General features: G+C 45.8%; 1 protein-coding gene across 1 annotated transcript; it reads left to right on the forward strand.

Annotated features, from left to right (window-relative positions):
• Positions 1-7918: 7918 nt before the first annotated feature.
• Positions 7919-77614, forward strand: MIX23 (mitochondrial matrix import factor 23). Its single transcript, XM_086933549.1, has 5 exons — positions 7919-8050; positions 31513-31638; positions 50898-51044; positions 57588-57647; positions 77284-77614. The coding sequence occupies exons 1-5, from the start codon at positions 8000-8002 to the stop codon at positions 77332-77334; spliced, it is 435 nt and encodes a 144-aa protein (XP_086789675.1). The 5' UTR covers positions 7919-7999; the 3' UTR covers positions 77335-77614.
• The last annotated feature ends 66565 nt before the right edge of the window (positions 77615-144179 follow it).

Raw genomic sequence — 144179 nt, forward strand, 5'->3', positions numbered from 1 at the left:
TCTCAACCGCGGCATGAACCCTGGCACCCCTCCACTGGCTCCGGTACAGAAATTCTGTCCACACAAGCCTGGTCCCTTGCCATCTGTCCTTAATCACAGCTAAGTCCAGCTTCATCTGTTTGATTAAAGCAAGACCTGAACACTCCACCAAGTCATTTTCCCCCACATGTAAAATCAACAGATCTGGAATGCCCCACACATCAGCCATTTTGTTCAATACCGAAAACAACTCTCCCCATTTCATTCCCCCTAAGCCCTTCCAGATCACCTCGTGGTCATTGCCATATAGTCCCAGCCCTCTCCCACACAGCTGCTTTTCGGCAAAGTTCGCAGCCCACTTAACTATAGAATGGCCGACAATCCATGTCCTCTTTTTTCGAGGAAAATCCGCCACTCGACCTGTGATGAAAAAAGTAACATTAACTAACTGACTTCTACAATGAGTAACTTTTTTTTTTTTTTTTTATAATCGAACATATTTAAAACAACAATTCGATTTCCATCTCCCAATGCGCTGCAACTCTTCTGCACCCCAACCCAACTTTGCTGCTTCTGTAGCTGCACCTATTCTGAACGAATGCGTCCCAAAACAGTGTGAATTTTCACCCACGAAAGTCAATGCCTTCCTCAATACTGCTAAGAATTGGAAACAAGTTAACTGTGTTTTGTTTTTATGGCAAAATATCCCACCCTCCCGAAATACCCCTGAAACCACAAACGCCTCCCACTCCCCAACCGGGCAGCAACCCTTGACCCCACTCCTGCCCAGGCGCACCAACATCCCTTTTCCTGCTTGGTCTGTCTTTGACCTTCTCAATGTGATTTGCAACACACCATTGCCCAAAAGAACAATATCAGATGAACGGATCCCTTCTTGATTACGTAACCCCAATAATTCTGATATCCGAAATGCACCGAAAAACAACCATATCATGCATAACTTGAACCGAAACCATTCCCACTCATCATAACAGCAGGAGGGCAACACACCCAACAATTTTTGTAACAAGTCGAACGTAATGGGGTCCCTCAACTTCTTTGCTTGCCCAAAGGACCTCCCAAAACCCTTCAGCATTTTCTGCAAACGAAAGCCTTTCTGCACCTCACACCCCAATTCTAGTTGACTATAAAATGAAATGCCTGCCAACTTGCCTGAAATGGTAGAAGGCGACAAACCTTTGTCTATTAGACTCAGAACAAAACACCACATAAATTTTTCATCACACACTGCAGTACCATCCCTGCCGTGCTGTGCAGTGTAACTCAAAAAACCAGACCATGCCAGCTGATAGCTGCGTCGCGTGGATTCTGATAAGGACTGCTCCGCAAACTCTGCCATTCTCAATTCCCCAGGTCCCACATGTTCGGCGGAATCGGTGTTCTGCATCGGTCCGCTCCAGGTGCCAATTCCCGAAACCTCTGCCACTGGCAACGAGACAAAGCGTCGGCAATTGAATTGTTGACACCAGGGATGTGTTGGGCTTTAAACACAATATTCAGCTGCAGAACACGCAACATGAAGGCCCGTAACAATTGTAACACCTTTACATCCTTTGCCCGCTGCCCGTTCACCAGAAAAACCACCGCCATGTTGTCGATATGAAACAACACGCAGCGATCCCTGAACTCTCCACCCCAAACCTGCAGCGCCACCAACAAGGGAAAGAATTCTAAAAAGGCAATGCTGCGGCCCTGCTGCAACCACTGTGCCGGCCATTGCTCCGCGCACCACCTTCCGTCCCAAAACACGCCAAAGCCTAAGGCCCCAGCTGCGTCCGAAAATATCTGCACTGGCCAGACAGTGTCTTCTGACACAAAATTGATGGACACACCATTGAAATCATCCAAAAATCGCAGCCAAGTGCTCAAATCCTCCTTGATTTTACCTGTCAAACGTATGTGGTGGTGTGGCAAGTACGCCCCAGCCATAGCAAAGCCCAACCGCCTGCAAAACGTCCTGCCTGCTCTGACAACTCGACAAGCAAAGTTCAAGTAGCCCAGTAGCCTCTGGACTTGCCTCAGCTGTACTCTTTTAGCTCCTAGAATTTCCTGCAAAAAAGACCTGATCTCTTGTACTTTTGTTCTGGGCAAACGGGCCACCATCTCCATTGTGTCTATTTCGATGCCCAAGAAGGTCAACCTAGTCGTTGGGCCTTCTGTTTTGTCCTCCGCCAAAGGCACACCAAATTCTTTAGCCAAGTCCTGGAAACAAGCCAAGACTTTAGTACATTGCTCCGTCTCCGCTTTGCCCACAAACAAAAAATCATCCAGGTAATGGCATACAGCTGCGTGATCTGAGCGCTGGACTACACACCACTCCAAAAATGTACTAAAGGTTTCGAAAAGTGAGCAAGAGATAGCACAGCCCATGGGTAACACCCGGTCCACGTAATATTCACCTGCAAAGTACATACCCAGCAAACCAAAATCGGCCGGATGAACAGGTAAAAGGCGAAAAGCGGCCTGTATGTCACATTTTGCAAGGTCAGCTCCTACCCCTGCCTTGCGCACCAATTCCAAAGCATCATCCACTGACGCATATGTCACTGCCGAATCGGAAGTGGATATGAAGTCGTTAACTGAAAGCCCCTCCGGCCAAGACAGATGATGAATCAGGCGGAACTCACCCTTTGCCTTCTTCGGGATAACACCAAGTGGTGACACCATTAAGTTTGGCAAGGGACAAAATTTGAAAGGCCCAACCACTCTGCCTAATTCCACTTCCTTCAGCAGCTTCGCCTCCACCACCGACGGCATCTCCTTAGCTGACTTCAAGTTATCAGCCCAACGTGAAACTCTGGGGCCTTGATAACCAATCCTAAAGCCTAGTTTAAATCCCCAAAACAACTTGGTCGCTCCTTCCAAATCCGGGTACAGTTCCAATGCGCTCAACATGGCCTGTAACCTAATTGGAGTAGGCGCCTTTTGGCATAAGAGGCGGCACAGACCCTCTCCCCCCCCTCTGGCCCCTACCGTGACCTCCCGGGTGTTGGTTGGGGAAGCATTGGAAGACAGCATGTCTGCCCCCGCACTGGGAGCATTCATGTTTAAATTTACAGTACTGGCGCACACAGGAACCACTGTTGAAGCTCCAACATGCTCCAGTAGCGGGCAACTGACCACGTCCGACGCCACTTGCCCCTTGTGTGGCGGGACGCTGAGAAAAGGGCCGGTAAGTAATCGGCAAACCACTGGCTGTGTGTATCGTGTTGGCAGAAGAATGACCTGTCAACCACTGCAACCATAACTCCTGATCAACCTCCCCCCATGGCTTATCGTGGAATAAACTCATTCGCGCCCGAAACTCCTCATCATAGTTCAGCCAAGCGTACCCACCTGCCTGCAAATGCGCTTTTCGTATAACATCTAAATATTTGAAAAGCGAAACCGCCCTCTCAGGGTACCGTTCACTATATACGCTGGCATAAATCAAAAAGGCCGCTGTCCAGTTTTCTATTGTTTTAGGAACTTTGGGACGGCGGGACAATTCAGCCTCTTCCTCCTTAGAACCTTCCTTTGCTTGCAATTCCCTATGAAGGAGCCGAAACACATCTATATACTCATGATCCCAAATACGCTGCCTAGTTCTGGTCGACAAATGTATGCCCAATGGCATTGATACTCCCATGTAAGGTAATCTCGTACCACTCACTTTCGGCAATTCACTCTGTTCCGAACTAGTAACCGATGAACCCGGGCTTCCATGTCCCGGCCTCCCCCCAACCCCTGACACTGCATTTACATGTTTACATTGCTGTGAACCCGAGCCTTCCCCAACCTCCACCCTCACTGGACTACCCTCTGCAGGCGCCCCACCTGAGACACCCGCCAACGGCCGTGTCCAAGCAGCCCACCAGTCCGTCTTACCTGCTGGTAGCTGCGCAGCCCGTTGCCGAAAATCCTCCAGACCGTCACGCCGATGACGTCCGCCTTGCCTCCCGTGTGCCGGTGAGAGATCCGCTCCAGAACTCTGTAACACACTGGCAGAAGTTAATCTCACCCCTCCCCTCCCAACTCCAGCTCTACCACCATGAGACAGACCACTTCTTGTCCCATAAACATTCTCTTTGTCATAATCACCAGATTCAATTTCGAGGTGTTGTTCACCTTCAGACCTTACCACACTCCTACCTGGCCTATTGCCAGACGCTAAGTTAGTAACAGCACCTTGAAACTCAGACTCGGGCCTCCGTGCAAAGTGCCCAGTCGCCGAAGTTAAATCCGCACCAGATCCGCTTCCAAAACTCACTCCCCCCTGAAACACCGCGCTCTGCGGCGCTGCCTGTGGATAGCAGAAATGCTCATCTGGTACCATACCAGCAGCTCCAGAAAGGCACTCGCCGCTCGAGCGAGGACCCGCACCATACTTACCTACCATCTGAGAAGCTGAAAAACCAGCCCTGCTTGACCCCTGCAGCTCTGCATGTTCCACCCACACCCATTGGCCTTGTGAAATCGCAGACCCCATGCCATGGGACACTTCAGGACACCCAGGCGGGGGCCTGGCATTTGGAAACATTGACGTGTCCACCTGTACCCGTCTGCCCACCCCTTTGTCACCCCTGCCCCCCCACCTCCCACCCTTGAACTGCCTTGCTGGTTGTTTCCATCGCACCCCACCCAACCCCTGTTCCTCCTGAACAAACTGAAAATCATGCGTTAAATCAACATTAAAATCCTCCTCCACCACTTGTCTCGGGGGGCCCCTAGGCCGGGGAACCAGAATGTTCTGGCAGTCCTCGAACTCAACCAGCTGGTGTTCCTCATCGACGTCAGATGCGCCTCCCTCGACCTCCTCGCCTTCCTCAACTCCAGAAAGCTCATACTCCTCAGCCTCGCTATCGCTGGAGTAGTCCACTAACATTGGACTCCGCCTGGCAGCCTCTACATCTGGCGCAATGTCAATTGTCTTTCCACTCGCCTGCTGCCCAGCTGCCCTCACAGGTAGACCTGAGGTGGCCCTCATGCTAGGACGTGGCGCAGCCTCGCAATGCTCCTGGGACGTCGACGCTCTCTGCGCTTCAAATTCCCTGTCAGCCTCTCCTTCACACAGCTGGACCTGAGACACGCGCGTGTCAAAACTACCACCAGCGCTACCTCCTCGCCTGCCAGCTCTACGTCGAAGGGGTGCCACACTGACACTGCGGCCCCCCCTGAAATCACTTGGGGCTGATGACGAACGCGGGGGCGGCTGCTTCTTACCCCGGCCTCCTCGGCTCGTCGAGCGCGCTCTCCTGGCCCTCGCCGCTGTCGTCCTCACAACACTGTCCTCTTCCTGACGGTCACTGCGCCCTGACTGACAAGCCGCCACCGCTCGAGACACACCTTCCGCTGCCAAGCGACGTGGACGCTTCACCACAGCTGTGTCCTCGAAAGCGCCGGGCCTCAGCAAGTCGCTCCTCCCTACCGCCACCAAAGCTCGCACTGCCTCAAGGGCAATCTCTTCCGACGACATGCTTCAGAAACTGACAGAAACTCTGTCGAAAATTCACTCACAGCAGCGACTGACAGCTCTGACAGGAAAGTAAACAGGGCGCCTCAAAAAGCGACTCCACCGTTCACCTCACTCGCTCAGAGTGACGTCGCCCTCCCTCCCCGCCCTTCACTTGACCCTAAACCCCTCCCACCACCCAATCAGGTCGCGTGAGGTCGTCCCTCGCGCGAAATCCCCCCAGGGGGACATGGCTTTGCCGAGTGCCCCTGGGGGCCCAATGGGAAAGAGTGATGGTTGTCTAAACCAAACAGAGGGGTGTTTGATGTTGACGCTCAAAACGGAGTGCCCCTCAGTAACGTAAGGCGTCTGTGTATCTGTTGGCCTAATTAAAGGTGAGTACCTGTAGCTCAGTGGTTGAGGTGGCACATGTCAAAGTTTTAATTAGTGCCCATATATTTTGGCGGCTCTGCGTGGAGTGTGCAGATAAAATTCGGCTGCTCTGTGTGGTGTGTGCCGAATAAAAAATTGTCAGTTCTAGCGCCAGCAAATGGTTAACGGAAGCTGCCTCGGTGACATTAAAACAGGTGGACCCTCTTTGCTGGGCTGATTTAAGAGGTGGTTATAGTGAGCTCAGGAGTCGCAGCTCACGGTTGTGTGGTGGGTGTAGTAATAGCCGTAAGGGTTACCACGGGGCGATAGTAGAAGAAAAGAAGGTTACTCTCTATATAAAACAGATAAAGAAGCACAACAAACATAAAGAAACACTAATAACTGAAAGAAACCAGAATAACTGGTGGGTGAGGAGGGTGTTAAAAAAGATTAACAAACAGTAAGTAAATCAGAGTGGGATTAGCGGAGGGACACTAATTAAAATAATAAATCTGTGGTTCAGCCATGCGCCCCAGATGAAACAGGAAGAGACGGCAAAGCACATACTAGCAAAGTAGGATACAGAAAAGAAGAGAGACAAAGGGGCCAATGAACGGTAATCAATGGGTGGGATGCAAGCCCCTTACAGATAGGGTGATCAGACGTCCCAGTCCCTGTTTGTGAAGGACTGGCCCGGCATCCAGACGCTTTCTATATATATATATGTATGTCCCAGAATGCCACATTGAGGCCAGCTGAGTTTAAATAGTGCAACAAAGGAAGGACTCACTAACCGTGAGCAAAGCTGTGAGAGGGCTGAAACTTGTTGGTTTAGTTGTGCCAATAAACTCATTTGAATAATCTTGACTTCTGTTGGAGCTACGGGATTTGCACTGATATATATATATGTGTGTATGTATAAATATATATTTGTATATAAATATATATGTATATATATATATATACACACATACATATAGATACATGTATGTATATATACATCTCTCTCTCTCTCTCTCTCTCTCTCTCTCTCTCTATATATATATATATATATATATATATATATATATATATATATATATATATACATACACAGCATGCTGCTCATGCAGGCTTGACCCTAAGAGGGTTCGCATGGTCAATGGTAGCCCCATCAGAGCACTTTTCTTTGGGGGGGGGGGGGGTAGCCATGTTCTACAGCAGCCTACATTGCTGTGTAACCTTGCTAAAAACACACACATTGGCAAAGCCGGTCAGGGCTTTAGGTGGGCGGGGTCTCACCGGGTCTGAGCACCAGCAGTTTTTTTAAGGAGGCCTCGAAATGGGTCTCTATCGGGCTCTGTTTTGTGCCCTGGCACAGGCGGACGTTTTTTTCGAGCGTTGTAGGGGAAGGAGAATCCTTTAAAGAGAGTCATTTTCACTCTGGATTTCCCTTCTCTTTTTGAAACTCAGGAGCAGCAACATTGTCGTGGTGTTACCAGGGCTTTAAGTGGAAGCTTTTTCAATATTAATACAAGTCATAGTTGCTGCTCATTTATCTTATGCAACTAATAACTATTGACAAAGCCAATAGTCCTGACTTGTTGTAGGGATGATGTTACTTGTTGTATCATATATCTGGATGCAATGACAGAAACAGCAAAATACCAGTCGAGTGACACACTATGCTAAGCACACATTTTTAGCTCACGTGGTCAATGTAATTAAGGGCGTGGCTTAACGCCCTTAATTACATAGGCCACGCCCCCTTGAGAGACCCACCCCCCAGTTTTTTCATCCCACTTAAAGCCCTGAAGCCAGTAGATATCGAATACACCAAACCTATTGGCTTTGCCAATGCTTGTTGTGCACATCTCACACCTCGTTCATGACTGCCACTTTTCCCAAGTCCATGCGTGAACATGTAGCCCAGACCGGGTTTCTTTTCTTCAAATTCTGGTAGTTTTAATCCTAGTTTTATACCGGGTTAAATAAGACTACAAGTCCCAGAATGCTACAAAAAAACTGGACCGATTTCATGATTCATGCTTTACCCGGGAAATGTTGCAGCTATGCCCCTTCCTAGACCTCTCACCCTCATCTAGCTCACTTCTCTCCTCTCCCTTGCAGCTGATTTGTGCTCTCCACGCAGGCACTGCGCTGGCCACCTCAGCTCCGAGGGGTCAGTGCCCGGCGGGTCCTGGGGGCGGTTCCAATATGGCGGCGCCCACTGCAGGTGTGAGCTGCGAGGATTTCTCCGAGTTCCAGGTGAGCACTGATGGTGGGGCAGTCTAGGGGCCCCATGGGGCGCAAGGCAGACCGGGTGCATCCTTCTCCACAGCCACAGAGGCTCACCCAGCCTGACCGGCAGCGGGAGGGAGCCTCAGCGGTGCAGGATGGAGTCACTACCCAGAGTGCAGCGGGGCAATGTCACTTATGATGAAGGGCAGCCCCAGCTCCTCACGTGCAGCAGGTAGCACACACACTCTCGAGGCATTCACCAGGGGATGGGGGAGCCGATTTCGATGCAGTGAGATTGGGAAAGACCCTTCACTGGGGGACAGAGAGAGAACACAGGGTGTCCACAGACTGCAGAACTACTTGTAGGAATGTCTAATGAGAATAAAGCAACAACTTACTTTTGAATCTGATGGCGGTGTATATGTCTGATGGAAGGGGAAGGTTGTTCTGCATCATAGACATGCAAGATCGGGAAGAAGAACTGAACAGGTTCCTGCCAGACCAGCTTTGTTTTAATAGGCAGAAAGGAGAGCTTCTCTTCACCAGAACATGTTGCTATATGTATTTGTGTACGAAAAGAGACGTTTGACAGGGATGCGAAATGCTTTTCGTGATGCCCAGGCATCAGTAGACAAAGTAAAATTCCCAATGGACATGAGGGCAATAGAGACCCCCAACCTAGACATTCATACACTTGGCTAGAGCACCCCAGAGACAGGCATGGAGGAGACTGACATATCAACTCCTTGGATATTAATGCAAGTGAGGGTGGGTGGAACTAGCTTCCTGTTCGTATTAATGGTGTTAATGGCTGTATCTCCCTGTAGACTGGCATGGGTGGGCAGCAGTACTAAGTTTCCTAAGATAGGCATGGTGGAAGTACGTGATCAGCTACACTTGTAGATAAGAGAGGGACTAGCCTGCCACATATAGAGTGATTGCTCGTGACCATGGTATAGTGCGCAGTTTGACGTTCGTATGGCACTAAAGCTCGTTTAGTTATCCATAGTTGACTTGCCAAATTGTTTTGAGGTTTCTATTGTAAACCAGAGCATAACTCTGCTTGTGAACATACGCTGTCAGTGAAGCAAATGGGTATATTCCTAAGTAAGACGAATGTATCAACTTCAGTGAGTTCTTGGTGTTTGATGGCAAGATGAAAAAGCTGTACTAAATCCATTCAGGATCCTTTAGGATGGTAAGCGTGCCCACTATTCAACATAAGTATATGCGTATTACACAGCTGGCGGCATTATGTGCAGTTGTTTAAGCGCGTATTTGGGCCATGTTGGAAATGTTCAGAGTCCTGTTTTAATGATGTGTGCTTTTGCTTGATGGTGTCAAAAAGGCTCTGATGTGCTTAATATATTCCCTATTGAGTTTGTGTGTTGTCATTGTCCAGAACTGAATGTGGTTACCAGTGGTGCAACTGGAGCAGTGGTACTGGCTCCCAAAGGAGTGAGGGGCTCTGTAGCAGCAGCTCATCTTGTAATTGGTACTATTTAAATTAGGATCATCATACATACATTGTTTCGGAAACAATTGGTAGCTATGTGATCACGTCGCCAGGGGACCCTTAGTACAGTTCTTATAATCATAGAGCAGCAGTTTGCAGGCTGCTTACATAAGCAGATCCATTTTGTAGTAACCCAGCCCTCATCTTTGGTACATTACTTCTGATAAACCCAGCGGGGTGAGACACTCCTCACTTTCCCTGACCCGTGGCCACTTGTACCCTCCCATCTTACACTTTTTTTTTTTTTTTTTTTTTTTTGTAATACTAAAACAAAATATTTAAACATGTTGGTGCTATTGACAGCACCTGGCAGTTACGGCATCCTCCCTCCTGTTATATTTCTATGTCTATGAGAGGGGTCTTCTCGTGTTACTAAATGACGCAATGGGTGCTTAAGTGAAGAGTGAATTAGTGAAAAAGGCATAGTTAATCCATGAGATCTCCATGGCAGCGGTGTGCTAGCTAGTGGCTGACACCCTGGTGCATGTTATGGGCTAGGAAATGTTTCCAAGTGAGGTAGGGGCCCAAAGTTATGACCATTATGGAACTGTGGGAGATGGTAGAAGCCCACCAAGGAGTACCTCCGCGTGGGCGTCGGTGTCCCATTCTGTGATTGTTTACTGTCGCTCCCTCCAGTGTGGTCTGTCCCTTGTGTGATCTCCTGCATGATTCCCCAAGTCTCTGTCAGCGCTCTCATCTGTATGGACCACGCGTAGACGGCGTTCTTCCGCTACCCCCTGTTCACAGAGGCCCGCTATTCATTTCTCCAGGAGTGGGTCTGCGGCTAGCTTCTAATGGATAGCTACGCTGCGTTTCGCCAACATCAGTCCTAGCATGTTGAATTTATGATGCTTGCGGGTTGTGACCGTGGGGATCAATAGCACACCCAGCAGGCAGTGTTTGACTGTTAGCTCAAGCGGGAGCTTGGTTGCCCTCCGCAACCTATCCAAAACTATGCTCCAATAAGAGCGGATCGTGGGACAATCCCAGGTCACATGCACAAAGTAGGCCGGGGAAGCACAACCTCTCAGGCATTCTGGTGAGCGTGAAGGGTCAAGCTGAGATAAGCGCAGAGGAGTCGGGTAGGTGCATTGGAGGTAGTTGAACTGTGTGAGCTAAAATTGGGCATTGCTTGAGATGTCGTGAACCTGTACAAATGCGAGTTTCCATCCCCCCTGTTAATGGCGCAGGTAGGTCCTTCTTCCACCTGTCCCGTTTCTCTGTTAAATCAAGTATACAATCTGTTTTCCGGGCCCTTTATAATCGAGATATTAATCCTGGAAGGAGCTTGGATCTAGGATTGTGCATAGAGTGCTCAATTCCTCTGGCTTATTCTGAAACGTAGTTCAGATTTTGCGGATCGTGCGTGTTATCTTTGCATACTGGAGGAAGTGGCCTTCCGGGACCCTATTATCTTTTGTCGCCACACAGGATAGGAAGTTATAGTTGAGGTCAAGGTCCCTCGCCGAAGTTCATACCAACTGGACACGTCCATTACCGATTGAGCCACTTCAGGAGGAGAGCGCGGGCATAAGGGGCCCTCTGCTGCACAAGAGTGACCTCCCTCTCCCAGGCCCAGGCAACCTATTTGATCGCAAATGGTCAGTCTTGGGGAGTGGGGGAGTCCTCAAGCTCATCATTGGCTATCTAGGGAGGTCAGTTTCTGGGCACCTGCCAGCGAGTAGCCTTTTTTCCGAGTTCGGACCATCCGCACACCTCTGCGCCGCATACTGGAGAAGGCCTGTGATACAGTAGAGGCGCAAATACGGAAGCCACAGGCCACCCTGCTCCATATCCAGCTTTAGGAAATTGAGTTTGACTCTGCTGCGTTTACCGGCCCAAACCAGGAGACTTTTCAGAGTGGTGAAGATGTCACTCGGAATACTGCAGAATGAATTTTGCAGTGTGAATAGGCAATGGTGAAGCAGCACCATCTTTGCTAGTGCCACCCATCCCATGACTGACAACGGTAGCCTGTTCCAGAAAAGTATTGACTCTTTCAAGCCCATATCCAAGGCATATTGGGCTTCGGTCGAGTGGGCTATCTGCATCCCTAAATAACAGAAGTTTATCTTATTCTATTTATAAAGTTTTATATAGCGCGAACTTGATCCCGAAGGATATCGGAGTGCTTTAAAAATTGCGGGAATGAGGTAACAGTACGAGAGTGAAATAGGGAATATACTTAGGAAATGCAAAAATTGTGTACAAGAAAAGACCAATATATACCTTGGCTAGGCGTATAGTGTGCTAGGCATTGAAAACATAACGGCAAGGGGAGCAAATACAATAGAAAAATACCATGACATCCATTCTTGAAGTGTGTCCGATGCGCTAAGAGCTGACAATCGCTCTTCTTATGAGGGTAGGAATTTGTTCATGAGGAATCTTTTTGCTTCCAGTTTGAAAGCAACCTTGGAGGAGATTCTTCAGATTTCCGGTGGAAGAGAGTTCCACATTTTTGGAGCAGATCCTGAGAACGCTCGTTGACAGGTTTTCTTTTTGCGGAAGATCTGGGGTTTCAGGAGGAAGGAATTAGCACTCCTTGTTGGTCTCCCCCCTCCGGATAGTTTTAACTTTTGCGCCAGGGGTTTTGAAGTGGAGGGCTTTGTGCAATAAGCATGCAATCTTTAGTTGAATTCTAGCTTCGTAGGGCAGCCAGTTTAGAGATTTGAGGACTGGGGAGATGTGGGCATTTCGCTTGGTGTCCGTAATCAGTCTGGCCGCCGCGTTCAATGAAGCCTTTAGCGGAGCCAAAGTGTATTTGGGGAGGCCGCATAACGTAGCACTGCCATAGTCAATCCTCGCTAGAACAAGCACTTGGACCACCTGCTTGAAGTTGGTTTGAGGTAAGAAAGGTTTGAGGTTCCTAAGAGTTCTTCATATTCAGGTGTTTGTCCAATGTGATTCCTAGCGATTTAGCTGAGTCAATAATGCGGGGGGAGCAGTTGAAGGCTGTGAGGTGGTTCATCCAGAGGTCAATATTAGGTGTGTGTTTCAGGGGAGAGATGAGGTGGAATTCTGTTTTGGTGGTGTTTAGCAGGAGGTAGTTCTCAGTTAGCCAAGTTTGAGTAGTCAGTAGGGTGGAATTGAGTGAAGTGTTGTTGTCTGGGGAGGAGATTTTCAGGTAGAGTTGGGTGTCGTCTGCATACATATGGAATCGAATGTCCAAGAATTTTAGTACATCAGCTAATGGTTCCAGAAATAAATTGAAGAGAATGGGAGATACGGAGGATCTTTGAGGAACCCCTATGGTGACTGGGGATGGGTGAGAGAGAGTGGTTCGTCTTAACTCTTTGGGATCTGTGCTGGAGGAAGGACGAAAACCATTGCAGCACCTGCCCAGAGAGGCCCATCCTTTGCTCCAGAATATCTAGGAGGTTGCCGTGATTGACAGTGTCAAAGGCAGAGAAAAGGTTGAGTAGGATAAGGAGGGAAGATTAATTTCTGTCAAGCATTATTAGGATGTCATCCGTGACATTAGCGAGAGCCTATTCAGTGCTGTGCCACTACGAAAGCCCGATTGGTGTTGGTCCAGAAGAAGGAAGTTTTCGATGTGTGCACATAATTGAGATTGGACGCATTTTTCCAAGAGTTTGGCTAGTGTGGGGATGCTGGAGATGGGGCGAAAGTTGTTGAGATCAGTGCTGTCTGCTCTAGGTTTTTATAAACTAGGTGTTACCTGGGCCTCTTTTAGACATTCTGGAATCGTGAGAGAGAAGCATTGACGAACATTGTCCAGATGGGGAGATAGAATCTTTAATTGCTTTGAAGATGGTGGGTGGTAAAGGGTCATTGAAGTGATTAGATGGGTTGATACTCCGAAGGACCTTATTGATTTAATTTTCTTTTAGGATGGTTAAGGTGTCCCAGGAAGCGTTGTGCTTGATACCTCTGCTAAGTGGAGCAGCCTTGTCTGATGTGGCCAGGGAGGGTGCAGGTCCGTTGGATGTTAATAGAGACCTCCTGGTTTTGAGATCAAAGTTAATAAGTCTGTTTTTCTCATTAAAAAAATCAGTCCAGTCAAAACATGGAGATGATGAGGTCAAGAGTTTCCCCCTTACTGTGGGTAAGTTGGTCACAATGTTGAACCAAATCGTGATCCTTCAAGAAGGAGTTGAAGCATGCTACAGCTTGGTCGTTAGGATTTGACCAATGAAGGTTAAAGTCTCCCCAGTAGATTTTGGGCTGTATTGAATCCACATTGACAGCTATGATTTCCATTCATTGTTCAATGAATGTTAGATTGTCGCCCAGAGGGTGATAGAATGTATGCAGTTTGCAAACCAGCTGCTTGTTACTGGAAATGTTGAGGCAGAGGTATTCACAGGTTGATGGTGAAGAGGATTCTGAGAGGGAGATCGCAAGTGACCTTCTATGTATACAGGCTAGGCCACCTCCTATTTTCGTAACTCTGTCCAGACAAATTGTCATGGGAGGGGGAGGCACCAAGAGGTCTACAATCTAAGTGGACGAGGGGGTGAGCCAAGTTTCTGTTAGGATAATGATGTCTATCTCATTAAGATGTATGAGGTCGAAGATCGCAGAGGCATGTTTGTTGGCAGATCTGCAGTTGAGCAGTATGCATTTGAGTGTAGCCGGATTATGGGGGGAAGGAGGCTGTTTGATGTTCACTCTCTTGAGGTTGTCAATATTTATGTCATAGAAGTGGTCGCTCTTCCGAGTGAGTGACCGCAGTGGGAGTTCAGCCGCATCCCGCCCTGCCAGACTTGCCAGTGGAAATGCAGCGGATATGTTCTGGGTTAATTATCAGCCCGGATACCTTCCCAAAGTCAGCCAACACAGTCTGGAGATCTGGGGTGGCTTCAGCAGGATTATGCATGTATATCAATGCATCACCCCCCCACTACTTGGCCCCAGCGTTCCGTGTCTCTCCGCAGTCGAATTGCGAGAGGCTCCATTGCGAGTGCAAATAGGAGCGGGGACAGGATGCAACCCTGCCTTGTGCCCTGTTCAATGGTGATTAGGGTAGAAACCAGCCCGCCACTGCGCACTCTGGCCGTGGGACACTGGTACATGAGGCGCACCCATGCTACAAAATCCGGACGCAGTACCTCCCATAAGTATTCCCATTGCAAGGTGTCAGAGTCTTTTTCTATGTTTAAGCAGATCATTGTGGCTGGCATCTCCAGGCATGCAAAGGAGTGTAGTACGTGCGCGAGTATATGAAGTTTCATGTGTGTGCCCCGACCAGGCATGAATCTGCATTAGCCATCATGCAGTAGTTGGGTAACTACTCTGTACAGCCTTGATGCCAGAATTTTGGTATCCACTCCCAGCATGGAAAGGGGGTGGTAGGGGCTCAGCGAGGTAGGGTCCCTGCCCAGCTTGAGCAGCATTACTATTTGGGCTTCTTTCATGGACATCAGGCGTGTCCCAATCTGCTTTGCCTCACGCAGAGTCTCCAACAGCCTTTGGAGCAGCTGTTCTGTAAATGCCTGGTAGTATTCTACTGGGAGGCCATCGGGCCCAGGGGCCCTACCGCCTGCCATATCTCGCACTGCCTCTTGGAGGGTTTCAAGGGTGATCTCTGCCCCAGCGTCTTGCCCTGTTCTTCAGTGAGTCGCGGCCGGGGTACTCCGTCCAGGAACTGCTCTATGATTGCCCCTGCAGTCGCCTGGCCCCTGCCGTATACGTCCACCAGATGTGCTTGTAACCGCAAATTTATGGTAGACTGTGTAAGGGACCCGTCTGACTGGCTAATTGATAGTATGGTAGGGGGTGGGCGCTCTCTTGAAGCCACGCTAGCAGCTTCCTGGTTTTATCACCGTCTCTATGTAGGAGCTGTTGGTATTCTTGCTTTACCAGGCAATTCAGCCTGTCCCATATTTCTCCTACTCGCCGGTGAGCTCTCAGCCGTTCCTCATCTACATTCCAGAATCAGGGTTTGCGCTCAAGGTCCCTCTCCAGTGGCTTTCTCATCCCACCCACCTTTGACAAACCTTCTTCCCGCAGCACCACTTTTAATGCTTCCCACTCCGTGCCCCTAGTGTTTGTTGACAACCAGTTACTGTTGAAGAAATTAGTAATTGAAATGCCGAGCTCTGTTCGGAATATCTCGTCTTTCAGTGCTCTGGGCTGGAGACGCCATAGCAAGACGGCAGGCCTACCTTTCCTAGTGCCCCATTGGAGTATCACTGGGGCATGATCCAGTAGGAATCTCCGGAGTATACATATGCTTTGAACATGCTCTGCTGCCTCCCCGGAAAGCAACAAGCGATTGAGTGGCCTGTAGTTCACATGAGTCGGAGCAAAACGTGTATTCTTGCTTCAATGGGTGTACCATCCTCCACCAGTCCCCGTATCCCAGCCTCCGCATCATCCTTCCACCATGTTGGGTTTTGTGTGCGGTTTGGGGGGGTGTCTATCTATCCATATAGCACACAATTAAAATCACTGGCCCACAAAAGAGGAATGCCTGCGTAGGACACAACTAATTCTTCTAGGCAAAGGTAAAAAGCACTGTCATCTATGCTTGGAGCATAGATATTCAGAAGGCAAACTTCTGCGCCGTCTAGCAATCCGTGAACCAGTATGTACCTGCCCTCTATGGCTGCTGTGTAGCTCAGAACCGGAAATGGAGTTTGCAGGGCTATCCAGATTGCCACCCCGGGCGTGTTTAGAGTATGTTGCATAGTACATCTGGCCTCTCCATTTCCTTTGTAGTTTTTGGGCCTCATTATCGGTTAAATGAGTTTCCTGCAACATGGCTATGTGGGCCCACTGCCTGTGGAGATATGTTTGTGTCCTATACCTTTTAACAAATGTGTTTAGCCCCTGTACATTCCAAGTGACAATATTAAAACCATCCATCTCTAGACTATGGAGTAAAATTGGGATTGTCACAGCCTCTCCACCAGAGCTGTTGTTACATTAAAAACAAATGACTGAACTGTTATCCCTCCACCCCAAATTCCTCTGGGTCAACACATGACAAACCAACCTTGCCTTCCCAATCCGGTCCTAGCATAGTAACACCCACTTAAAGATCAAAACTAAACGTATCTGGCATATTGCCTGCCAAACACACAATATACAAATTTAACTTCTAAGAAGTTGCGCTAACTACACTCTTTCACAACCAATCACATCACATCACACCACACTCTGCCTACTGCCGTGCGAGGTTGCAGGGTGTGGGGGCGAGCCTTTTCAGGGGCCCACCTGGTGCAGGGGTTCGCCCTTTTGCGCTCTCGTGCTTTAGACTGACAAAGTAGAGATTGGTACGGAAGCTGTAATATCAAGAACATAGTTTATTAGGACTCATGAGTGGAACTAAATCAATACAGAACCCTCAGGCAATGTTTGAGGCATCACATGGAGTACAGAAACCATGGGTCTTGTATACACCTTTTACTGCAGAGTAAGCATGGAGACTCAAAACGAGGTGGTACAAGTGTACACACAAATAGTCAGTTACATACAAGGATACATCCGAATTGTTTAGTCAACAGAGTGGGAGGAGTTATAATATTTTTTCCAGTAGTTAAAATAGCCTGACAGTAAAGTGCATCCCAGCAACTAGGGCCTCTCTGAGCACGCACAGTGCTCAGGCTCAGTGCTGGAGGAGCTAAATATAGATGATGACTCGGGCATAATAGAGAAGCAGGCAACAGCGAAGACTGGGAAGCATATGGCAAGCACATAGCTAACTAAAATGGATCTCACAAACAAAAATGGCTTCAGCTCATGCTAACAGTGATCTCTGCCAAGTTTCCACAGACTACCCTTTTAGCATTAGCTGAAGACATCTATGATTTAGAAGGAACAAAGAAAACATCTTGCACGTCTATTTGCATCATCTCATTAACTTCTTGGTCTAATACATATTGGGTATTTACATTCTTAACACCATCGCTGCTAGTGATATTTTGCTCCTGTGCTGGGATTTTCAAAAGTACATTATGTATGACGAGCTGGGCTCGTCATCAGCCTGGTAGGAGGCTACTTCATGACGAGCCCAGCTCGTCATGAGCCTGGAAGGGGTTAATGTTGCGTTTGGTAGGTATACAAGCAGTGATACAGAGGGAACAAAGCATTGGATCACATTGTAGACCTAAGCAACATAACAGTAGGATCGCAAAGAAGATTTATAGAATCGTTAACATTTTCCTGCCCAAGGTAACAAATGGTGTCCATAGCCAATCGGTTAAAGTTCATGTTCCGGTATCAGGGTGAATGTCAGCAGCGATTTTATGCAGTTTAGAGATTGCATCACAAACTGAAGGGGCGTGATCAGGGATATAAACACAACTGCTCGCGATGATGCGACGTGGACCACCTCGATCAGCCAACACAACCTCAAGGACCATTCAATTTTGGAGCTCCACAATTCTCGCTATTTGCAGTTCTTCTGTGATGTTTCCAAGTGCCATAGCTGTCTGATTGGTCACAGCCTCTACAACACGTGTCAAGCACCTAATTTTCCGACTGTTTAAGGCAGCACCAACAAAGAGGAACAATCCCAAATTAAAGTCAACATATTGCTGCAGTGCAGTATCAGTCTGATCCACCTCATCATGATTTATTGTCCTCTTATATCGGTTCTTAGAAATCTCATTCAACTGGTTATAGTCTTTATGATAGGATGCAAGAGCCAAAAACACAGGTGGCAACAAAAAGGACACATAGCAAGTTTCTGACCATCCAATGGGTAGATGGTAGTATCCTTTGTTTCCGCAGATGAAGTAAGTATTGTCTGAGGACATAAAACTACTGTTGTTAACCGCAGTAATGTTCAGTACCAGGGTACAATCGCTCTTCCCCACAGGAATTCTTCCAACACTGTTCACACACAAGTCTGCTCGAGCTCTAGTAACAGCTTTCAGGAGGTCCATTACAGTTGGATGTTCGAGTGTTTGGGAAAACATAGTGCATAGAAGAGTTTCCTCTGTGATACTCCTCCATTTCCCATATAGTTCCGTTAGCCTGTGGATCTCCTTCCTCATCAGGATAGCACACTTTATTAAGATACAAATTCAGTCTCCCTACACCAACATCAGTAATATTAGCAACCTCACAAGCGCATAGCAATGCGAACCAGGCTTGACAAGAACCATTGTGTGAGAATGGGAGAGAAATAAAAAGTGTTCCTCCCTTTTTTCTGATGAGCTGGCATCATTCCACAGTTGGTGATGTTCATAGCATTGTGGGTGTGGTGCAACATCTGAATGAACGTATAATTAAGGTAGGACATTCTGTGCTTCTGCTCATGATAGGGAAGGGAGAAATAATGGTACTCGATGGGGGCTGGAGACGTGTCATTCAGTGCTTGGCGAACAGAAGTCACTTCCTCTACATCCCAAGCTATTACTGCCATAATAATCACAATGAAAGTAAACCTAGGAAGGAACATAGTCTTCTTGCCGCAAATTCTCGCAGCAGTCGATGTATTTTCCATAGGCTTTATCTCGATGTTTGAACAACAAAAATGCAGATGGAGCTCGAAAGTCCTGGGCATCTGTTGGCTTCTTCACTGAGAGTTTAGACGGGTGTCACTAGGAAAAAGATTTCCCCTTCCCCTCCTCGGCTCAGCCTTTCACTAATCCAGGACGGTTGCTCAACCAGTTTTTTTCTGCAATGCAGGTTATCTCCGGGGTCGCAGCTGATATCAAGATGCCCCTGCGATTGTGTGGTCCGGGAAGACTTCCTCAGGTCCTTCAGGTGTTATGGCTTGGCCTCTCTCTGTGTCCAGGATGTCTTGATGGTCGGTGAGTGCAGCGGGCTCCACCAGGGCAAACAGCACTTTCTTGCAGTGCGTGGAGTGGATCCAGTTCTTCCGATTGGTCACTCGGACTGCAGTTCTGGTTGCCAGGAGCACCTGCTCAGGGCCGCGCTACCTCGGTTCCAGGCTATTCGACCTCTGGAAGACTTTCACCATAACCTGATCTCCAGGCCGTAGATCATGGCCCTCACCCTTCGACCTGTCAGGAAGAGCTTCTCGAACCTGTTGATGAATAGAAAGCAAGTTGTCAGTCAACTGAGGCAGGTAGTCACTCATCAGGACACAAGGTAGATCATGTATAGGACGTGGCTTAGGAATCTCCCAAATGTTCATGGGCCTTCCAAATACCACCTCATACGGTGTGAGGCCAGATCGTGTATGTTGCACTGATCTAATGGAAAGCAGGGCAAGGGGTAGCGCATCATGCCATTTCAGAGCTGTGGAAGCCTGGATTTTAGCCAACTTAAGCTTGAGAGTAGAATTGTATTGTTCCACTAACCCTGCTGATTGTGGGTAGAAAGCATCATGGAACTTCTGCTTGATTCCTAATCCTTTCAGGACATACTCAACAACTTGCCCAATGAAATGAGGTCCGTTGTTACTCCACAGGACTCTAAAAACCCCAAATTGAGGGAAGAACTCCTTTAGAAGCACCTTTGCTGTAGTAAGAGCTGCATTATCTCTCGTAGCGTATGCCTCAAACCACTTGCTAAAGGCACATACCACTACTAGGACATACTTTGAGTTATTACAGCGTTCTAGCTGGATGTAATCCATTTGCAGACCCTCAAAAGGTGCAGTCGGTGTGGCAAACCATCCTATTGGAGTTCGTGTTCTCTTTCCAGGTTTATACTGGAGACAAATCAGTTAAATCTGAACTATCGTTTGAGCTGTGCCAGCAATTTCTGGATGCTCCCACACTTGCATAAGTAGCTTCGCAATTGAGGATGCTCCAGCATGTGCCGGCCCATGTGCCATGTGAATCATCGGGTGTAAGTAGGCTGTGAGCAATCGCTATTTGGTCATGTCTTTATTTCCCCAACAGCCCTTATCATCCAATGTTCACTCTTTAGACCATAGGTCTAATTCTTCAGCAGAGGCAGATCACTGCATGTCAAGCACTTCTTGTCTGACATCATGCCAACTTTCAGCCTGTGACTTCACCACATACATAGATGTAGTGCTTCGCTGCAATGCAGTCTCACGAGCTGTGTGATCTGTGAAGGCATTGCCCTGTCCTTTTTTATCAGTCACTTTCCTATGTGCACTGCACTTAACAATCGCTATTTTCTTAGGTAATATGTCGGACCTGCACCACCCCGCCAAGTCGAACACCAGCAGCAAAAACCTGAAGTGCATCCTACTGAACACCCGCTCCGTCCACAGGCACGCCGTAGAACTCTGGGACCTGCTTGACGCGACAACACCGGACGTTATTTTCCTCACCGAAACCTGGATGAACGCCTCCTCAGCGCTCGACATCACCATAGCCATCCCGGACAGATACAAGATCACCCGGAAGGACTGCGCCAACCAGACGGGAGGAGGCATCGCCATCTTACACAAGAACACCATCCGCATCTCGACTAACGCCGACGAAACCTTCACCGCCGCCGAACACCTACACTTCCAGATACACACTGACCCTAAGACCACACTCCGAGGCACCCTCATCTACAGACCACCGGGACCACGCACACAATTCAGCGAAGACATCGCAGACTTCATCAGCCCGCACGCTCTGCCCTCCGCCGACTACATCTTCCTAGGGGACCTCAACTTCCACCTGGAAAACAACAACAACAGAAACACCACCGCCCTGCTGGACAACCTCGGACTCAAGCAACTGGTGAACACTCCCACCCACTACGCCGGCCACACGTTTGACCCAGTCTTCTCATCCAGCAAGCACATCTCCTTCAGCCACGCCACCGGACTCCACTGGACCGACCACAGCTGCGTCCACTTCAGCTTCAGGAAAACTGCAACCCACCACCACCCGCAACAGGTTCGCCGCCGGAGCTGGAGCAAGATCAACGCCGAGCAGCTAACCGCCGCCCTCAACCAGAACACACCCACCAACACAGCGGACCCAAACGAAGCAGCCAGCAACCTCGCCAAGTGGCTGACCGCACCACTAAAGAACCTTCCCAGCAGAACCGGTAGCAAGAAAACCCCCTGGTTCACCAACGAACTCAAGGAATCCAAGAAGAACTGCCGCACCCTCTGGAAAGCCTGGCGGCCCGACCAGACCACAGACCACAGGAAAGCCCTCAAGCACGCCACCCGCAAACAGCACCAGCTGATCCGCGCCCCCAAGAAGTCGGCACTCAAAGAACGACTGGACAACAACGCCCACGACAACAAGGAACTCATCAGCATCGTCAAAGAGTTCTCCAACCCCAGCGCCGGAAACAACAACAACATCACTCCCTCGCAAGACCTCTGCGACTCACTCGCCGCATTCTTCCACAGCAAGATCGCAGACATACACAACAGCTTCGACGCACAGACCACGCACCCTACCGCCGAACCAACGCCCACCACCCTCTGCAACGGGACCCCGATCAACACCAAAGACACCACCCGCACGATGAACTCCATCCACTCCGGATCACCAACCGACCCCTGCCCACCCCACGTTCTTCAACAAAGCTGACGCCATCATCGCACCCCATCTCCAGGACATCATCAACTCCTCCTTCCACACCGCCACCTTCCCAGAGAGCTGGAAGCACGCCGAACTTACCGCCCTCCTGAAGAAACCAACAGCGGACCCCACCGACCTCAAGAACTACCGCCCCATCTCGCTCCTTCCCTTTCCGGACAAAGTCATTGAGAAGACCGTCAATAGACAGCTGGCCGCCTTCCTCGAGATGAATGGATCCCTCGACCCCTCGCAGTCCGGGTTTCGGGCCAACCACAGCACCGAGACCGCCCTAATCGCAGCCACCGACGACATCAGAACCCTGATTGACAACGGGGAAACAGCGGCCCTCATCCTCTTGGACCTCTCTGCGGCGTTCGACACAGTCTGCCACCGCACCCTAGTGAAGCGCCTCAGCAACATCGGAATCCGAGAGAAAGCACTGGAGTGGATCATCTCGTTCCTCGCCGGAAGAACCCAGAGAGTCCGCCTCCCCCCGTTCAGATCCGAGGCCACCAAAGTCATCTGCGGCGTTCCACAAGGATCTTCACTCAGTCCAACCCTCTTCAACGTCTACATGAGCCCCCTCGCAGCCATCGCACGCCAACATGGCCTCAACATCATCTCCTACGCCGACGACACCCAGCTGATCCTCTCCCTCACCAAGGACCCCACCACCGCCAGAGCCAACCTACACGAAGGGATGAAAGACGTCGCCGACTGGATGAGTAGCAGCCGCCTTAAACTGAACTCAGACAAGACAGAAGTCCTCATCCTGGGATCATCCCCCTCCGCCTGGGACGACTCCTGGTGGCCCCCGGCCCTGGGCACCGCTCCCAAACCAACGGATCACGCACGCAACTTGGGCTTCATCCTGGACTCCTCCCATGTCGATGACCAGACAAGTCAACGCCGTCTCATCTTCGTGCTTCAACACCCTGCGCATTCTCCGCAAGATCTTCAGATGGATCCCCACCGAAACCAGGAAGACCGTCACCCAGGCACTCGTCGCCAGCCGACTGGACTACGGGAACACCCTCTACGCCGGAACCACAGCCAAACTTCAAAAAAGACTCCAGCGCATCCAGAACTCCTCCGCACGACTCATCCTGGACATCCCCCGACACAGCCACATCACCGGACACCTGAGAGACCTGCACTGGCTCCCCGTCAGCAAGAGAATTACGTTCAGACTCCTGACCCACGCTCACAAGGCTCTCCACGACCTGGGCCCCAAGTACCTCAACGACAGCATGACCTTCTACACGCCCACCCGCCAGTTACGATCAACCAGCCACGCCCTCGCCACCGTACCACGCATCCGCAGAGCCACCACCGGAGAAAGATCCTTCTCGTACCTGGCAGCCAAGACCTGGAACTCCCTCCCCACCCACCTTCGGCGAACCCAGGACCATCTCTCCTTCAGGAAACAGCTCAAGACCTGGCTGTTCGAGCAGTAACATACCCCTTCGCCCCCCCCCCCCCCCCCCCCCCCCCCCCAGCGCCTTGAGACCCTCCCGGGTGAGTAGCGCACTTTATAAATGCCGTGATTGATTGATTGATTGAATGATTGAAGCCGTAAGGAGATTATGCACTAATTCTCCATGCACTATTTGTGTCCCATGTGATGTAAGAAAGCCTCTTTCCTTCCAGAGTAGCCAAAAATAATGGGCCACTCCAAAGGCGTATCGGTTATCGGTGTAGATGTTAACAGACAAGTCAGTGCTAAGTTCACAGGCCCTCGTTAATGCTATCAACTCAGCTGGCTTCTGTGGGATGCGAGCTGTCTCAACTACTGTCTGAAGTGTTGTAATTGCATATGCAGCTGATGTCGTGCCATCTGGTACAAGACCCATCAACCCACAATTCCCCATCAACACTTGAAAGGGGCGTATCTTGCAGGTCAACACAACCCTTTGTCTGTTTTCCTTCAGTTAGGAATATACAGTCATGAGACTCTTGTGATTGGGACGGAGTAGCTGGGAATGGCAATAAAGTAGCCGGATTAAGAGTCGAACATCTTTTCAAGGTGATATGAGGGGCCAAAAGTGTCAATTCATATCCTGTCAAACGAGCACTAGTTAAATGCTCCATTTTGGTTTGGTTCAAAAGGGCATCAACTGCATGGGGCACTAACACAGGCAGTGTATGTGACAAAACGATTCCCTCACTCTGACTTATGGACACAGCTGCCACAGAATGAAATCACCCAGGCAACGCACTAGCGACTGGATCAAGGACAGCTGAAAAATATGCACAAGGACCCTGTTTTTCACCGTGTGTCTGGGTTAAGACTGAGAGAGCACAACCGTCCCTCTCGTGTACATATAGTGTGAAGGCCTTTGTGTAGTCTGGAGTGCCTAATACTGGTGCAGACCATAGAGTTTGTCGCAACTGTTGGAAAGCACTCTGGCATTCAGTAGTCCATGGGAGGGGCATTAGAGTATCTTTGGTAGAAAGGACAACAAGGGTTTGACAATGTGAGAAAAGCTAGGGATCCACTGCCTGCAGAAAGAACTAAGGACAATCAGTGCACAAACATACTTCTGAGTATGGGGCACAGGCGTGTCTAAAATAGTTTGAATGCGGTCTGGTGTGAGTGCATGTCCCTCCTTAGATAGGAGGTGACCTGAATATGTAACATGCTGTCTACAATATTGCAATTTCTTCCGGGAAACCTTGTGATGGTGAGATGCAAGAAAGGAGAGCATGACAGTGTTACTTCTTCACACTGTTCAGGGGTATCTGCAGCCAACATCGTGCCATCAACATATTGTATGAGAGCCACCCCTTTGGCACAGGGAAAGAATCAAGCTGTCATTTCAATGCTTGGCTGTAAATGCTAGGACTCTCTGTATACCCTTGTGGAGATCTAGAGTATCTCAAGGATCGATTATTCAAAGAGAAGCCGAACAAATAACGGCTTTCAGGATGAATAGGTATCGAGAAGAAAGCATTCTTCAAGTCGATCACACTGAATGTAGTTGCAGTGTTGTGATGTCAGAGACTACTGGATATTGGGGCACTACAATCTTATTACCCTTTCACAAATCAATGATAAACCTGTATATTTTAAGATCAGTGTCTTTCTTCAAAATGGGATGGATAGGTCTATTAAAAATGTTGTAAGGGACTTCTTTCAGAACTCCTACTATAATCAGATCTTGAACAATACGTATTAGAGCCTTTTCACCTTCTTGAGATATTTTATATTGAGGCAGTCGAGGCAATGAAGCACCCTCCTTCACTTGAATATGAACTCTGGTAATAACCATTTGCCCCACATTGGTATCTGATGTGGCCCACAAAGTACTAGGTAGGGATGCTAAAGCAATATCTTATGAACTGAGAACAGCTATTTCAACAAGAGGGTAATTGTAATTTAAAATAACACGCACATCTTCTGGGGAACATCGTATCGTGGCACAAAAATGTTTGAGCATATCGAGACACAATATTATCTGGTGTGTTAGGGGAAAGCAAGAATGGACATGCAGTAGTGAATTTATCAACATGGAATACAAGTGGTTGTGACAATGGGCTAAGGGAAGGTGTCCCATCGAATCCTTTCGATGTTATTGTTCAGCCAAACAGGGGAGCCCTAGAAACCAATTGTTTAGACAGGACACTACGAGGAGCTCCTGTATCAACCAAAAGTCGATCAGTAGAACCAAAAACGTTTGCATTAACATAGGGACCCTTCTGATCTACTGGGACTTCAACTGGTTCCTTACCTCATCCTAGGCATTCCTATGCATAATTAGAATCCTTCAAATCATCGGTTGAATAATCAGACATTTGATATTGATTACGCTTGTCAAAAGTATTAGAAGAATTTTGAGTATGTTCTATTGCCTCAAACCTACCACGATTATCCATACCTCCCCTATTTCCTGAGTTCCCTGGGTGACTTCTCATTTGACCTCTACCACGCTGATACTGCTGCCCTCGCAAAAGTGGACCCTCAGAGCGCCAATGTCCTATCTCCTTACAATAAGCACACTGATCAGAAGACAAAGTACCTTGAGGGAAAGAGGGTGCACTAGGTCGATACATCGCACGTCCACCTCTATAAGATGGACCATAAACTTTAGATAACATCACCTTTGTTTTTAAATCCTTAGCTTTCTTATCCTCCTTGCCTTTATCTTCCAATTCCTGACATTCATAATACTGGGCCATAGTCAAAAGGGAAACTGGAGAAGACCTAGTCTGTGAACTCTCGCTGGCCTTTAGGCGACTAGCTATTCCTGGCAACATGTTCGCGACAAATTTGTCAGCGAACAGATGCTTGCCTATGTCATCTGTCAATGACTGCCCACTAAAGTCATGAAATGTCTCCTCAAAACGTGTAAAGAAATCAGAAACTGACTAATCCGCCTTTTGCTTACAGGATGCTAACATAGTCCAATCTATCTTTTTAGGAGGTATAAGAGTTTTCAATTTAATTATAATAGCCTTTGGGAGGTCTAATATCTCTTGTGACGGTTTCTGCGTGGGCTCCCTTTCTGCATCTTTTCTCTCTATTTCAGTCTAAATATCTCCAAAAGTTGTTTGATCATCAATCTTCAGAATCAATCTCCACATATCCGGGGGTAAGATAATCCCAAAAAACATGTAAATATCAGGCAAAGCCATAGTGTATGAACTAACAGCCCCTTCAACTTCTTCATAAAATACAGCCGGATTTTTCCGCGGATCAGGCAAAGCAGCTTTAAGCGCCATGACATCCGCTCTACTACAAGGAGTATAAATCCAATTGTGAATAAAATATCACTTCGCATCTGCTGAATCTTTAATGTCACTCGTTTCCGCACCCCTAGGAGGAACATATAAAGGCGCAGCTTCACACATTGGTTTCCCTACAGTATCCTTATCTGTCCCTGGAACTTCCTCCTGTGGCACAGGGATCTGAGCTGTTTGTTCAGCTGCAGCAGCTGCCTTTTTCTCTGCTCACAAACGGAACGCATCAGTTCGTAGTTTAACCACACGTCTAATTATATCGGCCACCTGAGAAGGGAGAAAAAGACCGTCACTCAATTGTTTATGATCAGTTTTTATATCAACAGGCTCTAAGTCTGTGGAATGTTTCCTAAAATTTGCAATTACTTCTCCAGTAAACAACTCTGTAAAATATAACTGCTCTGACCATTGCTGAACATTTGCTATAATGTCAGGAGCAGAGGCATCACCACGAGCTGCTTTATGAGCAGCAGATCTGAAAGAGGCCGCACGGTCAGCGGTCAAAATTTAACTAGTGTGTCGTTTAGGGTCTAACTCTGTCCCTTTCTGATTTGGGGAGATTTATAATCGTCAGAATCATCCTCGGGGGCAGAGGGAAAAGTATATGGTGGTGGAAATCGATCTAACAAAATTGAATCGTCCTGCGGTTTACTAAGTAAACGATAGAGAGGGCGCCGGACATAGTATTTGCCATTTACCTGTAGACGGCGCTCCCTATCCTCTTTCTCCTTTATTTCCTTCATTTCTTTATTTTTCATCTCTAGCGCTTTTGCATAAATATTTCTGCACTGTTCTTTTTCTGCTAGTGATTGTTCTCTCTTCACTCTCTCATGTGCTTCTTTCTCCCACATTCGTACACAGTCAAACATATCTTGTCTACGCTTAAACACACACTGTTCCACATACTGAATTTTTTTAATATCGAATGACCCATGTATTGGCCATCGTAAATCAGGATCCTTCCTAATATATTTATTCCATAGTGCACTATACATTATGGAATAAATACCATTTTTAATGTACATGTGTCTATTTGGTGTTCCCTCAGGGGGAGCCGGCTGATTTAGTTTCTAATCCATATTGGTACCTCCAAGAAAGCAACACATCCTTCGAAGCGTGCTTGAAACAGGCATGTCAAATATATGATAGTATGTATAATATTATAACAAAGTAGTACTTAACGCAAATATTGTACCGTTCAAGAATTCAAAAATTAGAGAAAAATCTCCATATTGCCTGCCTAAATAAATTGCAATTTATATATAACCAAACCAGAATCTTGGCCAAGCAAATCCAATCAAAAAGTGTCGCATTGAGCGACCTTACCAAGCAGAAGTCTCAAGCCTCCAACTGCCAAGCTCTGAATAGACCAAATGGTCACTGTAAGATGAACGCCAAAAGGAATCTCAGTCGGAGACCGGCACCACCTGGAGGGTCAGATCGGGAATAGTCTGAAAAGCACTTCGGCCTGCAAATACAAGGGTCTCCTCATGCAGTGTACATCCTTAGCGAGATTCCAAACCTCTGTCAAGACCACCCCGATGAGCCCCACATAACTGGTGTCAATTTGTGGGGGTGAGCATTTTCAGGGGCCCACCTGGTGCAGGGGTTTGTCCTTTTGCTCACTGGTACTTTATACTGACGAAGTAGAGATTGTTACGGAAGCCTTTAATATCAAGAACATAGTTTATTAGGACTCATGAGTGGAACTACATTGATCCAGAACCCTCAGGCAATGTATGAGGCAGCACATGGAGTACAGAAACCATGGGCCTTATTTACACCTTTTACTGCAGAGTAAGAATGGAGGCTCAAAAAGAGGCAGTACAAGTGTGCACACAAATAGTCAGCTACATACAAGGATACATCAGAATTGCTTAGTCAACAGAGTGGGAGGAGTTACAATATTGCTGACATTAGTTAAAATAGCCTGAAAGTAAAGTGTGTAACAGGTGCATCCCGGCAACTAAGGCCTCTCTGAGCATGCACAGTGCTGAGGTTCAGTGCTGCAGGGGCTAAATATAGATGATGACTCAGGCGTAATAGAGAAGCAGGCAACAGCGAAGACTGGGAAGCGCATGGCAAACAGGTAGCTAACTTAAATGGAAGCCATAAAAAAAATGGCTTCAGCTTATGCTAACAGTGATCTCTGCCAAGTTTCCACAAAGGGAAGTCCTGTCCTTCCACCGAGGTGAGTAGCCTTTGTTCCCGTGCCTCCACGGCTACTACATTCACACAGTCACTCATATCCACGAAACCCATGTTCTACAGTTCTCTACTAACCAGAATAGAGAGCAGGGGAGAAAAAGACACAATATCCATACATAGCTTAGAACTTCGAGTAGGAAAGGGGGAGGTAGGGGGGTGAGAGGGTGAGAAAGTGTGCAGGGAAAATGGATAAAAGAGAAGAGGGGGTAGAAGATTCAGAGAAAGATAATGGGGAGGTGAGTCTGGCTCGAGGTCTGTAGTCTAAAACTGTACAGAGGGGAGAGTAGGCATAGAGGAATAAAGAGCAGAGAGGGGAGAAGAGGTGGGGGCGGCCTGCCAGTCCCAGCACTCGGGCCGGGGTGCTATGAAACAGTTCAGGTCCTCAGTAAGTGTTCCCGGCGGGCATCTGGTAAAAATCTTAAGGAGAGTCAACATGTTTACAGTTCCTCAGGTTTGCCACAGTTAGCTGACCTCCCCGGGGAACCATGCAACTTCATTTGAAATTCAGGTGGCTTCCGATCCATGCAGCATGTTCACGTATTGACGGGTTGGGGGGGTATCATCCACTATGTCTCCAGTACTGGCTTCAGAGCTAGCTGCAGTAACAACCTCCACCAGTGCTCTGGCTTCCTCGTGCTCAGCCAACAGGAGTGCCTGGCTCACTCTGGCCACCTGGCCTTCCTCGCCATCGGAGCTGTTATGTTCAAGATCTAGGGAGACATCTTGTTGCACCACTACTCTTAGGGTTGACCAGGAGGTTTGTTTCGGCGACCACGCCTCTGTGACCTGCTCAGCGACCAAGGTTCCGTGGGTTGCCTCCCACAGCCCCTAGAGGCTGATATCCGTTAATCTCCTCACCTCCAACCAGTCCCAATCTGCCTCAGGGGTAGGGAAGTAGTGAGCTTTGTCATGGTGGATTACTCAGAGTTTGGCGCGGTATAGCAACGTGTATTTTAAGTTCATTGCCCTGAGCTTCTGTTTCATGCCGCTGAAAGTAATTCTGAGCTGCTGAATCATACTTGTGTAATCGGGGAAGATGCGAATGATGTGATTCTCGAAGACTTGTTCGACACTGCGTCTGGCCTCCCAGAGAATGTGATTGCGATCTCTGTAATTGAGGATCTTAGCAATGAGGGTGCAAGGCACGGCTCCCTCCGGGGGGTGTGGAGTCCCAGGACATGCGCCCAGGGCGCGCCGCGGCCGGTATCCCCCAGCGAAGATTAGATAATGTTCCCGGGGCCAGAAGTAGCAGAAGTAGTCGTCCCCTTTTGGATCGACCCCGGCCGGTCAGGCCGCCACATCAGCTCCGGGCCCCGCTGGCCTGGCCATCTGCCCATCACGACATCGTACAGCCACACTCTCCTAGGCACCTCGATCAGGGCCCTGCCTGCCGCCGTGGCAGCTCCCAGAGGGCACATTCTCTCCAGGTCATCGCCCCCCCAGAGCTCCTACAATGGACCTCAGCGGCCCGACACCAGGGCCGCAGCACCAGCCCCCGGCATGACCGCACCGGCGCCCCTCAGCTGGCAGATCCACCAGGCCCAAGCCGGACACCCGGTCCAGCGAACTGCCACAACCATGCAGGCACCGTAGGCCGCTCGCTCGCCCCTCGGCACCGCCACAAGCTGCCATGGCGTCACTCGATTGTCAGGGAGCTCCACCGCCGCAGTCAGCCAGGGCTCTAGTCGCAGCCAGCCAGGTCGTAGGCCCTGACACCAGCGTCCACCTCTACTGGCCTCCACAGATGTCTGTTCGGGGGTGGGCTTGCTCCATGTCGATCCCCAGATATATATATAATTCCGGGTAAGGCCGCCCTGGAATTCGATGGCCGGATATTAGGCGGACCAACCACAGAGCTCTTTAGAAAATTACACATCCATTTTGAGTACTCAAGGAAAGTTCACTTCTGGAATTAATTTCCACACTAAACTTGGGGAAACTCTGTCAACTCCATTAAAGCTGAAAACCTCTCCAAACTTAGAAGTAGCCCTAGGAAGACATGTTTCAATAGCGACTGAACCCTGTTCCAATTTGAGGAAGAGCTTAAGACTCGCATCTTTAAATCACATTACATCATGATGCATTGTAAGTCCACTTCTGCTCTCAGAACACAGTTAGCCTGACAGTCAGGCTTTAAAAATGTCTTTGTCTTCGACACTATACAGTGCTCTGCAGCCTTATGGCTAGGTTTGTGCAATACCATAGACATATTTACTACATTATTTCTGACTGTCAATAATCCGGTCGATGCTGAGCTTTCGGACAATGTTTAATTATTGTTCTATAGAGAGGTTTGCCTCTCCAGAGCAGAAGGCTCTTGTTGAAGCACTGCATAAATAGTGTGCAGTCTGTCAGTGCCTGACAAATATCACATTTATGCTGTTTTCTGCTGTCAGCTGCACAGTGGATCTATTTCTTACTGTCTCAACCATAATTTCATTTATCACTGAAACTATTCTGGAATGATGATGTGCATTTATCAAGTTTTTGGACCGAGCATATATGATTGCTGCTTTTTATGAATGTGGTGTATGCCTAACGTTCCAGTTCTCACAATGTTTCAAGTTGTGTAATTGTTTTAAACCGTAACTGCTTCTTTTTGTGCACCACTTCTTTCACAACACATCTAGGAAACTCTCAGAGCCATGCGAACAATTGATGACCGGATAGTTCATGGACTGAACACCACAATACCCACTGTATCCTTCGCAGGCACAGTTGATGCCAGCCAAACATGTAAACAGCTCTACGATTCGGTAAGTGCTAATGTTCAAAGGAACTTCCAAGAGGTATTTTCTGCTTTGTGCTTATGTTGTACCCTTGCTAGTTCCAGGGGTGGTCAGCCTTGGTCCCAGTGCACCAGTCTCCCACACCTCTTTTAGCAGTAAGTGTACCTTTTTAAAGCAATGATCTGACCTACATTTTAAGTGGTTAAATATACTCTGGGCAGACCTGGAAACCCTCAGAATCTGGGTCTATTACATATCAAATTCTAGACTGATTCTGTTGGGAAGACTTATTAACAACAACAAAAAGATTTTGTGAACCACCTTTTTGATAAGGGGTCAAATATTCTTCCCCCTTAAACAGGATATGTGGTGACTTACAACAAAACACCACTTAGCCAGAAACAAAACTATGTAACATAACTTATTTTTAAGCCAACATTTTATATAAGGGTGTGCGACAAGGTGAGATCAACGCAGTGCTCGTGAAAGTGAGGTCTCAACAGAAGACACATGTTTAACATTTAATACATCAATAAGAGCCTGTCAACAGTTATACAAAGTTTATCAAATGAGGCTAGTTGTCAACTCCTTGTTTTGCCACGTGGCAAGCAATCTGCATCAAGTTCATATTTTAATTCATTGTTGACGTTTTGACCCATGTATGCTTTGGATTCAATCTTCAGCAGGACAGCAAGCAAGGGCTACAGCCTTGAAAACCACATAATGGTGAGAAGAGGTATTATTACAAGGCCTTTGTTCTGGTAGGCATGCATAAATGGAGCCATCTGCTGTGTTGTATTCCCGGTCAATATACCTAGAATATAGAACGTGCGCAAGCTTATGATTAATGGTGTTGCAGCTCCATTAAGCGTACGTTTGAGTGTAGTTCACAGATGTTTTCCATGGCCATTACTACCCTGCGCTTGGAAGGTTACTCCTAAAAAGTGAGTTTCCAATGTGGGAATGAATGGGAAGCAACACCAGGTTTAATGGATATGAAAGTCTGTAATTTACTTCAGGTCTTTTGAGGAAATGAACAAAACAGTAGTCCTGAGCTAATACGAAAATTCACTTTTCAGCCAATAGACAAATCACAAATCACTGTTTGTTTTCTTCTCTTCTTTCTTTTATTTCATTCGTTGATCGTTCATAAAACCTCCTAGCCGACACGTGTTTCGTCTGATATGGCGTTAATCCACAGACTTCTTCAAGGCTAGAACAATGTAATTTTACAGTTTTTACAATCTATACATATGTATATTTGTTTACAACATCCTTATTTTTCACGAACTCAGATTTTAAAGAGTCCCCTAATAAAGTGTTGAAGGTTATCAACATCAAAGAACAGGTGCAGTGTCACCTAGAGACCACACAAGGTGCTATGAAGAGAAAGTTTTTGTGAGTGGTGATCACCAGTTGAAGAAATATATACTAAAAAGTATAATAGAAAAGAATCCCACCACCGTGCGCTCTGTCCTATGTGTCATTTAAGTCAACACATAGTCAGACTTTCAATATTCATAAGTGTGGGTATAATGTTGTGACCAGAGAGATATAGCCCCGCACATCAACCTGACGTGCTCAACCGAAATTATGAATCAGTCATAGGTACCTTAAAATGAATAAATTCGGCCTCTAATCTCCTGTTTAGCACCCCTGCCACACCGTCAATGGGGTTTAGTTGTCCTCTTAACTATCAATAAAAAGACCGCAATTCAGAACCTGTATATCGTTTCTCTATATATACATCATAGACCAATCTTAATTGCAAAGTGTTTAGTACTCACTCTATTTTCGGTAGTATTGGCCCGTAGGTAATGGGTAAAATCAGTCTCTCTCCAAACAGTATTAGTCGGGTATTTTCCTCCTGTAGTCAAATTGAAATAAATGGAATTCTCCTAGTTTAGGAAATATTCGTTTCCGTCATCAGAGACATTTAGATTTAGTGACGAGGGTCAATCTTTAGGTGACCCACACTTTAGACTTAGTGAGCTGTAAAGGTTAACCCACTTAACTGGCAGCAAGTTCTAATCATTTTAGTTGCGCGCACTACACGACCCATGTCCATTAAAAGGCGCCGCAAATCGTGCCCGGCAAATTAACGCCGCCACATGAAAGGATCTATGTATGCGTAGGGTCTCACCTGTGACGATATCTCGTCTTCTCCAGAGTCGGGTTCCTGGCGTTCAGCACTCGCGCCATGTCGGAGTGTCTACAAATACACACGTCCGGTATCGGACATAGAAAAGGGACCATTCGCATATGGTGCGGTTTCCGAGATGGAAATCCGCGCCATCTTTAAATATATAAGCCGATATCTTGTCTCTGCCATATCTAATGTCTACTCTGGGTTATTTACAAATATATGTGCACACCGAACAGGAAAAAAGAAAAAATATAAAGAAAAAATAGAGACACAGAAACCCAGTGAAAATTTCCATCACCAGGTGTCGTTTCTTTCAGTTTCATTATTAACATTATGACACTACGTTTTTCACAGAGTCTGTTGCCGGTACATGTAACATTCTTGAATTACGTTAGTGCTATAGAAATTTACAGAAAAATATAAAGACAGCATCATTTCTCATAAATATACTTAAAAGTAACTTTACCCGATCATAATGAGATCATAAAACATGATTAAAAACATGCTTATCAAAATCGTGTACATTTGAAAATTCAGCATATAAACACAATAGCTGTTCTTTGGATCATAGGTTTCAAATGAGTCATATTCAAATGATTTACACAGGTTGGCATTTAGAGTACTCCATCCGGAGTTTGTCGTCAGTTAATTTCCCAGAAAGAATTGAAGCTCGTCATCAAAGTTGAGACCCCTCTCTACTGCATGGACCTGCATTATCCATCTGGCCTCGAGTTGTCTTAGTCTGAGCTCCCTGTTACCTCCCCTCACATCTTGGGGCATTATTTCAATACCATGGAATGACATAGCTAAATGTTCACTTTGTGATCCGCACTCCACAGCATGCGCTGTTAGGGGATGTCTCAAATCTTTATTTTTTAATGCTCTAAAATGTTCCGCCATGCGATCCCTGAGTCTGCGTATGGTGCTACCAATATACACCTTGTCGCATTTACATGTTATCGCATATACCACATAAGTGGTGTTGCAGTCAATGTGTGATCTTATGTGATAGGTTTTGGATCCATTGTATGTAAAGTGTAGTGTTCCGTGTCGTGACATTCTACACATGCTACAGTCACCGCACCGGAACGAGCCCTTTGCAAGTAGGTGTAACCAATTTGGAGTCCTCTCAGTTAATTTTGGGTAACTGGGACTAATCATATTTTTTATCGTCATACCACGTCGGTATGATATAGAGGGTCGTGAGTTAATGTAATCTTTTAAGGTTTGGTCAGAACTCAGTAGGAACCAGTACTTTTTCAGTATTTGGTAAACCTTAGATGACCATGGATTATAGTTGGTAATCAATCTCACCTTGTCTTTGTTACTATCGTTATGATGAGATTTGGCATTCAGAGTTTCTTGTCTATTTAATTTGAAGACTCTGTTTCTTGCTCTACATAGGACATCTGGTCCATATCCTCTCCTAAGGAATCTCCCTTCAATGTCTGTTGTACATTCTAGAAAATCGTCATCCTCACTGCAGTTGCGTCGAGCCCTATATAGTTCTCCATAGGGGATTGAGGTGACTGTAGACCTTGGGTGTGCACTGTCATTGTGTAGAACTGCATTGCAGGATGTAGACTTTCTATAGAGTTTACTGCACAATTTGTTGTCTTTTACATATAGGGTTAGATCTAAAAAGTTGATTCGTTTTTTGGAATGCTCTATAGTGAAGGTCATATTATACACATTGTCATTCATGTAGGCAAAAAAATCCAAGAGTTCAGCCTCACTCCCAGACCATATAAGTATAAGGTCATCTATGTACCTTCCATAATAGTTAATGTAAGAGTGCCATTTCGCACCGCCCCGGCCCCAAATGTGTACCGCCTCCACCCACCCCATAAACAGGCAGGCAAACGACGGCGCAAATTTAGAACCCATAGCGGTACCACAGGTTTGTTTATACCATTGGTCTTCAAAGAGAAATACATTTTCTTCCAGAATCAATCTCGACATCATTAAAATCATATTCGTGTGCTCCAACAGTTCAACCGGTCTCCTATGTAGGAAGAACTCGAGGGCCTTGAGACCCAACTCATGATTGATATTTGTATATAGGGAGCATACATCCATCGTGACCAATGTCATCTCTGGTTCCCACTCAAAGTCATTCAAAATATTTAAGATGTGCTTAGTATCCCGGATGTTAGAGGGTAAGTTTAAAACATACGGTTGGAGGAAAAGGTCTACAAATTCTGCCAGTTTTTCTGTTGGCCGCCTATTCCCGAAATGATCGGCCTCCCTGGTGGAGACAGGAGACACTTGTGAACCTTTGGCAGTGTGTAAATGCAAGGAAAGCGAGGTCGATATACAGTAAGATATTTAAATTCTGTATCATTCAGAAGGGTAGCCTGATGCCAGGTTTTTAAATAGGTGTTAATCTTGGCTACAACTGTATATATCGGGTTGTGTGGTAATTTAGTATACCAGGCTTCATTGTTAAGTTGCCCCATAATCTCCTCATTGTACTTAGTCCTATTCATTAGAACGACATTCCCCCCTTTATCCGCTTCTTTCACTTTTGAGGAAATGACCAAGACAGATAACCATTTTTAAATAGCAGTGCTTTGTAAATTGGACACTACTTTGTTTTGGTCTTGCCTATAGACTGCTTTGATTTGTTGGCCATGGAAGACCGAACATGGAAATAAATACCAATATTTAAAGTCTGCTTTGGGATAGCCAATTGCTTACCATTGGTTGGCTTATTGATTCTCGTTTTCTTGTTTCTTACTCAATGGTATTCCTCTTTTTAGGTCGAGCTGACGTTAGCATTCATGCGAAGCATGAATGCTGTCAGCTCGACAACTAATGTTATCAGTATTTAGGAGAGTGGACACCAAAGTGTTACGAGCTTTTTCAGTGTCGGATTTCACCTCGGGAGCGCGCAGCATTGTCTGCAGTGGCAGTGTCAGTTTCGCTTTTTTATTACTTTCGTTTTTCCCGAGGCTGGCTGAGGCTGGCTTGGAATGAACAGGCTTGCTTTGAACATCATGATTAATTATTTTTAGCCGTCTTGTAATGAACATGCACGCTGGGATTCCTTTTAAAACACTTCTTTGTAAAGGCACATTTATAATTATCGGAAGCATCACAGTGAATAAATGGGTCAAGCTGCTGGTTTATTTATTTTTATTAACCTGGCTCCGTTAGCGTTGTAACTATTTTTGGAAGCCTGACGGCAGCGTTAGCTGGCAATGCAATGCTTACATTTAAATAATGTTGTCCATGTTTGCGCAAACTCGTTCCCGCACGTCGCCTTGCCCCTCTCGTGTCTCATTCCCTTGCGCAAACACACTCCACAGTCACGCATGCGCACATACCCAGCCACACACACTGCATACACACACGCAGACCCACGCGCACACACGCAGACCCACGCGCACACACACAGACACATTGGAACAGACACACACGCATACACCCCCCTCCCCTCCCACTCACCGGGCTCTTTCGGCGTGTCTCCTCTGCAGCGCTGGTCGGAGTCGGCCGGCTTCACTGCTTCCTCGGCGGCGGCGGGCGGAACTTCCTGCTGGATTGCAGGCCCCGCCCCCGTCTCGGCCAAAAGTGCCTGACTTCCGGTTTTCATGGAGCAGGGCTGCGGCGGTGATTTCTTTTGGGGGCAACAGCGGTAGGCACCCTCTATTCTGTTCTTCCAATACTCCTGCGATAGGATTTTTACTCGAAAGAAGTCTCAATTTCACAGCATGGCGTACTGGCGTAATCTCAGGCATTTGTAACGTTAGTGTTGGAAATTTTGCAAGAATATGCCTGTGTTTATAAAATACCACCCTGGCCTACTTCTAAGCTAGTGGGTGGAGGATTTCTTTTTATTAGCTTGATGGACCTCTATAATTTACAAACATACTTCTTAGGTTGAGTATATATACTGTCCACAGATAATGGAGCTTTTAATAAACCAAGTAGCTTTCTCCATCACTTCCTACTGAGGAAGTGTCATGTGGTTCATGCAAGATTAACCTGTCACATGCGTGGTTGTCCCTCAAAATTCAACCCCCATGTTAACTTATTTGTATCCATTAACGTTGCCATTTATTTTCTCTAAACAAACTTTCTACATCGGGCACGCTAACACCAGTCCGCAACCCTCAGAAGGTTCTGCAGAAAACATATCATTAATGAACACTAGAAAAATACATTATTGCTGCTAGCAGTGTGCGTCCCCGTTATGCCCTGGCTATTTCGAATATAATATAATATATGTCCTGTACAGCACCGCTGGCACGTGCTTAGTCTCAAATCCTTCGCATCCTCACCTTCTCCACACAGATGACAGACAGGTTTTGAGTAATGAGATTTCTTTACATCCTGTATATCTGTATTTATCATAGAACCCTTCTATCTGCTTGAATGTGAAGCAATGAATCTCACCATTTCGGATGTGTTGATGCTCCAGGCATCTTTCCGTTTGAGGTGCTTTACATTGCAGGGATGGGGTGCACATACACTCCAAACAATACCACTCAGTGCCACATAATTACACGCCACACAATTACACTCTACTGAATACATCATACACTCCACATAATTACACGCCACATAATTACACTGCACTCAACGCAACATACACTCCAAATACCACTGTGTCACATAATTACACGCCACATAATTATACTCTACTGAATGCAACACACTCCACACAATACCACTCAGTGCCACATAATTATGCTTCATAACTACATTGCACTCAACGCAACATACACTCCAAATACCACTCAGTGCCACATAATTACACTGCACTCAATGCAACATACACTCCAAATACCACTCAGTGCCACATAATTACATGCCACATAGTTACATTGCACTCAATGCAAAATACACTCCGAATACCACTCAGTGCCACATAATTACACGCCACATAATTACACTCTACTGATTAGACTGCGCTCAATGCAACATACACTCCAAATACCACTCAGTGCCACATAATTACACTCTACTGATTAGACTGCGCTCAATGCAACATACAATACACTCCAAATACCACTCAGTGCCACATAATTACACGCCACATAATTACACTCTACTGATTAGACTGCGCTCAATGCAACATACACTCCAAATACCACTCAGTGCCACATAATTACACGCCACATAATTACACTCTACTGATTAGACTACGCTCAATGCAACATACACTCCAAATACAGTTCAGTGCCACATAATTACACGCCACATAATTACACTGCACTCAATGCAACATGCACTCCAAATACCACTCAGTGCCACAATTACACGCCACATAATTACACTGCACTCAACATCTAAGTCACGTAAATACAACACATATTGCTTTACAAATGCTATAGGTGTCACATTTGCGAAAGTTAAAACTATTGGCATTGTAAATGACAAAGCTATTAATTTTGGTATTTTCAAAACCAACAGATAAATATAAAATTTGTCATTTACAATACCAACAGCTCAAACTTTCCTAATGCGAGACCTATTGCATTGCAAATGCTTGTTTTCCCTTGTGGCTGTCCCTCCCATGGAGCTTAGCTTCTTGACCTACGTAGCTATTTTTACATTTTCCTTCAGCACTCCGTGTGAGTGCATGTTTTAGTGTTGCTTTCTCCCCCATGTTCAGTTTCCCTACTGAAATTGCTCCTATGCTCAGTTTTTTTTTTGTGTTCAAACAGTCTTTATTTTCATACAGGAAAAGAAACAAAAAGAAGGGAAAAACCAGGTAACAGTAATATGCCATGCACTCTAGATGTTGTGACGCAACAATGTTGGTCATTAGGTTTGAACATAAACACCAGACATAACAAGATCTGGGTCCAGAGGTCCATAGAAAATATTTTCATGTTGTGTACTCGGGGACCAGATATAAACGGCGTGTAAACTGGCACAGCGAATGGCTCCTAGGAGAAGAGAGTAGGGGAAAGTAGATATAGGGGGTAAAGCAAAGAATGAAACAGAAAGAAAGAGGTTAGAGAGTAAAGTGCCACTGGATTATTCCTCACCCAACCCTGGTTGAACTGACGTACATGTATACGTGCCCAGATGGGCGAAATCTCAGCAAAACCTGAACACAGGGTCAGTGTGAGTAGTCTAATCAGGGTGGTTTGATTTCTTAAAGGTAGTTTTCTAAAGCATCCCACAGTCGCCCGGGACCAGTAGAGGTTTGCATTCCGGTATATAGTATATTATCTGCACCCCGGAGTGAGCACAGTAGGTTTCACCATTTGTCAAAGGAGCTTGGAGTTGTCGTTTTCCAGTCAGTGAGAATGGATTTAGTTCCCAGAGCTATGAGGAGGTCCATTAGTGATACAATATTGTCAGTAATCTCAGCTGAGAGGGGATTAGCGTGAAAGCCCAGGACTGTCATTAAGAAATTAATTTCTATGTTTAATCCTGAGATGATCTTTAGCAGTGTTTGTATCCTCAACCACAACAGGTGAGCCATTTTGCTATTTAAAAACATGTGTTGTAGGTCAGCTTTCCCTCCTCACACCTCCAACAAAGATCTAAGTTTCTGAGACCCAATTTGTGCAATCTGGACAGAGTCCAGTATGTGCTAGAGATGACAAGAATATAGATTGTGTAAGTGCTGGTGTTTTTTTCGCAGTAAAGGGTGATTGCCAAATGTTACTCCATCTCTTGTCAGTGAAGTCTAGAGTGTATGTGGACTGTAGGTGCGGGTCCCACTCCCATGTAAAGAGTTGCGAGGTGGAGGTATTGGGTAAATCCAGGAGCTTGTATAAACGCGAGGCAGTGCAGCCCTCTCTTGTGAGTTTTGTCAGAAGATCGGGTAGGTCTGGTTCATACGGAGACCCCAACTTACTTTTACGTAAGTTCGGTAGATCGAAACTGTGCTGCAAGGATGATAATGGGGTGGGATTGTATGCGAACCTAGGTCTGATATCGGAAATTCTTTTTGTTACAGGGGGTAATCTGGAAGGTTTATACCACCCAACCATGTATTCTTCAGCATTTTCGTAGAATTCTCAGTTTTTATCTCTCCACACAAAGTGTGGGATGGTTCTGTGTATCATTTTAAAGCAGGAGGTAGAGAGGTTAACTGGCAGCATGCTTGTGATGAAGTCAATCAAAGGAGCTATCACCATCTTGATGGTGCCCAGGTGCCCCTACTAAGTGATGTTCTTTGGGGACCAGGAGCTGACGAGTTTTTTGATTTTTGTAATAGTTTTCTGTTAATTTATTTCAGTAGATTCTTTTAGGTCCACTCTGAACCACACACAGCTATGCTCACTCTGTTTTTTACCACTATCAGCTCACCTGTTACTTCTCCTGCTCTCACTTCACTGTACCTCTGCACTTGCATTGTTGCTTCTCACATCTTTTCCCCATCCCTCTTGAGTGTCTTGCTTTATGCTTTATTTATCTTTGTAATATCAATACCCTTGCGCTGATCCAGCTCCTTCATTGCCCCTGCTGCTGCCACCGTTCATACCACCAGTCCCTTGCCGAACTTTCCTACCCACTAACCGCCTTCCCATTTCCTTTTTTGTTTTTTTCCCTAAAGTACATTTTGGAGGGCTCAGCAGCAGAGATTTATTGCCAGACCACTAATTTCTACATTTACCTGGTCTGTCGATCCATTGTCCACCCTGAGTCAAAAGAAGGAAACCTAATTGGAAAAATCCTTTCAGTTATGTTATGTTATTTTTATACTTCTATAGCGCACGGCCACTCCACGGAGTATCCCGGCGCTTTATCGAAGGAAACCCAACCGAAGAAGGGAGAACATAACACTGAGAGGACGTGAAGACACAGGAAGCAGCATCAAATTAAGGGAAAAGCCATGTCTTAAGGGCCTTTCGGAAGGACAGAAGGCTAGAGGTCTGTCTCAAAGAGATTGGGAGGTCGTTCCAAGCATGAGGAGCTAAGTAGCGAAAAGACCGTCCTCCTGCTCTAGCACGCTTGATAATGGGAACACTCATTTTAGATAGGGACGAAGATCTGAGAGATCTGGGGGGGTTATACCAGGACAATCGTTTGGAAATATATTTGGGGCCTATGCCATGTAGGGCCTTGAAAGTCGTGGTCAAAGTTTTAAACAGAATCCTTTTAGCAATAGGAAGCCAGTGTAGTGTTGAGAGATGATCAGTGGCTCTGGCTTTTCTTGGAAGACCAAAGATGGCTCGGGCTGCAGAATTCTGGGCGATTTGCAGACGCCTGACCAAATATTTGGGAAGTCCCAGGAACAGAACATTAGCATAATCAAGCCTAGAGCCAATCAGTGCCTGGACAATGATTTTTCTGTGCTGGATGGAGACTAGAGGGAGGAATTTACGAAGCATCCGAAGGATGCCGAAACATTTCCCAGTCAGAGATGAGATATGCGGTCCGAAAGATAGCTCATTGTCAATCAAAACTCCCAAGTTTTTGGCTTTCAAAGACGAACAAGTGGGAGGAAACATATCTTGCGGCCACCAGGGTTTCCAATCAGGCTCAGAGGTACAACCAAAGAAGAGCAACTCCGACTTGTCGGAGTTGCACTTCAGCCCATGACGTCCAAACCACTCAAAAACATCCATTCCACATTTAAAAAAATGTCATGTGTGTACGTATATGTCAAAATTGGTGTGATCATCATGTAAGTTCTCATTTCAGGCATGCTCCCTCTCATACCAACCCACTGAAAGGTTGGCTTAAGAGGGGGCAAATATGTCTCCCGTTGCTGTTCCTCGTTTTGGATAGTACAACTCACCCTGATACAGGAAATAGTTGTAATATATTATTTCTTATTGTTATGTAACATTTCTAACCACATCTGTATATGTCCCAAAAAAGTGCTGATTTGAATGAAAAAGAAGTACTTCAAAGCATTTAATACCATCCTCATGACCTTATAATAGTGTACAGACTTTTCACATGCATGCATGGACACCACACAGTATGTAACCTCCCATGGATCCCAGAGAGTTTCTTAATCGGGTCTTTGGAGTCCTTGATATATAAGGCTACAGTACTAACCATAAGCGATAAAAATAAATCATTGTATTCCGACAGTCTTTCAGTACATGATCAATACCCGATATTATAGGTCTACATGTAGCATGGATCCATCTTTATGAATCTTAAGCAAAAAGTATATTATCAGTGTAAACTGGTTCATTAAATCCAAATAAACCACCTTTTCTTAATCCAACAATTCATCATTAAACCATTTTCTAAAAACATTGCTCTTACATTTCTTATAGTCAGTAAGCACTGTGTGCTTACTGATAATGATAAATGTTAAAGCAATGTAGATGTATAAATATCCAGAAGAAATTTCAAAAAATCGGACCTGATTTCATCAGCCGGAGAAATGAGTTGCATTGCGGCCTGGACCCATTTTCCAGCCCCCGCTAAATCCTCAGCCATGGCATATGGGACGCATAAAATGCTCCCATCTGCCAGAATACACAGTCTTCTGCCTTCTCCAACATCCTACTTTCTCCACCATCTTCCCTCCTGCCCTTGCTGTGCAGCAGCCCTCCTGCTCATGACCTGTCCACAGCAGGTGGTAAATGTGAGCGATAATACCCACAGGGAAGGATACATCATGCATAATTCTACCCAGTAAAACCAGGTCTGCGTTGTTCTATCCCATTCTGTGGGGATGAACTTGTAATTCTGTGGTATCGATAGGGTGTTAGCTCATGATTTGTTACGGGTGCGGATTTACCACCTACCAGGACTGTAATTGGGACAGACAGTGGCTGGAAGTAGGCGAGAAGCAGTATATCCAGGGTTGGAATTGCCTGTCAGTTTTTGAATACGCACACGCATGCTTGTTTAAGGGTATTTATAAACTCATCTCCAACAGGGTGGAAACTTACTCCTGACAAAAGGTAGGAATAAAATGGGAAAAAGGATGTAGAGAAAGTTAATTTACAATTGTTCAACCGATTTTTCACATTGAAAAATGTACATGTGCATCATTGCTCATGAGAAAATGTATATCACAAATGTTTGCTAGGAGTATGGTTTCCAGACCTGCTATTATAAACTCTTTTGAATTCCTAAAAGTTGTAAATCTGCACTAATGCAACAACATATACTTGTGAGTTCATTTAAGTGGCATTCTTTTTATAGTAAAAAAACAATCATTTGCAATGCAATAAGTCTCGCATTAAGAAAGTTTGAGCTATTGGTATTGTAAATGACACATTTTGTATTTATGTGCTGGTTTTCAAAATAGCTAAATTAATAGCTTTGTCATTTACAATGCCAATAGTTTTAAATTTCGCAAATGTGATACCTATAGCATTTGTAATGCAATATGTGTTGTATTTACGTGACTTAGATGTATTGATATTACAAATAACAATGGCTTTTATTTTTTTTAAATAATTAATCTATACTACTATAATAAAGGAAGAACTTTGAGGCTTTGAGGCGGGTAAACTTGGGAACCACAGCGCCAATCCACACACCCGATACACCGTTGTGATCGTCAGGGTGTGCAGATGGTTATAGGCTATATAAATAAAAAAAAACGTTCTTTAAAAAATGTACATAAAAAAAAGTAGTCCCTCCGAAGTAGCGCCGGCCACGACGTGCGTGCTCCAGGCATCCAGGAGCGGCGTCCAGGAGCGCGACGAGTAGCGGCGGACATGGCGCGGGGGAGGAGTGGTTACGTGAGGAGCAGCGGACAGGCCAGAGGAGCAGTGACCAGCGGCGGTGAGGTGACAAGCAGCGGACAGGCGGGAGGAGCGGTGAGGTGACGAGCAGTGGACAGGCGGGAGGAGCGGTGACCAGCGACGGTGAGGAGCGGCGGACCGGTAAACTGAGGAGCGCAGGGGAGGAGCGGCGGCTGAGGTAAGGGGACCCACGGACAAAGTCGGGACAGGTGGGGGTCGGGGCAGGCGGGGAACGGGCCGGGCGCGGGCCCGGGCTTCTGGACAATGTTGGGGCGGGCGGGGGTCGGGGAAGCCTGATTGCTCCTGGACAAGGTTGGGATGGGCTGCTAGTACTTAAATAAAAGTTATTGTAATTTATAATGGCAATAGCTTAAAGTTTTGTAAATAACTTTTGTGAAGATTATGTTGAGTGTATTTTATTGTGGCGAAAATCCAAGAACAGAAGTGAAATATTGACATCTTTTTGTGACATTTGTAATAAAGCTTGAAACATTGAGAGAACATATTTGAACCAGTTGTTGTTGAATGGTTGCACAGATTGATGCTGTGGTGGCGCTGAGTGATGTTGTGGTGGCGACGAGTGATGCTGTGGCATTCAGTGATGCTGTGGTAGCGCATAGTGATGTTGTGGTAGCGCATAGTGATGTTGTGGTGCCCCTGAGTGATGCTGTGGTGGTTCTAAGTGATGCTGTGGGGATGCGATGGATAGAGTGAGGGCGATAGATAGAGTGAGGGCGATAGATAGAGTGAGGGCGATGGATAGAGTGAGGGCGATGGATAGAGTGAGGGCGATGGATAGAGTGAGGGCGATGGATAGAGTGAGGGCGATGGATAGAGTGAGGGCGATGGATAGAGTGAGGGCGATGGATAGAGTGAGGGCGATGGATAGAGTGAGGGCGATAGATAGATAGAGTGAGGGCGATAGATAGAGTGAGGGCGATAGATAGAGTGAGGGCGATAGATAGAGTGAGGGCGATAGATAGAGTGAGGGCGATAGATAGAGTGAGGGCGATAGATAGAGTGAGGGCGATAGATAGAGTGAGGGCGATAGATAGAGTGAGGGCGATAGATAGAGTGAGGGCGATAGATAGAGTGAGGGCGATAGATAGAGTGAGGGCGATAGATAGAGTGAGGGCGATAGATAGAGTGAGGGCGATAGATAGAGTGAGGGCGATAGATAGATGGAGGGAGGGCGATAGATAGATGGAGGGAGGGCGATAGATAGATGGAGGGAGGGCGATAGATAGATGGAGGGAGGGCGATGGATAGATGGAGGGAGGGCGATGGATAGATGGAGGGAGGGCGATGGATAGATGGAGGGAGGGCGATGGATAGATGGAGGGAGGGCGATGGATAGATGGAGGGAGGGCAATGGATAGATGGAGGGAGGGCGATGGATAGATGGAGGGAGGGCGATGGATAGATGGAGGGAGGGCGATGGATAGATGGAGGGAGGGCGATGGATAGATGGAGGGAGGGCGATGGATAGATGGAGGGAGGGCGATGGATAGATGGAGGGAGGGCGATGGATAGATGGAGGGAGGGAGGGCGATAGATAGATGGAGGGAGGGCGATAGATAGATGGAGGTAGGGCGATATAGATGTAGGGTGATAGATGGAGGTAGGGCGATAGATAGATGGAGGTAGGGCGATATAGATGTAGGGTGATAGATGGAGGTAGGGCGATAGATGGAGGGAGGGCGATAGATGGAGGGAGGGCGATAGATGGAGGGAGTGCGATAGATGGAGGGAGGGCGATAGATGGAGGGAGGGCGATAGATGGAGGGAAGGCGATAGATGGAGGGAAGGCGATAGATAGAGGGAGGGCGATTGATAGAGGGGGGGCGATAGATAGAGGGGGGGCGATAGATAGAGGGAGGGCGATAGATAGAGGGAGGGCGATAGATAGAGGGAGGGCGATAGATAGAGGGAGGGCGATAGATAGAGGGAGGGCGATAGATAGAGGGAGGGCGATAGATAGAGGGAGGGCGATAGATAGAGGGAGGGCGATAGATAGAGGGAGGGCGATAGAGTGAGGGCGATAGAGTGAGGGCGGTGTAGAGAGAGAGAGGGGTGTAGAGAGAGAGAGAGAGAGAGGGGTGTAGAGAGAGAGAGGGGTGTAGAGAGAGAGAGGGGTGTAGAGAGAGAGAGGGGTGTAGAGGGAGAGAGGGGTGTAGAGGGAGAGAGGGGTGTAGAGGGAGAGAGGGGTGTAGAGGGAGAGAGGGGTGTAGAGGGAGAGAGGGGTGTAGAGGGAGAGAGAGGGGTGTAGAGGGAGAGAGAGAGGGGTGTAGAGGGAGAGAGAGAGGGGTGTAGAGGGAGAGAGAGAGGGGTGTAGAGGGAGAGGGGTGTGTAGAGAGAGAGGGGTGTGTAGAGAGAGAGGGGTGTGTAGAGAGAGAGGGGTGTGTAGAGAGAGAGGGGTGTGTAGAGAGAGAGGGGTGTGTAGAGAGAGAGGGGTGTGTAGAGAGAGAGAGGTGTGTAGAGAGAGAGAGAGAGAGGGGTGTGTAGAGAGAGAGAGAGAGAGAGAGGTGTGTAGAGAGAGAGAGAGAGAGGTGTGTAGAGAGAGAGAGAGAGGTGTGTAGAGAGAGAGAGAGAGGTGTGTAGAGAGAGAGAGAGAGAGAGAGAGGTGTAGAGAGAGAGAGAGGTGTGTAGAGAGAGAGGTGTGTAGAGAGAGAGGTGTGTAGAGAGAGAGAGAGAGAGAGAGGTGTAGAGAGAGAGAGAGAGAGGTGTGTAGAGAGAGAGAGAGAGAGAGAGGTGTGTAGAGAGAGAGAGAGAGAGAGAGAGAGGTGTGTAGAGAGAGAGAGAGAGGTGTAGAGAGAGAGAGAGAGGTGTGTAGAGAGAGAGAGAGGTGTGTAGAGAGAGAGAGAGAGCGAGAGAGAGCGAGAGAGAGCGAGCGAGAGAGAGCGAGAGAGAGAAAAGGCAAATTAGTATGCATTTTATGTATCTACAAGGAAATTATGCTGCATGTTCTGAGACATTGGTTTCTTAGCTATTTTGACGTTTTTACATTTCAACAGAAAATACAATTGTGATTTCAGTGCGACAAAAATAAATAAGCTTAACAAAAAGCACTAGCAGAGTCATAGATTTGCCCATGGCAAAGGTGCAATTTTATTTGCAAACATTTGTATTAAAACCAAAGGTAATACCAAGCAAACATGACGGTTGTGTTCCTATGTTTGCAAAAAAAGAGAATTAAAAAAAAATCATCACAAAAGTGACTCGTATAAAAAAATGAAAAGTAAATGAAAGTAGGAAGATCTAGCGACGAAGTAGACCACTTTCCAGGTGGATATTCACATGTGTAAAAAAAGAAAATACCAACACTCACAGGGAACCGAGCCAATGGATGAGTGAAACGTGAATGACACCTGAACGAACCAATTGTTATATAGGAACATGTACCTGTACGTATTTTCTATAATGATTTATTTGTAATGTAAGGTTGGAAATTCCACTAAAAGAGGTCTCTAGGCCAAACCTAAAATAAAGACATTCAGCACAATGTTTTCGCCGACATTGATTTTGTATTGCATGGAAGCACAGTAACACTGCTCTTTCTGTCAAGCTAAACAGACCGTATGTAAAATGTACACAACATTGCGCTTAGCAAAAGAAAAAAATATATGTAAATATTTTTTGTACTAAAAAGGTGAGTCATTTATTGGCGCACTGTGTAATAGGGCTACGATTGAAATGTACTGTTTTATGTATTTTATCATGTACTTTTATTGTCCTTTGTGACCGAAATAAAATTATCAAAGTAAGAAACTTAAGACCATTTTAAAACATATGTTCATGCCATAGGGCCTCTGGAAGCATCTCTTTCCATTAAAAATTACCCGAGTCCCTTTGCCGGCCCTGGGCGGACCCAGTAATACGGCTCTAATACCTTCCCGCACAGAATCCTGAAGCCTCTTCGTGGGGGACGCGTTGGGAGCCAAAGCCTCCCTGAGCATGTAAAGTGTGTGCACGGAGAGAGTGTTCTCCAGGGTCACATTCTTTTGCATGAAAAAAGCATGCAATGCGCGAGCTGTGCCCCTGTTTCTCTGCCGAAAGGAGACCGCACGCGCGGACAGGAGATGTGCACGCGAACGGAGTGCACATCTTCTGTCCCGGCGTGCCACCTCCTGTCTCCCTTTGGGACAGAAAGCCGCAGCAATAGAGGCTCGCCAGCGAAGCAGCTGCGCTGCATTCGTAGCGAGCCCTAAAAATGGCATTCATCTAATCTTTTACTAACTGATGCGCCAGAAAACTGATATTTAAATTGCACAATAGTTATGCAAAACAATTTTTCAAACTGCCCTTTTTTGTGTACATTTTATTTGGAGAGCGTTTGCCAATCTTGGATTCATTTTCCGCATGCATTATAACAATCTGGGAGCATTATAGCTTCAAACCGATAGATTCTGCCAACATATATACATGTTTTTAGACTGGAACCACTGTTATTGTTGCAAGTTGCTCTCAGAACTTTCTTTCTTTGCTTGGAGTATTTACCTTAATAGAAAGGCTTTTGTAACACTGAATCGTATATACAAGTTTGAACTTGGTGACATAAAATCATTTTTCGCAGTTCACATTTCCATACTTTGGTACTATACACTGGCAGCCAAAGATTATGTGCTGCTGTGGTTGGGTGCACTTGCCCGCTGAACAAAATTAAATTGAATTCTTGTTGTCCTTGACCCTAAACAATACACCCTGGGCATCAGGCGATTAGAATTCGGCACCCCTGCAAGTACTGGGTGACTAGACAAGGGACATGGTGGGTAGCTGACTTCTTTTTACATCAAACATAAAAGTTGTAAGGTGATTTGTTCAGAATCACTTTATATTTTTGTCACAAGCCACAAGCCTGGCTCAGAAACCAGATCTCCAGGCTAAAAGATAAAACAACTTGGCTACGAGCCCAAGTTTCCTCCCTTATTTACTTTATATTATGCTGTGTTGTTTCAGAAGAAGGACATTCTTATGTGTTTTTGTTTTTCTCTGATCTACAATACAGTTAATAAACTTCTGTTCTGGGTTCATTTTTTTTATTTTTCTGTGCTAACTGACTGACTGGCAGACAGACTCAGTATCTACATTGAGAAATGCATTGATTTGATGCCATTTGTACGTCGAAAGATTATCTAAACAATATTGCGGTTATAAAACTCTTCGTACTTTCAGGAGCCAAGAACATAAAGAAATTTGTGTGTTTAATTTAATAGGTGCTAGATGAATTTGAGGGGCCATGTTTAGGAAGGAACTTGTTTGCGCATTCATCATAACTCGCTTAAATGTGATCATGTAGAGAATGGTCATGCTACATACATAAAACAGAATTTTCCCATGATACACTTTTGATGTTAAGATAAATGCTTTTATGTTGGAAGGGTTGCTTTGTGAGATTTATGGTGCAACTGCTGTCATACAACGATCTTTATTTCTGCATGTACCTTTGATGAAACCCTTTATTCTACAATGCAAAGACCTCTTCTCTCCTAATTTAATCTGGAGGCATAGTTTGTTTATAGACTATTAGAGAGTGCAGATAAACATTTTGCACTGGTTTGTAAATACAGGACAAACACAAATGTGCATGATAAATGTTTGCTTGTAGTCTCAGAACCTGCAATCGGTTGTAGCTGAAGGCCCATCCCACTGTGATGCTTTATCGTTTGTTGGCGAACTCCGTACATTAGTTTACGTGTTTACATTTGAAAAGTAATATTTACCAAAATAGCATAAGTTTGGGATTGCTTACTCAGAACTAGATTATCCCCTATTTAGAAGCTAATCTGTGTTTTATCAATTTCTTAACTTATTAATACATGATTTCAGTCTTGTTTCTTCATTTCGAAAGTTTCAAAGGCCAATTTGAGGTATGCCAACCCCATCCCTCTCGGCCCCCACACCCTAATAGAGCTCTCTTCCTATAGCTTGTTAGTTCAGTGTCCATCCATGTATATGGTATTGGTGCTACAATAAAAGCCATTGCCACCAATGAGACTTCTCCTATATATTGGAGTAAACAGAAAAATATTCATATAAACAATTTCGAATGTAATGATCAGATTCCATTAGTGAGAAGCGATGTATGAACTCAGCTAATTCTTGTTCTGGAAACAATACATTTAAACCCTTTTCAGAATACAGACCAAAATATGATTGCAATTAAATATTCCAATTCCAATCACACTATAGTTGAAATAAAAAATATTACATCTCCAGTATTAGTCACTGATAAGGCAACACTATCATCACCTAAAGGAATCTTTCATATAAAAGTGGCAGGAAACCGAAACCCATGAGGGCGATAAAGAATTTTAGGTACAAATAATTTTTTACCCTGTTTTGCTATTTAGCAGTCATGTGGTGGAAATAAATAAAAGAACTATGTAAGTGACTTGAAATGATACCTAGACTGACTTAAGATGTATTTAAAATGGGATTTATGAGGTATTTATGTGGTAAGGGTATGTGAACTATAAATTAACAGGATTATGTTGTTTTCTTTTCCTCAGTTGATAGATGCTCACCGCAACAGGGAAAAGGCCATAAAGAACTGCATTGCACAGACTTCCACAGTAGTAAATAAGCTCCGGGATGAGCGACTAAAGGAAGCTGATGACTTAGCATTAATTAAACAGCTCAGAAAAGAGCAGACAAAGGTATGTATCATCAGACACCAGTCCTGTCTTCTGCTCTTGCGTGTTGAGCCTCCCACACTGAGGAGGCTACAGATGGGGTTACCGACTATGGGAGGGATGTCTCTTGAGCCTATTCTTGTTGATTCTATGGGAAGATAGACATTGTATTACCAGTCAGACCATTCTGAAAGTCAGAAGCCTGCCATGAATCTTGTCGAAGCACAGAATCTCCTTGTGATTCAAAGCAAGGGATGTTCTTGACTCTAACTAGGGATGCTTGTTTACAAGCTATACATTTTTCTGGACTTCTGAAAGGTATATGTAGATGTTGCCTACAAATCGCTGTCAATATCTTAATTTGTTCTTCTGCCTCCATATCATGTAGGAGGTCATCTCGACCCACACGCAGGTAATCGAAAATCTATGGCCCATCGGCCCATATTGTACGATTTCCGTGATAGATGTAACTCTTCTTGTATGATGATGTGAAAAACAGTCCCCTCAAGCAAACTGCTTTTGATAAAATAATTTGGGTTGAGCAGATATCTTGGAATCTTTTAGACTGTTTCCTTGGTTTCCTTTCAAGCCTCATTAATATTTCAAATGGACGGCCTGGAGGTAGCAATCTTCCCATACAGGTTTCCTGTTTCCAGAAATGCTTCGGAGTCTTTCCACTGTAGTTTGTTTTAAGCTCCAGATTTCATTCTGCTCCACCTTGTTGCGCGCAGGTGCCATTTATTTCCCACCACTGGCTACGTATGTTTAGTTCACCAGTTAGCCTGCACCTTTTTAAATAGTTTTCCTCAGTCATGCATGATGTTGGTTTCCATAAATGTTTCTGATGTTACTGTGCAGAGTTCTTTCAAACTGACAGGAAAGGGTTTTTTGTCCTGGAGGATCAAAAACCATATTCTAAACAGAAGCACATTGTGGGTCTCATTGAGGGAAGCAGAGGGCTATTGTGGTGATCTCCTATGTTTTGGGGTCTACTTGGGCATCTTATGAGGTAATCAGAATGATGATGCATCCAGATGATGTATCCAGAGTCTAGAACACTAATTTCTTTTGTAACTCCTCTTGGTGCGTATCGTTCTTGCCGTATGCTATTCAGCTTCGCATCGGCCTCTTCGGTTTTCCAGAGTGTTTTGCAGAAATTTTCCAAGGAATGCAAAATGTGTTGTGCTTTCAAGACAATGTATTGGTGGTGGGAAAATCCGACAAGGAACATGATGAGTTTCTAAAAGAGTTAAGGAGAATGGAAAAATATGGTTTGACTGTAAAAAGAGAAAAATGCCAGTTAAGGAGGGGGCATGTGTCTTATCTGGATCATGAGATCTCTGCGGAAGGCATCAGACCTAAGAAAAGTATTGTGAAAGCCATTGTGGATGCACCACGCCCTGTGGACAAAGAACAGTTGAAGTGTTTCCTAGGACTTGCAGAGGAGTATTCCAAATTTATCTCCAACTTCGCTGATGTGGTTGAACCTATGAGGATTTTGTTGAAAAAGGGGGTGAAGTATGTCTGGGGAGCAAATTGTGATACTGCATTTACTACTATTAAACAGTCTCTTGCTGCACCTACATCGGGGCATTTTGATGTCACTAAAAAGACTACTTGGACAACTGATGCCAGTAATGTGGGGTTGGGCGCTGTTTTGATGCAAAAAGTGTATGAATTGTCATATTCAGCCATTGAAAAGGATGCATAGGCTTGCTGTTGGAGCTTGAACCATTTCAGGTACTATTTTTGGGGTTTACCCCTTATACTTTGTTACATGTGTTTAAGTGTGGTAGAAGACTTGAAGGCAGTGTAACTTCCCGCATCTAGGTGGTTGTTATCAATAACTGACCTCAATTTTAGTGTGGAATTTATCAGAGGAAACAGACATGTGGTGGCTGATTTGCCTATCTCGTTTGTTTTCTTCTCGGACAACTTGGTTGCCAGTCCTGTTGCTGGAGAGTTAGTGTTACAAAGTTAAAAGTATATTGTAAAATAAGTAGATCCAATAATCGTAGGTATACTTAAGTTGGTTTATTAATCATAGTTGGTAGTAAGGAAGGCCCCACCGGGAGCAGCATCCAGCTGCTCAGCTCCACTCACTCAAACTGACCACACATTCAAACCATGCATACACGAACATTCTAATGACATCACACACACAGGCTGAGCAGCAGAGAAGGAGAAGACCAGAATATAACACATATCCTCTTTTAAAACAAAGAAAAGAAAAGAAAGCAAGAGGAAATAAATACAGTATGCCCTGGCGATGACCAGGTCAGGATTTCAAATAAGCAGTCAACACAAATAAATGAATGACTACAAATACAATAATGAAATAGCAATATAGCATAATATGGGAATACTTGCACAAAACATGAAAAGAGGCATAATATCACCTCGCATAAAACGAATGCAAAAGACATCACAGGCATAATATCACCTCGCATAAAACAAATGCAAAAGACATCACATAACAATACAATCTGACAAACTAGACCTCATATAACCACCATCCCCCATCACAAACCAAAACCCTAAATATCACAAATCATGGCAGTTGGCCAGACTGTCACAAAAAGCAATAGACAGGGAACCAAATTAGATAAAATGGCGTCCCAATAGAATAACAAAAATAGGACGCAGCAGTCCCCACACGCTACCCGAAACACACTTAAAATAAAACACACAGCACAAGGCGCATAACTCCTAGTGCATGGGGTACATGACACCCCAAGTAAATGTACTCAAATTACAACATTCCGCACGAGGTACATGACTCCCCAGCGGCTCTCTGTATAACTGAACACCTCTAACTGAATAGAGCACTTACGTGGTTCAACAATATAAATCATGTATGAAACTGAGCATGAACAAAACTGAGGTCTATACAGCCCCGTATAATTTAACCTGAAACGGATGGAGCACCTCAATGAGCACCTATGTGGCTCCGCAAAAGATACGCACTAAAAACCCAAACTTGAAAAACTAATCTTCAGAAAATTCACACTAGGATTGAACACCTCAAAACATTTTGAGCACTAAAAGTGGTTCAATACAATAGAAGAAAAATGTAGCCCCTGCACAACTCATCACAGTAAAAATGTGAACTCCTCTATTAGAATAGAGCACTAAGAAAAGTGGTTCATCAAACATACAGCAAAATAAATCTCAACACCTACCAACGGTAGTTCCAAAACATGTAGCAGAATCACACGTTCCTACTAAGAATCACTAGAAATAAATTAAATTGAGCATCCCAACTCAAATTGCGCACTTCTATGGCTCAACCAATTAAAGCAAATACAACAAAGAATGAACTCCTCAAATAAATTGAGAACATATGTGGGTCATTAACATAAAAGAAAAATCTAACACTTCCACGACTCTGCATAGTAAAACATGACCACTAAAAATCATAACTTAAAGAAATCAAATGAGCACCTGAACAAAGGTTTCAGTACATAAGTAGCTTAATTCAGTAAACGTAAATTAATCCATTAAAATGACAGTAAAGGAGCACTTGAATGAACTTCTCAGCACATAAACGCAGTAAAAGTAAACTAAATCAGTCCCTCTGAACACAAACATGTAAACTACCGTAAACATATCATCACCAATACACATGTGATTAACAAATAATTCAAAATAAGAAACCAAAACAATAAAAGTAGTCACCGTTGTCACGATAAAAAGCTCCGTTTCTCCGGCAAGGCAGGTAAATAACATTCAAAGAATTGCATCCACAGTGTCTAAATCGCATGGATAATATTTTCCTTTAGAAGTGCAATGATGAAAAATAGATACTAGATGGCGCAGATGGAACCGAATTAAAAATACAGTACGTAATGTTGGAAGTATTCGAAGAAAACAGCTCCGGTGAGCGATCTGTGGCAGTCTCAAATCCATCTCAATCAAAATGCATATTAAATCAGTACCTTCCTCATGAAGAACGCTTGGAACATCCGCTCGATGTAACTGAGGAGACAGGAGCACAATGAAAGAAGAATTTAAGCAGTCAGTCATGCGTAATCTCGACGCTCCCTGACCTTGCCATGACAGTTGTTGCCAATGATGCACGTACGTGCGCATAAACACTGCGTGAACTTGACCCCTCATGACGCTGACGCGTGTCCATAGAGGACGCGTTCTACAGAATCACCAATACTGTGGTAGTATTCTGTTGCGTCATCATTCAGCATTCAGCCAGCCAAGAAAAAGATCTTCTGCTTAAGAAAACGACCGTTGGAAATTACGGTAGGCAAAGCACAGCACGTTACACATGGCAATGGATTTCCAGGCATACCAGCCACACAATGTCAAATATACCTTCACGCTAAAACTCCTCCTTTTCAATTTCAAAGTCCGACGGTCCAGATTATTAAATCTGCTATTTTAAAACCCACAAAAAGTCCAACGCTTGAAACATACCTTAATCGATATCGTCAGTAGGCTGTCAGATGTAACATGACACCGGTGGGGCGTCAAAAGCGTTGCTTGTCTTCTTTAAGCTTTTTACACAGTTAATTTGCCATCATTTTTGTAGTTCCATCTTTCAAGTTTCAAATGTAGTTCCTGCACACGTAGTTCTTTCTCCCTCGTCGCCATTGTTACAATGTTAAATGTACATTGTAAAATATGTAAATCCAATAATAGTAGGTATTCTTAAGTTGGTTTATTAATCATAGTTGGTAGTAAGGAAGGCCCCACCGGGAGCAGCATCCAGCTGCTCAGTTCACTCACTCAAACTGACCACACATTCAAACCATGCATACACGAACATTCTAATGATATCACACACACAGGCTGAGCAGCAGAGAAGGAGAAGACCAGAATATAACAGTTAGCTTTGGAACAAATGGAGTGGAAAGATTCTATTCTTAATGATGACAAATACACGTGATTGATGGTTCTGATTAGCAACGGATGGCAGGACTTGAGTGCTCTTGATGAGTCCGTGAAGCGATATCTTGTGGTCCGAGATTAATTGAGTGCTCATGGGGATAAGGTCTTGCGATGTACCGCATCTTGCGTTCCAAGGATGTTGAGGAGTAGAATTATGAGGATTGTTCATGAAGGTCATCTGGGAAGGAGTTTAATGGAGTAAAGGTTGAGACAGTTTTTTTGGTGGCCAGTTATGGACAAGGAGGTTGAGAGAGTGGTCAGTGACTGTGTTGCTTGTGACCATAGCGACAAATGCAAGGTGGTTAGGCAGCCGCCGTTGGAGCATATAGAATTTCCAACTCGTAGTTTGGGAGAGATTGGCTTTGGATTTTGTCAGTCCTGTCGATAGGTTGGGTGTGAGAGACAGATTTTTGGCAGTTCTTGTGGATTACCTTATCAAGTGGTTTGTGGTTAAGTCTATGAAAGAGATCACGAGTCGAAGTGTAGTGGAATTTTTGAAGGGAGAGTTCTTGGAAGAAGGAATTCTCAAGGTGCTAGTTTATGATAACGGTGTACAACTTGTTCCACTGTCATGACAAGTTTCCTTTAGCGGTTTGGCATTATACATGATAGAGTAGCATTATTTAGGGCACAGACCAATGGTTTAGTGGAGAGGTTCAACAGAATCATCATGGAGAATATCCTTTTGTCCTTGGCCAGTATCTTGGATGGAAGAAAGAGTTGGACAAAATGATTTGGGCTCAAAGGGTCACGCCACATTCTGTAACGCAGTGTCTCAAGGTTAGGGAACCTGCAACAAAGGAATCACCTGTGTGGTTGTGTAAAAAAAAATCAAGTGTGGGTAGATCGTGGTTGTATGCCTGCAAAGGCAATGGAGTCCCAGAAGCGAAATAAGATGATTTATGACAATAAGAAAGTAGTCAAGGAGTTGGATTTGAGTTGAGGTGACTAAGAGGTGATAAGGAAGCCTGGTCATGTGAAAAAAGGGTAAAGTAAGTTTTCCTCAAGTTGGTTAAGGTAAAAAAAATATGTTGCTCAATTGAGCGATGGAAGAATTTTGAGTAGAGGCAGCTTGTGCAAGGTCAAATTATGCTGCCCATGCTACCCATTCATGATCTTATTATTGTTTCTGTACGTATATGATTCACATGTATTGTCTGTGTTTGAAATTGTTTTTTTTCTATTGTAATTCTTGTTGTTATCATAAGGGGGAGGTATGTGATCTGCTATTTATTGAATTCTCCCTGGGCATCTTCTGAGGAAATCTGAATGATGATACAGCTGTGTCTTAAGAAACTGCAGCAGTTGCTGTTGGACTCTGGCTGGAGGCTACAGGTGGATGAAGATGTACTGAAATTAAGACATTACATAACCACCTTTCATGTCTGCTCAGTTACTACAGCTGTCCATTGAGTCACTGCACCATTTGCTGTTCATTACTGCTATGATGTGTGTGGTTTGTACGGTTAATTTGTTCACCTGTTCGAGCTGTTAATGCCCGACGGCTGGGGTTGAGACTTATGTGTAGTGAATGTAATGTTGATGTTTGGTCCTTGATGCCATTTCATCCCTCTGAGCTCTGGCTGCACCTCTTGGTTCTCATTGAGGTGTGATGGTTGTGTAACGTTTCTCTCAGTTTGTGTCTTATCTCTATTTCTGCAGTTAAAATTGATGCAGTCGGAGCTGAATGTAGAAGAGGTGGTGAATGACAGGAGCTTAAAGGTACCACGATTTTTACACTTTAAGTGCATCGCCCCTGCCCCCTGACTCACTATTAGCAGGAATGCCTACAGTTTGTGGTCTGAGCATATTCCAGTTTTAACAGTCTCAACTTTTTCAGGGAAGACACACATTATTACTAATGTTGGGTTTTTAACATCACAGATGGGCAGAGTGTCTTTTTCAGGGGCCTAGCACGTTGCTCCGCACTGGAGTCTGGTACAGGTCTCTGTGTAATCTGGCCTTCAGTGGTCTCCAAACATCTTTGCCTTTTCATATTTTTCACTGACTGAGCATGCCTACACTTAATTTAATGTAAAATGTGCCTATGATGTTCACAATGGCCTATCCCCCTAGGCTGTGCACATGCATGTGGAAGAGGTGTGGCGCAGCGGCCAGGGTACCTGACTCCGGACCACGGGGTTCACGGTTCGATCACCGGCGGAGGGTTAGCCCAGCACCATGTGACTCTGGGCAGTAGCTCGCTTGATCTTCCTGAAGGCCCCCAGCGCTGTGACACCTCTCCGGAGGTAGCTGTGCGCTTTACAAATGCTGACATTTCATGCCTATGATCTATGTAAAGCAAGCACTGGCCTTTTATCTTGTGACTTGTGGATTCCAAACCCAATTCATCTGAAATGTAGGATACTTTGTGTCTAGTAGACTGGTCCAAGGTGTACACAGACTGAGGTTGGTTGTTGCCACGCCTGCTTGCCCGCCCTGGGGTTCCAAAGACTTTCTCTGCATTGCTGCTAACTCTGTTAGCACAAAGGAGAAATGCACTCATGAAGACCTATACGGTCGAGTGATGAACCATGAAACACTGTCTGCTCCTTGTGACAGAGTTCACCATTGCTTATACTTTCTTCCTGTTGGATTTGTAGTCTTTATTTAAGCACAGCATGTCTGCTCCACCAGATGTAGGCCAGAAGTGAGCAGAATTCAGTACTTCTGTCCACTCTTCTTTTTCATTTACAGTTGCTTAACTCACTTTTGCTTGACATTAGACATTAGACATAGATGAGTTAAGTTCTTTCAAGTTCCTATGATCCAGTCCCGTGCTCTCTGTATTCTCATCACTGGATCGCCTGTAATTCTTTAATTTCATCTTAAATCAATGGCCATCATTAATATAAACTGGCGTCACAGAATGCTCGTCGGCATGTGTAAGATTTGTGACTCCGAATCAAGTTATTTTTTTTTTAAATAGCAATTCTTTAACATTTCAGGGACTGGATGAATGGATGTCTTTCTGTCTCCTAGTTGCTGTTTTAGAATCTGTCTTCCAATCTATGCTTTGTAATTTTGCCAAACAATTGTGTTGTTTTATAAAAAGCATTTAATGTCCCTAGGCCTACAAATTTGAAATGTAACACTTTTGTAAACCTTAGAAATATAATATGTTTGTGTAAGAACCTACATGATGTATACAATCTTGAATCATGGCTCAACCCCTGATATCTAGGGTTTCGATTTTACCCAGCTAATTCTGCACCTTGTAAATACCAAAGCATAAAACCTTAATGTTTACTGTAATGTTACACAGACAGCAAATGTAAAAAGTACACGTAATCTAGTCTATTATAGCATAAACACACTGAGTATGAATTAAGTTATTATATTTGTTCCACTTGATAGCTATTATATTTCCTACCAAACCTGTTTGTGACAAATGAGCAGAAACATGTGACTTTCTAAATTTAGAACATGTCTATTATTTGCACCGCTCTACAATATTAGTATGCATTTGTGTTTCCTTAATGTTGTGTAATTACCTTATTAAAAATACCACACCCAAGAATTAATTTGATTTGAACAAGCCACAGATCTTCATCAGAGATAGAGAATAGTAATTCCTAAAAAGTTATCTTCTGATGCTCGAGTCTCAAACTCTTGTGCAACAGAGTTTTAAAATAAATTTGCCAAACACTTTCCCAACCTGAAAATTTCAGTGCAAAATACAAGTACTGTTGGCCAAGTTTCCGGATATTCCTGACATCCGAGATGTTTTTGTCTGGATTGCAAAAGCTTGCCAAACATAGAGGCAGATCTAACTCCTCCTTTAAGTAAAATTGGGGAAGAATCAACAGTAGCCTTACCAATATCTACCATTCTACTGAGAGAGCAGAGTAGAGAAGACTATATTTGCCAATATCCTGCGAAGTAAGTTTGTGGAGCTGCTGAAAAGTAAAAAATTCAACAAATGCAACCTCCTTGAACAATGAGTTTAAGTAAAACCAAACACTTCACTGCTCAAGATTTACTATAAACTATTTTGGTATTAGCCCAAATGTTTTGGTTAAACTACAGGCGATTCAGAAAATAAACATTAATTTCAAAATTGAGAGTAAGACCATGCTTGGAAAACCTTTCAGGCAAAACTAAGGATACATTTATCATGCATCCGTATTGTCTTGTGTTTTGACTGCATTAATCCTTGCATTTGCATTGTGCATTTGTGATCACGGTAAGGAGGGCCTCTGCAAGAACAGTGTAATAGAAAACCAGTTTATTAGAGAGCAAGGTTCAAGATGAAAACAAGCACCCACTTCACATTTATTTTCATAACGCCAGAAGACTTTGTTTGCCGACAACAAATCCTTGTTCGTGGATGAGATGAGATGAGAAATGTTAGAAAATAAATACTGTAGCCTTGATGTAAGTATTTGGATTATTTGTGGTGGACGACTACCCACTTCATGGAATAATCACAACCCTTATGAGGGGAGCACTCAAAATCACTTAACCCCTTCGGGGCTGATGACGAGCTGGGCTCGTCATGGCGTAGCCTCCTCGCACGCTGATGACGAGCCCAGCTCGTCATGAATAATGGGATTTAGAAAATCTGAGCGTGCGAGCGGAATTCCGCTCGCACGCATGTGGTTAATTACCCTGAGCTCAAACCTAGTTGCTTTTGCACAGAGCAGGCAGACCTAATGTAGGGCCGTATGTAAAGTTTATGCAGTAACAAAACAGTAGTAAAGTCCGAATGCAACACAATGAAATTCCAAGCCGAATTAGAAAAATAGACTCTAAAATTTTATAAACAAAATGACACCAAACTACAAAAAATCCAATAAGGAGAACCAAAAATCTGAATTTGTAAAGTTATAAGTATAATAGCAATGCCAAGAAGCATAAATTGCCAATGATAATCAATGGTCGCAATAGACCATAACCGAGACTCAATTTGACACTGACCACAATGGACATACAGCATCCAGTTTTGTCCTGGTTCAATGATTTTACCTTCTGGTTTTGGTCCTCTAAATCCCAATCCACCCCAGAAGTGCACGTCTGATGGTCTCCTAGCCACCAGGGGAAGCACTTGAAGACTCTCAGGGTGTAAGGCAGAGGCTAAACAGCAGGGACCAGTCCAGCCCCAGTAGTTACTGGTCAGCTGGTGGACAGTTGCTAGAAAAGGCCTCTTGTAACTTGTTGTGTCCCTGTATCTTTAACAGGAGGTCTGCCTTATAACCATTGGAGTTCAGTTCTTTGTTATGAGTACAAGAGCGGGCAAGTCCAGTCCTTTCAGGGTTCTTTTCAGGTCGCGCACAGCAGGTTCAGTCCTCTTCTGTCCTTCCAGGAGTGTTCTGAAGTGGGTGCCTCGAGATGATACATTTGTGCCTGCCACAAGCTAGCGGGTGGGAATGACTCTTAGGCACACCCTTAGCAACCTGTCGTAAAAGGTTCCAGGGCTATTTTCAAGATAGCTTTAGTCTTCGACCACACTAAACCTGGGCTATGATGGTTGTGGTGGTGTGTGAGTATAGTGTTGTCTTTTTGTTCTCCCACATCTAGCACTGAAATCCAGTTTGGGGGCAGGCGCTGTACCCCCAATAAACCGAGAGACAGAAGTCTGGTAGAACAAAGCAGGGTTTTCTAGCAACCAAACAGTTGGTACACAAGAATTGGTATGGCATATTTGTCTCACCTCTTGAAGTGCACCCCATATAGGTAAAACCCCAGCAGACCTTCTAAGCAGTATTTGACAATAAAATGCCAAAAAGGATGCTTACAGCCTTAACCTGCATATTCTGCCTGTTCAGGTCAGCCTATTGTTTAGTCATGGGAGGCATTTTACACCCAATCACACCTATTCCGATGATAATGGAAAGTAACAGGGCGAAAGGAGGAGGCAGAGGATCAGGTACAGTAGACATTGATGGTTGAGGAGGTCGACCCGCAGATTGCTGTGGTAGCAGTCTTTGGAAAGTGTCTCATTTGATAACAAAGGGAAGATAGTTATGATTGACACTATAAGTTTTACAATGGCACTATAAGACACACAGTCTGTGGGAATCATTGTTATGAGTGCTAATCTCATTGTCTGAGGGAGGGAACCCCATTCCTGTGCCTCTTCAAAGTCCAAAAGTAGGTGTGGGGCCAGTATATCCAAATACTCTTATAGAATTTGGCCATGTAGCTGTCAGCGCCAAGCTCCCTCTCATTCAGTAATGTTTTCATTGCATCCTTTATTCCATTGAGTGTGATAGGTTAGCTGATTGGCTTATAAGTGTGGCTCACTGGTTAGAGCAGGCAGACCCTGAAGCAGAGGTCAGACCCGGGACCAGGGTTCAATTCCCGACGCGGCAGGGTCTTGAGCTCAAATGTCCACGGACTCGATAATTCTCGCTTCGGTGCCTGACCTAATCATGGGTTCACACTCTGCAAATCTGGGCATTAAGCTTGCTTAATCTCCACAACGGCTCCCCGCGGCGGGATGCCTGGCTTTCACCTTGGGGATGCCCTGTAGGGGCTATCTCACAGAGAAAAGCCAGGACGGGTTCCCAAGGCAAGCGCTTAGAGACCCCTGGGTGATAAGCGCTATATAAATCCAATATACAATACAATACAATACAATACTCACGTGAGCCTCCAACCTACCCAAAGTGGCATCTGTTAAAAATTCCACTGTTGATTCTCAGAGTTGTTTCAGTATTATACAGGTTTTAGTAGAAATTTCAAATAATTCTGCATTATATGCTTGGTGGTTTTATGTTTGGTGCTAGCCCTTTACTTTATCACTAACCTTTTTCCTATTGCCCATTTCGAATTAAATAGTCTTACTAGCCTGCGGCTGGGTGTTTCTCCCTCTCTATCCCGCGTGCCTCCCTGTTTCCCTAATTTGGTATGCTGTGTATCTTTTTCTTCACTTTAATATTCTAGCTAGAGACTGATCCTTCATTTAATTTAAAATATTCTTCTATATTGCATCCGAAGCTTTCAGCAGTAACTCCTCAATCCCTCTGGAGCACAAACACACATGGACATTTTAGTGTTCTGGTTTGTTCTAGATATTTGTAAAATTATTATTATTATTATTAAATTACACTTGTATAGCGCTATCTACCCGGAGGCCTCGTAGCGCTCATGACTGACACTTTATTAGCGCGGGAGCAGGGCAGATCAGCGTGCTTTTGCATACAAGTGTGTTTTAAGGGTTTTCCTGAAGGAAAGATGGTTAGTGGTTTCCCGAAGGGATAGGGGGAGGGCGTTCCAGAGCCTGGCCGCGGTATGTGAAAAGGAGCGACCACCCCATCGAGCCTTCTTGACTCTGACGGAGGTGGCCAGCTGAAGGGAGCCAGAGCGGAGGGAACGCACAGGAACGTAGGGGGTGACCAAGGTCTGCAGAATTGCGGGACCAGTGTGATGGAAGGCCTTGTGTAAAATACACATAGCCTTGAACTGCACTCTCGCCGCAATAGGGAGCCAATGGAGTTCTCTTAAGGCATTCCTAGCTGACTGTCGGCGAGGAAGATTGTAGAGAAGGCGGGCCGCACTGTTTTGGGTGACTTGGAGCTTTTGGATGACAAAGGAAGGGGCTCCCAAAAAAAGAGTGTTCCCATAGTCCAGGCGCGATAGTATCAGGGCCTGGACCAGGATCCTCCTGGCCTGAAAAGGAAGCAGGGGGAGCACCTTCCGCAGCATCCTCATCAACCCAAAACAGGTGGCTGCAATCTTAGTGGCTTGTACTGAGAAGTTCAAGGCTGGGTCGAACCAGATCCCTAGGCTCTTTATCTGGGGCTTGGGAGTGGGGGGCTCACCCAGACATGGTGGCCAGATGGATGCAAAAGCGGAGGGGGAAGAATTCCCCAACAGAATGACATCCGTTTTCTCCCCATTAAGTTTTAAACAGGAGGAATGCATCCATCTGGCGACCGCCTCCAGACAGGGACCTAAGGTGTGGGACGAACCCTCCGCGTGGTCTAAAGAGACCACCAGTTGGGTATCGTCCGCGTAGGTGACAATACGCACACCGAAGGGTTGGACTATCCTGTCTAGAGGCTCCATATAAACATTAAACAGGGTGGGGCTCAGGGAGGAGCCCTGAGGAACCCCACACCTGAGAGAATGTTTAGGGGACACTGCCTCACCCTCAAAGACCTGGAAAAACCGGTCGGTCAAGAAGGACGTCAGCCATTCCAGGGCCGCGCCCGACACGCCCATGTCCGTCAGTCGTTGCAACAACATGACATGGTTAACCGTGTCGAACGCGGCACTCAGGTCCAATAGGATAATGGCGACTTTCCCACCCTGATCCAGCACAGCTCTTGCTTCTTCCGTGACCGCTAGAAGAGCAGTTTCTGTCCCATGTCGCGGACGAAACTCTGTCTGAGAGGCACGCAGGAGACTGTTTGACTCCAGATAGTTCGTTAGGGTGTTGTTTACGTGCCTCTCAAGCAGTTTGCTCAACCAGGGGAGCAGGGAGATGGGGCGATAGTTTGCCATGTTACTTTGGTCAAGATTGGGCTTTTTCAGCAGCGCTCTTACCATTGCGCACTTCCATGGCGGGGGAACGGATTTGGAGGAGATGGAGGTGTTAAGAACATCCAATATGATGGGGCGGATCATATCCATCGCCAGTTTGAGAGTATGTGGGGGTGCTGGATCATTGGGAGATCCAGAGGTGACTTTAGCAGTTAGTTTATCTAGTGCCGAAGCATCCAAGGGTGGGATCGTGTCTAGCCTACAAGAAGCTAAGGCATCGGAGGTTGGGGGGGTGCAGGGTTCCAGCTCGTTATTTGTGTCCTCAAATGAGGAGTAAATTGTAAGAATCTTTTGAGAGAAAAAGTTAGCCAAATCGTTGCAGCGGTTTTGAGCACCCTCAGTATCGGGGCATTCAGCTGGGGGGGAAACGAGGGATTTCACAATTTTAAAAATTTCCCTGGAGGCATTGGCAGCTGCTTGAATTCTGCTGTCGTAGAAGGAGGTTTGTGCTAGTTTTATCTCCTGTTTGTAGAGCCTAATATTGGCTCTATATTCATCCTTCTTAATTTGGGAATAGTCCTGTCTCCAGGCTCTCTCCTGCTTACGACAGGCTAATTTCATACTCTTAAGTGCGGGGGTATACCATGGAGCAGCTTTTGTTTTTTTTGTAAGATTATTGTTTTGAACAGGAAGAACCATATCAAGTGTAGAGGTGATCCAGCCGTCGAAATTGTTGGCTGCTATGTTGGCATGCATCACCTTCCCGGGGGGGGGTCTCTAGCCAAAGCAGCTTCCCATGCAGGGAGGGAGAGAGAGGACCATTTCCTAGCTTGGTGTTTGGCGAGACAGTAGGCAGAGGGGAGGGTATTTGTGCGCCAGATGAAAGGTATCACAAAATGATCCGTCCAAGGTAAAGGGATGGGGGGCTCCACTGTAATGTCGTTGATATTACTAAAGACAGTGTCGAGGAGATGACCTCTATTGTGCGTTAAATGGAATGATAGAGGTCCAATGCTTGAAGATTAGCACGAAGCGAGTTAGCAGCAGTGTCGAGAGGATCATCGAGGTGCAAGTTGAGATCCCCCAACAGGGTGAAATTAGGTGAAGATAAGACGACACTGGCAGCCAACTCAGTAATCTTAGTAATAAAATCACTAAGGGCGCCGGGAGGGCGGTAGATCAGAATGCCAGAAAAGGTGGTAGTGGGGGAGAGTTCTAGCGAAAATTGAAGACTTTCGCAGGTCGATGAGGTAAATGGGGTGATTCGGCACTTATAATTGTTCCGATAAACAATAGCCAGTCCACCGCCTCTCCCAATTTGGCGGTCCAATCTCTTAAGAGTAAATCCTAGTGGGATGGCTCCAACAACGGCCGGGTCGTTGTCTGCCTGAAGCCAGGTTTCTGTTAGGAAAAGGGCGTGGGGATTGAGCTCCTCAATCAGTAGACGTAATTCGGTGTGGTGTTTATTAAAAGACCTACAGTTTAGTAGGAACATTCTCCACTCCTGAACAGAAAATGGGCGTCGGTTGACGCGAATTGAGGGACTCCAATTACAGTTTTTACAGATAAAATCAGAAAGAGTAGGCAGAACCAGGTGATCACAAGCCGGACTAGTAGCGTAACGTAGGGCATGGAGTGTGGAACAGTCATAAACCATCGTGGGTGCAGCCACAGCTGGATATGGTCAGAAAGGGTGCTTGATAGTACCGTGCTCTCACTGGTCATTGTACTTACATCGCTGGTGTCCTGCCAGGAGTCCATGCACGAATCTTCGTTGTGCCCTGATGAGTAAAAAAGTGTAGTTCCGAACATTAGGATGTAAGGGCCTCCATACATCAGTCATTAGATGGCTTTTCTTTATTTCTTTGCATAATGTTGATGTGAGCATCCTTGATGACTTTGTTTCTTTTTTTCAGTGTCTAATAGGGTGTTAAATTCCCAACCCCATATATTTGTGTGAGTGCACAGTGCATCCCACTTCAAGAATGTGTCCTGATACGAGGCGGCATTATCAGTATTCAGGCTATAGGAATTGATTTTAGTTACTTGTTCACCATCATCATGCCCGGAAGTATAACACATCCTTCCTCAGGATCAGCAACATCGTTGATTTATTGAAACAGAACTGTTTGTTTAGTAAGAATCACGACCGCAATGGGAATGGGACATATATGGAGTGAAGTATCGGTGCGTTGCCCAGATCCGCCCAAATCCTACCTCTGCTCTTAATTTTAAGTGTGTTTCCTGTAGGTAAGCCAGGTCTGTCTGGCGTTGGTTTAGATATGTTTTTATTTTCCCAGCGTTATGTTGGACTCTAACATTCCACGTCATAAGTGTTGGCTGAGTTGGTTGTTCATACATCCGTGCGGAATGTGTCATTCATCCTCTCCAACTTTAAGAAATGGCAGAACCAGAACACATTTTCTCAGCTCTTTGTCTTGCATTTACAGTTTGTGAAAATGTGACTTATAGTTATGCATCAGTGTCTGGATTTAAGTCTTGAATTAGTCCCAGAGGGGGCGTGGCTTGGGCGCCGATGGCGATGGTCGCCTGAGAGCTCGGCTCCGGGACTAAGCCCGAGATTATCCTGAAATTCGGAGGCTGCGGGGCACCCCAGACCCCGCATTCTGCTGAGCGTGCCGACGGCAACCTGCCGGGGGCCCTGGTGGAGCTTGGACGAGGGTTGCTCCGAAGTAATACCGAAGTTTGCGGAGTTGCGGAGTGCGACCCAACATGGCGCCCGGACTCCTTTGTCCCCCTGATCGAAACTACTGAGTTGAAGAGGTGTCGCGGGTGTCGACTGGCGCCCGGCTTCGCCATCCTCGGTTGTTCTGGACATTGGACATTTACAGGATTGGACCTTTTGCAACGGATTTGCACTCGGTTGGACGGCCGGACGGGTGCCCGCGCACTGGAGGGCACCGGGAGCGGACGCCCTGTGATCCAAGCGGTGGCCCGCCTCGCGACTCCGCAACTAGCTACGTCTTCCTGGCCAGTCCAACTACATGGGAGGCGCGACACTCTGGCGCCACAGATCATCCGAGGGAGTTGGTGGCCCTCACCCCGGGGCTATAGTGGGTGAACGGGTCTGCCCGACTCGGCGACGGCTGTCTCCGCCCCCTCATCGGTGCCCTCGGACGCCGTGGCGGTGGCGTGAGCCGAAGCGGCGGAGTCTCCACTTTGTCTGGAGAAGGAGATCGCCCATACCCGAATTGAGGACAAGCACCCGGGAAGGTCGTGATCGACACCTGTACACGGAGACACCTACTCCGGGATCCTCACGGAGTGCCCCTGGCAGCATGGGGAAACCTAGAGGAGCCAAGGGATCCAACCAGACCACCTCGGACTCTGAAGCCCAGGACAAAGAGGAGCATGGGGACCCAAAAAGTTCTGGTAGCGCGCCACTGCAGCAACAGTTCGACCGTGTCCTAGAGGCGATAGAGGCTACGAGATCGGCCCTCCAACAGGACATTGCTCAGGTGGCGACGAGCCTGGGCCTCCTCAGGGCGGACCATGGCAAACTCTCAGACCGGGTCAAGGAGGTGGAGGGCACGGTGAAAACTTTGGAGCCGGCGCAGCGAACCTTGGCTGCGACGATAAAGGACGCCTTATCCCGAATCGAGACCCTCGAACGGAGGGCGGAGGATGCGGAAGGCCACAACAGGAGGAACAACATCCGAGTGGTGGGCCTGCCGGAAAAGGTCGAGGATGGCGACATGGTGCGTTACTTGGAGACCTGGCTCCGAGACACGGTGGTCCCGGAGGGTCTGTCCTCCTTCTACACTCTAGAACGGGCCCACAGAGTCCCTGCACGGCCCCCACAGCAGGGACGTACCCCGAGGCCGGTGGTGGCGCGGTTGCTGCATTTTCGGGACAGGGACTTAATCCTCAATGCCGCCAGGCACAATGGCCCGTTCCAAGTTGCGAACAGTCAGGTAAACATCTTCCCTGATTACACCTACGAGACGCAGCGCAAGCGGTTCTCCTTCCTAGCGGTTAAGCGCGAACTCAGGAGCGAGGGCATTCAGTATTCACTCCTATATCCTGCAAGGCTCCGCATCATTGTCGACGACAAAACCCAGTTCTTCGACACCCCGGAGGAGGTCTGTGACTGGCTCGAACTGTACCGGACAGGGAAAGATGGTTTTGGCTCCTCGTCCCAACAGGCGGATGAGCCGGAACAGAGGAGGCGATCCAAGAGGGTCAGGAATCGCCGCGGCCGCACGGGAGGGCCCTCGACTGCGGAGACATCATCGGAACGGAGGGGAGTGTTGGAAGTATTGTCGGAACTGTCGGGAGCAAGAGACGAAGCCATCGAGGAGGAAGAAAACCCGGGTGCTCAGGGGGCACCGTCGGACTCGGAGGATTCAGTGGCAGATAGTACCCATACACCGGTGATCACACCGAAATCGGTGGAGGACCTTCTAGATGGACAAGGGTAACTAGGTATACTGCCTTGTTTTGGGTGGGGGCCCGGCAGGGGGGAGGCGGTTGCCGTCCTTTATTGCTGACAACGAGGGAGAGAGGGTGGGGGGGCCTCTGCTTTTGCCCCAGAAGGTTTTGACACTGTTTGGGGCTTGTTATAGTCCTGGTGGCCTGGGCGACGAGGGCCCACTGCCTCCGCCCAGCCCGCACCTGGCCCATAAGGCCCTCCTACGGTGGCGACCGTAGGATTAGTGGGGGTTCTGGGGTTGATGTACGACGAGGTTTGGATGGGATCTAGATGGTGCAGTTTGGGTCCTGTTCTGGGGTGGGTGGGGGGGGGCTTTGTTGGTTCTTGGGTGGTTTGGTTTTGGTTGGGGAAAATGGCCGCCATCAGCGCTGGGAGGATTGATGCTTTTTCCTTGTGGGGACCCGGATGGGGGGACTGTGCAAGAACAATCTGGGACAATGGCTGATGTTGCTAACTTGAAATGTGTTACTTGGAACGTGAGGGGGCTTCACACTATGTCCAGGCGCCACAAGGTCCATGCTTATTTAGTGCGTAGGGGAGTGCAAATGGCGCTGCTGCAGGAAACGCATCTGAACAAGGCGGAAGGGGCGGCGCTTCAGCGTAGATGGCGGCGGCAGGTCTTTTCCACGTCGTACTCTGCTTATGCCAGGGGGGCGCTAATATGGATCAGGGCAGGGGTCCCCTTCCAGGTCACGAGGACAGTGTTGGATCCAGAGGGGCGTTTCGTGGCCATCTCAGGCACTCTAGGAGGGAGGGACCTGAACGTTTGCTGTGTGTACGCTCCTAATGTAGACCAGACTGCCTTCCTTTCCAGGTTATCGGGCTCGTTGGCCCACTTTTTCGCCGAGCCCCTCCTGTTGGGGGGAGACTTTAACTCCGTAGTGGATGTGGACATAGACCGCTCGCATCCCCCGCTCCCCGATTCCCCGGTCCGTCGCACGGCTAAAGATCGTCAGGATTGGCAGACCCGCTGGGGTTTGACGGACATTTGGAGGGCGCATCACCCCGCATCCAGGGATTATTCATATTTCTCGAGCCTCCATGAGTTGCATGTCAGGCTAGATGGCTTTCTTGGTTCGCCCGAACTGGTTTCGGCAGCGGTCCGATCAGAGTACTTATCGAGGACCATCTCGGACCATAACCCCCTCCTACTGGACATTCGCTGGTTTCCTGGGACGCCGGCGGTACCCACCTGGAAGATGCGACCCGAGATCCTCGAGGACAGTATCTTCAAGGCGGACCTGGGGGAGAGAATATCGGATTATTTTGCGTCCAACGGCGGCTCCGCGAGTACTAGGGCGTTCGATTGGGACGCTTTTAAGGTAGTGGTGAGGGGCTACTGTATCTCTAAGAAGGTGGGCATGAGGCGCGTCATCCTGGCTGATTTAGACACAGCGGACCGGGCACTCCGCGAGCTTGAAGTTAGCCGCCCCGGACACCCGGAATTGCAAGCACAAACGGTGGAGGCGAGGGAGAGGGTAGCGGTGGAGGTCGAACGGCTCCGCTGTTTTGATTATAAGGCCTATACGGTCCGGTCTATCGCGGAGGGAGACAGGTCGAGTGCGTTGCTGGCGTGGTTGGCCAACCCTACGCGCCAGTCCCAGACGACGACAAATATGCGTGGGGCAGACGGGACCGAGGTATGCACCCAACCGGAGATTCTTAGTTGCTTCCGGCATTATTATGAATGTTTATACCGCAGTCGCTCCGCACGCGACCCAGACCGGCTTGATAATTATCTTCGCCCACTGGAGCTCCGCACAGTGGGGCAGGAAGTGGCGAAAACTCTGGGTTCCGATATCGACTTGGGGGAGATCCGCGGGGCCATCAAACGGATGGCGAGGAACAAGACCCCGGGCCTAGATGGCCTACCAGTGGAGTTCTATGCAGCTTACGCTGACCTCTTAGCCCCTCGGTTACTGGTGGTCTACAGGGAGGCGAAGAGGTTGGGGCGACTCCCGAGCTCGATGTGTGAAGCGTTGGTGGTTCCTCTCCTCAAACCGGGCCGAGACTCATCCGACCCGGGGTCCTACCGTCCCCTATCAATGTTGACGGTGGACTACAAAATATTGAGCAGCATGTTGGCCTCGAGGCTGCTGGGACATATGAGTTCCCTAGTGCATGAGGACCAGGCCGGCTTCATCCCACGGCGGAACACGACTATGAATATTCGAAGGTTGTTCCGCTTGCTTGGGGAACCATTTGTGGATGCCCCGTCCCCGGTAGTTTTGTCGGTGGACCTGGAGAAGGCTTTTGATAGCCTAGAGTGGGACTACCTCTGCACGGTGTTACGGAGATTCGGCCTCGGGGAGGGATTTGTCAGATGGACCGCGGTTCTTTATGCTTCTGCTTCGGCCAGGGTCCGATCGGGCCCGTTGATTTCATCGCGGTATCCGGTGGAACGAGGCACGCGGCAGGGGTGCTCCTTGTCCCCGCTTCTTTTTGCGCTAGCGGTGGAGCCACTGGCGATGCACCTTCGCTCGGGAGCCCACTATACGGGCTTATGGACGGCTGCGGGCCCGCATTATGTCTCGCTATATGCGGACGACCTGTTGCTCTTCCTGGAGGACCCGGTCGACGCTTTGCGGGGAGCGGAATTGGCGCTCACGGAGTTCGGAGCGGTCTCAGGCCTCCGAGTGAATTGGTCTAAGACCTGTCTTTTTCCGGTACGCAGGGGTACCCCCACCCCTGCGCTAAGTAGGGAGATCAGATGGGAGCCCGACTGCTTTAAGTACCTTGGGGTATTCGTTTACCACGACCAACCCGACCTCCTAGATGGGAACATTGCCCGCTGCATTCGAGCACTCCGAGGTTGCATGGACTTTTGGGCCACGCTGCCGCTCTCAGTGGCGGGACGTATCGCCCTGCTCAAAATGGTGGCGCTTCCCCGGTTATTGTATTACTTCCGAACTTTGCCGATCTGGGTCCCACCGGCCACGTTTCGTCGCTTGCGCTCTATGGTGGTCGGGTTCCTCTGGGGAACGGGCCGGCGACGGGTGGCCCTCAATACCTTGATGAGGCCGAAGGACGAGGGGGGGCTCGCTGTGCCGGACTTCGAGAAGTACTATCTGGCGGCGCAGCTCCAGACCTTCGCCCAGGAGATCGCCAGGGAATTCAGGGGCCCGGAAGACGGTAGAGGGACGGGTATGGCCAGGCATGTTCTCTCCTTTATAGCGCTGCGACAACGCTTGGTCCTGCGGGACTTGTCGATGGAGGAGCGGACTATCCGACTGTGTTGGAATCGGGCTCACGCCAGAGGCCAACTAAGAACACCATATGCGCCTGAAATACCGTTGGGGAAGCTGACGGCCCTCCCCCACGGAGGGGATTGGTCACGATTGGCGGCCTGGGAGGATTCCGGTTTACAGCTCGTCGGTGATCTGTACGAGGACGGAGCGCTCCTGTCCTTTCAGGATCTCATTGACCGCTTCGGGATCTCCCGGGGCGACTTTCTGCTGCACTCGGCCATTGTGCGAGCGATCCAGGCACACTGGCAGAACGGGCTGGAGGAACCCCACTTGTCTCAGGTGTGCCAGTACGTAATGATGTCGGCGGGCACGGTGAAGGCGGTCACTTGCCTCTACGGCAGGTTGATTGCCGAGGGATTGGCTCCTCTCACCACATTGAGGACCCGCTGGGAGGAGGACATTGGTAGGGAGATCCCGGAGACGACCTGGGCCCAGTTGGTGAGACGTGCCTGGAAGGGCACACGTAGCGCCCGTTTCCAACTGGTCCACTATTATGTTCTCCATAGAGCGTACCTGACCCCGGTGAAGATCAGGCGTTATTTTGCCACGGCTTCAGCGGAATGCCCTAGATGCCCGGCTCAGGAGGCGGACCTCCTACACATGTTATGGGCCTGTCCAGGACTGACGTCCTACTGGCAGGAGGTAGCGACGACTCTGGAGGAGGTGACGGGGAGGCGCTTATCATTCGATGCGGCGGTGGGGCTCTTACACTGGTTCCCCCATACCCCCCGGAATAAAATTTCCAGTAAATTTATCGACCTGGGGCTCCTCCTTGCTAAGCGAGAGGTGACCAGGAACTGGAAGGCACGAGCTGGTCCGGCAGGCAGCAGATGGCACAGTGAGCTTTTGAAATGGGCGGCGGGAGAGAGCGCGCTGAGATATCAGCTGGCTTGGAGGCAGGGTAATGAGAAGGCGCAGGAGGCCGCGTTGGAGTGGGAAATGCTGGTGCAGGCCCTCAGGGATTATTGTGCCCCCAGCGACTCCGAAAGTGAAGAAGCGACTCGCCCCGAGTCCCGATGAACGTCAGCACTGACAGTCCTATTACCTTCCACGTGGGTCAAATAGTAGATCCTATGTTGATAAGCTCCCTGGCGCTGGTGGTGGTGGGGGGGGGGGGGGGGGGTTCACAGTTAGTAGATATTTTGAGGGGGGGGTTTGTTTTGGGGGTTTTGGGTTTGTTTGGAAAAGCAGATGACGGACAGTGTATTATCCAGACCAGCTCCAGCATCCTACTGACCCCTGTTGCATTTCGCCGCCCGACCCCAGGGTTGTGGGCCGGTTGGCTGTGTACAGACTTTACGGAGGGGGGCCAGAGGGCTTTATTCTGTATATGTTGCTTATAATACAATGCTGGTCGCTACTGTACTGATTTACTGATTCCTGCAATAAAAATATATTTAAAAAAAAAAAAAAGAATTAGTCCCAGAACTCCCAACTATGACCTCACTACATCTCCCAATTTACAGTGATATGATCCACCCACTACATTATCACACTCCTTTACTACGTCTGTCAATCTCAACAAAAAGAGAAAACCAACAAATAAAAAAAGGGTGCGATTCATGTCACAAGGTCTCCAGAGGGCCGCCATGTTGTGACTCGCTTCACATCCCCAGTCCCTTTCAGGCTAGGGCGCAGCCTAATGTCCACCCAAAACATGCTTGTTTCTTGGAAGCGCTGTGTCTGTCCGTCAATATAGCTACTGCATATTTAAGACCATCCCCCCACTTGTCACTTTGGACTCAATACAAAGTAATTCCATTTAGTGTCCTTTGTCTAGAAGAAGCAGTTCCATTTCAGTAGTTCTTGCACTGTTGTCTTGACTGCATTAATCCTTGCATTTGCATTGTGCATTTGTGATTGCGGTAAGGTTTCCATATCTGCTATTCTTTGGTGTCATCCAGCTGTTGCACGTTTGCTTTCTTTGCAGACTCCATAGTGTTTGATTTCGTATTGCGCATCTTTTATGAATTTCATTGCAGTCCTGGGATCTCTAACTGTGAATGATGTAGTTTATCTCTCTGCCTTATCCTCAACTTAGCTGGGTACAGCATTGAGTATTTTGAACTGAGCTGTTGGACTTTCTTCTTAAGTTTTCGTGATTCCTGAGCAGAGACTGTTCTTCTCCTGGTGTAGTTTCTTTCTTTCTCTTTGTCTTAATGCTGCTTCATTATCTCTAGAGTTGAGAATGTGCACCACTATAGACCTTAGAAGGGGCTTCCAGTGAGTGTCGTGGTATCGGATCATGGTGGGCTCTATCTACATTGAAGACCGCCAAGAAGTGCTCTCTCAGGAGTTCAGCCATTGATATTTCAACAAATTGTTTCATTAGTCCGGTGTTTTCTGTTTCTGGAATGTCCATGACATGTGCATTATTGCGGTGCAATTGGGCTTCTAAAGCCTCATTTTTGGCACAACCAGCAGTGATCGCCATCTTCAGCCATCAGATGTCAGATTCATAGTTAGACACACCATCTTCAACATCCGATATATGTTCCAGCTCTAACGATACATTCTTGAAACTTTCTAGCCTCTTATTCATGTTGTTGATGAAGGCAATGAGCAAGTTCTATGTTTTTTCAATCTATTGATTTTAAGATTCTCTTCTTCTTCAACAGCAGGGCTTTAACATCCATGTTGTCTTCATCACTGCCACCCGCCCACAAGTTTCTGCAGCTCTGTGAGGCGGTTATGCAGACTTCTTTTAATCAAACACGAGTTTTCCCTGCCTTTGATCTGTTTTCCCCACAGTGCCTCCAATATTCTTCATATGTATGTTTACTTCATTATATGTTCTCTAAGTTATACATAAAGTATTGAATCAGCCTAACTCTCCAATTAGTAATGAAGGTTGCTCCCTCCTAACGTGTTGCTAATTGCCTTATCTGTGATGCACCATGTCCTTTTACAACAAGATGGGCTCCTGCTATTATGGCAGTGCTATAGTTTCACAGTTTATCACAACACTTATCAGTGCCATGAGTGAGTTGTCAGTAGTCTCCCTGGATGCAGCCTTCGATCCTCATCAGCAGCCACTATCCTCACCACCTGCAGGGCATCCCCGGTAGATCCTCTGAACAAGCCCAACCATCCAATCTAGCGGTTGTTCTGCAGCAGCTGCCTTATTGTACTGCGCCGTCTCGGGCACCCAGTCCATTCACGCTGCAGGCCTACACCACCAGTTCGCACAGTACGCTGAGAGCTACCAAGCCTTCAGCTGGGTCACAGTCCCGCACTCCCTGTACTGAAGCTTTCAGATCAGTTGTGGCCCCTTCGTATAACCAATGGGCCTTGTGGCCCGTTGCATGCTGTCTTGTAGGACCACACTACTGGATTTGTTCAGTTCTTTCGGCTCCAAGTAAGCATCCGGGCCAGGTGGATCGCATATATACCCATGCGTGCGCATATAAATATTTTGTCTGTTCCTACAGTCCTTGATGGACTAGGCAGCATTATTTTTTAAGGATTATGCTGCAAAGTCAGGAAACCACTCTTTAGAGTAGCCATCTTGACTGACTGCTTTCTGGCCCCTCTCCACATCTTTGCAGCAGTAACCCTACCTCAACTCCACACATCTGTCACAGTCAACTTTGATTTTGAGTAGCATCTACTTCAAATTCACCTGGGCTATTTATTTCAAGCACGCAGTTGTAGTCCCTAGATGTGTTTGACTTCTTGATTCCACATTACATATAAATCGTGAATTATACGTTCTTATATAGCGCCTTTCACCGTAAGGTCTCAAGGCGCTTGCTTTGGGAACCCGTCCTGGCCTTTCCCTGCGAGATTACCCCTACTGGGCATCCCCAAGGTGAAGACCAGGCATCCCATCGCGGGGGGGCCATAGTGGAGATTAAGCAAGCTATTGCCCAGAGTTGCAGAGTGTGAACCCACGATTCGAGTAGGCACTGAGGCGAGAATTATCGAGTCCGTGGACATTTTGAGTTCAAGGCCCTGCCGCATCAGGGATTGAACCCTGGTCCTGGGTCTGACCTCTGCATCAGGGACTGTCTCCTCTAACCGGTGAGCCACACTTCTCCACATAAATCCTATGACACCAATGCATCAGATGGAAAATTTCTGCCCCTTCTATGTTCAACTTCTAAACCTGAGAAGGTGCCATACTCTTCAAACACATTCAGAACATGGCCCAAAGAGCCTTCTGGGTCAGACAGAAGGTGGAGCATGTAATCAGCACAACAGAATTTTAAAATCCTGATCACCAAAGTCCATGCTAATAAAAAGATACCCCCATCCCCCTCAGTGAAGCTGGGAAATATTCTAGGGCAAATATTTGGGCAAACTGAAGGCCACCACAAAGGAAAAGCAACTAGTGGAAGCAACATCCAGATGGCATGTGAGGAACAAAATAGGAGGTGATGGATTTCAATGGATGCTGTCAAATTAAGCAGACCAAAAAAGAGCACTATCATTTCAATGTGGTTTTGTTTGGAGTTGTTTTTTTCTGTTTGCCAATGTTTCCATTTCCTGCAATCTTGTTTATTGCTAGTTCATAGGTTAATGCATGGGCCAAAATAATTTATGTCACTTGACATTAGGTATCGGTTGATACGCTTGCCTGTAATGTTTCTGCTGGGAGTATGTTGGGCCTGAAGGTTGGAGCACTGTGTATAGCATCACTGTTAATAAGCACATGTTTAATCTGATTTGAAGATGACCAAAGTGAAGATGTTTGCCCGTTAATAGGAAAGCGGCCTTCCCTGGTGCACCTCTTGTTAATTTCATATTTTTCCCTCTAGGATTAACAATTTATTCTTAAACTGTTGCTGTTATGGATATAGATTAATTTGTGAATTTTCTTTAATACTCAAGGCAAAAGTTTGTGGGATTCATTCATTAAAAGGATTACCTAGTTGGCAATTGATGAATCAGTCACAACATCCACTACATTTTGTGGCAAAGATTTAATCTTTCTTAATGATCTTGCAAATATTTTCTATGCTGTGAGTAGTTCTTGGTCTGATCTTTCTTTTTCTTTATTTAAAAAAGATCCATAGCCAAATCACTAACGGTTACATCCCATGCAATACACAACACCTGAAGTTCGGCATACCAGGCCAAGCCCCTTGTTTCATCTTCAAAAGATTTAGCATTTTACTTCTGAAGCGACATAAACTCTGCATAACTGCCAAATCCCTATTTGAGACCAAAGAAAGTTTGAAAGTGTTGTAGATTATTCATGTTTGTATGTTTTCTGTCTTTTGAGGTTTTCAACGAACGCTGTAGGATTCATTACAAGCCACCCAAGAGCCCATGAGAGAAGGAAAATCTTGGACCTGAAAAGATGGTGCTGCTGTGTTGGTGTAGCAGAGGGGTTCTCATGTGGAAGGCTACCTGTGGGACCCATCCAGAGCCAGAAGGCACTACATGTGTTTTCACTCTGTTTTTTATCTTTGGCTGATGATGCCGGGATCTTAGGTTCAGTATTGCATCGATAGAGCCAATTTGGATTAATCAACTGCTCTTTTGTACAAAATCTGTGAACAAGAAGGGATTGTTTTATAGCAAATAAACATAATTTTCAGATGAAAAGTCAAGCACTGAAACCCTTTTTCCACAGGTCCTTCTGTTGCTGAATGAAAAGGGGTTCGAGGACGGATGCATTGATCGGGTCCTCACACCCTTAAAAAAGTTACATATGTTCAATGGTGGAAAAGACGTTTTCTGTTCGCCCTGATCGAATTCTCATCCGACTAATGAATTGGAATTCTCTGCATTCATTGCTGAGATCCCAGCAGGATAGCCCACACTTCTGAAAGCTGAAAGAGACTGCTTTATTTACAAAGCCTAAGGTACAGAGACACTTAGCAAGACTTCAGAAATTGAGCATTTATGAGTTCCGTCTGCACACAACTCAATTTCCCCATAATTTCCATCTCTTCCAAAGTCAGTCTCATCACACCCACTTTAAAATATTGTTTGTCTAGTAATTGTCCATGACGTTGCAGTTCTTTTTTTGGCAAATAATACAGCAATATTTATTATTTTGCCAATTTATTTAACCAGTGTCCTGTTTTTAGAGCACGTTTCCTGGAGGAGTTTTTTACCGACCTAAATTTTATTTGCATTTCATCAAGTAATACAGTACAATGCATAAAGCAGCATTTATAATTTTTCTATATGCGGGCCCAGTTGTGGAGCATGAGTTTTATCAAACTCAGGCAGCAGGCTGTCGGGGCACGGAGATTTGCATGACGCAAGCTCACAGATGGCCTCCATAATTCCATGTAGTGTGATTTCCTGTTTAGTTCCTCCTGGTGCTCCAGAGTGATGCTGCGAAGAGCCACTGGGTCCAAGAAGGAATCGAGGTCACTGAATTTTGCCTGTGATGCTGACTGGTATTGGAAGGTGTGGTATCAAGTAAATGCCTCATGTATGTCCTTCTGGGTATTGACACTAATACTTGTCTCAAGGCGAATGAAGAGTACAGAGTGGCGTGGTTGTTCCTGGTGAATCAGCCAAGTAAGCACCGGCTTTGCCAGTGTGTGTCCAGTTAGTGTGTGTTGCATAGTTGAGGCAGTGCAGGTGCTCCAAGAGGTCAGCAGGTGTAGTGCGCGCCTGACACAATTGTTCCCTCATAGGTAGGGTTAGCTGCACCTGTCGCTCAGGGTGGAGTAGCTTCTGCTTGATTTCCATAACCTCTTTGTCCAGGTTCCTGACGTATATTGAGAGCATTCCCCAGACAGTGACCTCGTATTGCGACTTTAAAGGTGTTCCATTCAGCGTCCCTAGAGGACTCCGTTTCCCCATTGGTGTAAAAATATTCTTTAATGCAGTCGTGTATGGAGGCCTGGAATGGGCCTTGAGCATGGAGGGTTGAAGACACCATGTGGCGATTGGGGGAAGGGAGTGGTCCCAGCATATGTTCATGGGTTGTGAGCTATGGTGAGAGTGGCCCTCCTAAATAGTCGATGTATGTAATATGGGGTTGTACGTCAGCTGAAGTGACAAACAGTAGACATGGACATGTAGTTAAGTGTGTGTACAACCAGCCAGCATTAAATCGCTGTTGTAGGGGTGGTAATCATGTTGTTCATTACGTGGGTAGCTTGATCCGGATTGAGCGTTCCAGAAACTTCGTCGGCCTGCCTGCCTGCAGACCTGAGCGAGACCAGGTGTACTGTGAGGGGGAAAAAGATCAAGGACAGGTAGGACATTTGGATAATATCATCTGAAGTATGTTGTGTGATGTCGGGAGGTTTACCAGTGGTAAGCAAGAATAGGACTGAGTCAGAGCCCACAACGCTAATGGACTTTGTATCGCATTCTTCATCCGCCTCCGATTGCAGGTTCAGATTACAATGCAGCCACAACCCGTAGGGCCTTCTGCCGCTCATGTGTAAGCTGTTCCAGGTTAGAAAGGTGAGGTGGTTGAGAGTGCCCGCGGCCCTTCCGCTTCCTCAGTTTTTCGGTAGGGGGTGTTGAGCGGCAGTTGTAGGATGGGTTAGAGGGGATCCCAGGTATTCGCGGTGTTCTACCCATTCCTCTTTAGGATCGGTGAAGAAGTGTTTGTCCATCTACTTGAATCAGAAGGCATACTGGAAACAGGAAAAAGTATTTAATATTGGCCCCTCATAGCTTGCGCTTGACAGCCTGGAGAGTGTATCACTGACGCTGGACTGCAATAGTATAATCCGGGAATACCATTACTCATACATTGTCAATAGCAAGAGCATCCTGCTTCTGGGCCTCACATAGGGTGAGGTCATGATCCCTATACTGTATAGGTCTTGCTATTAGAGGTCTGGGAGGAGCTGGAAGGCAGCCGGTGCACCTGTTCAATCAAAAAGAATGATGGGAGGGCAGCCGCTCGGATGAACCAGTGAAAGTACGCTTCAAGGAAAGCTTCTGTGTCTTGGCCCTTGGCTTCTTCTGGGACTCCTATGGTGCGTACATTATTCCTGCACGAGGGGCCCTTTGTGCCCTCTGTCAGGATATGCAAATGTGCTGTAGTTTGCGTATTTGGGTCTGCATCTCTTGAGTGAGTGGCTTAAGGGTCACCAAATACTGCTCTGTTGCACAGACCCAGTCAGCTACCTTGTGGTGGTCGTCCCTGAGCACGGTGTCTATTTTGCTCTCCAAGGGCGCTTTGGAAATCTCTATGCCCACTAGAACAGTGTTCAACTTGTCACTTGTCGTGTGGGGTCCTGAAGCAAACGTCTCGGGAGCTCCTTTCTGCTGTACTAACTGCTGCGGTAACTACTGGCACATCTCAGGAATCCCGGTGCCACTACGACTGTCTGTTTAGGCACAACGTGCAGCCCGATTGTTTGGTGGGAGCCACACAGGAGTAACAGTCCTGCGTGAACTCCACAGCAAGGGTCAAACCAACAGCTGCCAGGAGGCCCACAACTCCAGGGCTTGGGCCCCCATTGTGGCCCACAAAGTCCAGGCCACTTGGGCGTGTCCCCACCAGTAGTGCAGCAATGGATGATATCTAGTGGCAGGTGTTTCAGGAGCCAAGGCTGCGTAAACAACTCCCTGCGTGACTCTGGTCCAAAGAGCAGTTGGGGGATGCGGGTCAGATACTCCCAGCGCCACTTGCGGCCACCACCTCCACGGGCCCTCTATGGAGAAGTCCAGTAGATGCCCCCAGAGACTTCAATGACTAGGGCCTCTTCATGACCCGTTGACGTCATGCTTCCATCCTTGCTTACCTTGTTTCACCTGGGGGAAATGTGCTATGCAGTCACTGCTCTCGAGAGGGCCCACACCGTTTAATGTAGGGGTGGTTGGGGCGGCATTAACAAGGACTGATGGTAAGCCCCGTGTTTCTCCTGGTGGAAATGTTGAGGGGTCCAAAGTGCCGCCCAGCAGGCTCTGCTGCTCTGCAAGTCCTAGCTGCCACAAGTCTGAGTAAAGCACTTTGCACAGGTTGTGGTGCTCCACAAGGCCCACTCCCTTGACTTCTTGAAGCAGTGGTCAATGGAGGGGCCTGGTCTCCTCAGTTCTGATGGTTGCAGCGTGGCCTGCAGCGGCCACTGCCTCAGGTGTAGATACCGTGGCGCTGGCCCAGCGACTAGGCCGCAGCGCATGTCGCATCTCCGGGTTCAGGCCCCCGGAACAAACACCTGAGGAATGGCATCTGGACTTCCGACAGCGGGTCCCATTGATGCCTCCGCTGTATTCTCCTGTGAGTATAGCAGGCTCGGGGGCCCGGAAAACCAGGATCAGACTGGAGAGCTCTACCATTGAGTGTCCTCCATCGCTGACAGCGTTGCCACGCCCTTCAGCGTTTTTACTGACTTAATGTGCTTCAGCACTTTCTTGCCTTCCAATAGGCAGGTGAAATGTTTCCAACTGATCGATCTGTGCCTGGCTGCTCAAGTCCTACAAGATGCGGTCTTGCTTTTCTTTCCCCAAAACTAGGCTTTGGTATTAATGGGCATGTGGCAGCCAGTTTTTGAAGCAGTGACCACTCGGGAAGCTCATGTGCTGACTGCATGCACTTTTGCACAAAAGACAAGTTCACCTAGCAAGGCTTAGAACTAGCCCCATTAAATAAGCCAAAAAATGCCAACTCCATTAGTACTCACCTGTACATTTACATTCAATGCATCCTTATGCTGCTAAATAAGAGCATAAAGTGCTGGAGTTAAGCGTATTTCTCAATTAATTGCAGACTCCTGTCATCGCTTCACATTTTAAATGTGCCTAAATGAATCTTCATTAATACTACGTCGCTGATAAAATATGTAAATGATCCGCTACACTTTATTTTTCTCGTAGGAGACCGAGACATGAGTTCTTTGAACCATTTTGATTGATGTTTAAACTTTTAAGTGTATAAAAAGAGGGGAAGTTACAGTTTTCACATACACAGTTAAGGTATAACAGTGTATATTGCCGATGTTGTTATAGGAGAATCCTAACACAAAATAAATGTATGAAAGCGGTAAAGTTCACAGCTTAACGGAGATCCTAAGGAGTAAGTACTGGCATCCGTATTTCAGGTTTTACCCGATATCCTAAAAAAAGATCAAATTTAAACGGTGTGCAAGTCCTGTCCAACATTAGAAAACGTACAAAGTCCTCTACAACTGGGTTCTGGGTGCAGTGAATACCGAAATGGGACAAAGGGGTAATATCATGGGTCGTATTTCCTCACATATTTTGCAGACAGCTTGAGAGGACAGCGGGGCTGGGAAGTCAGTCCTTGAGGACAACTGCAACAGTGCGGGGAGGTAAGATTCTCCACTAGTATGGTAGGGAAAATCCTTGGGGTGATATGCCAGGCAATAAGATGATAGTACCTTCTGGGTGAGGGGGGGATAGAGGTGATTATCAATGGACTTCAAATCTAATTGAATATGAAATATACAGTCCAGAGACCCATTAATTGCTTGGAAGTAAGGTGGTCCATACCCCTTCAGGAGGTTAATGTATCATCTCTGGGGTCAGCACCCATGACCGCCTAGGGTTAATCTCAATCGTCTGCTATTGGGTGTTCAACTAATCCCCCTACTTCTTGATGAAGAGCCTTACCTGCAACCTGGCCCATCGCAAGACTACTGTGCGCCATTATTCGTTCCACTGAAGGTGACGCAGATGGCTTCTAGCTGCTCGACTGCTGTCTTAGTCAGAAGGATGCGCAAGTCTAGCAACCAGGATGTTGCCTTACACTTTTTAGGGCGACCGAATATCCTGAGCGCACAGGTTTCACCGAGAGAACTAGAAGGGTATGTCCATGCAGGTGGCTAAAACTTGAAACGTGTTCCCAGTAAGATGTAAAGGATGGGCAATCGCACAGCCTAGCCCACATTGACCTGAGGTGGATGTCCCTGGAAATATTCTATTAGGCCGGGCAGGAGAAAGATAAGCTCAATGCGGTATGAAGAATTGGATCAGCTTAAAACTGGTATTATGTGATATTGTGCATACATAGGAAAGCACCCATACCTATTCTTTCTCATATGTCACACTCTTAAATTGTCCAGGTTGTTCTCAATTGATTGGTGATTGGAAGTGGGAGCATTGGGATTTATATTTCCAGCTCACACAGCGTCTGCCAACGCCTAATGTATTGTGAATGGGTCAGTTGCTGAGTGTCAGATTCTTTGTCTTCTATTTTCCATCTGGTACTCTGTGTAATATATGCCCCTCGTGTAGTGGATAACAATCTTGTAAAGCCATGAAGTAATGGTATTGCGCATCTAGGAATAAATCCCATACCATCTCCAGACTAGCCACCATCCAATATGTGAGCGAACGACTGTCCAGGAAAGGATGTATGTCAAAGAGGCCTAATAAAGGGATATTTGGAAAATAAGGGCTATTTAGAGTTTGTGAGTAATCCAAGTCTGGCAAGGCAACATGTTAACTCCATAACCGGATGGGACAGTCCTCTAGTCGACCAACGCTTGGAAAGAACCAGTGTATATAGATTGGTCAGAGGTGCAGTAGTTGCCCCAGTTTCCTCCAGGGCCATCCCAACAAACCACCTGGGCAACCACTGCTGTTGGGCCGCTAAATAATATGCCTCAAAGTGAGGGGCTCCCAAGCCTCCCTGATCTATGGAGAGGCTCAGGGTGGACAGGCCCACCCTGCGGCATCCACCCAACCACACCAAATCTCCCAGTAAGGCATCCAGATGTACTAAGTAGATAGTATAAGAACCATTTTGGAAATACCAGCGCGTCCCATGGTTGACGGTGGAAGCACCCTCCAAAATGCAACCTGACTTCTCAGAAAGGTTACAGATTTTCCATCAGATTGCCATTGTGTAAATCTTCATTCCAGACCGAACTACCAATACAGGTCCTCTCTGAACCAGAACACAAGCAACCCAGGATCTGTTTCACCCTAGTTATGGGCTCATCAGCCGGGTACAGTTTAGTTCTAGTGACAGTGTGCATGGGACCCACAATCGGGCATACCCGCCCCACTGTAATGTGGTCGCTGGTCTTACCTGAATGAGAATGGCGCCAAAAGGGATCGCGCTGTCACAGCTGATGTTTGTATAGTGCTTGGGGCTTAGTGATTGGTTTGTTGGGGGTGGGGATTTGTTTGACCAATAACAGGGTTGTGGTTCGGCCAGGACAATGAACAGTCGTACCTGTGTGCTTGTGGTGATTACTCAATACATAACATTTCTGGCGACGAAGGTCCGGATTTCGAGGCTGTTCTCCCGCCCCTGGTTCTGGCGTGGCGGTGAAGCTACGGTGCTTCGCTGGGGCGGTTCAGCCTGTGCTGGCGATTTTCCTCGTTGCGCTGTTGGCGCAGCAGGGCTCCAGTGGATCCTTCAGACGGCGAGCGGCTTGAGGGATTCCTTCTCCTCTGCCCGCTCCGACTGTGTTTGGGGGGGTGGCCGGAGCCGTAACTGAGCGTGAGTCAGCGGACCGGCTGGCTAGCGACCCTGAAAACGCGGAGGCTGTCAGTTTCTTCGTGCTGAAGGAGATGTCAGTTTCTTCAGGATTGGAGCTGTGAAAGCGCTCTAGTGCATCACAAAGAAAGGTGAAACGTGAATGCTTTGTTCTGCTGGGCATCTCGTGGCAGGAGTGCTCAGTGGTTGCAGGCATTATTCTTGGACTTTCTTTAATTGTGATTCACATCCATAAATAAGGATTTAATGATGTCAACCGTCCCCCCCCCCCCGTGGAACATTTTTTGCTGGATGGCCCTCCTTCTGCCCAGGCTGCTCAATGGAAAGAGTGGGTTGATCTCTTGGAGACCTACTTTGAGGCCATTGATTTGGATGAAGGGCGGAAGCGCCCAATGCTATTACATCTTGGAGGGGCGGCGATACATCGGCTGGGGCGGTCGATGGTGGAAGAGACTCTGCACACTTATGATGCATTGAAACAGGCTCTGACTACGCATTTTGAACCTCTGGCGAATCCTGATTATGAGAGCTTCTTGCTACTTCAAGCAAGGCAGTTGCCTAATGAGTCTGTTGATGTTTTCTTTGCTCGCTTGTGGGTATTGGCTAGTACCTGTAGGTTACCTAATGCTGCGGATAAGATAAGGGCCTGATTTATACAGGGCTGTTATTCCAGCAAGCTTCGTGAAGCGATACTCCAGGTGCCCAATATGCCGATGACGGATATGCTGACCCGTGGCCGGTCTAAAGAGCTTTCAAAGGTTAGGGCGGCCCATATGGATGCTGCTCTTCAACATTCTGTGAAGGCGAAACCAGTGAATGCTGTGATGGTTCGAGGTTTTGACAAACAGAAAATGCCTCCTCGCAAGGCGGAGCGACATTGAACATGCTACGGTTGTGGAGGTTTGTTTCCTCATAATGGGACTTGTCCTGCGGTTGGGAAATGGTGTTCCAATTGCAACAAAGTAAATCATTTTGCGAAAGTGTGCCGTTCTGCTCCTGTCCGTGGGTCTGTTCCTGCATCTTCAGCCCAGGTCTATGCCGCTCTTCCAGAGCTGGAAGATATGGATGACGATGAAGAGGTTGTTCATGTGTTACATGCTTTACAGCCTGGGGTACAGTACGGAGGGGCTTGCCTAAATGTGATGTCAAGGTGGATGGTCATTTAGTGCCTGCTTTGATTGACACTGGGGCGTCGATTAATGTGATGGCTGAATCCATGATGATGGGACTACCAAACATACCAGTACTGAGTGGGACATCTATTCAGGTGTTTGCTTTTGGAGCCCGTGAACCCCTTCCATTGGCTGGTGTCTTTTCTGCTGTGATTTCTCATGGTTCCCATCTAGTGAAAACGCCTGTGTATGTCACCAAGGATGGTCATGGGATGTTGCTGAGTTGCCAGACAGCTGAGAGTTTACGCCTGGTGGTTTTTGCATTGGCTATCCATCAGTGGACTATTGATGACTTTTTGCTGCAGTATTCGCAACTATTTGATGGTATAGGTTGTCTGAAGGATCGGATGATCAAATTGCATATTGACGAGTCTGTTCAACCAGTGGCATTACTTCCTAGGTGAGTGGCTTTCCATCTTCGGCCGAAGGTGGAGGCAGAATTACCAAAGTTGGAGGAGGCTGACATTATCGAAAAGGTGGAGGGCTTGACTCCTTGGGTATCACCGATTGTGGTTGCCCGCAAACCTAAACAACCTGGTGAAGTTAGGATTTGTGTGGACATGCGCTTACCTAACTTGGCAATCAAACGTGAACGTCGCCTTACTCCTACTGTTGATGACATCGTGGTGGAAGTTAGTGGGTCCAGGTGGTTTTCCAAAATGGATCTCCGTGCTGGTTATCACCAGTTGATGCTTGACCCTGCCTCCCGGGGAGTTACCACCTTTTCCTCACATGTCGGACTAAGGCGTTATAAACATTTGAGTTTTGGCATCTCTAGTGCTGCCGAAGTGTTTCAGGATACAATTTGGGGGGTGTTGGCAGGGTTGGATGGAGTAATAAATGTCAGTGATGACATTCTAGTTCATTCCCCCACTGGGATGCACTTGATAGTCGTCTTAAAGGCGTATTTCAACGTTTGCTGGATCATGGTTTGACTTTACACGGAGAAAAGTGTGAATTTCTAAAAACACATTTCATTCTTTGGCTATTAAAAGGTGTGTCTCCTGATCCGTTGAAGGTGTGTGATATACAGACAGCCTCTGCCCCTGTTAATGTGTCCGGTGTGAGAAGTTTCATGGATGTGGTCAACTACTGTGGTCGTTTTATCCCTGGATTGTCTAATTTGACATCCCCTTTGCGATAGCTTTCGAAATCTAATGTTCTGTGGGATTGGGGCCCTGAACAGGATTCAGGCTTTCAAACAACTTAAAGGGCACTGTCTGCTGATACTACCCTTGCTTACTTCAATCCAGCACTGGACTCTGAACTTGCTGTGGATGCCAGTCCAGGTGGACTGGGGGCTGTTCTATCTCAGTGCCAGATAAATGGTGAATTGGCTCCTGTGGCATATGCCAGTCGTGCTTTGACTGATACTGAACAGCGATATTCCCACATAGAGAAGGAGGCCATCGCAGTGCATTGGGGATGTCGCCATTTCCATTTGTACTTGTATGGTCAGCCTTTCTTGGCATATACTGACCACAAACCACTCATCCCTTTGTTTATGGGGTCTTCCTCAAAGCCTCCGCCACGGATTGAAAAATTGATTTTGCAGCTGCAGGACTACTGTTTGACGGTTGTTTTTCGTCCAGGGGCATTAAATCCTGCTGGCTACGTATCTCGGCATTACCGTCCTGCATCTGTTTCCGAGGAAAATGCTGCTGAGGAGATTGAGGAATATGTACGGTTGGTGGTTGAGCTTTCTCGGCCTCTCCCACTTTCTTTGGAGGAGGTTGTTGGCTCGACTGTTCATGATGGGTGCTCCAGTTATCCCTGTCTGTTATTGGCACTTGGAAGTGGAGTGGACTCCTGAGTGCCGCCAAGTGTCGCACTGATGATGCCAGATCTACTTTGGCATTTCTGTGTCAGGTTCGGGATGAATTGACCTGTGCCCCGGAAGGATGTCTGCTGCGGGGGTCAAGGTTGGTGATCCCTGCTTGTTTACAACAGAGGGTGGTGGACTTGGCTCATGTGGTCCATCAAGGGGTGGTGAAGACCAAATCTCGTTTGAGATCCAAAGTGTGGTTTCCTGGTTTGGATGCCCCTGCTCCTATCATCACGGAAGATGTTCCCTCATTTCCTTGGCAGAGAGCTAGTGCTGACTTTGGATGTCTACCTGATGGTCGCCATATGCTGGTGGTGATCGATGATTTTTCTAAGTATCCAGCGGTGGAGATTATGGATCCTACCACAGCATGTCGCACGATTCCTTTGTTTGATAAAATTATGGCAACTCATGGTTGGATTTCTGAACTACGTACTGACAATGGACCTCCTTTCTCCAGCCATGAGTTTTCTTCTTATTTGCAGTCTAGGGGTGTGTTTCATCGTAACGTGACTCCTTTATGGCCTCAGGCCAATGGGGAGGTTGAACGTTTCATGCGTACCCTTAATAAAACACTCAGGATTGCTGTTACTGATAGTCAGGACTTAGATTGTGCTATATTTTTGTTCTTGAAGGAATATCGGATGACTCCACATTCAACTATGAAAGTCAGTCCTATATCTTTGTGTATGAATCGTCCTATGGGTGATTTTGTGCCAGTACTGGGGTCCCCTCCTGCAAGTTATGCTGTCTTGGCAGGGGAGCTGAAGAATCGGCAGAAGAAGAATGACAAAGTAGCAATTAGCCGTGGGGCTATGCTCCGGACATTTTCTGTTGGTGATGTTGTAATGATGAGAAATAGGCATCGAAAAGGGAAGTTTAGTTTACCATTTGAGCCTGAGCCCTGGGTGGTGAAAGCTGTTCATGGCACTAAAGTTACGGTGGTGAGGGGTGGGGCAACCATTTCGAGAAATGTATCTTTCTATAAAAAGTTCCATGATTCTGGTAAAATTCAGGAAGGTGATTATGTGTTACCATCAGACACTGTTTCAGTTTTGTCTGATTATGGGGATGTTGGCCCAGTATCTTTGCCTCCTCTGGTTCCGGTAGGGGGAGATGAAGTATCTGGACAAAGTGATGTGCCACCTGTGTCACCTATGGCTGTGGGGTCTGGGTCTATTTCTATGTCTCCTGTTAGTGATCTGCTTTCAGGCCCTGAATACCAACGGAGGGGCGCAGGCCGTTATCAGTTGAGGCCATGTCCTGGTCGTTCTACTCGTTTGAGAGACTATGTCACATGTTTAAGATAATCACTTTTATTTTGTTTTCTTTGATTGTAAATTGGGGAGGAATGTAATGTAGTCGCTGGTCTTACCTGAATGAGAATGGCGCCAAAAGGGATCGCGCTGTCACAGCTGATGTTTATATAGTGCTTGGGGCTAATTGGTTTGTTGGGGGTGGGGTTTTGTTTGACCAATAAAAGGGTCCTGGTTCGGCCAGGACAATGAACAGTCGTACCTGTGTGCTTGTGGTGATTACTCGATACGTAATATCCACTTGGTCAACTCAATAAGTATACAAAACAGTGCTTCATGTTGCACTGAGACCAATTCTGCTGGATTACTTGTTTGTGTGTATCTCCCGGACAGTTCCCTTGTATATCTGCGCATTCTCCTTTCATTGAAGATTTTAATATACATTCCTGAAGTTGTCCTGATTCCTGTGGGTTCTTTGATGGCCCATATTGTTGTTTCACCCACACATACGAGCTGGTGTTCCCATAAGCATGTGGTGCACTCCCTCTTATACGAATGGTTCTGGCATGAGTTTGCTGATGACATTTGGATGAAATATTTTCCCTTTTGAATGACTGACTACTTTCCTTTCTGCATTTTCATTCTTATTGAATGATGACACTTGTCCATCTTGTTTATTTACTCTTTAATACTAACAGTTAGCACGTTTTTCCTCGGAAAGATGCCACCAAAACTATTTCTTTTAGGGTCGAAACGTTAACCAATTCATCTCAACCATGCGTTCTTTTGTGGCAAGGTCCAATACTATGTTATGACAAAATTTTATATTCTCGTATATTGAAATTTTGTCCTGTTGGTTGAGCTTTTATTTCTGTGTTGTGCGCACTGTACATATTTAATCACATTATTTCACTTGACCTCACTTGCACTGCACTGTTTATGTAGCGCCCTGTTATTTGTTAGAATTCTCATATAAGGATTTTTGAATATGAATAAGCTAATAATTAAATCTGAACAAATTTTGAATATGCGTTTGCCCTGCATTTCTTGCTAGAATGAACTTCTATGCCTACCCACTTGGTAGATCTTGGTAGATCTTCGTAATAATTGCCTTTGGAACACTTGTGTTTTACCCATGGGAACATTTTTTATGGCAGCTTTCATTTCTTGGGGGTATTGGGGCCTTCCAGCTCTTCACAGAGGACAGCTGTGATCGTGGGACCTTCCAGGCTATCTAGAAAAGCCTGAGAAGCCTGTGGTCTTGTAGCAGGAGTAGCTCTGTACAGGTGACTATAGAAGCAAAATAATAATTTGCCAAATCTCCTGTTCAGAATAATAAAGATTATTTAGCTAATTACAGAGAGCAGTAATGTGGTGACCTAATGTGTCCTCTGAGAGAAGCCAGGCCAGTAGGTGGCCCAACTTGTCTACCTCAGAATATGACCTGATTGTATATACTGCCCATTCAAGGGATCTCAATTGACTAAAACAAGGTTGCTTCCTCTTCATGCAGTTCATTGAAATCTACTCTGGTAGTAGGGCCGGTCGCCGCTCTGTGTTCAGTTTCTAAATAAGAACGCTCCATTCGTAGCAATTCTTACCCTAGTAGTATTTGACAAGCCACCTCTGCCTGAATGGAGTACCGTCTGGCCAACACTTTCAACACTTTCCATTCCAGGGCTCTAGAAGATGCTAAATCCATGTTTTGATCAAACCATTCAGTCAGTTGGAAAGCTAGAGTTTCCCTGAGGACTCTGTTCTCTAGCATAATGTCTGGGAGAGGCCAGGTTGGGATGGGCGACAGGTCTACCCCAATCCATATCTAGGATCAACAGGCTGTCTTTTTGCTTTCCGACCTCGTGTGTGTGTGCTTAGGGCCTGTAAATCAAATGCTGCTAGTGGGCTGCAGCACTGATTGTGCCACTCACACAAGCAGCCTCTAAATGTAACTATGGCTTGGCATTGCAGAGCCTGTGTGCAGTCTAGTACGGCCATGTTGACAGCCAGGCCCTAACCTACCACTATGGGCAGGGTGAAGTGTATGTGAAATGTAGGACACCTAGTGTGTGTGGCATGTCCTGATAGTGAATTAGTGCCAATTTCGTTTTTCACTATTGCAAGGCTACCTGTTCCCATAGGATATAATGGGGCGTTTGTTTATAACATATTATAAACAGAACTACCCCTAGGAACAAGGTAGGAAAATAAAGTTTAGTATGCCTGACCTCTGAATGTTAAAATGCATCTTTTAGTAAGGGTGATTTTTTAAATTTCGTGTTTGAAAATACCAGTTTTAGACAGTGGGTATTTTCTTGCTTAGCCATCCAGTATGCCTCTGCTAGGTTTGTGTATTTCATGTCTGGCTTTTGGATGACATGGGCTGGGGAGCAGCAATGACCCCAGAGAGCAGGATTAGTCAGGGCTGGGCTTAATTGACCTGAGTTGCATTTAGATTAGGGGTAGGGGATTTCCTTTCACCTGAATGGGCCTTGTCTGCCTTCCACAATACTGTCTCCACCTCCTCCCAGGAACCTGCACCAGAGAAGACAGAACAGTTTTTGACCAAGCACAGGGCTTCTCTGCCACCAGAGAACAATAGGATTTTGTAGTATAAATATTGGGGCCAAGACCCCAGAACATTATATCACTTCTGGGAATCAAGAGGAACCTTAGCCAATGAGAAGAGCCAGGGCAGCCCTCCCCTGTGCCGTTTGCTGTGTGGGATTGGCCTGCACTGTCTACTTGCTGCCAAAGAGAGTAGAAATGATTCTGCTGTGTCCCCTACTTGAGGAAGATATCTAAGGGCTTGAAACAGAGCTTTCTCCTGTTCTGAGCTCTCAGGGACACAACACCTTCACCACCAGCTCCCTTGAAGTTCCTTGCTGGGAGTTCTGACCTGCATAAGAGGTGCCAGCTTTTGTTTTGGACTTCTGGAGACTGTTTTCCACAGGGAGATAGAAAATCAACGCAACACTGAGAAGCCTGACACATCTGTACCTGTTTCCGATGCATCCCTGGAGAAACTCTTGCAGCGCCTGCCACGGCTCGAGAAATCGCTGCACGCCGCATCAAATGCTTTGATCTCCAAAGTCCGAAATCACAGCACAAATTTCGACACAAGGCCTGCTGTGCAGCTGCAAGAATCCACTCATCGCTCCGGATCATCCCATTGAGGCGCCAAGTCTGCAGCATTGTTAGGGGACGCAGTAAGAAACCAACGCATCACCTCCTCTCCGGTAAGGAACCGGAGCAAGACCACTGACTCCTTGTCAGTGAAATTGCTCTCCCACCCTTGCAGCTCCACCATCAAGTGAGGCCCTCCTGAGTCCCTGCACTCTCAAGTGTTTGGTGTTCGAGGCCCTCCTCCACCCGCAGGCTATACCTGCGTCTCATCCCTGGTGGTCCAGTGAACCCCTTTCCAAAACTCTTGATCCGTTTTTCTGCCTACCTCTCTCTTTAGCCTCTCTACTTTCACCTTCGTTTTTCTAGCCTCTCACTCTCTTCCTATCACTTTTAACTCCTTTTTTATCACCTTTACTTATTTTCATACTTTGCGCTGTTTTGGGCACCTCCTGCCCCATTTTTCATGCCGCTGCTGCCCCGCGGCCTCTCCGACCCCCTCCCCCCCCCCCTAGCGCGACCAGCCCAGGCCAGCTCTCTTCCCTGCAACCGCCTCCCAGCTGTCCAGCCCTCACCGACCACTGCTTAATGAAGGTGCGCCAAAGGCAAGCCCTTCTGCGCCTGTCCACGTCCCGAACGCGTCCAGTGCCAGGAACCCTGGACCTCCGAACCGCCAACGCTACAACCCAGCAGCACTCTATGTACTAAACCCAGGTCGTAACAACAACTGCATGCTAGCTTCACCAGGTGACCCCCACGGACCCTTCCGCTGTCTCTGCTACCGGCACACCTGCAGCACCGCCAAGACCACAGATCCAGCACAACCTGCCCGTAAGAACACAACGAAGACCCTGCAATGCATCCTCCTCAACGTTCGATCCCTCCACAAACACGCCAACAAAATCTGGGACCTCCTCGACAGCACCACCCCGGACGTCACGTTCTTCACCGAAACCTGGACCTATACCATCTCGGGACCGGACATCGCCATCACCATTCCCCAAGGATACAAGATTTCCCAGAAGGAGGGGGAATCACCATCATCCACCAATCCACCCTCTGGCTGAGCACACTCCCCAACGAGCCCACAGACTTGATGGAGCACCTACACTTCAAGATACAGGCCAGGCCTGCCCTACCACCACCCTCCGTGGAACCCTCAGCTACTGACCTCATCTCCCCGCAAGCCATCGCGCCCACCAACTACACCTTGCTGGGAGACCTCCATTTCCACCTCAACAACCAACTAGACCCCAACACCACATCCCTCCTGGACAACCTCCACAACATAGGACTCCGCCAGATCGTAACCGAACCTACGCAGTCAGCAGGACACCCCCTCTTCACAACAGGAACCGCCATCACTTATAGCCACACCACTGAACTCCCGTAGACTGGCCATCGATGCATCCATTAACCTTCAGAACACCCACCATCTACAGAACCCAGCACTGCTCCCACAAAGAAACTGGACCAAAATCACCGATGACCAGCTCACCTCCTCGGCAACTCCACCCCAACCATCGCAGAAGACGACCCCAACACCGCAACCCGAACTCTGCACAGATGGATCTCTGACAGCACCGTCCATCATCCCCTTTGGTTTTTCTTTTTTCTCTGACAGCACCAACACCATAGCCTCCCTCAAGAAGAACAACAACACACGCCAAGAAAGCCTGATGGTTTACCACCGAACTTCTGGAGTCCAGACGCACATGCCGCTGCCTCGAAAAGGCCTGGAGGAACTCCAAATCTACAGAAACCCACAACAACTTCAGAGCCACCACCAACGCACACCACCAACTCATCAAAAATACAAGAAAAACAGAGATCAAAGACAGAATCTCCACACACCGCAAAGAACTCTTCAGCGTCATCAAGGAGTATGCCTAACCCACCAGCAAGTCTGCAGACATCCCTCCCTCACAAGACCTCTGCGACAAACTCTGCACCTTCTTCTCCCACCACAAAATCAAGAACATCTACAACTTTTACGAAGACAGCCAACACACTGCACCCTCACCAACCACCCCCAACAGCTGGACAGCCCTCACCAGCGAAGACACACTAAAGAGTATGAGGTCAATCCACTCCGGGGCCCCCACGGACCCCTGTCCCTACCACATCTTCAACAGAACTGTCAACACCATTCCACCCATACCTCGCCACACCATCAACCGCTTCCTAGCGAATGACTTTTTCCACGATGACTGGAAGCACGCCGAGATCAACCAACTCCTGAAGGAGCCATCAGTGGACACCTCTGACCTCAAAAACTACAGACCCATCTCCCTGCTCCTGTTCCCCCGCACCACGAAGTCCAGAATGGGAGGCCTCTCCTTCTCCTTCCTCGCTGCCAGAACCTTGAACGCCCTCCTGCTCCACCTAAGACAGACAATATCACTCCCCATCTTCACGAGAAACCTCAAAACATGGCTCTTCGTTAGACCTCCTTATGGATGAACTGGATCCTCCACCTCCACCCCATCCCTAGCGCCTTGAGACCCTTAAGGGCCCTCAACAAACCCATGATTGATTGATTGATTAGTTGATGATTCACCTCCCCTGCGCAGCAGTAAGGAACATACGCATCACCTCCCCCGGAGCAAGGAGCCGACGTATAACCTTCCCTGAGTGTAAGGAACCGACACATTACCGTTTTGCTTTGTGCGTGACGCATCCAAGGTACTTTGTGTGAAAAGTGTTGAATCTGCAGTTTGCTTTGAACTGAACTATTTCTACTATTTTGAAAGTCATATCTTTTTACTGTATTGTGGATTTTTGTCATTTTGGGTCTTGTTTAGATAAAGATTACTTATTTTTCTAAACTGGTGTGGTGTCCCATTTGTATTGTTTTCACTGCATTTGGTAACAAATGCTTTACACACTACCTCGGAGATAAGCCTGTCTGCTCGTGCCAAGCTACCCAGGGGCTGAGCAGGGGTTATTTAAGAAGTGTATCCCCCTTACCCTGAGTTTAAGCAAGGGTCCCTATTTGGACAAAGGTACCTACCTTTGCCAATTAGAGACCCCTAGAGGATCTGGACTTGCATTTGTGTCTTACATGCAGTGATTGGTGTACACTACTAGTATAGTGCAGACCATTACGCGACCACATACATTTGGTAGAACGTTTTCCTTGGAAGTTTTTGCAACTTGAGAACTGCCAATTTTCACCAGGAGTAAACCAGCATCACTTGCATCTGTGGATATTGAATTTGAAGAGGAGAGGGTTGATACCTACACTGTGCCACAACTTAAAGCTGTCTGCAGACAATTTTAAATCTCTGTAAGAGGCCTCGCCAGAAAGGAGGAAGACCAAAAGGCACAGAGGGCCTGGTTGGAATCCAGAAACGCCAGTGAGCATACCTAGGAGCCTCTGGTGGAGTGAGAGAATTTAGATGGACAGAAGGGTGGGCTATTGGGGCTGACTGGAGGGAAGGTGCCTTCCAGGGGGGAATTAGTGCGTCTTCAAATGGTCTGTCTCCAGAGGAGTTGGAGGGCAGGGAGAGAAGCAAAAGGCATGAGTTGGAGCTTACAAAGCTAATGCTGGGGAAGGAGTGTGACGTGGAAAGTAAGAAATTGGAGTAAGAGAAGCAGAAATTGGCTATAGAAGAGAAGTAGATGCTCTTGAGCAGGAAAGAGGGTTGAGGGAGTTGGATCTGAAGCCAAACGTGTAGAGATCTATCCCAATGGTGGCAGCACACCATCAGTGCCTGGAGAAGGGAAGGTATACATCCCCAAGGAGATTATTAAGGATTTCATGACGCATGAAGACATTGGTCAGTGGTTTAAGGTCTATGAGGTCCTACAGAATCCCTGAAAGATATTGGGGAGCAGGGTTGTGGTGCTGCTTTATCAGTGAAGAAAGGCAGACCTTGCTAGCATTGCCTTCTGAGAATCTGATGTCCTATGCTCACATGAAGTAAGCTTTAGTAGCAAGGTATGGGTTGACCTCAGAGCTGTACTGGCAGAAATTTAGAAACTGTAAGAAGCTGGAGTCAAGTACTTGGTTGGAGTTTGTGTCCTATGTTTGCAGAGCATTGGATGGTTGGGTGAAGGGTAGCAAGGTGAATGATTTCTAGGGGCTCTATGATTTGGTTGCATGGGAGCACTTGTCAGATAGTTGTTTTCCAGAGCTATGTCAGCACTTGATTGACCAGAAGCTGACTGACCCCAGGAAGCTTGCTGTGAAAGCGGACCGCTGGGTCAGTTCCAGGTCCAAAAAGGTCATGTGGGAGACTCCGCCAAAGGTGGACAGGGTCCCCAGCAGAAGAGTGGGGGGGACAAGAGTAAACATAAGGAGTTTCAAAAAGGGCCCCAAAGTGATCACCAAGGGAACCAAGGTAAAGGTTCCTAGCTTCCCACCGGAAAGAAGCAGTGGGTCCCAGGTAAGCCTGTTCTTCGGGGTTCCAAGGCATTTTATGGTTGTGGTCAGGTTGGCCACTTCCAAGGGGATCCTAGGAGTCCCAAAAAGTTTACCACTGCAGACACTGGTGCATTGCCACGGGAAATGGCTAGTGTAGCCTTGTGGGTGGAGTCGGTGCCTAAGAGGGGTGGGGACCCGCAGAAATGTCCCTGGTCTCTTTAGGAGACAGTGAGATGGTCCCAAGAGCTCATCTGCCTTTTAACACTAAGAAGTTCAGGCAGTGGGTGAGCATCAATGGTCATAGTGTAGAGGCTCTGAGAGACACCAAAGCCAGTGTGACAGCTGTCAGTTGTTGGCTGGTGTTTGAGGAGCAGGTGCTCTCCAACACTTTCTACCCACTAGTTACCGCTGACAACTCGGAGTGCCTCTGCCAAGTGGCACAAGTTCCCTTTGAGTGGAGGAGCAGGGTCTTGGGTACCTTCAGAGTAGCTGTGAGGTCAGCCATGCCTGTTGACTGTGTGCTAGGCAATGATTTGGAGAGCTCCCCTTGGCAAAGGTGGAGCGGAGGTCTCATTTAGAGATTTTGGGTCTACCTGAGTGGGCGTGTGTGACCACTTGGCTCTATGGCAGCCGGTAAAGGCATTCAAGAGGTCCTGGAGCCTGAAAGAGTGGCCCAGGTGCCTGCCAGAAAGAGAAGAAGTAGGGGGCGAGGTAAACCGGCAGCCGAAAGTCCCACTGTCCAGGAGGAGGTAAACCTTGAGGGGGAATGCCCTGGAACCTACAGGGGAACAAGTGGCTGAATTGGGGGACATGCCTGAGCTGACCCATTGGCAGCAGTAAGGCGGCCCCACCAAGGAGGAATTCTGCCAGGAGCAGCAGAGGTTCCATTCTCTTGTTGGTTTGCAGCAACAAGCTGCAAATCAGGCATCAGGTGATCAGTCTGAATCACATTGGATTTACTGGGAGAATGGTCTCCTGTATAGCGAGCCTAAGGTTGCTGAGCCCTGGTCAGCCCGCGTGCTAGTGGTACCCCAGCAATTCAGAGCCTTCCTACTGGGTCTGGTTTCATGATGTACCTTTGGCAAGACATTTTGGGTAAGACGAGCTTTGAAAGGCTTGTCACCCACTTTTACTCGCCCCAAATGCATAAGAGTTCTGATACTCATTGTAGGACTTGACAGCCTTGCTGGGCAAGTGGTAAAAGTGGGAGGAAGTGTAAGGCTCCTCTCCAACCTTTCCCTGTGATCAGCACCCCCTTTGAGAGGGTGGGTATGGACATTGTGGGGCCTCTGGATCCCAAGACAGCCATGGGCAACATGTTTATCCTGGTCTTGGTGCCACCCTGTACCCAAAAGCCATCCCTCTCCGTACTGTGACGGCCCCGGTGGGGCGTTGTGCATTGATGGGGATTTTCCCCCGTGTACGGTTCCCCAGAGAGGTGGTGTCTGACCGGGGTACTAACTTTATATCTAAGTATTTGAATTCCCTGTGGCAGGAGTGCAGAGTTACCTACAAGTTTACCACTCCTTACCACCCCCAAGTTAATGGCTATTTGAGAGATTCAACCGAACCTTGAAGGGCGATTATGGGTCTTGGTGAATCCATGAGGCGTAAGTGGGACATCCTCTTGCCATGCCTTTTGTTTGCTTACAGAGAGGTACAGCAGAAGTTTTTTTGGTTCAGTCCCTTTGAGCTCCTGTATGGGCATCCTGTAAGAGGACTTCTAAATCTGGTCATAGAAGGCTGGGAGAAAGTCCTCAGTGAACCTCCCCAGGATATATATAGCTACATGCTGGGGGGGCTCAGGGACCAGACTTAACGCATCAGACAACTCGTTCAGGGGAATCTGGAAGCCAGTCAGGTGGAGATGAAACGCTGGTATTATCAGAATGCCACTGTGATCGAGTTTCAGCCTGGACAGGAAGTGTATACCATGGCCCCAACGTAGCCTTGTGTGCTCCAGAATAAGTGGACCGAAACATTTGAGGTGGTGGAGCGCAAGAGTAAAGTCACCTACTTGGTGGCCTTTCAGTCTCCAAGGAACCCTTTGAGGGTCCTGCATGTGAGCTGCCTCAAGCCCCCACTTGGAGAGTTCCGAAGTGGGCATGCTTCTAGCAACAGATGCTGGAATGGAGGAGGAGACTGAGCCTCTTCTTGACCTCCTGTCTGCAAAGGGATCTATCGGTCAGTGGATGATGTAACCTTCTCTCCCGTCCTGACTCCTGAACAACAAAGTGACTACCGCCAGCAGTTTGCTGCTATATTCTCCCTGACCCCTGGTGCCACTCAGTGGTGTGTCCATGATGTGGACACTGGTAACAGTCCTCCTGTGAATCATAACATTTACAGTGTGACTGACAGGGTCAAGGCTTGCATCAAGGAGGAGGTCTCCAAGATGTTAGCGCTTGGGGTGATTGAGCTCTTAAACAGCCCTTGGCCAGCCCAGTGGTCTTATTCCCAAAGGCTGCCACACCTGGTGCCACAACAGAACTCCAGTTCTGTGTGGACTACTGAGGGCTCAATTTGGTCAACAGGACTGGTGTACACCCCATCCCCAGAGCTGATCAGCTCAGAGATCGGTTGGTTGCTGCCCGCACCTCAGTATGTTTGACTGAAAGTCTGGGTACTGGCAGATTGCCTTAACAAAGGAGAGGTCAGCATTCTCAGTGCCAGAGGGGCACTACCAATTCTGGGTGATGCCCTTTGGGTTGAAGAATGCCCCTGCCTCCTTTCAGAGGTTAGTCAACCAGGTGTTAACTGGACTGGAGGATTTCAGTGCCGCCTACCTGGATGGCAACACAGTGTTCAGTGCCACTTGGGAGGAACATCTGCATCACCTCTGGGAAGCGTTGAACGCTCTGCAGAGGGCAGGCCTCGTGATCAAGGCAAGCAACTGCTAGATCGAGCAGGGTTCTGTGGTGTACTTGGGGAAACCAGGTGAAGAGATGCCAGGTGGTGCCCCTATAGCCCAAGTTTGATACCATTCTGGCTTGAAACCCCCCAAGACCCAGACAGAGGTGAAAGCCTTCTTAGGAGTCACCGGGTATTACATGAGATTTGTCAAGGGGTATGGCACCATTGTTGCCCCCTTGACAGAGCTGACTTCCAGGAAGGTGAAATGGGCTGATGCCTGCCAGAAGACTTTTGATGCCCTCAAATCTGCCATATGCACGGTGCCCATGCTTCAAGCGCCCAACTTCTCAAGGGAATTCACTGTGTAGACAAATGCTTCAGAGCATGGTGTGGGGGCTGCGCTCTCGCAGCTAAATGAGGGCCTAGACCAGCCCATAGCCTTCATTAGCAGGAGAATACTTCCACGGGCACAGAGGTGAAATGCGATTGAGCGGGAGTCATTTGCATTGGTCTGGGCGCTGAAGAAGCTGAGGTCCTACTTGTTTGGGACTCACTACCGGGTTCAGAGCGACCACAGGCCCCCAGATGGTTGATGCAGATAAGGGGGAGAACCCAAAGCTGTTGTGGTGGTATATTTCACTACAGGGGATGGACTTCAGTGTGGAACACGCCCTGGTACAGAACACGCCAATGCTAATGGTCTGTCTAGACTTTTCCTTGTTAGTGAAGAGAACTCCCAAGAGGGTGGGTAGTTCTCCCCACATTTCAACTGGAGGGGACACATGTTAGACCTGCCACCATTGGCGTGGGTCTTCCTTGCATTTTCTGCCTTTGCATCCTGTGTTTTTGCTGTGTGTTGGACTACGTTTTGCTGGTCTAGATGCTTTGGGCACTTGCCACTGCTGTTCAGTGCCAAAGTGCAAGCCCCCCTTTGTAAATTGTTTTTATGGATTGGTATTTCCATTATTGGCTGATTTTATTTAATAGTCAGTCCCTAGTCCAGTACACTGTGTGCACCCATGGCCTGTAAATCACATACTGCTAGTGAGCTGCAGCACTGATTGTGCCACCCACATAAGCAGCCTGTAAATGTAACTCTGGCCTGCCATTGCAGAGCCTGTGTGCAGTCTAGTACTGCCATGTCGACTTGTAAGGTGTACCCACTTTCCAGGCACTAACCTTACCTTTTCTTACATGTTAGTCAACCCTAAGGTAGACCCAAGATACCCCTGTGGGCAGGGTGCAGTGTATGTGAAAGGTAAGGCATGCCCTGGTGTGTGTGGCATGTCCTGATAGTAAATTACTGCCAATTTCATTTTCACTATTGCAAGGATGCCTGTTCCAATAGGATAGAATGGGAAGTTTGTTTATACCACCTTGTAAAAATAACCATCCCTGGGAACAAGGTAGGAAAATAAAGTTTAGTATGCCTGAATTTAGAATGTTAAAATGCATCTTTTAGTGAGGGTGATTTTTACATTCTGTGTTTGAAAATACCACTTTTAGAAAATGGGTATTTTCTTGCTTAGCCATCCAGTGCGCCTCTGCTAGGTTTGTGTATTGCATGTCTGGCTTTTGGATGAGAGGGGCTGGTGAGGAGCAGTGGCTCCAGAGAGCTAGGTGAATCAGAGCTGGGCTGAATAGACCTGGGCTGCATTTAGAGTAGGGGGAGGAGATATCCTTTCACCTGAATTGGCCTGCTCTGCCTTCCACATTGTTGTCTCCACCTCCTGCCATGAAATCCACCAGACAGGACAGAACTTGTTTTGACCAAGCATAGGGCTTCTCTGCCACCAGAGAACAAAAGGATTTTGTAGTATAACTATTGGGACCCAGAGTCCAGAACTTTAGATCAGTTTTGGGAATCAAGAGCAACCTTTGCCAAGGAGAAGAGCCGGAGAAGCTGAGAAGGAACACTGCCCCAGTGCTGTTTCCTGTCTGGGGTTGGCTTACAGTGGCTTGAAACTGAGCTTGCCTCCTGTTCAGAAGTCTCAGGGACACCAAGACTTCAGAACCAGCTCCCCTGAACTTCCTTGCTGGGAGTTTTGACCTACAAAAGAGGTGCCTGCTGTTGTTTTGGACCTCTAGAGACTGTGTGGTGTCCATCTGTAGTGTTGTCACTGGATTACTGTATGTGGTCACAAATGCTTTACACACTGCCTCTGAGATAAACCTGCCTGCTTCTGCCAAGCTACTTAGGAAGTGAGCAGGGGTTATTTTAGAAGTGTATCCCCCGTACCAGAAGCAAGGGTCCCTATTTGGACAAAGGTACCTACCTCTGCCAACTAGAGACCCTCGTTTCTAACACCACCCAACTCGGTATAACAACCCCTGTGCAAATAGGAGTTTGGAAGGGGTTGAAAAACACTGTCCCGTTCCTAATCTGAGCCTATGTATTATCCTTATGTTTATTATGATGAATTGGTTTTAAAAGGTATGTTGATAGCTGACCTAAGATAGATTCAAACAATGTATTTTACAGCACATTTATTTCAGATATAAGGGGTTTCTTAGGCACTTCAGAAGAGGATGTTGTGGAAAATACCAATACCTTCGGGGTACCACAGCACAAAGGCACATTAGGCCTCTCAACTAGTAGGTCATGTATGTGCTCATCAGAAAAGTGCCCTCAATAGGTGCTCAGGAAGAATAACAGACCGTCACTGAAACAGTGTGTTATGGCGCTATGCAGCACCAACAGCTGTTATTCCTCCTATCTGCCAGTAAGAATGACACCAATTGTAAGTACTGTACCATGAGATGTAACACCATTGTTGTCCATGTACTGATTAATAATTTATCAAAGTGAATGGAGCAGGAAATACACAAGAAAATATGCTACTGTATAACTCTCACCAGGTGTGCTGTTCGCTCCATTACATGCATAAGTGATGCATAAATAGTCTAGGGTGAAGTCAATAATAGCTGGGAGGTCCTCAAACATTGCACGGTGCAGCTACTAGAGTGTCTGTTGCTCAATGTCCCAGCATGCCAGCAGTGTTGCTCATATGTACCAGCTTCCCGCTTAATGTGCCAGGTTGTTATTTTCCACTTCCCAGTATTGCATTGAGCTGCTTGGGAGCGCATTTCTATACCTGTATCATAGGGCCTGATTCACAGAACTAACTTAAAACAAAATCCTAAACTTACTACCATTTTGGTATTCACAGAAGGCACTTACTCATTGTGGTATTCACAGAAGGCACTTCCTCACTTTGGTATTCACAGAAGTTAGGAGTCCTAACTTAAGGACTCCTAAATGCCTTCTGGGAATACCCAAAGTCTTAAATTAGGATTTTTCTCAGTTTAGGAGTAGTAAAGTTAGGACTCCTGACTTTACTATTCTTCAAACTGAGAAAAATCCTAACTTTAAGACTCTCGGTATTTACAGAAGTCATTTAGGAGTCCTAAAGTTAGGAGTCCTAACTTCTGTGAATACCAAAATGGTAGTAAGTTTAGGATTTTGTCTTAAGTTAGTTCTGTGAATCGGGCCCATAGTGTCCCAATTTGGTGCGCTTTGTACTGACATCTTTGAGTTTACGCAAACCTAGCTACAGTTACAGCTAGCTACAGTGCAATCAGCGCAGTGGTAGCAGCCTTGCCCTGGTGGAGTGTGCCCCCAACCACTCCACGGAATGACTCTTGGCCAGTACGTACCAGATCCTGATGCCAAGGACCGTCCACCTTGATAAAAGCCTTTTTACACTGCCTTTCATTTCTTTCCCCTAGACAACCCCACAAAAAGCTAATTCGTGCAAATCATGTAAAAGCTTAGAGCTCTTTTAGGGTCACCCGAAGGGGTCTCCCCTACTTTTTTGAGGGATGAGGTGAGGAAAAGAACGCTGGAGAGTGATAGAATGTCCAACGTTAACAGCAATAACTACTTTAAGTATACAGGCCTCCTTGTTCTGCAGTGCCGCTTTGCGTAAGAAAAGGGTGGCAAAAAGGTGGCTGTACCAAGAAAGCTGGCATAACGAGCCAAGCTTACTTCGACCAGAAACACAGTCTTCCGTCAGGAGATGTAGTGGGCAGCTGTGCATGAATTCAAATGGCAGGCACAAAAGAACAAGCATTTGCAAAGTCTATAGGTTTTGCCTATGCGAGAGCTATTGGCTTTGTCATTGTTTTTAAGTTATGTGGTGTTACCTGTCATTGTACATTTGTCATTGAAAATAGTTTGAGGGCTCTAGACACATGGAAAAGAATGTGAGCTATGGTGGCACCGGATGTGTGACAGTGTTAAAGGCGGCAGCCGTGTAGCAAAGGATGTAAAGCAAACACAAGGAGATGATGGATGGAGCGCTGAAACTTTTCAGACACTCACCCCCAGTCACAGATCTGGGCTGAATCCATCATCGTTCTTTAGCTCACTTCGCCACCCCAGGGAACAGACCAGCCTGAACTGCCAACCCAAGTTGTTGTGTTCTATCTAGGACCCCGATCAATATTGTGACCTTATGCCCCTATACGGCTATAATCAATACATATCCCTATAATGGCATAAACGATCAGAGCCATATTTCAGTAACTCGTCTCTGCAGCTCATTACAGTACATGACACAGCAAAAGCCACTTCCTTAGATTCCTAGATAACACACCGAGTTCTTTCGACAGCTCAAACTCCCCAGCAATCTGGGAAAGCCCCGCTTGCTTTGGTTTGATTACTAATAGAACTCCTGCGAGCACTGTAAGAACGACCAGTTCTTAGTGACAGCTTTATTGACATCTTATGTCCAAAAACTTACGTCAAACTCTGCACCTTTCAGGTATAAATAATACCGACGTTGCCTTAAGCAAACACGACGGTGGTGGTGAATACTGGAGCAGAACAGCTGTCCCTTGCAGAGAGTTCAGCAGATGCGAGAAGCCCACGGACGCTGCCCCTCCTCCTTGACGCACTGAGAAAGACGTTGTCTTTTCTCCTGCCGAGAAAATCCAGCTCCGGCGTTTCCAGCCTACCCTTGCGGGTGACTGGAATATCGAGTCCTGAGAGGAGATACCAGACCTCCAACATTCTAATCCAGAGGTACGGTGCTGACTAAACCCTTAGAGAGAATTCTTGAAGCAAACCTTGGCAAAACCAACTTAACTTAAACTGCTACTTACTTACTCCCTCCCACGTATTAGGCTTAGGTCAGGTACATTGGGGTAGGCGTAGTTAGAAGCACCAGTTGAGGACGTTAGCCAAATGTATATATGAATGTATATATTTTATTCATTTTAACTATCGTATGGCTAAGAAACCATATCAATGTTTTTACAGTGTTATTTCATAATACTCCCTTTACTGTACGCACTTTTTATAATAACAAGTCTTGCAATTGTGGCAATTCATTTCTCTTGCATGAGAAGGAAGACTGTTCAATAAATAATACCTTTTATTGAAAACGCCCGTCTCTCTATTCTCTGCATACTGGTGAAAGTAATTCTGCACAACTGACTGAGTGAAATAGCTGTCTATTGTTTCACACGACTCTAGAGATTGACTCTTATTCTGAGGAGCAAAGTGGTCATGTTAATGCGGTTGTTGGAAAACTGAATCCCTTCTTGTCTGAGCCAGGGAAGCTGATCACTTCCTATTCAGTCAAGAAAGTTTCCAGTAACCTCTGAGCTAGCTGGTACAAACCCAATTAAGTCTAACATAGTCAGTAGAGACCTAGAAGACCGCAGTCCTATGTCTACACTGCTGTTTATGTTATTCCAATGCGCAGGGCCTATAGGGAAAATAGGAACTACACTACATGGCACCCAACGTTTGGTAAGGCGATAAAACTAATGCAAGACGTTAGAGTAGCTCAGTCGTGCTTTTTCACACAGACCCTTTCTTCCGTAAATACTCCAATAGACTTCTGGAGTGGGTGAAAGGTTAAAATCCGCCTGAACTTAGTAGGAAGAGATTCCTATGCGGAGCTTCTGGTTTATTCAACGTTGAAGGATACAGTGTTCCAAAATATTGTGCACCTAATCTTTGTTTCCTTGGAAACCTGCTCTGCAAACCTTCATTAATACAATGTCAGAAAATGGCAATAACAACGGAACCAATGAAGTCGCAGTAGACTCGAATCAACAGGGTCCCGATGTTACAGGGATTAATGAACCGGGTGCGATTATCATCCCGGCAAACATAATAAAATCTATAACTTCAAAACTTATAGAAAACGGACTGACATCACGAGGTGGTACAGTCATTTTCGTGATAGAGGCACACGAATATCTGCAGACAGAGGTATTCTATTCATGGATAAACTTTCCAGCGGCAAACGCTACAACACACGAATTCCACTATTACAAAATAGAGGAACCACCGGATGAGTACGCTCCTTTCGAGGAGATTGAAATCCCATTAAAATACCAAGAGCACCTGCTCTGGTTTAAAGGCGCCCTAAAACATAATGATCACATCACCAGGCTCGGTCCACTAGGTAGACCAGGAGCAACGTGGCCGGTTCTAGCCAGCTACACACCACATCTGGACATTGAAAAAATGTCAAAAGAAGAACTTTTAGCACAGCTAAAATTACTGATTAAAATACATAGACAATTAGTCCAATATGTAATGCGGACTGCAACAGTCCAAACAGCTGTTAATATTCCACAGCTGACCCCTCATTAGGGGAACACAAATAAAATTACACCACAAAACATACAATCGTGTCTTGGTAAAACACCCATAAAACGGGAACAAATCCCTTTCTGGTTAGCACAGAAAATTACTCAAATAGAGGCAGTATTCTGACTACTACCCCTATTGAGAAACACTGAATTATGACCATCTGCCTTCCAATGGGGGTCACACCACATGTGGAGGACGACTGTGACACTTGGGGTACAGTCTTTGCTTCCATTTACACAAAAACACATGGTGTTCCGTCCATGGCGGTAATACCAGATGTGCTGAAACAAATTCAGAATGAATACGGTCCAGAACCTGCTTTAACTCTTGGTATGAAATTACTGAAAGACTTCAAGCAGGTCTCGGCTATATTACTAGCCAACATAAAAGGAGAAGCAGCATCTGTGGCGATCCGCCAGAAATTGAAAGAAACAGATATAACAGATCAACCAATTGAGCTCGCTAGAATCATAGAAAAATGCTATGAAGAATTAGGTAGAGATAGTTTGGGTGGGAAACCTGTAAAACCCCAACTACTCGAAAATCCTGAAAAATTATTTATTAAAAATAATCTAAATAGTCCTAAAAAGAGCTGGGATGGAAATAAACAATCCACTGCCAAAGAAAAAGTTTTCCAGTCCAGAGGAAGGTCTCCTCGACGGAGGGAAAGAACTCCGACTCGAGAACACCAGTCTCCCCAGAGGGAGCACTCTGAGAAAAGATATAACCTTAGAAATAGGGATAACTTGAAAAAGCCTGATAGATATCAAAGTATTGATAAACGTCCCTCTCGATCTTTTTCGCAGAAATTGGAAAGAAGAGGACGGTCAGACCCAGGTGAGCACACCAAGTCCAAAGACAAGGAACCTGCTCAAAGTAAAAAATTACAATTTCCAAGAAAGAAGGTAGCCAGTATTAGAGTAATCGAACATGCCGAGAATACTGAGGACACAGCTGAAAAACGGAGAGTGGGCACAGACCATGCTAGACAGTGCAGCAGAAATCACCATAGCTCACAAGATCCTGATGAGTCATCTGGAGACAGTGGACACGAATGAATACATTCAAGTAGAAACTGCAGACAGCAGGGTTAGGGAACCGCATAAGATATACGAAATAACACTGCGTATAGAGGGAGATAAGACTAGGAAAATAAGGGGTCTATTTTGGGATAACCTCTCAAAAGGCTATGACATCCTGTTAGCTGAGAAAGCTTGGCCCCCAGAGTTTGTCAGGGAGTGCCCTCATGGCGAAGAAATGATTATGCCTGCCTTCTCAAATCACATTCCAATTCACACTAAATATATATATATGCAAGTAAATGGGCAGTAGCCCAGGCACCAGCATTATATAAAAATCATGTAGGATGGGATGAGGACTCTCCTCCTCACAAAATCCAGTTAAAAAGTCAACCGACTGCACAAAGGCAGTACCTAATTAAGCAAGAAGCTAAAAAACAGGTCAGGGAGATTTTAGATCAACTTGAATACCAGGGGGTGATTGAAACATGCACCTCTCAAATGAACAATCCTTTGTTTCCTGTCTCCAAACCAGATGACTCGTATCATCTAGTCCTGGACTACAGACGCCTTAACTCGTGTTGCAAAACATTTGCGGTACAAAATTCGCACAGTGCGGCACTAATGAATAACATAGTTCGGAAAAAATATAAAACAACATTAGACATATCTAATGGGTTCTTTTGTCAAAATATTGCACCAGAAAGCAGGTACTTGACCGCTTTCTCAATAATGGGGTCACAGAAAAATTTCTGTAGGCTCCCACAGGGGTTCAAGAATAGCCCGGGATTATTTTCAGCCAGAGTAACAGAGTTACTACAAATATATGATGATGAGGCATTATCTTATGTCGATGACATCTATCTCACAGACGACGACTTGGATACTCACTTGAAAAGGGTGAACAGCATAATACTTGGGTTCGCAGCAGAGGGTTACAAATTCAACTTTAAAAAGTCAAGAATTGCCCATCTGACAGTCTTATTTTTAGGATACGAATTATCAAGTGAAGGAAAAAGCCTAGCGGACAACTTCTTAGAGAAGTGCGCTGTACTCCAAGCACCAAAAACGCTGAAGAACTTACAATCGATTCTAGGCTTCCTGAATTTCGGAAGAACTTACATTCTAAACTACGCAGAAAGAATTAAACCTCTCTACGAATTAATAAAACCTGATTTTAAACCAATCAACTGGACTCAAAAACACACAGAAATTTTGAGATCACTGCAAACAGACATGTTAGCAAAAACAAAATTAGAAACCCGTGACAACACACGAAACCTTGTAATCCGAGTCATCCCAGGAAGATGCGGATTCACGTACCTGACCTCTAATGAGGGAGAAACGGTACCAATAGCTTACAAATCTCATTTGTACACACAAGAAGAAAAAACATTCAGTCTCACAGAAAATACTGTGAAAGCAGTGCAAACTGCTATAGCGAAAGAACGAGAACTAGCACAAGGCAAAAGGATCACTGTTCTCACCTTCGAGGCACTATTCAGCCCAGTAAACCTGCCTACAGTGTCACTGGATCCGAAATGGATACAGTGGGAAAACTCTCTTGCTGCAGAAGACGTGAAATACTATTTCGCCCCGCACATGAAAAAACTGAATGATTTAAAATATGAAAAAGAATATCCTCTGCCAATCGAAATTCTCCCTCTAGAACAGTACTCCTGTATAATCTATACAGACAGATTTGTACAGCATTACAATGTAGAAGATAAATCCTACGATGCAGCCAGCGCGATTGTTAAAGGTCGCTGACTCTGCGGTAAATTCAGACCGAAAATAACAAAAACTGAATCACTGAGAAAATGTTCAGCTCAGCGAGCTGAAATCAGATCTTTAATGATGGCGCTTGAAAATGCCGAACATGAATTCCCGACACTAATCGTGTGTGATTCGCATTTTTGCGTCAATTCTTACAATAATGATTTGCAGAGCTGGGTTCAGAATGATTACAAAGATGACACAGGTGCCACAATCAAGCATAAAATGCTTTGGAAGCAAGTAGTTCTTTTACAGAAAGAACTACAAAAGACTCACGTGATACACACTGTGATTCATCAACATGATGGCGTTCACGTTGCAGGGAATTCATTGGTTAATACAGCCATAGCGGAAGCAACTAAACCGGCTTCCGTAGCCACAAAAAAGCGTTCAGAAAAATATATAGACGGGAAAACCATGCTGGCAGTAAAAAAGTCTTCAAAAGGCAACTGTGCAGCACTACCTGTGAACTATCCACTCAATTATGCATACGTGCAAACTCCATTCCTTTTGCTCGAATCCCTGGAGTGGGGGATAGGGTAATTCCGAACACGAATCGGAGAATCTTATTAATAGCAGACGCACACATGGGTGAAGGTCCAAGGCACAAACAGATGAAGGAATCTCTGACTGAATTACAATCAGCATACTGGTGGCCGGGAATGAGCCTGCACCATTATAAATTTGTAAAGAGCTGTCTAGACTGCGACAGAGACCGCAGTAACGAGTCAAGCGGGGTAATGCCATGGCCTTGTATGAGTGTAGCATAGAGCTATCTACACATGCAATCCAGCGTCCTATTAATTGTTTAAGTCTACATTCACTATAAAAATGTGGCCCTCGCGCTCGACAGACGCCAAAACTGTTATAAAAGATCTGCGAGTCTTTATCGGCACATACGCAATTGCCATGCTTCATTCTGACCAGGGTCCTGCTTTTAGCTCTCGAGCTTATAAGGAGGCCATGACCAGTATGGGCATTGGATTGCGATTCTCTTGTCCATTTCATCCTGAGGGAAACAGTGTAGTGGAAAGAAAAAACCGAGACATAAAGCAATCTATAACAGCAAAGGTATTAGGTTCGGATGATGGGTGGGTCAAACATTTAACAAGTGTCCAACGTAGTCTTAATAACTTGACAAGAAATTCTCTAAAAGGTTTCATCTGAGGTTCCGTGACGGTTCCGTGACGACTTGAACCCGTGTTTTCAAGTTTGTCGGAAATACCTAATATTGGTATCAGTGAACCGCAAATGATCCATTTAGTATATCCTAGTGTTTTCGCTACGCTACGAGCAAGAGCACTCCTTCCATTGACATATTTCTGATATACCCACGGCATCCATCTTAGACCATGGCCGCCATTTCGTGTTTCCTTGCCCTCACATATGCAATAACCTCGGATCACTTCATTCACTCCACTTTGATTAAGGACACGTAGCCTTAGCCGGAGATTCACCTCTTACATGACACGTGCACCTTAAACCAGATCACGCTGTAGCTGCATGACTCGACAAAGGCTGCCTCCTCTGCCCGAGGCCAGTCCTGCCAAACTGGTCTTCGTGTCCATTGTACCTGATCATGATTAGGCGGCCGAAGCCGGTAGCCTTGCCCATTTACAACCCACAAACATCCCTTATCCCACTTTTCTATCTTCCACACCTGGCTCTGTTTCTTTCTTTCTGAATCTTTATTAGGGGGAGGTAACGAACTTTACGATGAGGCGGTCCGGGTCCTGAAAGCAATATTGACAGGGGATTGTGATGAACTAGTGGGAACCCCTCTTCGTAGATGTTTGGTATCAGATTTTATCGACGGTTCCTGTGTAACGCCAAATATTTATTGTTTAGAGACACAAAGGTTTGGGAATGTACCGACATGTGAAATATTTGCCTAGAGCACAATTTTTAGTATATAAGGAGCAACCCACTTTGTACAAATCGAACAGGCTCCTAGTTTCTGCCCGTGTGTAGATTCTGTGACTTCTGTGTCCCTGCAGTAATAAACCTTTGGTCTTTGACGCCACCATCGAGAAGCCCGTGTTTCTGTAAATTTGTGCACCAAGGCAGGTGGAACTCCGGGGTCTTTGGGTGTTGTACCCTGACACCTCTGGACGGAACCAAAAAGTCCAGAACTCCAATTGGCGCCCAACGTGGGGCGACGTCATTCGGTACCGGTCCAAAAGCCTGAAGAGTTCGAGAAGCTTCGTGTGAAGATTCCTGAGGGAGGCGCCCCACTTCATCGATCCCGGCATATCGCAAAAGTGGCCCGAAGTTCTCTTCCACGAGGGTTTCCCGTTCAGGACGGCTGCAGTGGGCCGTTGCCTTGACCGTCGCCCTGTCTTGGACCCGAAGTGGTGCAGTCCTTAGTACGGCGAAACGTGACGGGTTTCTCCTTGGTGACGTCTTCAGTGACTCAGTTAAGTATTTAGTGATAGCTAGCTGGTTACTTTGTGAGGATTATTAAAAATCCTTGATCGGTTCTTGGTTTGGTTTGGTTTTGTCAGATTATCACTGGTTGTTCTAGTTACGATAATCTATTTGGTTTAGTTTTGGGTATCGATACATCAGTTCGTTTTGGTAGGCCTAAGTTCTTGGTTCGAGTGCACATATTTGTTCCGTGTTTTATTTGTTTTGTGTTCCGGACTGAAAATGGTAAGTCGGAAAATGTTGTCTTGTTTTAGTTGCAACAGTGACTCACGATTGGAGGACTCTTGTCTGGTTCCTCCGATTGGGACTCCCCTATATGATCTATATTGTAAGTATGGCGTGGGTCCTATAACTTATAATGAGATATGGGTCCGCTATTGTAAGAAGGATGGTGTCCTTAGTTGGCCACTGCATGGTAGTTTTGAACAAGAGATTCTCGACAATTTAGAAGCGAAATTGTTCAAGAAGAAAGCCCGGCCGGCAATGTTTGATTCCTTCCGTTATTGGCGGAAAGAATCCAAACAGAGAGAAATGAAAAGGTTGAAGAAAGAACAGAAAGAACAAGAAGAGTTAACTCTAGAGCAAGCGACTAAACAGTTGCAAGCTAACGAGTGTGAGAAGACCATAGATGTAGCCATTAGAGAGCATAACTTAGCGATTGACAAGTGCTATCCTGCCTTGCCATCGAAAATGGCTAAGATACTGGAGGACTCCGAAAACGATCCTCTGCTATCTTATCTATTACGGTCACCTCCACCGTATGCACAAGGTGCTACGGCTCCGCTCGTCCCGAATATTCAATTGCCGGTTGCTGGACAACCTGGTGTTCCTGCTCCTGTCCCTCAGAACCAAGTTCCTGTACTTCCTGTGATGAATGTAAATGTTCCTACAGCTCCTCCTCTTCCTACACTGCCAACTCCTATACCTACCTCTGTACCTACTGCTCCAGAAACTATTTTCCTCGATACTCCTACTGCTTCGTCATCTATTCCTACCTCCACTGCATTCTCTATGTCTGCGAGTGTACTAACTCCACTTTCTGTTCGTCGAAGAATCACTGATTCGGTTACTAATATGCTGTCTCCTATTTATAAAACTTTGATTAAGACTCCTACTCCTGACTCTGTACAGAGACGGAGTCAGCTTCCGAGTACTGAAGAACGAGGAGTTTTAGACTCCACGGCTCTCAGATGGATTTCGAAGGGTAGAAGATATAGTACGAGAGATGTGTTAGACACATTTATGCAGTGGGGAGAACCAACGCAGCGATACGTCTTTGATGAGATGTGCTCGTTGTTACGTGAAGAGATAGAAGAAGACGATGTCGAATCAGATTTGGAAGATTTAATTAGGGTTCAAAAGGAGTTTGCTGCTGGAATGATAGTGGGTGAGAAAATAAAGCAAGCGATGGAACTCATTTTAAGTTTTAGGAATGATCCATCTCTTCGTTCTCCGAGAGATTTAGAGAAAGGTAAAATGAAGCTAAGTCGCCAATATCCTATGAGGGAAGTTCCTCCAATCTGGCGCGAAGCAGTGCCACGTGATGATAATGCTGGTATTGCAGGTGCTCCAGCACAGTTCCAACGAGTGTGGATACACATTCCATGGAAGCGAGCAGAAGTGTTAGCAGTGAAACAGGCCTTGCCAGATCCGCGTAAGAATCCAGCCGGATATTACAAAGAATTAACACAGACAGTTGAGGCTTGTATAATGAACTTAGCCGACATTGATATGTTGTTTGGTAATGTAGTTCCGCAACCAGTGTGGGCTAAAATTCGTAGAGAGGATCATCAAGCTGCTTTAGGTGGTGATTGGGCAGCTATCACTGCAGCAGATGGTCAACAAATAGGTGGTGCGAAACCTGAACCTTTGATCGCTAATCTGCCAGGTAGAATAATTGATCTAATGAAGACTCTGATGCCAGCATTGCGTGTTAATTGGGACAAGTTGTCAGCATGTAGACAAAAGAAAGACGAAAGTGTCTCGGACTTCTTCACGAGGTTCGAAGAAACTTTTGTGGATCATAGTGGTCAGGACATGAGTACAGAAGGAGGGCAAAGATTGTTTGTCGATAAATTTGTGCATAATTTGTTACCTGAATTATGCAATAAATTAAAAGACTCAGAAAGTGCGTGGGCTGTATCTACGACAGCGCAAATACTTGCGACTGCGCAGTACTACGAAAATAGAGATAAAGAGGAGAAGGAAAAATCAGAAAAGAAAACGAAAGATTTAAAAACTAAAGTTCTTTTGCAGCAGGCGTATCCGCCTCGCACGAACCAGACTAATACGCAGCAGAACTCATACCAAAGAACAGATTATAGTACATCAAGGCCTCAATATCAGTGGAATCAATGCGCGTACTGCAAGAAAGAGGGTCACTATAAAAATGAATGTCCGATTTTAGCGCAGAATAATGCAGCAGCAGCTCAGAGAGGTCGTGGTGGTTTTGTGCAGAATTCTAGAGGACGAGGACGAGGTGCTATGCCTCCACAAACGAATGATCGTCCCTCCAATCACTTTGATCAAAGAAATGGACAATCTGCTCAGCAAAATAGATCTCAGCAATATCTTGTTGAAGATTATTGTGAAGTAGAAGAGGGTTTTCAACAAAATGGGTACTAGGACAGCCATGGACAGAGAGAGGGAGTAGTATCAGTTCCAGTGGATCAGAGTGGGCCTTATGTCGCAGTAGCAACATCAGGTGTAGTCGAACCGTTTCTGTTGGATACTGGTGCCGCAAAAAGTTCTATCATGCATGCGAAACTCCCTGGCGCACCTTTGTCTGGCTCAACAAATGTTTCCGTAGGTTTTTCAGGCGCCCCTGTGTACAACCCGATATCTGGTCCTTTGTCTATTTCTGTTGGACCGTGCCAATTGAAAGCACCCCTGATTTTGACGACAGGTTGTAATGAAAATCTGCTTGGTTTAGATTTGTTAAAACGACTATATGCTACATTATACTGTTCTCCGGAAGGGGTACAGCTTACATTGGGTAAAAATATCACCTCTCCGATGTACTTGTCAATGGACGCACTCCCGCCGGAGCTACGTTCACTCCCTGATTCTCTTTGGGCGACTGGTCCTAATGATGTAGGTCTCCTAGAAATTCCACCGTATGTAGTAACTTTGAAAGCAAATGTGAAATTTCCAAGAATTCCCCAGTATAAAATATCGAGCGAAGGTGAGCGTGCACTTTTATTGATTGTGCAAGATTTGATCAAGAAGGGTGTAGTTGAGGAAACTAGAGGAAATGTCTGTAACAGTCCTGTATTACCGATTCTGAAGCGAACTGACCCTACAAAACCTCCAGTTTATAGATTTGTCATAGACCTTAGAGAAGTTAATAAGATTGTAATTCCGCAGTTTCCGGTAGTGCCAGACATTACTGCCTTGTTAACATTGATTCCTGCTACAGCTACATGGTTCTCAGTTATAGACCTAAAGAATGCTTTCTTTAGCATTCCGATAGCCGAAGAAAGTAGGGATATTTTCGGCTTCTGTTTAGGAGGTCGCAGTTTCAGATTTAAACGCGCTCCACAAGGCTATTGTGAAAGTCCATCCATTTATAGTCAAGCTTTAAAAAGTCAGTTAGATTCTTTTGTCCTTCCTCCAGGTTCGGCTCTAGTGCAGTATGTAGACGATCTTCTAGTGGCTGCCGATGACAAGGAAACTTGCAAAGCAGCTACGATTTCGTTATTGCATCATTTGTCTAATTTGAATCATAAAGTGTCTCCTTCCAAAATGCAATACTGCTGCCAAGAAGTAACCTACCTAGGTCACCTCTTATCAAAGGAGGGAAGGAAGTTGACCCCAGAAAGAATAAAAGCAATTACGCAGATGAGTGTTCCACGCACACAGAGAGAAGTACGTGCCTTCCTAGGTATTACCTCTTACTGTAGGCAGTGGATCCCAAATTTTTCTCTTTTAGCAAAACCGTTGGTAGCTTTGACTGGGAAAAATGTTCCAAGTCCGGTGCCATGGTCTGATGAATGTCAAGAGAGTTTTACTGAATTGCGAAAAGCATTGTGTTCAGCTCCTGTATTGGGTACACCTGATTACAGCAAGCCATTCACGCTCTACGTTCACGAAAGAGAAGGTTGCGCGTTGAGTGTTCTGACACAGAAATTTGGTGATAAACAACGCCCTTGTGCGTATTTTTCATCAACATTAGATCCGGTAGCCAGAGCGTTACCTAGTTGTTTGAGGGCTACAGCGGCAGCTGCAGCTTCCATTCGACAGTCTGCTGGTTTGGTGATGAACAATATGTTAGTGGTCATGGTTCCTCATGCAGTGGATACACTCATGAACCGAACGAAGACACAACACCTTACTAGTGCGAGATTATCTGGTTACGAGCTGACATTACTAGCGAGTCATATTCAGATCAAAAGATGCAATGTATTGAATCCAGCAACATTGTTGCCGACTGATCAAGAGTCGAGTGATTCTGAACCACATGACTGTTATTTCAAAACGGAGGAAGAGACAAAAGGACGTATCGATTTAAAAGATACTCCCCTGTCCGACCCAGATGGTACGCTATATGTGGACGGGTCATGTTTTAAATTGGAGAATGGTGATGTGACTGCTGCTTATGCGGTAACGACTTTGAAGACGATTGTGGAGACTGCGAGAGTGAGTCAGAATTCTGCCCAAGCTGCAGAATTAATAGCTCTAACGAGAGCGTGTGTTTTAGCTAAGGGAAAGAGAGTGAATGTGTTTACAGATAGTCAGTACGCATTTGGCGTGGCCCATAGTTTTGGCCGGTTGTGGAGAGAAAGAGGTTTCATTACGTCCCATGGGACTAAGATCCAACATGGTCAGCTAGTTAACGACTTGTTGGAATCTCTAACCTTACCGACTGAAGTTGCGATTGTAAAGTGCAGTGCTCATAAAGCAATCACGGATGATGTTGGTCGTGGGAATGCCTTTGCTGATGAAACTGCTAAACAGACAGCTAGAGACACGATGAGTGGAATGTACGTTGCTACGTCTGCAAGATGGATTGCTGAGTCTGGAATGTGTGAGGACACTATGGAAAGTGTGAAAGAGATTCAGAAAGAAGCGACTGAGGAAGAGAAACGTGTATGGAGAGAAAGTACGGGCAAGTTGGACTCGAATGGATGTTGGATTGATTTGACAGAACAGCAGCGTTGGATGTTGCCTGATGCATATGTGCTTGCAGTAGTGACGATGGCGCATGGAGTTGCGCATATAAGTTCTAAAGGGATATGTAAGATGTTGGCTCCGGTCTGGAAGAATGAGGGAATCAGTAAGTGTGCAGAGAGAGTGGTGAAAAATTGTATGGTGTGCTTGATGCATAATCCTGGCAAGGGAACTCCAACTCCAGCTGGTCATTTCGCTCCTCCTTCCTGCCCCTTTGAAGTGATTCAGTTAGACTTCATTCACATGGAACGCTGCAACAATTTAAAGTACGTCCTGGTGGTAGTTTGTGCTTTTTCCAGGTGGATAGAAGCATACCCACTAAAGGACAACACTGCCCTATCAACTGCCAAAATTCTTCTCAAAGAATATTTCCCTAGGTTTGGAATGCCACGGATTGTATGGTCAGATAACGGAAGTGAGTTTATAGGGAAAGTTATGCAGAGTGTGTGTGCTGGTCTAGGAGTGAAACAAAAATTCCACAGTGCAAACCATCCCCAATCTGCTGGTTTAGTCGAGGGTTATAATGGCACTCTGAAGCTTAAGATAGCCAAGATACAAGCATCCACAGGTTTAGCCTGGCCAGACGCACTTCCTTTGGCCTTGTTATCAACGAGAGCAACAGTGCATTCTAGAATAGGGCTTTCTCCATATGAGATTGTGTTTGGCCGTCCGGCAAATATCTGGGGTGTGCCGAGGCCTAAACACTTTTGCTCCATTGAATATCCTATGTTGATAGACTACCTTTACGACTTGACTGCTAAATTAAGTCTTATTCATCAACAGGTCTTCGATGCTTTGCCAAAACCTCCGGAGAGTCCAGGGCATCAGCTGAAACCCGGCGACCACGTGGTGGTCAGAAATTTTGCGAGGACAAAGAATCTTCAGCCTCGCTACATCGGCCCCTTCCAGGTCCTACTGGCAACTAGGACAGCTGTACGTGTCGCTGGCCGTAAACATTGGATTCACGCCTCTCACGTAAAGCGTGTTCCTTTGCCGCTGCCTTACGACGACTGGGTGAAGAAGGGAATTGGTGCCTCCGAAGCTGAAACAACTCCGAAATTTGTCCCTTTCAGCGATGCCGATTTGATTACTGACACTTTGAAACCTGACTCTCCTCCTGAAAAGACTCCTTTGAACACTGAACATTTGTCTCCAGCATCAGAAGAAACTTTGCTATCTGCGAACTTAAACTCTGCAACAGCTGCTAGTAATACACTATTTTCCGATCAGACAGTACCAGCGAAGAAGAGATACAACCTTAGAAGCCATAAAAAGGACTAATAAAGCAGGCAACTGCATATTGTGATTTTTTGATATATTTATATATATTGAACTTTTGCCTTCAGCCAGGAAGTTTGCTATTGTTTATTGTTTTTTTTAAAATTGCCTTGCCGTCTGGGTAGCCGTAGGGTCGTGGCTGTGTGCCTAGTTTGAATTTGCAGGGGTCTGACACAAGGTCGATCTTTCTGTTGGTTCTGGGAACTCCCAGGGCTGATAGAGGCATTTTCATCTACGTACACATCATCAGTGGTCGCGAGCGGATTGTAGAAGATGGAGCTTCCTGCGCTGCAACGAAAGAATGTGATTTACGTTCGCAGAAACAGACTTAATAGAATTTTTCACAGCAAATGTTTCTTGATGCAATGTGCTGTTACATGTTTGATTGTTTTAGCAACATTGGTGGGTGGAATCGTCTTTAGCATAAATTTGATTTTTGTTCCAGTTTCTACAGTACCTCCCCTTGACCCTGCTATTTCTACTGTTTCTTCTATACACTCTTTTCACCCGTTTCCGGAACATGAGCAAGCCAGACGCTCAGAATTCACCAACAACACTTTTGTACAGCTCTTGCACCAACACCAACTGGTAGTTAACACTACAGACTGCTGGGTATGTGGCTTGATACCTCACACTATGGATAAAGGTATTCCATATCTGGTTTTGCCTTACAGCTATAATGGATCATTTCAGGCCTTCCAAACCATCTTTGCTTATGCCCTTGAAACCTATCCTCCACGTCCCCCACGTTCCACTAAATATAACTCTGCCAACAAAGCTTTAGTCCAGGGAATTATTGACATGGTCAAGGACGTCAATAATACTCCATCATACCCTAGAGACGAATTGCGAGTATATTTAAGTTGGAATACTTCAGAGTATCGCCTTAGTTTAGGAGAAAGCAAACGTAAAAGCTCAACTCCAATCTGGGTCGTACCTCACCGAGGTCAGGTCTGTTTGCAAGGTAATGGGAGAAATCCGAGAGCTCAGCTAGGGAGGAGTGAGTGCGTAGAGACCTATGTGTTTCCGGCTAACTCTTCCCCTGCCTTTCTTACTGCTAGGGGTACCTATTTCATTTGTCGAGACAGAGCTTATACATGGTTGCCTGCCGACTTCTCAGGATCATGTTATATTGCTCGATTACTGCCTCCGACATACACTGCTTCACCTGATTACCACAGAACAAGAGTAGCGAGAGGTGTCTTCAGCAAGGAAGATACCGCTGGTCAGGAAGCCGGAGACTTCTTCAAAGGCTTCCTTCCGTTCTGGGGACCTATGGCCAATAGTAGAAACATACGTCAGCTAACACGGGTAGTCGAATCTACTATTACCGAAACTGCTGGTGCCCTTAGCAATCTGACAGCTGAGCTTCAGGCGGATAGGCTCATGACGTTGCAGAACCGTATGGTTCTAGACGTTATACTTGCAGATCGAGGTGGGGTATGCAGAATGATCCAATCGAGCTGCTGTGTCTTTATTCCTAATAATGCTCCAACAGTCTATGAGGCGATCTCTAAGTTGCACAAGATTTCGGACTCCATACATGTAGACAAGGGAAACTGGTCCTTCATGGAGTGGTTTTGGACTCTGATCTCAGCGTGGGGATGGAAAGTTCTAATGGTCATTGGTGTCATCCTAGTATTCCTATTCTCATGTTGTCTGATTATCCAGTGTGGTCCTGCTCTGTGTAGTCTTTGTGCTGCGACTTGTCTCAGAAAACCACCTGCGTTTGGAGAAAAGACACGAGAAAGGATGATGATACAACAACATGTCACTGATTTGATGAGCATAGACCTAGATTCTGACATAGACTGAGTAATTGCCTATGTAAGGGCAAAAGGAGGGTCTGAGGTTCCGTGACGGTTCCGTGACGACTTGAACCCGTGTTTTCAAGTTTGTCGGAAATACCTAATATTGGTATCAGTGAACCGCAAATGATCCATTTAGTATATCCTAGTGTTTTCGCTACGCTACGAGCAAGAGCACTCCTTCCATTGACATATTTCTGATATACCCACGGCATCCATCTTAGACCATGGCCGCCATTTCGTGTTTCCTTGCCCTCACATATGCAATAACCTCGGATCACTTCATTCACTCCACTTTGATTAAGGACACGTAGCCTTAGCCGGAGATTCACCTCTTACATGACACGTGCACCTTAAACCAGATCACGCTGTAGCTGCATGACTCGACAAAGGCTGCCTCCTCTGCCCGAGGCCAGTCCTGCCAAACTGGTCTTCGTGTCCATTGTACCTGATCATGATTAGGCGGCCGAAGCCGGTAGCCTTGCCCATTTACAACCCACAAACATCCCTTATCCCACTTTTCTATCTTCCACACCTGGCTCTGTTTCTTTCTTTCTGAATCTTTATTAGGGGGAGGTAACGAACTTTACGATGAGGCGGTCCGGGTCCTGAAAGCAATATTGACAGGGGATTGTGATGAACTAGTGGGAACCCCTCTTCGTAGATGTTTGGTATCAGATTTTATCGACGGTTCCTGTGTAACGCCAAATATTTATTGTTTAGAGACACAAAGGTTTGGGAATGTACCGACATGTGAAATATTTGCCTAGAGCACAATTTTTAGTATATAAGGAGCAACCCACTTTGTACAAATCGAACAGGCTCCTAGTTTCTGCCCGTGTGTAGATTCTGTGACTTCTGTGTCCCTGCAGTAATAAACCTTTGGTCTTTGACGCCACCATCGAGAAGCCCGTGTTTCTGTAAATTTGTGCACCAAGGCAGGTGGAACTCCGGGGTCTTTGGGTGTTGTACCCTGACACCTCTGGACGGAACCAAAAAGTCCAGAACTCCACAGCCCGTACGAACTATTGTTCGGAGCTAGAATGTATGTTCAGGACCTCGATAGTCAGGCTTCAGTGGTAAAAGATAAAAACAAAGACTTTGACATCAAAGATCGTTTGGCTGTTTTACAGGACTTGAATGAAACAAGAAAATCATTAAGCAACATAAAGTTAAAGCAACAGCCATCTACCACTGAAGACCCACCACCTGTCCCAGCAAGACCTGTCTAGATTTCAAAAATTGGGGATCTGGTCAGAGAGAAAATAGCGTCGAAGAAGGAATTTGGGCGTTCTTACAGAAAAGCAGTACCTGTCTTAGCAATCAACGGAACAAGATCAGTAGTACTACCGCCCCTTGCTGGTAAAAAGGAGAACCGAGTTGTATCCATCGACCTGGTGAAACCACAAGCATGTGGCCTATAATCAACAGTAGGCCAAGTGGACTCCCAAGAAATAACAGAATACCCAAATTTGCAACAATCCAAGAGGTTCAAACTGAAAGACATTTGATAAACCTGCAGTGCACAGAGAAGGACTATGCAATAATGCCATGGAACTTGTGCCTCTTGAAACACAGATTGAAACAGTTTGTCATGAAACTCCAGTCTACAATGATGTGGCATCAGAATGTGCTAATGAAAGGCAAATTGAGAAAACAATTCCAACAATCGACAGAACTGCCTCTGGCTACTTCATCAATTTCGATAACTTTTCTGAAGATCAAAGCGACCCTGAAGTGACGCCAGAAACAAAGACTTTTAAAGAAAAGGCAACAGAAATCTTTCATCAACTCAAGGAAACTTATCTTATTTCTCCATGGTTAGAGTTTTGGTTTGGGCTAGGTGTATTTTTCCTCCTGCTTTGGCTCATCATGGTACTTTGTTTGGGAAAATTCATTGAGGGAAAATAAAGTTCAATACACACAGCAAGTCAGAACATCAACTTAGTTCTGAAACCTCACAAATCATCTCACGTCAAGAAAAGAGAACTATCATCAGTAAATGTCACAGCCATTCCAATACCCGGCGGGGTAGTGTGGGACAAGACTGACTATGAAATATATGGCCCGGTCGAGGTCTTGAAATATCCTCACCAGTTCAAGGTTTCATTAAGTGACTTTGTAAAACCAAGTACATTCTCTGATGATTGGGATTTTGAAAGTATAAATAATATGATGTCGGATTTAGTGTTGTCAGCAAAATTTACAGAACATGATTATTTACAAGGTTCATCTAACTATGAACAGATGTACTGTTTTTCACATTACGCAGACCACTAGTTACATAAATCTGCTCAACCTAGAAATGTTTTTAAATATAACCAATGGGAACATTGTGCTACTCCACCTAAAAGTAGTTCAAAAACGTTTTTTGAAAAATTCCAATACTTCTCAGGGTTTAACACAAGTAATGCAGAAACATTTTATTATAAACTGTTGGATAAAACAGGGACGAAAACCATGCTGACAAATACTAAATTGATATATTCAGAAGCATTTTATGAAAAAATGATTACATTTGGTTTTGATGTCTGGAAAAACAACATTGAAACAAAAACAATCTGGGGTACAACAGATTGGGAGGTACAAGACCTAGAAGCATTATTTCGAGCCTGCATGATCCCATGACAAATATTGTTCTTAAATGACACAATTCAACAAACAACCTGTCTTGGCCTAGCTAAGATTAAACACCTTAACAAACCGTCTATTCCAAAGCCAATACCTGATAATGCTACCACAGATATTGAAATAGACGTATACCAAATTTCACATCAAAACAGAACACATCCTGATTGGAAAAAGTGGTTAATCTGGCAAGAAGACACTAATAACTGTCAAGATAGATTCCTGAACAAAACACAGGGGTTAAAAATGACCAGACCAGACCCTAGATACTCCCAGAGACAACATCCAGGGATAGTAACAACCTACAGTGTAGGGAAACTGTGCCTTGAATGGCTAGAAACATCCACTCTGGCAGAAATTAAGCAACACTTATCTTTACTTAAAGCTGGTGCTGATTTGCGCGATTTCATAATGGGACCACGCAAACAACGTCAAAAACATTTCATAGCGGCAAGTGTATATGCGGCATACAACGAGGCATGGAAAGTAATGCAAATTGAAACAGCAGAAAGAATACGAGAAATTGATCGTCTTAATTTGGAAAAATCACTTTCTGTTGTGGACAATGGTTTAATGACTCTGTCCCCCAGAATATATTCACTGGACAGTATTGTATCATCTGCCATCGATATAATAGATAAAGACTTGCTAATGTTACAACATGGCCAGTCCCAATTACGTTCTATTGTACCGCTAGGCTGGACGTTGCAAAATCTTCGTTCAGGCTATGTGCCATGGCGTCTAATCAACACAACGTCATTGTTTTCTATCTTTAACCTCACTGATAAACAAATTAGTTTGGCACAGAAAGGAGCAGACTATACAATCCTGAGCAACGAAAAACTTGAGAGATTACCATTGACAATGTCAGAAAGACCTGTCATTGAATGGATAATACACGGGATTATCACAATTCCGATAACAACTTTCCGATTTAAAAATTGCCTTGAGTATATACCAACAGGCCAGTATGAAAGGTTGGGTAAAGTTTACATTAAGTCATCATGGAAATTACCATATACACACACATGCTACAGTGACAACGACAAAAATGTATTTCTTAGTGGTGAAAATTGCAAACATTCACTAAGCGGTATACTTTTGTGCCAGGGTATTAATTTACATGGGGCCTGGGAAGGGACTTCAAACAACCTTTCATGCCACCAGCACGTCACACCTGCAAGGCAGATAGAGCCTTTCTTTAGGCAACTTTCTAACGGGAGTTACATTCTAATAACGGACCACAGCTGTTGTGGCTTGGTGCCAGGGAAAGCATATCTCGTAAGCATGACTTCCATGGTCACTTGCTGTATGCAAGCATTGTTTCCAAACGGCCCTGGAGATTCCGAGACTCCGATTTGGCCTCCATTGAATATCTCTTCTATACGAATTGATACTTTAAGCAGAATGAAGTCTGTGCTTTTGCAGACAACAGTGCCCATCACGTCTTCAAAAGAAACGTATGATCTCCAAGTTGCAAGGACAACATCGGAGATACATGAACTTTTATCAACAAATTGCCCCGTGCATTTCACAGAAATGCTCAGCCAAATCCTAAATATGTCGGATGCCATTGGTATCTCAAACGTGTTTAAGACAATTTTTTCGGGACTGTTAACACCATTCAAAGCAGTTCTGGGCATTATTCCCAATTTTGTCCATTCAGTCTTTGGCGGCCTACCACTACTTTTGGGACTCGTAGCAGGCAATTTATTTTTAACCCTTCTGCTCCGATATGGCAAGCCAAAACACAGACATGACTCCGGCAAGGATGGAAGAAATGATCCTAGCAATGCGCTACCGAGACCGCATAACTAAGGTCCTTGGATTGGCCCGGCTGAGAGATCTGAACATGACCTGGTTTCTTTCATTCAGACCTATATGGCAGACCTGCATCTTACCTGTGCTTCGATGTATGCTATGCGGAGAAGAATGCGTGTTAGACACCTGTCTTGCACTACCATCAGCAGTACCAATGGATATCGATACTTTGCTAGGTCCTGTAGCGGCTTATGCATCGTGTTGTCCCCAGCGGCTACCAATCCTGATGACGGCATTCGTTGAGACTCCTGCGCTACGACTAGGTGGCGGCAGTGAAGCAAAAAGTGAAAGCAGCATCACCCAGGTACGACCTTCTGTGAGCATTGCTGATCCAGACCTCGATGATAGCAATCATTCTCACAACTGCCAGGTTACTGCACTATCGAACCTGGTCGAACTGTCACCTGAATATGTAGACCTATTCTTTGAGAGCCTGTCTGAAATGATGTTCTCCCCTGAACAGAAACAAGAACTTTTTGGAAAAACATTCCGGCGCACAGCTTTCCCATGAACTCTGAATTCGGCCTTCAGTTTTGATAAACAAAAGCTACTGAAAAGCGTTTGGAACTCTATTTCCCCGTTCCCCATGAAATATATTTTTGAATCTGACATTTTTCAAAATATTTACCTTTTTTCTGGCACAAATACTTTTGCTTAAAGTAGAACTATTCATAAAGAACAGAGCTTCTATTTTTAGTAGATCTAGAGACAAAAACTTTACCTCGGCCTCTAGCACATTTTACAGCAATTGTATTCATATGTGATGAAATAGTCTCGCCCTTCTTTTCTGTATTAAGAGACATTTCATGTGTAATTTTTCGCAAAATCGTTCAACTGATTACATATGCAATAATTTTTGAATGATTACTATGCTTAAAACCGTACAGTACCTATATTCTCATGTATTTCATATACGCCATTTCAAATGCAATATGTATTTTGGGGTGGGTAGGAATACACGCGCATCTTATTGCTTTAGTTTTTAGTAATTTGATGGACATAAATTCGTGGAGTGGGTGTTGTGTTCTATCTAGGACCCCGATCAATATTGTGACCTTATGCCCCTAAACTGCTATAATCAATACATATCCCTATAATGGCATAAACGATCAGAGCCATATTTCAGTAACTCGTCTCTGCAGCTCATTACAGTACATGACACAGCAGAAGCCACTTCCTTAGATTCCTAGATAACACACCGAGTTCTTTCGACAGCTCAAACTCCCCAGCAACCTGGGAAAGCCCCGCTTGCTTTGTTTTGATTACTAATAGAACTCCTGCGAGCACTGTAAGAACGACCAGTTCTTAGTGCCATCTTTATTGACGTCTTATGTCCAAAAACTTACGTCAAACTCGGCACCTTTCAGGTATAAATAATACCGACGTTGCCTTAAGCAAACACGACGGTGGTGGTGAATACTGGAGCAGAACAGCTGTCCCTTGCAGAGAGCCCAGTCCACTGCACTCCACTGCACTGGTTGTAGTTCCCCTTCAGCTGGTGCTTTGCTCCGCGTGCAGTTTTTTGCCAACTCTTGGCTCTGTGCATACTTACCAGTGAACAGGGAAGACTTTGGAACAAGGGGTGCAGATTTAATCTCAGAGGGGGGCACCTACACCCCACGAAGTGGGAGGACAACTAGATCCCAATAAGTCTGTCTTTTAGTAGCCAACCAGTGGCAGCAGGGCCCTTTTCTTGGCTTTTAGCATGGCCCCGGGCACCCTTACTATGTTCTTGAGAATTCTAGGTCTCTGTGATGTCATATCATATACACACCACACTGCTACGGGTGGCACATGAGGACCACCCTGGGACTTTTATTTATGAATTAAGTGATATGCGATATTTATGACCTGACTCTGATGCCATTCTAAATGGAGCACAGAACAGTAGCTGGAGAATATTCCCCTAAAAAGGCAGGGCCCTTACAATGCCGATTAAGGCAGATTTAAAGGCTTTTTGAAAAGCGCCCCTACTTCACCTGTAGCCGTCACTATAAGGAATGTGGATGTGTCCAGCGGGGCAGGCTGAGGAACAAACATACAGCTGCTCTCAGGACAACTGCAGCTGAGGGTGCAGGCTGAAGTCCAAGGCAGCAAGACAAAGACTGAATGTACCATGCAATGTTTAGGGCCAGATGCATATAATGTATTGTCGCACTATTGACCGAGTAAGGTGGATGCTCACCTGGTGGGAACAAGATGGCATACTGGCATACTGGCATCTAAATTGCAGACATCAGACAAATCCGTGGCACTCCCCCTGAAGGATGCAAGGCTGCGTGGGTACCACCTGACTCGGATAATTTGCTCTTGCAGGTTACACACACATTGCTGCAGCAGGAGCTCAACCCACTCGGTCAGGTTCTATACAGACAGATTTGTACAGCATTACAATGTAGAAGATAAATCCTACGATGCAGCCAGCGCGATTGTTAAAGGTCGCTGACTCTGCGGTAAATTCAGACCGAAAATAACAAAAACTGAATCACTGAGAAAATGTTCAGCTCAGCGAGCTGAAATCAGATCTTTAATGATGGCGCTTGAAAATGCCGAACATGAATTCCCGACACTAATCGTGTGTGATTCGCATTTTTGCGTCAATTCTTACAATAATGATTTGCAGAGCTGGGTTCAGAATGATTACAAAGATGACACAGGTGCCACAATCAAGCATAAAATGCTTTGGAAGCAAGTAGTTCTTTTATAGAAAGAACTACAAAAGACTCACGTGATACACACTGTGATTCATCAACATGATGGCGTTCACGTTGCAGGGAATTCATTGGTTAATACAGCCATAGCGGAAGCAACTAAACCGGCTTCCGTAGCCACAAAAAAGCGTTCAGAAAAATATATAGACGGGAAAACCATGCTGGCAGTAAAAAAGTCTTCAAAAGGCAACTGTGCAGCACTACCTGTGAACTATCCACTCAATTATGCATACGTGCAAACTCCATTCCTTTTGCTCGAATCCCTGGAGTGGGGGATAGGGTAATTCCGAACACGAATCGGAGAATCTTATTAATAGCAGACGCACACATGGGTGAAGGTCCAAGGCACAAACAGATGAAGGAATCTCTGACTGAATTACAATCAGCATACTGGTGGCCGGGAATGAGCCTGCACCATTATAAATTTGTAAAGAGCTGTCTAGACTGCGACAGAGACCGCAGTAACGAGTCAAGCGGGGTAATGCCATGGCCTTGTATGAGTGTAGCATAGAGCTATCTACACATGCAATCCAGCGTCCTATTAATTGTTTAAGTCTACATTCACTATAAAAATGTGGCCCTCGCGCTCGACAGACGCCAAAACTGTTATAAAAGATCTGCGAGTCTTTATCGGCACATACGCAATTGCCATGCTTCATTCTGACCAGGGTCCTGCTTTTAGCTCTCGAGCTTATAAGGAGGCCATGACCAGTATGGGCATTGGATTGCGATTCTCTTGTCCATTTCATCCTGAGGGAAACAGTGTAGTGGAAAGAAAAAACCGAGACATAAAGCAATCTATAACAGCAAAGGTATTAGGTTCGGATGATGGGTGGGTCAAACATTTAACAAGTGTCCAACGTAGTCTTAATAACTTGACAAGAAATTCTCTAAAAGGTTTCAGCCCGTACGAACTATTGTTCGGAGCTAGAATGTATGTTCAGGACCTCGATAGTCAGGCTTCAGTGGTAAAAGATAAAAACAAAGACTTTGACATCAAAGATCGTTTGGCTGTTTTACAGGACTTGAATGAAACAAGAAAATCATTAAGCAACATAAAGTTAAAGCAACAGCCATCTACCACTGAAGACCCACCACCTGTCCCAGCAAGACCTGTCTAGATTTCAAAAATTGGGGATCTGGTCAGAGAGAAAATAGCGTCGAAGAAGGAATTTGGGCGTTCTTACAGAAAAGCAGTACCTGTCTTAGCAATCAACGGAACAAGATCAGTAGTACTACCGCCCCTTGCTGGTAAAAAGGAGAACCGAGTTGTATCCATCGACCTGGTGAAACCACAAGCATGTGGCCTATAATCAACAGTAGGCCAAGTGGACTCCCAAGAAATAACAGAATACCCAAATTTGCAACAATCCAAGAGGTTCAAACTGAAAGACATTTGATAAACCTGCAGTGCACAGAGAAGGACTATGCAATAATGCCATGGAACTTGTGCCTCTTGAAACACAGATTGAAACAGTTTGTCATGAAACTCCAGTCTACAATGATGTGGCATCAGAATGTGCTAATGAAAGGCAAATTGAGAAAACAATTCCAACAATCGACAGAACTGCCTCTGGCTACTTCATCAATTTCGATAACTTTTCTGAAGATCAAAGCGACCCTGAAGTGACGCCAGAAACAAAGACTTTTAAAGAAAAGGCAACAGAAATCTTTCATCAACTCAAGGAAACTTATCTTATTTCTCCATGGTTAGAGTTTTGGTTTGGGCTAGGTGTATTTTTCCTCCTGCTTTGGCTCATCATGGTACTTTGTTTGGGAAAATTCATTGAGGGAAAATAAAGTTCAATACACACAGCAAGTCAGAACATCAACTTAGTTCTGAAACCTCACAAATCATCTCACGTCAAGAAAAGAGAACTATCATCAGTAAATGTCACAGCCATTCCAATACCCGGCGGGGTAGTGTGGGACAAGACTGACTATGAAATATATGGCCCGGTCGAGGTCTTGAAATATCCTCACCAGTTCAAGGTTTCATTAAGTGACTTTGTAAAACCAAGTACATTCTCTGATGATTGGGATTTTGAAAGTATAAATAATATGATGTCGGATTTAGTGTTGTCAGCAAAATTTACAGAACATGATTATTTACAAGGTTCATCTAACTATGAACAGATGTACTGTTTTTCACATTACGCAGACCACTAGTTACATAAATCTGCTCAACCTAGAAATGTTTTTAAATATAACCAATGGGAACATTGTGCTACTCCACCTAAAAGTAGTTCAAAAACGTTTTTTGAAAAATTCCAATACTTCTCAGGGTTTAACACAAGTAATGCAGAAACATTTTATTATAAACTGTTGGATAAAACAGGGACGAAAACCATGCTGACAAATACTAAATTGATATATTCAGAAGCATTTTATGAAAAAATGATTACATTTGGTTTTGATGTCTGGAAAAACAACATTGAAACAAAAACAATCTGGGGTACAACAGATTGGGAGGTACAAGACCTAGAAGCATTATTTCGAGCCTGCATGATCCCATGACAAATATTGTTCTTAAATGACACAATTCAACAAACAACCTGTCTTGGCCTAGCTAAGATTAAACACCTTAACAAACCGTCTATTCCAAAGCCAATACCTGATAATGCTACCACAGATATTGAAATAGACGTATACCAAATTTCACATCAAAACAGAACACATCCTGATTGGAAAAAGTGGTTAATCTGGCAAGAAGACACTAATAACTGTCAAGATAGATTCCTGAACAAAACACAGGGGTTAAAAATGACCAGACCAGACCCTAGATACTCCCAGAGACAACATCCAGGGATAGTAACAACCTACAGTGTAGGGAAACTGTGCCTTGAATGGCTAGAAACATCCACTCTGGCAGAAATTAAGCAACACTTATCTTTACTTAAAGCTGGTGCTGATTTGCGCGATTTCATAATGGGACCACGCAAACAACGTCAAAAACATTTCATAGCGGCAAGTGTATATGCGGCATACAACGAGGCATGGAAAGTAATGCAAATTGAAACAGCAGAAAGAATACGAGAAATTGATCGTCTTAATTTGGAAAAATCACTTTCTGTTGTGGACAATGGTTTAATGACTCTGTCCCCCAGAATATATTCACTGGACAGTATTGTATCATCTGCCATCGATATAATAGATAAAGACTTGCTAATGTTACAACATGGCCAGTCCCAATTACGTTCTATTGTACCGCTAGGCTGGACGTTGCAAAATCTTCGTTCAGGCTATGTGCCATGGCGTCTAATCAACACAACGTCATTGTTTTCTATCTTTAACCTCACTGATAAACAAATTAGTTTGGCACAGAAAGGAGCAGACTATACAATCCTGAGCAACGAAAAACTTGAGAGATTACCATTGACAATGTCAGAAAGACCTGTCATTGAATGGATAATACACGGGATTATCACAATTCCGATAACAACTTTCCGATTTAAAAATTGCCTTGAGTATATACCAACAGGCCAGTATGAAAGGTTGGGTAAAGTTTACATTAAGTCATCATGGAAATTACCATATACACACACATGCTACAGTGACAACGACAAAAATGTATTTCTTAGTGGTGAAAATTGCAAACATTCACTAAGCGGTATACTTTTGTGCCAGGGTATTAATTTACATGGGGCCTGGGAAGGGACTTCAAACAACCTTTCATGCCACCAGCACGTCACACCTGCAAGGCAGATAGAGCCTTTCTTTAGGCAACTTTCTAACGGGAGTTACATTCTAATAACGGACCACAGCTGTTGTGGCTTGGTGCCAGGGAAAGCATATCTCGTAAGCATGACTTCCATGGTCACTTGCTGTATGCAAGCATTGTTTCCAAACGGCCCTGGAGATTCCGAGACTCCGATTTGGCCTCCATTGAATATCTCTTCTATACGAATTGATACTTTAAGCAGAATGAAGTCTGTGCTTTTGCAGACAACAGTGCCCATCACGTCTTCAAAAGAAACGTATGATCTCCAAGTTGCAAGGACAACATCGGAGATACATGAACTTTTATCAACAAATTGCCCCGTGCATTTCACAGAAATGCTCAGCCAAATCCTAAATATGTCGGATGCCATTGGTATCTCAAACGTGTTTAAGACAATTTTTTCGGGACTGTTAACACCATTCAAAGCAGTTCTGGGCATTATTCCCAATTTTGTCCATTCAGTCTTTGGCGGCCTACCACTACTTTTGGGACTCGTAGCAGGCAATTTATTTTTAACCCTTCTGCTCCGATATGGCAAGCCAAAACACAGACATGACTCCGGCAAGGATGGAAGAAATGATCCTAGCAATGCGCTACCGAGACCGCATAACTAAGGTCCTTGGATTGGCCCGGCTGAGAGATCTGAACATGACCTGGTTTCTTTCATTCAGACCTATATGGCAGACCTGCATCTTACCTGTGCTTCGATGTATGCTATGCGGAGAAGAATGCGTGTTAGACACCTGTCTTGCACTACCATCAGCAGTACCAATGGATATCGATACTTTGCTAGGTCCTGTAGCGGCTTATGCATCGTGTTGTCCCCAGCGGCTACCAATCCTGATGACGGCATTCGTTGAGACTCCTGCGCTACGACTAGGTGGCGGCAGTGAAGCAAAAAGTGAAAGCAGCATCACCCAGGTACGACCTTCTGTGAGCATTGCTGATCCAGACCTCGATGATAGCAATCATTCTCACAACTGCCAGGTTACTGCACTATCGAACCTGGTCGAACTGTCACCTGAATATGTAGACCTATTCTTTGAGAGCCTGTCTGAAATGATGTTCTCCCCTGAACAGAAACAAGAACTTTTTGGAAAAACATTCCGGCGCACAGCTTTCCCATGAACTCTGAATTCGGCCTTCAGTTTTGATAAACAAAAGCTACTGAAAAGCGTTTGGAACTCTATTTCCCCGTTCCCCATGAAATATATTTTTGAATCTGACATTTTTCAAAATATTTACCTTTTTTCTGGCACAAATACTTTTGCTTAAAGTAGAACTATTCATAAAGAACAGAGCTTCTATTTTTAGTAGATCTAGAGACAAAAACTTTACCTCGGCCTCTAGCACATTTTACAGCAATTGTATTCATATGTGATGAAATAGTCTCGCCCTTCTTTTCTGTATTAAGAGACATTTCATGTGTAATTTTTCGCAAAATCGTTCAACTGATTACATATGCAATAATTTTTGAATGATTACTATGCTTAAAACCGTACAGTACCTATATTCTCATGTATTTCATATACGCCATTTCAAATGCAATATGTATTTTGGGGTGGGTAGGAATACACGCGCATCTTATTGCTTTAGTTTTTAGTAATTTGATGGACATAAATTCGTGGAGTGGGTGTTGTGTTCTATCTAGGACCCCGATCAATATTGTGACCTTATGCCCCTAAACTGCTATAATCAATACATATCCCTATAATGGCATAAACGATCAGAGCCATATTTCAGTAACTCGTCTCTGCAGCTCATTACAGTACATGACACAGCAGAAGCCACTTCCTTAGATTCCTAGATAACACACCGAGTTCTTTCGACAGCTCAAACTCCCCAGCAACCTGGGAAAGCCCCGCTTGCTTTGTTTTGATTACTAATAGAACTCCTGCGAGCACTGTAAGAACGACCAGTTCTTAGTGCCATCTTTATTGACGTCTTATGTCCAAAAACTTACGTCAAACTCGGCACCTTTCAGGTATAAATAATACCGACGTTGCCTTAAGCAAACACGACGGTGGTGGTGAATACTGGAGCAGAACAGCTGTCCCTTGCAGAGAGCCCAGTCCACTGCACTCCACTGCACTGGTTGTAGTTCCCCTTCAGCTGGTGCTTTGCTCCGCGTGCAGTTTTTTGCCAACTCTTGGCTCTGTGCATACTTACCAGTGAACAGGGAAGACTTTGGAACAAGGGGTGCAGATTTAATCTCAGAGGGGGGCACCTACACCCCACGAAGTGGGAGGACAACTAGATCCCAATAAGTCTGTCTTTTAGTAGCCAACCAGTGGCAGCAGGGCCCTTTTCTTGGCTTTTAGCATGGCCCCGGGCACCCTTACTATGTTCTTGAGAATTCTAGGTCTCTGTGATGTCATATCATATACACACCACACTGCTACGGGTGGCACATGAGGACCACCCTGGGACTTTTATTTATGAATTAAGTGATATGCGATATTTATGACCTGACTCTGATGCCATTCTAAATGGAGCACAGAACAGTAGCTGGAGAATATTCCCCTAAAAAGGCAGGGCCCTTACAATGCCGATTAAGGCAGATTTAAAGGCTTTTTGAAAAGCGCCCCTACTTCACCTGTAGCCGTCACTATAAGGAATGTGGATGTGTCCAGCGGGGCAGGCTGAGGAACAAACATACAGCTGCTCTCAGGACAACTGCAGCTGAGGGTGCAGGCTGAAGTCCAAGGCAGCAAGACAAAGACTGAATGTACCATGCAATGTTTAGGGCCAGATGCATATAATGTATTGTCGCACTATTGACCGAGTAAGGTGGATGCTCACCTGGTGGGAACAAGATGGCATACTGGCATACTGGCATCTAAATTGCAGACATCAGACAAATCCGTGGCACTCCCCCTGAAGGATGCAAGGCTGCGTGGGTACCACCTGACTCGGATAATTTGCTCTTGCAGGTTACACACACATTGCTGCAGCAGGAGCTCAACCCACTCGGTCAGGTTCTATACAGACAGATTTGTACAGCATTACAATGTAGAAGATAAATCCTACGATGCAGCCAGCGCGATTGTTAAAGGTCGCTGACTCTGCGGTAAATTCAGACCGAAAATAACAAAAACTGAATCACTGAGAAAATGTTCAGCTCAGCGAGCTGAAATCAGATCTTTAATGATGGCGCTTGAAAATGCCGAACATGAATTCCCGACACTAATCGTGTGTGATTCGCATTTTTGCGTCAATTCTTACAATAATGATTTGCAGAGCTGGGTTCAGAATGATTACAAAGATGACACAGGTGCCACAATCAAGCATAAAATGCTTTGGAAGCAAGTAGTTCTTTTACAGAAAGAACTACAAAAGACTCACGTGATACACACTGTGATTCATCAACATGATGGCGTTCACGTTGCAGGGAATTCATTGGTTAATACAGCCATAGCGGAAGCAACTAAACCGGCTTCCGTAGCCACAAAAAAGCGTTCAGAAAAATATATAGACGGGAAAACCATGCTGGCAGTAAAAAAGTCTTCAAAAGGCAACTGTGCAGCACTACCTGTGAACTATCCACTCAATTATGCATACGTGCAAACTCCATTCCTTTTGCTCGAATCCCTGGAGTGGGGGATAGGGTAATTCCGAACACGAATCGGAGAATCTTATTAATAGCAGACGCACACATGGGTGAAGGTCCAAGGCACAAACAGATGAAGGAATCTCTGACTGAATTACAATCAGCATACTGGTGGCCGGGAATGAGCCTGCACCATTATAAATTTGTAAAGAGCTGTCTAGACTGCGACAGAGACCGCAGTAACGAGTCAAGCGGGGTAATGCCATGGCCTTGTATGAGTGTAGCATAGAGCTATCTACACATGCAATCCAGCGTCCTATTAATTGTTTAAGTCTACATTCACTATAAAAATGTGGCCCTCGCGCTCGACAGACGCCAAAACTGTTATAAAAGATCTGCGAGTCTTTATCGGCACATACGCAATTGCCATGCTTCATTCTGACCAGGGTCCTGCTTTTAGCTCTCGAGCTTATAAGGAGGCCATGACCAGTATGGGCATTGGATTGCGATTCTCTTGTCCATTTCATCCTGAGGGAAACAGTGTAGTGGAAAGAAAAAACCGAGACATAAAGCAATCTATAACAGCAAAGGTATTAGGTTCGGATGATGGGTGGGTCAAACATTTAACAAGTGTCCAACGTAGTCTTAATAACTTGACAAGAAATTCTCTAAAAGGTTTCAGCCCGTACGAACTATTGTTCGGAGCTAGAATGTATGTTCAGGACCTCGATAGTCAGGCTTCAGTGGTAAAAGATAAAAACAAAGACTTTGACATCAAAGATCGTTTGGCTGTTTTACAGGACTTGAATGAAACAAGAAAATCATTAAGCAACATAAAGTTAAAGCAACAGCCATCTACCACTGAAGACCCACCACCTGTCCCAGCAAGACCTGTCTAGATTTCAAAAATTGGGGATCTGGTCAGAGAGAAAATAGCGTCGAAGAAGGAATTTGGGCGTTCTTACAGAAAAGCAGTACCTGTCTTAGCAATCAACGGAACAAGATCAGTAGTACTACCGCCCCTTGCTGGTAAAAAGGAGAACCGAGTTGTATCCATCGACCTGGTGAAACCACAAGCATGTGGCCTATAATCAACAGTAGGCCAAGTGGACTCCCAAGAAATAACAGAATACCCAAATTTGCAACAATCCAAGAGGTTCAAACTGAAAGACATTTGATAAACCTGCAGTGCACAGAGAAGGACTATGCAATAATGCCATGGAACTTGTGCCTCTTGAAACACAGATTGAAACAGTTTGTCATGAAACTCCAGTCTACAATGATGTGGCATCAGAATGTGCTAATGAAAGGCAAATTGAGAAAACAATTCCAACAATCGACAGAACTGCCTCTGGCTACTTCATCAATTTCGATAACTTTTCTGAAGATCAAAGCGACCCTGAAGTGACGCCAGAAACAAAGACTTTTAAAGAAAAGGCAACAGAAATCTTTCATCAACTCAAGGAAACTTATCTTATTTCTCCATGGTTAGAGTTTTGGTTTGGGCTAGGTGTATTTTTCCTCCTGCTTTGGCTCATCATGGTACTTTGTTTGGGAAAATTCATTGAGGGAAAATAAAGTTCAATACACACAGCAAGTCAGAACATCAACTTAGTTCTGAAACCTCACAAATCATCTCACGTCAAGAAAAGAGAACTATCATCAGTAAATGTCACAGCCATTCCAATACCCGGCGGGGTAGTGTGGGACAAGACTGACTATGAAATATATGGCCCGGTCGAGGTCTTGAAATATCCTCACCAGTTCAAGGTTTCATTAAGTGACTTTGTAAAACCAAGTACATTCTCTGATGATTGGGATTTTGAAAGTATAAATAATATGATGTCGGATTTAGTGTTGTCAGCAAAATTTACAGAACATGATTATTTACAAGGTTCATCTAACTATGAACAGATGTACTGTTTTTCACATTACGCAGACCACTAGTTACATAAATCTGCTCAACCTAGAAATGTTTTTAAATATAACCAATGGGAACATTGTGCTACTCCACCTAAAAGTAGTTCAAAAACGTTTTTTGAAAAATTCCAATACTTCTCAGGGTTTAACACAAGTAATGCAGAAACATTTTATTATAAACTGTTGGATAAAACAGGGACGAAAACCATGCTGACAAATACTAAATTGATATATTCAGAAGCATTTTATGAAAAAATGATTACATTTGGTTTTGATGTCTGGAAAAACAACATTGAAACAAAAACAATCTGGGGTACAAAAGATTGGCAGGTACAAGACCTAGAAGCATTATTTCGAGCCTGCATGATCCCATGACAAATATTGTTCTTAAATGACACAATTCAACAAACAACCTGTCTTGGCCTAGCTAAGATTAAACACCTTAACAAACCGTCTATTCCAAAGCCAATACCTGATAATGCTACCACAGATATTGAAATAGACGTATACCAAATTTCACATCAAAACAGAACACATCCTGATTGGACAAAGTGGTTAATCTGGCAAGAAGACACTAATAACTGTCAAGATAGATTCCTGAACAAAACACAGGGGTTAAAAATGACCAGACCAGACCCTAGATACTCCCAGAGACAACATCCAGGGATAGTAACAACCTACAGTGTAGGGAAACTGTGCCTTGAATGGCTAGAAACATCCACTCTGGCAGAAATTAAGCAACACTTATCTTTACTTAAAGCTGGTGCTGATTTGCGCGATTTCATAATGGGACCACGCAAACAACGTCAAAAACATTTCATAGCGGCAAGTGTATATGCGGCATACAACGAGGCATGGAAAGTAATGCAAATTGAAACAGCAGAAAGAATACGAGAAATTGATCGTCTTAATTTGGAAAAATCACTTTCTGTTGTGGACAATGGTTTAATGACTCTGTCCCCCAGAATATATTCACTGGACAGTATTGTATCATCTGCCATCGATATAATAGATAAAGACTTGCTAATGTTACAACATGGCCAGTCCCAATTACGTTCTATTGTACCGCTAGGCTGGACGTTGCAAAATCTTCGTTCAGGCTATGTGCCATGGCGTCTAATCAACACAACGTCATTGTTTTCTATCTTTAACCTCACTGATAAACAAATTAGTTTGGCACAGAAAGGAGCAGACTATACAATCCTGAACAAACGAAAAACTTGAGAGATTACCATTGACAATGTCAGAAAGACCTGTCATTGAATGGATAATACACGGGATTATCACAATTCCGATAACAACTTTCCGATTTAAAAATTGCCTTGAGTATATACCAACAGGCCAGTATGAAAGGTTGGGTAAAGTTTACATTAAGTCATCATGGAAATTACCATATACACACACATGCTACAGTGACAACGACAAAAATGTATTTCTTAGTGGTGAAAATTGCAAACATTCACTAAGCGGTATACTTTTGTGCCAGGGTATTAATTTACATGGGGCCTGGGAAGGGACTTCAAACAACCTTTCATGCCACCAGCACGTCACACCTGCAAGGCAGATAGAGCCTTTCTTTAGGCAACTTTCTAACGGGAGTTACATTCTAATAACGGACCACAGCTGTTGTGGCTTGGTGCCAGGGAAAGCATATCTCGTAAGCATGACTTCCATGGTCACTTGCTGTATGCAAGCATTGTTTCCAAACGGCCCTGGAGATTCCGAGACTCCGATTTGGCCTCCTTTGAATATCTCTTCTATACGAATTGATACTTTAAGCAGAATGAAGTCTGTGCTTTTGCAGACAACAGTGCCCATCACGTCTTCAAAAGAAACGTATGATCTCCAAGTTGCAAGGACAACATCGGAGATACATGAACTTTTATCAACAAATTGCCCCGTGCATTTCACAGAAATGCTCAGCCAAATCCTAAATATGTCGGATGCCATTGGTATCTCAAACGTGTTTAAGACAATTTTTTCGGGACTGTTAACACCATTCAAAGCAGTTCTGGGCATTATTCCCAATTTTGTCCATTCAGTCTTTGGCGGCCTACCACTACTTTTGGGACTCGTAGCAGGCAATTTATTTTTAACCCTTCTGCTCCGATATGGCAAGCCAAAACACAGACATGACTCCGGCAAGGATGGAAGAAATGATCCTAGCAATGCGCTACCGAGACCGCATAACTAAGGTCCTTGGATTGGCCCGGCTGAGAGATCTGAACATGACCTGGTTTCTTTCATTCAGACCTATATGGCAGACCTGCATCTTACCTGTGCTTCGATGTATGCTATGCGGAGAAGAATGCGTGTTAGACACCTGTCTTGCACTACCATCAGCAGTACCAATGGATATCGATACTTTGCTAAGTCCTGTAGCGGCTTATGCATCGTGTTGTCCCCAGCGGCTACCAATCCTGATGACGGCATTCGTTGAGACTCCTGCGCTACGACTAGGTGGCGGCAGTGAAGCAAAAAGTGAAAGCAGCATCACCCAGGTACGACCTTCTGTGAGCATTGCTGATCCAGACCTCGATGATAGCAATCATTCTCACAACTGCCAGGTTACTGCACTATCGAACCTGGTCGAACTGTCACCTGAATATGTAGACCTATTCTTTGAGAGCCTGTCTGAAATGATGTTCTCCCCTGAACAGAAACAAGAACTTTTTGGAAAAACATTCCGGCGCACAGCTTTCCCATGAACTCTGAATTCGGCCTTCAGTTTTGATAAACAAAAGCTACTGAAAAGCGTTTGGAACTCTATTTCCCCGTTCCCCATGAAATATATTTTTGAATCTGACATTTTTCAAAATATTTACCTTTTTTCTGGCACAAATACTTTTGCTTAAAGTAGAACTATTCATAAAGAACAGAGCTTCTATTTTTAGTAGATCTAGAGACAAAAACTTTACCTCGGCCTCTAGCACATTTTACAGCAATTGTATTCATATGTGATGAAATAGTCTCGCCCTTCTTTTCTGTATTAAGAGACATTTCATGTGTAATTTTTCGCAAAATCGTTCAACTGATTACATATGCAATAATTTTTGAATGATTACTATGCTTAAAACCGTACAGTACCTATATTCTCATGTATTTCATATACGCCATTTCAAATGCAATATGTATTTTGGGGTGGGTAGGAATACACGCGCATCTTATTGCTTTAGTTTTTAGTAATTTGATGGACATAAATTCGTGGAGTGGGTGTTGTGTTCTATCTAGGACCCCGATCAATATTGTGACCTTATGCCCCTAAACTGCTATAATCAATACATATCCCTATAATGGCATAAACGATCAGAGCCATATTTCAGTAACTCGTCTCTGCAGCTCATTACAGTACATGACACAGCAGAAGCCACTTCCTTAGATTCCTAGATAACACACCGAGTTCTTTCGACAGCTCAAACTCCCCAGCAACCTGGGAAAGCCCCGCTTGCTTTGTTTTGATTACTAATAGAACTCCTGCGAGCACTGTAAGAACGACCAGTTCTTAGTGCCATCTTTATTGACGTCTTATGTCCAAAAACTTATGTCAAACTCGGCACCTTTCAGGTATAAATAATACCGACGTTGCCTTAAGCAAACACGACGGTGGTGGTGAATACTGGAGCAGAACAGCTGTCCCTTGCAGAGAGCCCAGTCCACTGCACTCCACTGCACTGGTTGTAGTTCCCCTTCAGCTGGTGCTTTGCTCCGCGTGCAGTTTTTTGCCAACTCTTGGCTCTGTGCATACTTACCAGTGAACAGGGAAGACTTTGGAACAAGGGGTGCTGATTTAATCTCAGAGGGGGGCACCTACACCCCACCAAGTGGGAGGACCACTAGATCCCAATAAGTCTGTCTTTTAGTAGCCAACCAGTGGCAGCAGGGCCCTTTTCTTGGCTTTTAGCATGGCCCCTGGCACCCTTACTATGTTCTTGAGAATTCTAGGTCTCTGTGATGTCATATCATATACACACCACACTGCTACGGGTGGCACATGAGGACCACCCTGGGACTTTTATTTATGAATTAAGTGATATGCGATATTTATGACCTGACTCTGATGCCATTCTAAATGGAGCACAGAACAGTAGCTGGAGAATATTCCCCTAAAAAGGCAGGGCCCTTACAATGCCGATTAAGGCAGATTTAAAGGCTTTTTGAAAAGCGCCCCTACTTCACCTGTAGCCGCCACTATAAGGAATGTGGATGTGTCCAGCGGGGCAGGCTGAGGAACAAACATACAGCTGCTCTCAGGACAACTGCAACTGAGGGTGCAGGCTGAAGTCCAAGGCAGCAAGACAAAGACTGAATGTACCATGCAATGTTTAGGGCCAGATGCATATAATGTATTGTCGCACTATTGACCGAGTAAGGTGGATGCTCACCTGGTGGGAACAAGATGGCATACTGGCATCTAAATTGCAGACATCAGACAAATCCGTGGCACTCCCCCTGAAGGATGCAAGGCTGCGTGGGTACCACCTGACTCGGATAATTTGCTCTTGCAGGTTACACACACATTGCTGCAGCAGGAGCTCAACCCACTCGGTCAGGTTCTGTCTGCCATGGATCAAGTCGACCAGATGGTGGCTTTGGACCTGCAAGACGCTTACTTTCATATACCCGTCCTGTGCTCCCACAGTGGATACTTGAAGTTCAAGGTGGGCCAGGAGCATCTTCTCCTTTGGCCTCACCAATAGCATTGGGGTCTTCACAAAAGTGATGGCGGGTGTCGTGGCACACATTTGAAGGTTTTGAATCTCAGTTTTCCCTTGTCTCTACAACTGACTGTTGAAGGCAGACTCACCACATTCGTCGACACCCTCTAGTTGACCTCAAATCTCCTGACATCTTTGGGGTTTCCGATCAACGTGTGTAGTCACACCTGACTCCTCTGCTCCATTTCATTGGAGCCCTCCTGGATACGGTGCAGTTTCCGGCTTTCCCTCCACCACAACGAGTTCAGGACATTCGGGCCATGAGCCTGATGTTTCAGCCTCAGTCCTGAGTCTCGACGAGAGTAGCTCTGAGGCTTCTTGCCATCCTGCATCCTACTCTTTGATTAAGCCAGATGGCATTTGCGGGCTCTACAATGAACTTGAAGTCTCAGTGGGCCAAACACAAGGAGAACCTATTGGATTCCATCCAGTAGGTTTCAGGGGAGAATGTAAAAAACCTGCAGGAGTGGCTTATCTGCAATTGGAACAGCAGCGACCCCTCTCCCTGGCAACAGACGCACCACTGCTGGGAAGGGGAGGTCATCTGGAAGAGGTGGAGATCAGAGGACTATGGGGCATATTACCAAGCAATAGCGATAATTATCGCTATTGCTTGGTTAGAGACAAAAATTTACCACTGAGCTGCGGCGATTTTTATCGCAGATAAACCTTGGTATTACCAAGGTTTATCGCAAATGCGATAAAAATCGGCTACAATGCATGAATATCGCTGAAAAGTCAGCGATATTCATGCATTACCGAGCTAATTCTCTTAGCCATGTTATCCACCTCCCATTGGATAACATGGCTAAGAACTGCTCAGGGCAGGTGTTAGCTTTTGGAGATATTCGCGCTTAGCGCGAATATCTCCAAAAGTTGGTAATAGGAGATAGCGATGTTAGCGACTGTTTCCAGTCGCTAACATCTTGGCACGCCCACTTTGCATGTCATTAGTGATAAATATCACTGACATGCAAAGTGGGGCCCAAGATGGTTGCTATCTCCTACTAGCTGTTGCTAACTGGTGTTAGCGACAGCTAGGTAATAGGGAGATAATTTTATCTCCGCTTTCTTGGCTTTTAAAGTCAAAAAAGCGGAGATAAACCCCCTTGATAATATGCCCCTATGATCTCTGGCAAAACACCCATTCTCCACTTTCATCCTACCCTTTCTAACCCACACCCATAGCACCATTGCTTACGACACCGACCCTGACACTAGGACCCACCAGTTCGAGGCTCCTATTGACCGTTTTTATATTCAACTAGATTTTTTCTATTTTTTCCCATTTTGTGAAACCGCCGTTTCCTTATCATTTTATTATCCATCAGTATTGCTGTCCGTCTATCTTACAGCACCATCAAGTTACTGCCCAACACCACAGACCAACACATAGCGATATCGCTGTAGTCTTGTCTCACTGACCATTGTCACGTGACACAACACATGACCGCTACCCTTTTTTCGAAAACCAGGAGAGCGCGGACTGTTTCCCGCAGCCGCTGCTACGCGGAACCGCTACGGCGAAAGAAATCTCATCAAGTGAAACTTACATCAGACCAGGTCAGTTTCATATGCGTACTCGTACGCGGTCTTTTTGACTCGCGCACAACCCGTTTTCCTTCAGTTTTCGTGCAACAACCTAAACCACACCTTTCATATTTTTTCCAGACTCCAAATACTTACATGAAGAAAGGCATGTAAGTAACCGCGTCCGTATACCCCTGCATGCATACCCCTACCCACAGCACACCCCCACACGATCATAATGCACGTTTGGACCTGTATGCCTCACTTATAATGAGAAACAGTGATTTAGTTAGTTTCTTTTTTGACTTGTCTTTTGATCTGTTTTTTGATTTGTTATACCATTGAAATTAGTAAATGCCACCTCATTTTCGTTTTTTCAGTGTCTATTTCCCTGATGAAGGGCATGACCTCATAATGCCCGAAATGCATTGGATTTGAGCAATAGAATGACATTGCCTGTATTTTGAAAGTATCGAGAAGTCATAAATCATGAAAAGCTAAATGAATATGTTAATATGGAATAAATTTCTCTAATGAAAAACAAATCAACAAGAATGGAAATCTTTTTCTCAGCAGAAAGATAAAGGCACAGTGTGCCCAACAAGGGATGTACCTAGAGATCCTCTAGGTCCACAATTTTGCACTTAACTACTTGACGCCACCGGACCCCTGGCGCCACCTTGTGGAGCACCTAAAAATCTTTAGCAAAACCTTTCAACTTTAACGAACTGTATGTTATTCACAACCAGCTGTGCATCCATCCACTATCAAAACACCCATCTCCACAACATTTTGTTGGAGCTCAGGGCCAGTCGTCTGGCTCGGAAGGCCTTTCTACCATCCATTAAAGGGAGGCTGGTTGATGTTCTCACAAACAAAACCACCACCATGCAGTACTGCACCAAGCAGGGAGGGGCGGGGTCCTCTGTTGAGTGCCAAAAGGTGCTTTGCCTCTGAAGCTGGCGGGGATGCCAGTTCCTTTTCCTGGTCATGAACTACCTGGCAGGATCTTTAAATGCCAGGGTTGATGAGCTCTGTCAGCGCCGCCTGGCGCCTAACTAGTGGTGATTACCCTTCCAGGTGGCATAGGGCATCTTCCAGAAAGGGGGAAAATCCTGGCTAGATCTTGTCACCACTACAGAGAACGTGCAATGTAAAACCTTTAGCAAGCTGGAGTTTTCAAGAAGGCTCTGTCTCGGAAATGCATTCTGGATAGAGTGGAACATGAGCCTCTTATACACCTTTCCGACACGGCCTCTCCTGCCGTGAGTTCCGAAGATCAAGAATGATCAGACCCAAGTCATCCTTGTGGCTCCAGATGGTGCAAGGAGAGTGGGACACCCCCAACATCTGGGCATGAGCATCTGTTCTACAATGGGGCTACTGGTTCGGGAAGATCTCCTGTCGCAGCAGCAGGGAAAGGTCCTGCCCCATAAACTGCACAATCTGCAAGTCCATGCAAGGGGATTGACTGGCGGCAGCTGACTGCATTCGATCTTCATCCCGAAGTTGTGAATGTCATCCTTGCTGCACGTCGCCTCTCTACAAAGTCTCTCTATGCCGAGACAAGTTTGTAGCCTTGTGTGGCACACACACAGTATCGCAGGTGCCACACCACTTGGCCTGTTACAGGACTAACTATTGGAAATCTTGTTATTTGTTTTCAGCTTGGTCCAGCAAGGCATTGCTGTTGGCACAATTAAAGGTTATTTTTCCTTTTCCGTTCTGGTTTTGTTGTTACCCTCTGCAGTGCAATGGATCTCCTATGTATCGGCGCTCTACAAATGCCTTACATAGCATAATATGTTGTACACTTTGAGTGTCTGTGAGAACTGCATGTCTAAGTAGGTAATTGTTCCTACCTGTGGTTTGTTTCCAGTGTTGTGTAGGTGATCATGCTTGTGGTCACTGTAGTCCACTTAAGGGCATGGTGTTATTGTCAACCGTGTATTCTCTATAATATTTTTATGTGTGCATTTCATTTAGTTTTTGGTCTGATGTGCATATTGCATTTTTCCTGCTTGGAAACTCTCATTGGTTAGTTACTTGTGTATTTTTTGACTTATCACTTGAGGGTGCTCTTAGGAGTAAATTCGCTTTTTGCCTGCTAGTCATCCATCTTGTAGTAGTTGTGATTTTCCATTATGCTGCAAAATTGTGGGCACTAAAACTGTATGCAATAAAATCCTGTCTGCTGCACACTACAAGATCGCAGGCGCCTATATTTCTCATTCATTTGGAGTGTGATTGAGCACTGTGAGCGAGAAGCGGTAAGTAGCAGGAATCATTCCTTTACCAGGTGCCAGAGGGAATACTGCCCCACCTGAAAAAAGGCATCAGTGGCAGTACATCAGCACTGTATTTGGTAACCACATGCATTGAGTATTTTTTGTTTACTTAGGCCCTGCTGCGCACACTTTCACTTAAAGATTCTGTTGCTTGCTGCTGATGCAATCTGCAACTATTGTTGTAAGGGAGTCTCTCAATCAGGACAACTTG

The sequence above is a fragment of the Lissotriton vulgaris genome, chromosome 8 (genome assembly GCF_964263255.1).
Source record: "Lissotriton vulgaris chromosome 8, aLisVul1.2, whole genome shotgun sequence".
Lineage (NCBI taxonomy): Eukaryota > Metazoa > Chordata > Amphibia > Caudata > Salamandridae > Lissotriton > Lissotriton vulgaris.

Coding starts and splice junctions, on each gene's coding strand:
- MIX23 (XM_086933549.1), top strand. CDS start 8,000: ATGGCGGCGCCCACTGCAGGTGTGAGCTGCGAGGATTTCTCCGAGTTC. Junction 51,045..57,587: donor TCAGAAAAGAGCAGACAAAG/GTATGTATCATC, acceptor CTATTTCTGCAG/TTAAAATTGATGCAGTCGGA. Junction 57,648..77,283: donor TGAATGACAGGAGCTTAAAG/GTACCACGATTT, acceptor CTGTCTTTTGAG/GTTTTCAACGAACGCTGTAG.